Below are 108,198 nucleotides of genomic sequence, written 5' to 3'. Positions count from 1 at the left end.
CAAGACAAGACAAGACAAGACAGACAGACAGACAGACAGACAAAAAGTCAGGGAAACAGATAAAAAGTCAGGGAAACAGATAGACAGTATATGGTATTATAAGGGCATAAAAAGGAACACAACAATGTGTTGTCATGGCATCAGGCGCAAACAAATCAGCAGGGGTCATCAATATGTCCGTACATGGACACGTGTCCGTGGCAAGACTTGGCCTTGTCTGTGCCAAATGTTTTTACACACCATTATAATGTTCTTATTTTGATCATAACACCCAATTACTGAGTGTCCGTTTCCAGGTTTTCTTCAGAAAATGTATGACACTGATTTACTATGACACCATGTGTATGGCACATTAGCTAATGAGTCCACTGGTGCAGTGGATTATTTTCTGAGTGTGTACAAATGAAACCAAATGGACGCGTAAGGGTCCATTTGGTTTCATTTGTACACACTCAGAGTTATAGACCTGCAATGGTCATTTAGGGCTAGCTCTTTATGTGCTTTGTATGTGTTATGTATCTATATTGTATGTCCATGGCAAAAATTGAATTTTGTCAAAAATGTCCACCACAAGCCAGCATGGCGATGACCCCTGCAAATCAGTCAGCTCCATATATGGGCACAAAAGGGGGCATGCCCATATATGGGCATATACTGATGACACAATGACGCGTACCGGCCCGAACCTCTAGTTGTTGACAATAGAAGTTTGTATAGTAGATCTGCTATTTGCAAATTATTTAGAAAAATCGTGAACATTTGTGAAACATTAGGAATTAAAAAAAAACATGAACGCAAGATCTCTTATGGGGATCCCTGGCAAAACAACTCTTCAGATGTGGGTCCACAGCCAAATATGACATTTTGGCAACACCAAAAGGCTCAACAGAGTCAGACTGACATGCCCAAGCATGTTAATGAACTTGAAATCAGGACAAGCTGTGAGAGGATACTATGGGGTTACCGTCCTAGACCTAGAGCATTAATGATTCATGGACTAAATAGACCGGACGGAGCCGATGAAACTTGGGCTGAAACGGAGTCCACACACAGTACAAGAAGTGTTCGCCACAAAAACTTAAGCTGGCCGCCTCTGTGGAAAGTGAGAGAGCTCAACAGGAATGGAAAGTGTCAGCGGTGACAGTGAAAGGCTGATATCGGTGGCGATCGAGCTGTTGACAAACAGCTAATCTAATCCCGGCCAGGGCCAGACTGAAGAACACCTCTGTCTGAGAACGTTTGCGTTAGAGCCAGAACGATATATCGGTTTGGTAGATATATCGGCCATTACGTCATCATTTCAAAAGTGTACAAACATTATCAACATTTATTTTTAAATAGCAGATCTACAAGCTCACTATGTGTTGCAATGCGACACGTTCTGAGCTTGTAGATCAGGATTTTTTAATAGAGCTTAAGCGGTTCAGTTCATGTGTTTATTTTATATTTATTTATTTGTTTGCTTGTTCACCAAATATCAGACAAAACAGAATATCTGTAATAGGTGCTCTACATCTCTCTAAAATCAGGATCGGACCCCAAAAATATCAGATCTACAGTGACCTAAAGAACACATTTTGTTTACATCAGTGGGGAATTGTGTTGGATCATATGAATTTAAAAGGAATTACTTAAAGGAATACTTCACCGCCCCGCGAAGCCATGAATTCATGGAACATTTTGGCTTGTCTTCCTCATTCTGATCCTGATCCTGATTGTCATCTGTCATTCCTTCTCAGTGAATGAAGTATCCAAAAACAAAGAAAATACTTGATGAATTGAAGAAATTTGAGGTCCAAGAATAACAAGAGCAAAACTATGTACGGTATATTGAAAAACTATTTATAAACTCCAACACAACTCTTTCAATATTGTTTAGTCCAAGTGTCTTGTATCCAGCCTGTGTCCTCTTTACTTCCAAAACACCAGCCTTCTCACGGAAACCCCCAGTGCAGTCAGTGCACTCCAAGGAAGTTTGGGCCGCAACTCTTTCAATATTTACTGTGCCTTATGCAAATGCTAAATGTTGTATCTACTGTATATAGAGCCCTTTCTCCAAGGTGCTTTACAATGACTTGCTTTGAATGTAGCAAAAAAATAGAAACTAAAAAAAATAAAAAAGTAGCATGCCACTATTAATGATTGTAACGGAAATACAATTTATTTTCCTTTTAGGCTATCGATTTATCGATTATTGATTATACATTTAGTATTCTTATTTCAGTTATATTAATACTAGAGGTTTGGGCTGCTTCACGGCCCTCACATCTAGGCCCGATCAGCTACATCACACAGCTACGTTGCACCGATGATCCAATTGATATGGCCATATATGGAGATGCGCAGTAGGGTGGGGTCCTAGCGAACAAGAACAAAGATGCTACGGCCAAAGATAGAGTTGCTGCGGCCAAAAAGAAGTAAAGGTGCTGTGGCCAGAATGTTAAAATGTAGTTTTATATTAACTGTACAATATGTAAGTACATTGAAGGTGGGGAAAGAAGCCTAAGTATTAGCCAGAGCACTGATGAACAGTCTGTGGCAAGTTTTGGGGCGAAGTGGAGTGATCGTTTGCTGAGCAACCCCGGACATACTTTTGGAGGTCATTTCAATTATAGTAGTAGGATAGGATATGACTGTATGCTGATGTGTCTGAATGTAATGTCCCAAGGGAAGTAAATTAGTCTGATAATATGTCTTATGAGTTTAGTACACCCTCAGTGTACGTATTAAGCAGCAGGCTCATACAGCAAGGTCAAGTAGCTATTCATCTGTAGGCAAGCGGCAGACCTAGACAGCAAGACGACGAGTTATACGGTTTTATGAACGCAAGGAGAATGTTTCTCGTATCAGGCGTACTCTAGTGCCATGAGAACACATCTTTTGGTCAGTCCTCAGAATTATCTTAACAATGTGTATGTATCCTTGTGGAATCTGTATTTAAGCTGCCCCAACATCCAGATCTGTGTCAGAGTCCCGTTGCCTTCCGAGACAACTGGACCCTGTCCACCTTTCCTCTCTGCTTCTATCCTTTTTCCTTTCTTTCTTTATTCTTATTTTCTCATTGTTATATTTCTCATTATAATATTACATAGGAATTATTGTCATATTGTCTTTTCTATCTATTGTATTGAGTAAATCTTCTAAAATGTATATTAGTATTACCGCTTCATTCTCTCACCGAGGAAATATTGAATTTCCACAACAATGATAATTAGCTGTGCCTACAGTATCATTCAAAGGCTTGGGTGTTCATTGAACAGGTTCAAGAGGCAAATTTGCTTGGACTAGTCGACTAGTATAACCACTAGTCGACCTTGTTGGTACTAGTCGAATAGTTGAAAAAAAAAATGTTTTAATTTTTTTTAATGCCATAGTAATGGCCCATCTTACTATTATTATTATCCTCCTGACTTTATTTTTTATAAAAAGGGGGTCAAAAGTATGCCCAATAAAAGCCTATTATTGGGCAATGGGGATCCTTGGAGACACTGCTGTGGTGCTGTGCTGCTCTGCCAGAAGCGCTTCCCTTAAAACGGCATAAAAATAAGGGCAGGAGGATAATAATAGTAGTTATGTAGTAGTAGGATGGCATTCAAACAATGCCCCCCCCCAAAAAATAAATATATATATATATATATTTATTTTTTTGTAATTTTTTTTTTAATGTAAATTTCGACTAGTCGACTAGTCGACTACCACTGGGTCAAATTAGTCGACCTGTAAAAATCTCTAGTCGTGAAAGCCCTAGTATATACGAGAATATCATGAATCAGAAGAAGCTCCTCTTTTCTTACCCCGGCCTAGAGTGCTAGTGACTTTTATATCATCTAGGGTGCAGCCAGAAAATCTGTCTAAACTCCAAATAGCTCAGAATAATCTGCAAGCCCAATGTAATCGCATGCTTAAACTAGCCGATATACAAGCTCACAACACGTCGCATCCGCGACACCTTGTGAGCTTGTATATCGGCTATTTTTAGTGCACGGCAGAGTATCAGAACACTGCCCTTGTCCATTAGGTGTGAGCCAGTCACTCGTGGCTCAGAGTACAGGAGAGGTTGCCATTCAATTTAATTGTCTGCACTCACAAATAAATTATGTGAGAGATCAACATAGTGACACTATACAGGTATCATGCAGGCTATCAGGGCTTATCTAGTTACCAATACCTAAAACATATAAAGTATGCAGTCTGCAGATCTGTAATGGATAGGGGACATCACAATGTCGAATAAATTATCATCTATGATCATCCAATCCACCAAGGCAAGTTTAAAACAACAACAACACATTATTAACCTAATGTTAATTAACCTACCAAAACAACCACAATGAAATGCAAATATGCAACTCGACCTGTTGTGATGTTTAGTTTTTTGTTTGACTTTACTTTTACTTTTTTGGTGGTGGAAAAAGTACTCACATTGTTTACTTAAGTAAAAGTATCAATACTGCAATATAGAAATACTCTGTTACAAGTAAAAGTCCGGAATTCAAAATTTACTTGAGTGAAAGTACAAAAGTATTGGTATCAAAACACACTTAAAGAAATAATGTATATAAGCTAGAACTAAGTATCTTTATACTGTATCTGTGTCTATGTCAGATAAATCAATAATGCATTCACAGTATGTGACTTTTCCCTCGTACCCGGTATCAAAGTATTTTTTGAGAAAAAGTGCAAAAGTACTGGCATCAAAATATACTTAGAGCACAAACATCACAATTTATCACTTAATGCAGTGGTTGGTTCTGTGGGGTCCGTAAGCATCACAATCATCATCACATCTACAAGCTCACAAGCTCTGAAAAATATCGAAAATGTTTGGAACATTTTGAATATCTTTTTTTAATTATTATTTTTATTACACAAATCTTCTCAAATGGGGGTCCTCAGCCAAATACTGCACATTGGGGGTCCTTGACATGAAAAAGTTTGAGAACCACTGACTTAATGTATGTTTTTTTTTGTATTAATAATCTAAATCTGCAAAGTACAGTAACTAAATATATATTTTTTAATTGTAGTGGAGTAAAAAGTACAATATTTGCCTCTGAGATATTAATATAGTAGAGTAGAAGTATAAAGTAAAAATTCTACTCGAGTGCAGTACTTGAGTACATGTGATTGGTTAATGTCCACGAGTGATGCACAGCACAGTATGTGACCTTTGCCACGTTTAGCCTTAATGAGGGGTTATGTCATTGTGGAATGGAATGGCAGGAGGACACATCGGGTGGCAATGGCACGGTACACCACAAATCACTGTGTAAGTATTCATATAGACGGACAGGTATTACATAATATCAGAACATACATAGGCAATGACACATATGACAGTGTCCATTAGAGGTGATGGGTGAATAATTGAAGCACGTTTGTCGGTATGTCCTTGGCGGTGGTGGACCCAGCAAGTACTCAACCACTCACCCACCCTTGAGTCAAAGTACAGATACTCCTGGTCAAAATATACTCGACTACAAGTGAAAGTTGCTCTGTCAAATTTGTCATTGGGTTAAAGTACTGGGGCCACCTCACACTAAGTTCAAACTTAGCCTAGTTATAACTTAAATGGCTTTTAAAAAAAGCCATTACACCCATTTAGCCGGGAAAGCATCTGTGTCATTTTTAGATTTCTTTGGCTATTCAAAAATAGCAGATATACAAGCTCATAGCGCGGCACCAAGTGCCGTGCTATGAGCTTGTAGATCTGCTTTTTTTTGTTTTTTATGCGAACATTTGTGCAAATCTTTAAATATATATATATATTTTTAAAATATATATTCAAAGATTTGCACTAATTTTCACGATTTTTCAAAAAATAGCCAAAGGAATCTAAAATGACAGAGACACTTTCCCGGATTGAATGTGTATAACTAGGCTTAGTGTGAGGTGGTGCAACTGGCCCCTGGAGTACTATTCATGCTATATGAAAAATAAAAAGCATTCAAAAGTACAAATTGCAAAAAAAAACATTTTCTTTTTAATATCAATGCATTGCTATATAAAAAACTGTTTTCAAAACATTTCAAAGATTGTCCTGAAAGTTTCCAGAAATTCCCCCAAAATCTAAAATATATCATAATGAAAATATTCCAAGAAATCTACTGGAGTCAAAAGTACAATATCTGTCTTTGAAAAGTAGTGGAGTGAAAGTATTATATATATAATATATATAAAAAATGTACAAATACAGGTACAGTAATCAAGTAAATATACTTTGTTTACGGTCCACCACTGTTCCCTGGCAATACGAGAGAGCCGAGCAGACAGCAGCAATGACTTGATAGTTGCTGAGGTAATTTGAATCTTTAGAAATTAACCTTAATAGCTCGACGTCTTCAATTATTTGTACACTGAAGTAAACTGAAGCAGGCATCAAGGCAGGGAGGAACCGCCACTGTGCCAACATGGAAAGTATTATTATTATTTATTTATTTATAATCATTTGTTTAGATACAATATACTAATATAAAGATGTTTATGCACTTTTGTTCCAATGCATTCCAGGCCTATTATGCATTCATAGGGCTGTGGATTATCATAATATGCAGTGTTGCATTGCTGAATTGGAACGTGGTTGCACTCCTTAATGACGTGACGCGCACGTCGCTTAACACCTACTACCTACACCAGTGGTTCTCAAACTTTTTCATGTCAAGGACCCCCAAATTGACACTTATTAGCCCGCGGACCCCAATTTGAAAAGATAAGCCAGCAGGGACCCCAATAAGAGAAGGTTTATACGGCTTTCTAGCAGTGATTCTCAACCATTTTAATGTCAAGGACCCCCAGTTTGACATGAATTAGGCTACGGACCCCGATTTAATGGCATTTATACTGTACCTCTGGGACCCGAATTTATATTATAGAATCAATGTTAATTTATCTCTGGGAGTGTACAAATGGAACCAAATGGACCCGTTAGGGTCCATTTGGTTCCATTTGTACACTCTCAGAGTTACAGAACCATAAGGGTCCATTTGGTTCCAATCCATCATTTAGCTGGGGACCCCCTGGAACCGCCTCAAGTACCCCTGGGGGTCCCCGTACCCCACTTTGAGAACCAATGACCTACACTACAGGTCACACAATGGACAATTGATATGCATCTAGGCTCATTCCTATGTTAATTCACCTGGTATGAGTCAGGAGCCTTTGTAAACTTTGTTGAGGTGTGTGAATTTAAAGTTGTTTTAAATCTATGCGTGTGCCTGTGCGTGCTCCTGTTTAAAAAAGGTTGTTGCACGGGCGTGCAAGGCCGTCCCATGAGCAATGCAACCCTGATTAAAATGCCAGTCAATTCATTAACCAATTTAATCACATGTCTTAAACCCGATATACTTCATTGACTCGGGTCTATCTCTCCTTTTCCCTTCTACACTAAATCTCTTCACCAAAAATAGGCGATCTACAAGCTCACAACGTGACAATTGTGAACTTGTGGATCAGCTACCTATTTCCGCCCGAACCTTTTTTCACTGAATGTTCGCCTATTATGTCATGCCCAGAATAGGGACGCTAGGGTTCGTGTGGGTAATAAATTAACACTATTAATTAAGACAATTCATATTGCCTCCTCTAAGGTAATGTAATGAATTCTGAAATGCAGAATCAGTAAAGTAACTATAGTACATGTATTGTACTTAAGTACAATTTTGAGGTATTTTTTACTTTACTGGAGTATTTCCAATTTGCTGTACTTTTACTTCTACTCCACTAAATCTTAGAGGCAAATATTACTTTTACTCCACTACAATTATTTGAAAACTTTAGTTACTAGTTACCTTGCAGATATAAATTATTATATTATAAAACATACATTAACCACTTTAGCCCTATTTTATACATAGGCTATTTGAAAATAGCCGATCTACAAGCTCACAACTCATCGCGACGCGTTGTGAGCTTGTAGATCTGCTATTTTCAAACATTTTAGTAGCCTACTTTTACTTTTGGTACTTTAAGTACATTTTTAAACCAATACTTTTGTACTTTTACTCAAGTAAATTCCGGACTTTTACTTGTAACAGAGTATTTCTATTGCAGTATTGATACTTTTACTTAAGTAAAAATATCGGAGTACTTTTTCCACCACTGCACGTGATCGAGTGACGTCACCCAACCTATGACTAAGGGAGCAGAAAATAGCCACCAGTGCGTGTCACTGCCTCTGTACTGCCATCCTGATATAGGCACAGGTACCACAGCTAATGAAGAGAACAGTGATTCTCTTTTCCTTTTCTATTCAAAATATTTGTATTCGATTTTCAATATTGTCCCCAGGGGCTGGTCAAATACCACCGCTTATTAAAAAGGCAAACAAAAGGGATTAAACAGCACAGCAGAATAAATAATAGAAACAGTCATCAATCAGAGACACAACCATTACAAAGTACTCATTATGCAGAATGTCTCATTTTAACCTTTCAAATGTAAAAAAAAAAAACGTTTGAAAATAGCAGATCTACAAGCTCGCGACGCATTGTGAGCTTGTAGATCGGCTATTTTCAAATGGCCAAAATGTATATATTGAAGTGGTTAATGTATGTTCTGTAATAATAATCAAAATCTACAAAGTAACTAGTAACTAAAGTTTTAAAATAATCATAGCGTAAAAGTACAATATTTGCCTGTAGATGTAGTGGAGTAAAAGTAAAAGTATAGACAATTGTAAGTACAAACTTAAGTACAGTATTGGGTAAATGTATAATAACAGCTCTTAGCTGTGTGATTAAATCAGTGATTCTCACCTTTTCTTTTTATTTCAAGGACCCCCAGTTTGATTAGGCCACTGACCCCCCCATTTGATACAATTTGTTTAAATCTCTGTGAGTCAGAGATTAAAAAAAAAAATCACACCCTCTGTGAACGTAGCGGCGCCTTTGATACATTTTGTCATCGATATATTTTTATAATGTGTTTATAGCCACGTGTCACGTGAAGCTTGACCAATCACTTTGTTGACACACCTGACCAATCAGAATCTTGACGCACCTGACCAATCAGAATCTTGACGCACCTGACCAATCAGAATCTTGACGCACCTGACCAATCAGCATCTTGACGCACCTGACCAATCAGAATCTTGACGCACCTGACCAATCAGCATCTTCACGCACCTGACCAATCAGAATTTTGACGCACCTGACCAATCAGCATCTTGACGCACACGGACAAAGCCAGGTATAGAGCAGGATCCGCTCTATACCTAAAGGTATAGAGCGGCTAGCGCCGCTAAAAACGGTATCTGAGGATTTTACAGTGTTACAGACTGTGACCCCAATCCCCCCCCCCCCCTTCTCCCAACCTGATTGGAGTGTTGTTGTTTTAGAATAATTAGGCTATCCAATGACAGCAGGCGAGGCAGTGCAAATGACGGACAAATGAAAGGCTCTGATTGGATGTCAGCGGGAAGCATTGGAGGCCACAATGAACTTTTCATGTCATGAGAGGCAGCTGAAGGGCACTCAGCCCTCCCAGGACCACTGGCGCTGTGGTGGAAAAAGTAGGCTAATCGCAATTTTTACTTAAGTAAAAGTATCAATACTGCCAATATGGAATTACTCTGTTACAAGTAAAAGTCCGGAATTCAAAATGTACTTGAGTAAAAGTACAAAAGTATTGGCATCAAAATGGACTTAAAGTACCAAAAGTAAAAGTACTCATTATGCCACATTTCAACTTTTCAAACTTCTTTTGAAAATGGCAGATCTACAAGCTCACAATGCGTCACATCGCGACGCATTGTGAGCTTGAGCTTGTAGATCGTCTTTTTTCAAATGGCCAAAATGTATATAAGTGTCATGTTCTAATTAGACCGAGGCGGTCTCGTATGGGCGTAGCTATTACACAAATAAATTATGCCTATATGTGTAAGTGAGTGAAGTGAGTTAGGTTAGGTGAGATAAGCCACCAGCAGGGCCCCTTTGCCACATCCTGGTTTGTCAGACAGATGTGCTGATGTGCTGTGGTTCACAGAGAACATCGACAGGCTTTCCACTACGCGTGCAAATGGCCCCCCGATTTACAGGAAGGCTTGTAGATGACCAGATAAGACATCCACGAATCGTGCAGACAACTGTCACCTCTGCAAACATTGCAAACATTTATAGACTAGCTGTAACCACGAAACGTTAGAGTGACAAGGGGACAGGAAATAAGGTTAAGAGGCACTGCACCTCGGCACTTTCAGGACAGGTTGCACTTGCACCCCTAAAGAAAGCCAATTACTTTTTCATTATGTCAGTGATGTGAAACTGCATATGAGGAGTTAGGTAAAGAAAGGTTAGGTAGAGGAAAGAGCAGCTGCACGCATACATTGTATAATATTCACAACAGTGTGTCAATGTCCAGTTCTGCACTGCTGGCAGGGCAGAAGATAGTGTGTGTGGTTCTATATGTGTGTATCACCGTCCAATACCATACTGCTCCTTGCAGGGCAGTGTGTGTGTGATCATTTCCTACCACATGAGGACAAGGGCCACAGCTCTGGCTCTGGGAAGAACTCAGACCACTATCACGGTCTGGGTTCTTCCAATCTTCACGGGTTAGCTCGCCATCCATCCTTCATTGGTCGACCAGAGTCGGGCTGAATCAGAACAAATGTATCCAAACAAAAAACCTGACCGATGGTGGATCCCTTACACTCAAATTAGTAATGGCAGGGTCCAGCAAAATACCATGTGAGTGAGACACAAGGTTTGCAAATGAAATCAGCATCAGCACATCAGTGCTGTCTAGATGACTCGATGTTGCTTCTCACAACAGGTTAAAGTCATTAATGTTGTGTTCTATTGTACACAACTGACATTTATTATTCATTAGTTTTCTTAAGCTGATGTTTTCTGGTGAAAGGAGAGGGTTCACAAGTTAAAGTTCTCCCCTCTGATCTCACTCTGATTGATTGGAATTCGTTCCACCTGCTGTCTGCACACACAGGCAACACAGGCCCTTGTTCAATCAAGCTGATATAATGAAATGGTTGGATGAACTGAGAGGTTTTCTGTTTATCTTTTATGGTAGCGAGGGAATATGACTGAATTAATGAATCATCACTTAATTACTTTTTAACAGTTATTTATTTATTTATTTATTGAAGGATGATTTAACCCATTTTAACTCATTTTATTTATCTATTTATTGTAATAAAGGGTGATTCAGTCTATTTTAACCCATTTTCTAGACCTGGGTTACATATAGTTCTTTTAAAGCCCCGCACATCAATACTGCAACAAGAACCAGTTAACTTAGAAGTCTCTCTTGGCTCCTTGTAGCCCAGTTTCCATTGAATGTATTCACTCTGTCTGTCTTCTTCTGTTTCTCTGTCTGGTAGTGCACTCCCCTTCCCTCTGTGCCCACACTAATTAAATCACCTGTGTACCTGTGCGTCCTATATGCACACCGTGCGCATGTCAATGAAATGCCCGCCACCAAATGTCTAGACACCAACGTACAAATGAACCAAAAAGAGCACGCCATCACCAGTCATTTTGAGTCTCCTCCACAGTCAGGACGGACTTGTCATTTCAGCTCCACCACTCTTTGTCGTACTGGGAAAGGGCTTGGGGGGTCCATTTGAGATAACATGACGTGAACATCAATTAATCTCTCCTTCTCAGGAATCTCACAACTCTCCTCTCTCACGTTGCTCTGTTCTGTTTACAACTGCACCGGTGATGGGGGGGCAAACAAGCCATTCACGTCTTGATCCTTCCAATAAAACCTTTGATAACTGACATTTGGACCAATCCAACGAACAGGAGCTCTATCCTATGTCTGATAGCGCCGCCGTTCTCTGCCAAAGCGCCACCTGGAGCCTGCAAAAGAACCCCCCCCTCCCCCCCCCTAGTGGCGCCCTAGGCAACTGTCTATTCTGCCCAGGCCGTCCCTGCCTAAACATAACGTCCTTCAATTAGTAAGGACCAATTATGTGAAGATATAAGGTTGAAAATGGGTGAACTACTCATTTAAAGTACTCTTTTTGCTGAATGTCCAGTTTCACAAGTCAGAGGCAGGGGTCGGGGGAGGGCCTCATAATGACATTGTCATGTCACAACATTATGTAATGTGTTCTGATGCAGTGATGCTTAGGCAACCCTATACCCGGAGCCCTGACGGCTACTCTATTGGAGGGCACAGTGCAAGAGTGAACATGGCGCTCTGTGTGTGTGTGTGTGTGTGTGTGTGTGTGTGTGTGTGTGTGTGTGTGTGTGTGTGTGTGTGTGTGTGCGCGCGCGCGCTTGTGTGTGTGGGTGTGTGTGTGTGTGTGTGTGTGTCCAACCAGCAGAGATGGAGGTGTCTTCGCCTCGATGGTCACAAAATCAAAGTGCATTACTGCTTCAGGTTGAGGACATACAGTATGGATTTCTTCTGGCTGTGTGCTACCAGCTTGGTGGCCTTGTTCCCTGAGACTGGGAGGTCAGGGTTCGACATACTAGCGTCATGTCCAGGGGGTGTACTTGTTCTTGTGCCTCTCTCTAGGGAAGCAGGAGATAGGCTCCTGCCCTGTGGGTCTCATGCCTCGGCAAGGCTTTCTTATACGCTACCTTTTTTATTTGTTTATTTTTCACCTTGCCAATACAAGGCGAGCTGGGAATTTGCAAATGGAGCTTTCATGATAACAAGACAAGGTCTAATGATTCCCTGTGGATCTCGGACCTCATGTTGTCGGTGACGTCATACTGTTGACGACATCATGTTTATGATGTCATGGTGATGACGCCAGTTGCCCAAATATGTAGGACAGGACAGTGGATTTGAGCATATGGCCAGCCTGTGTCATGTCATCTATAGGCTGTCCGAGCGCGTCTAATATCTGGTCTAGAAGGGCGGGTTCACAATCTCCGGAGAGAGAATCCGTGGGCTCCCATTGGTTCACCAATCTGTGCGCCCGCCACCGCGCCCCTCCTTCGCCCCCAATGTGCAGCATTGAGAGCCCTGACGTCACAACATTTGGAGCGGCGCTCACTGCACTCTGGTTGGTTGGGGAAATGAAAGGTTGACTCCCACTTCCTATGCCAGGAACGTCAACAGGCTGGTCCAGGCTCTTATTCTTGAGCAAAACGCAAAGGAAAATAAAAGCCTGGAGATCGAGGCTATGTCATCTATGACGGTGGTTCTCAAACCTTTTCATTTCAAGGACACCCATAACTGTGAGAGTGTACAAATGGCTCGCACTCTCACAGTTACAGATCTGTATGAGTCCATTTGGAACCCGCTCAAGGAACCCTGAGGGTCCCTCGACCCCACTTCTTTGAGAACCACTGGGTCAGTGACATGTCTATGACGTAATATGACTCCTACTTTGGGCAAGGTTTCCGTCCGATCAGAGCCCTATTAACTTTTTAATATTATAATATTAAATCAAAAGTTTAGATATATATTTTAAAAAGTATGAAACATAAGTGTGATCAAAACAAGACCAGGAGACCTGGTTCTGCCAGACCCAGAATAAGTACTTCATAAGATCAGAGCACTACGTCACGGCTAAGCCAGACTTCACATGACGTGTCAGCCTGTGTCTATGCCCATGTATGGACGAAAGGGGGACAGAGTTTTTTGGCTGGGGCCGGAGGACAAAGTGACCATGCCCATGTATGGACGAAACAGGTACAAAGCCTCATGTGAGCCCGACCCCTTGGGTCTGGCAACAATTATTGGAGGTAGAAAAAGGAGAGAAAGGAGCACATCTGTGGGTGACAAAATTGATGCAAAAAAAGGGATGAGACCTAGGGTGACTCATCAGTCACCCTGATGAAGGCAGTGGGCATTGTTGCCGCAAAGCGTAGGTGTATCTTCTATGCATTAGTCAGACTATTAAAGGCTTTTTTAATTTTTCCAAAAGAGTGCCTTGGTCTCATCCCTTTTTTTTTGGCATCAATTAGCGGAGTTACTTCTTTGTGGAGTGGACTACTGGGCAGTATGGATACAAAGTTTGGCGATCGGGCCAGTGGTTTGTGAGAATAGGTCTGGATACACACACACACAAGACCCACACACGCGCGCGCCCCACACACACACACACACACACACACACACACACACACACACACACACACACACACACACACACACACACACACACACACACACACACACACACACACACACACACACACACACACACACACACACACACACTCTCTGATCCTCATGCACAGCCACACACCATAAACATATTTCCAATATGTGAAACATATTTAGGGATTTGCTTCCTTGGCCTACTGGCAGTGCGAACAAGAAAGGTGGGGCTGATCGGTCCAGTGGTTCGCAAGATTGGCCACAGACTACATACAGTGGGCTACTGAGGGAGACACTTCACTAACTGCTCCCCCCCTGCATCTGCTGGGTGAAGCTGAAAACAGAATTTCCCCCGCAGGAAGAAAGTTTTCATTGATTAATAGGAACTTAAGGTGTACTACAGTACGCTAGTTCCATCGATGCACGTCGGAACATAATCCATTGATCGATCATTAAAATAAACATGGTCTGAAAATGCACGCGGCCCATCCGTCTTACCACTTACTGTAACACGGCAGCTGTGATGCGTGGGCTGTGAACGCTTTCAAGATTGTCAAGTGGGTCCTTTACTTTACTTTATTATGGGTCCCCATTAGCACTTGCCTAAGTATGGCTATTCTTCCTGGGGTCCGCTCTCAGGTTGAGAGCCTGCACTGTTCGGATGGCTCGCCTGCGAGGAGCCACGCCGAAGAAAACACATGATCATCACAGCTGGATATTTTCAATTGGCAGTTATGTGTTACAGTGACCATATTTCATACAATATACCCACGATCCAGTAATATCATCATATTCATCCGTTCTTATGTCTGGAGACTCCCGTCCAGGACAGGCTTCAGAGTCCAGACACGCCTCCTCAGGAGACTTGGCCCAGATCTTAACCCATTTGATTTGGCGTTAGGAACCCGTTGCGACCGTTGCTGACGTCGACCCCAGGCAGGGTTCGAGCCCACGACCATGAGCACGAAAAGGCGTGTGCTCTATAACCGCTACATCGATCACCTTATTATATTACCATCCAGTAATATAATAAGGAATTATTTGTCTGCTTCATTTTGGAGTGAAACAACTCTGCTGTAAAACATTTGAGTACTTTTTCAACCACTGCTCATTACATGAAACACGTGATCAAAGAATGTCCAAACTTTCTTTCAACGGGTCTGTGTTTAACCTCACATGTAAGAAGCCCCGCACTCTCACTAGGGGTGGAAAAAAAAAGGTACTCTGAAGCAAAGATCGCATTTGCTCAGTTCTGCTGAGAGGCAATATTTCTAATAACATCAAAGCTGGAGTCACTCGTGGCGCATGTAAGTGACATGAATGTAACGGTGGTTTCGCCGGGTGGCTGAATTGTCTCTGCGCATCAGAGGACGCTTTTCAAACAGAATGGCGTCAAACTAAAAGACCCGCTCAAGTGAAAGAGTGAATCACAGCTAACATCACAGTTTAACCGACGAACAGCACATACACACTGACACCCTGTCTGCTGGGTTCCCCCCCTGCATTCAGCTTAACCGCCATCAACCTGGCATCCCTATTTCGAGCATGTCATTACAAGCGAAAGTTTAAAGAAAATGTTAAACATATTTTAAATGTGAGATCTGAGATGTAGTGGAGTAGAAGTAAAAGTATAGACAATTGAAAATACTCCAGTAAAGTAAAAGTACCTCAAATTTGTGCTTAAAGGAGACACACCATGAATTTCACTTTTTTTTTTTGCTTTTTGTATTTTTTGGGCTCCCCAGTGTCTCTTGTACCCCAAAAAATATTTTTTTTTAACATTCAGTCATTCATTCTCATTTCAGAGATTTTCAGAATGGGCGTGTCTGAACAGGCCATCTCAGAATGGCAAGTTTGCTTACATCACGAAACTTTCTGCCCATGTATTTTGATGTATTCTGAGTATTTACAATTGCTCAGTAGCACCCCTCTGCCCAACAGGACGTTTTGGTATTGCAGCTGAAAGTGCTTTATAAGCCTGAGAGAATTGACTTGGGTATATCTGAGTATATCTCAGATATATCTCAGGTATATCTGAGTGTTGATTTAGGCTCAAACCTTTTGAAAATGGTTTGAGGGACATACACCATATGATATTAAATATCAAATATTTTTTTTAAATTCATGGTGTGTCTCCTTTAAGTACAGTTCTTGAGTAAATGTACTTAGTTACTTTACACCACTGGCAGTTCCACACACATAGCAATGTGATTTGAGTTGGGGAACAAGTCATTAACACTAGTGGAGCTCTCATACACGACCACTTGGCAGTGGTGCCAACTCAACCATGTGGACAATGACAGAATATGGACCATGTCGACTCCATGTGGAAACTATGTGCATTTCCAAATAGATTACAACCGATTCCCACCTGGGTATGCATCTGGGACAGTGCCGAGTCAACAGTGCAGCCACCACACCACTCAGCAGTGGTGTAAAGTAACCAAGTACTGTACTTAAGTACAATTTTGAGGTACTTTTACTTTACTGGAGTATTTCCAATTGTCTATACTTTTACTTCTACTCCATTACATCTCAGAGGCAAATATTGTACTTTTCCTCCACTACAATTATTTGAAAACTTTAGTTACTAGTTACTTTGCAGATATAAATGATTACATTATAAAACATACATTAACCACTTCAGCCCTATTTTATACCTATATGCTATTTTGAAAATAGCCGATCTACAAGCTCACAAGCTTGTAGATCTGCTATTTTCAAACATTTTAGTATTTTTACTTTTGGTACTTTAAGTACATTTTGATACCAATACTTTTGTACTTTTACTCAAGTAAATTTTGAATTCCGAACTTTTACTTGTAACAGAGTACTTCTACATTGCAGTATTGATACTTTTACTTAAGTAAAACATTTGAGTACTTTTTCCACCACTGCCACTCAGGCATGCCTCACAAGGCTCGACACCACTTCGGTCGGCACACCTGCCTTGTTTTCAATGCCAACATTTGCATTGAGTTGCCATGGTCCACAGGTCTTCATTCCTTCAGTGTCATGGTACTCAAAAGGCTGCCCCCGGTGTCATTATAGCGGCACTGGGAAGGGCTAAGAGAACATACTGTGGGGCCAAAGCAGCTGGTTATGCCCACGGACTTCTTATTTTGGGTTTCTTTAGTTTGCATACAGTAAATCCGGGCATAGAACTAGTGAAACGAGGAGCACTTCTTCATTTGGGTTTCTATATGAGTTTTTGTTTTCCAAATGCACTATTTGTTCTAATGTTAAATGACAAAACCTGTCTGCAGTTAGTAACAGGAAATGATGACAGTTCCTCAAGATTACCATCATTTCAGAGTCATTTTATTTGCCATTTGTAGTGAACTACATTGGAACTACATTGGAAAAATAAAAATGACTCTGATTTCCTTTGCCAGTGCAACGTTGTTGGGTAGTTCTGTTGAAGATTTGAAACTTACGTCAGTTAAGCTCCACAAATTTAGTAAGCATGAACCACTTAAGCCCTGTTTACTTCATTGTACAATGGATAGCGAAACTATCCAACCTAGAAGCTTGGTGTTGAACCTGACGTATACGTTGATACTCTGTTTGCACTTTATCTCATGTACAATGCATTGGCTCTCTTTCACACTTTAATGTCTACTCTCAGGTAATACTATGCGGACCTACCTACCGAAGTGCTACCACCTTAGCGTCTAACCCTATATACTTTATGTCTAACCTCATGTACATACTGTACCAGCTGAATTATGCAATATGTATATACTAGATACAGTATGTTTTTGTTTATCCTTGACATGTTTCTCTGTTTTCTTTCTTTTTCTCCTTGCTCTTCCCTTCTTCTAGAATGTTTCTCTTCCTGAAAACAACTAAAACAATGGAGCTTGCACCAAAAAAAAAAATTACACCTGTAAACCTATGATAATAAAGATTATTCAGATTCTGTTTCTGAAGCTCACAATGTATCGCAACGTGTCCCTTTGTGAGCTTGAAAATGTGCTATCGGCGCTATTTTTGAACGTTTTTGGATACTTTCTGAACTTGCTTTTGCCTATGATGTCCAAAGTATAGGGACACCAGGTTGAATGTGTGGGCAATTAACATTTGAGTCCATGACACCGACGTTTGTCATTGTGAGATAATGAAAGCAGCGATGAAATAGAAATGAAATCGATTAGAGAGCTTTGATGGTCCTAAAACTCTGTGCCCTGTCTTGCACTCCGAGATACATTACCGTCATGCCACGCAATTAAACAGTGCTTCGCAAAGAACAGATAACATCACGTCTCACTGGTGAAATATAGAGTGCTAACATAAACATAATCTGAAGGGCATTGGAGGGATAGTCTTAAACAAAATAAACTCACTTCATTCATTAATTCATTCACTCTCAAGTTTGAAAGTTTGCCTGCATTTGGGAAAAGCCAAGGTCAATAAAGGATGTGTGTGAGGTCAGAGGAAGTGAGTGAAGCTGATTCATTTTTGCCACTAAGAGCCAGAATAGCAGCTGGATCTTGTAAAGATCTGGTATCGGAAAGTCTCATGTTGAACATCGCTCATAAAAAGAGAAGCATTTTATGGAGGGTCACTGATCCCCGCGCTGGCTGGGAACATCTAGGCCAGTGGTTCTCAACCTGTGGGCCGGGGGCGTGAATTTAAGCATTAGAACGGTGCAAAGAAACATCGCAGCGGTCTCAACGACCCTTAAGAAAGTGGATCGTCTCTCTCCAGTTTTCACATCTTTACATTGCCTCCCTGTCTTTCAAAGAATTGCTTTAACGCTGTTGTTTTTAAAGCTTTGAATAGGTATGGGGATGATTTACGATTCTATCTCTATCAGTATGGAACTCGAACGGCACTGAGTCGGCTGAATCGGTCTTCGCATCGTTCGGCACAGCGACTCTCGTGGCTCAAGTTTGCTTCTGACGACACGCCTCCGTTTTTGCTACTTCCTAACTTACTATTAGGGGCTGTGGTCTGTTCTCACCAAGCGGGCGGGGTGCTCCGCCGCTGGGGGCGAGCGTTCCGTGAAAAAAATGGGGGCGAGGGTGTTTTGGGGGCGAGCATTCCGGTTACCTTTGAAAAGCAGTGTGCAGACAGCTGCTCAGTGCAATAAGTAGACGTGTGTCACTGTAATGTTACGCTCCCAGGTATACAGTAAATGTGTCAAAGTGTATTAATGGGAAGCAGCGGGAAAAAGAGCAGACCAACGCTCAAAACTGCATAAATATGAATAAAGATTATAATAAACATGACTGATATAAAGAGGTTTTGATGCTAATGTTAATATCACCAAGCTTGCAGTTTTGGACATATGGGTTTCCACCCGAAAGAGACGATATATAGCTATGTATATATTTTAGAGAAGAGAGAGAGAGAGAGAGAGAGAGGGAGAGAGAGAGAGAGATAGAGGGAGAGAGAGGGGGAGAGAGAGAGAGAGAGAGAGAGAGAGAGAGAGAGAGAGAGAGAGAGAGAGAGAGAGAGAGAGAGAGAGAGAGAGGTTTGTCTTTGGAATGACCTGTCTCTCAATTAAACAAACTCAACCTAGTCTTTTAAAAATCAGTCTACGAGTGAAAACAATTATACAGTATGTTCTAATTTAGTCAGTAGGGGTGGTTATTATTTTGTATTGGTACAATATAAATTACCACAAAAGTTCTGATTATGATTTATTCTAACATAGTCTTGATTGTTACCGTTATTACTATTTGGTCTATATATATTTTTTACTGTTGCCACTTTTTGTTTTAGATGTATTATATGGACCACATTATTAAAGGTGATTTAAGTGATATTTTTTTTGGTTAAAAAGTTAAAGCTCTATATCGTGATAATGTTCAGTAACAGGGGTCTCCCTGTCTCTCCAGCTCTTTAGCCTAGTAAAAAGAAAATACCTTTTCAGGTGGGACACACATTTCATCCAATCAGGACAGAGCAATGTAAAAGCTTGAAAGTTTTACATTGAGGCTAATACGGAAGAGACAGTTCATATGAATGGCCTGTAGTTTCGCTGTTTTACCCCTGCTGGTGTTTTAAGATAAGAATTTATCTTGACGCAAGCAGATGGGTTTTTGACAAACTTTAGACTAGATTTTCTTACCTTGATAAAGAATTTACATAAATACTATATGCTTCCAGTCACTAGTTTAAAGTCTCCTTTCAATCATCATGATATGCATTTTGGTAAACTATGGTCCCATTTATTTTAAAATTGACGATAAAGTTGGTTATGCTAGACGGGCGGGATGATTTGATTGACAAGCTACACAACCAATAGCATTCATTCCCCGCCCCCGCTCTTGATTGACAAGCTACCCAACCAATAATGGTCTGGTGGCATTCTGCAGGATATGACACGATATTGAAAGATGGCGAATTCCTGAACAATCGGCTTCATTTACGGTCCGTAGAAACCAATGGCGTCACGTTGTCCATTCTTTACAGTCTATGGTTCCTTCCAGACAGTTCCAATTTTGTCTGCTCACTTCTTTGTTTCATCACTTCCACTTTCACTTCTTGTCCTGTAGTATCCTGTATGAGTTCTCTCTCCTGATTGGATAAAGTTGGTACCCTGACTTTCTGTTTATTAAAGAGCTGAAGAGACAGGCAGACCGCTGTTACTGAACAAATGATTTTAGAGTTGGCTATTTAACACTTATTTTACTCAAGCAAGCAAGCAAGCAAGCAAGCAAGCAAGCAAGCAAGCAAGCAAGCAAATAAATAAATAAATAAATAAATAAATAAATAAATAAATAAATAAATAAATAACACACACACACACACACACACACACACACACACACACACAAATAAATAAATACATAAATAAATGCTGACTTAGGCTACAGGCGATTGTTTGTATGTATTTGCAAACGTTTTACCTGTTAAAAAAAACAATCAAACAATTAGAGACATAAACAGAGAGAGAGAGCGAGAGAGGGAGAGAGAGGGAGAGAGAGGGGGGAGGGAGGGGAGGGAAGGTGGCGGGTCAGGGGGGCGGAGGGATGGAGGGAGGGGAGGGGAGGGGAGGGGTGGTGCTGAATGAACAGCTCCGACAGACAAGACAGACAGACAGTCATAAGCGGGCTCCTCCGTCCTTAAAGTCACCAGATCAGTCAGTCAGTCAGTCTCTCGGCGGCGCGGCGGACGGACGGTTAAATGAACTGACCTCTTCACCACCACCAGTCCTTCTAGTAGCCATGAACCAGCCGAGCTCCCCGTCCTCCAGATCACCCACCTCATCCAAACTTCACAGTGACTTCATCATAAAAACCACCGCCGGAGGATCACGACCCTGACCAACAGGCACAGCCACAGGCTCAGGCACCAGACCATGAAGAGGCAAAACGTGCGGACCCTCGCCCTCATCATCTGCACCTTCGCGTACCTGATCGTCGGCGCGGCGATCTTCGACGCGCTGGAGTCCGCGCAGGAGAAGACCACGCGGAAGGAGATGGACGCGCGGCGGCGAGAGCTGATGCGGAGCTCCGGCCTCAACGCGTCCGACTTCGACGAGCTGGAGCGCGTGGTGCTGCAGCTCAAGCCGCACAAAGCCGGCATGCAGTGGAAGTTCGCCGGCTCGTTTTACTTCGCGATCACGGTGATCACAACTATAGGTAAAAAGATTGTTTTTTTTATAGATTCATTGGTTGTCAAACTTTTTTGTTTACATTTCAAGGAGCCCCGTGGAACTCTGAGAGTGTACAAATGGAACCAAATGGACCCTTACGGGTCCATTTGGTTCCATGTGTACACACTCAGAGTTACACACCTGTAAAGGGTCTATTTGGAACCCCCTCAAGGAACTATGAGGGTGCCTGGCTATAATGGACCCCACTTTGAGAACCCCTGTTCCCCAAATAGTGGGTCGAGACCCATTTGTGGGTAGCAGACCCATTTTTATGGGTCACGTTTAAACGTCCCTTCGCATTTTGTTTTTAATTATTATAATTTCAAAACAGAAAAGAAAAGCAAAAAAATCCCCCCAAAATCATGAATTATTAAACAAATTCAATGATTTTTCTAAAGAATTTCATGTATTAAAAAAAGGAGGAAAAAAAGGGAATTTCATAAATTAGAAAACAATGTTTATGAAGTAGCCTAGGGAAAATAGCCGATCTACAAGCTCGTGAGGTGTTGTGAGCTTGTAGATCTGCTATTTTCACTATAGCTTTGGGTCCTGGAGAGACATCAAGTTTCTCTTTTGAGTCAAGACCAAAACAGTTTGGGAACCACTGTCTAGATCATTTGGAAAGTTTGAAATCTTCAGTGATGGTGGAAGCCTGACTGTGTGTCATTACAGCATCATACAGAATTTTCACCAAAGTTATATAATACTATAGGCTATAATAGTTGGCTGTGTTGACAATGATATCATATAGCCTACTGTTTTTATTCAGGCTGAGTCGCAGATGTGAGCAAAAAATAGGCCACATGATCATGTTTATTTACAGTAGTAATCAGCTGTGTCCTGAGGGATGGGTTTTGGAAAAACGCCTACCTTGCCAAAAGTCATTGGTGCTAAACGAGCCTTATTTGGAATTATATGGACCCCATTCAACAAACATCTTAAAACTAAGCCTGTATTTGTCTTAGGAATTATGTTAGTTTAAGGCTTAAACTTTAAAGAGTATTTTCCGTTCATTTACAGTAGGCTAAAAGACAGCATACAAGATTATAGTGCTGGAATAAATATTCATAACCCACCTGCATGTCATCATAACTCTCTGTGAAGCAAACCCTCGAAGGGCAAAATGGCCCAAAAAAGCCATCACATGCAGAGAAAACTTTTTGAGTGCCAACCGGCCACTTATCCTAATCCTAAGAAGTGTCCCATTTGACTTTCCAAATCTGGAACTCAAATGACATCACAGACCATGGGTCTCAGACAGTTGATAGATTGCAATCTGTCAAATCTCAAATGCCTGTCTGTTTTGTCCTCTTTTTCTTTATCATTTTATCTCAAGTCTTATTTGAGTGGCTTACATTTTCATTGCTTTTGGCTGATTTTCAAATAGCCTATCAAGGACCCCCAGTTTGATATGCATTAGGCCGTGGACCCCCAAATGATACTACACAGCCCCCCGGGTCCCGGATCTCCATTGTAAAACTATCGGTCTTAATTTAACTCTGAGAGTGTAGGCACCGACAATTTTCAAATATTTGGAAAAAAGAAAAGTGCCATAAATATGTGGATTTCTTTACATTTCCCCTTGTAATTATCATTATAATAATAATAATAATTATTATTATTATTAAATTAAGCACACCTCCTTTGATTCAAACAAATGAACCCCTTTAAACCCCATGATCGGGGTCCCCCAGGGGTCTATTCTGGACCATTATACTTTTTCCCCTCTACACCAAATCTCTTTGCTGAAAATAACAAATATAGATATTTTCGAAATATTTTCACTGAACTTTCGTCCCCCGGCATAGCCTATAGGTTTCAGGTGGTTCCGAGGTATCTGGAGGTATATTCTCGCCTTATATGTCTGGTTCATGCATTTTTTCCCCCTCATTAACACTTATCAGCCTTACCATCTGTGTTCCAGCCTTATCGCCACCCACCACCTGAGTCACCCATACTACTCTGTTTAGTGACCGGGACAGTTGCCAGGGGTTGACCTGACGTGTAACCCAATCGTACGCGCGCCGCTAATTGGATGCTAACCCAATCCGCGGTGTTTGCTATACCACATTCTGTAATTGTGAGCCCGCAGCCTGCTAGCTACATGGCTTTTCACTCTGCCATTAAGTATTAATGACAACACCAGACCCCACTGTTCCACTGCTCTACAAGCTGCTAGAACACCAGCTACACACTATACTGCATACTACATCAAGTGGTTCCCAAACTGGGCGTCGGGACCCCCAGGGGTGGTCCCCTAAATTATTTTGGGGGGGGTCCCCAGATGATTAGCTTAATGTGCAACATTGTTTTCTCACTCAACAGTAAACAAACCAACATACAGTATACGTGTATACAGGGTATCTGCACATTTCTAAAGTGACAATGTAATATCTTTTAAGACCTTTTTAATACCAAATTGGCCAAATTGTCAAATATTATGTAAGAAAGTGGCAAACATTGAAAATAGCCGAACTACAAGCTCACAACGCCGCTATTTTCACAATATTTATCTGTGGAACCGAGTCAAACTAAATACTACAATTCCAAGTGCTTGGGTGGGGGAGTCCCCAGTTAAAATATGATTATTTTGGGGGGTCGCGGCCTGAAAAGTTTGGGAACCCTTGTACTACATTATAACATTTTATTTATGCTGTATACTGTACTGTGTTGTCGCTGTTGGGTGGAAACCTTGTATGTCCAAAACTGTTACTTTTCAGGACATTGGGGGGGGGGGGGGGGGGGGGGGTACCCTGTACTTCCAATGGGTCCAGTGTTTTTATTATTTCAATATCTATAAAGCCCCACAGACACACTTAACTAGCCTGGTTCCAGACGAATCTGCCTTTGCAAAATTGCATGCACTTTAGCCCTCGGCAGATTAGGTCTGGCCCTCCTCCATAGAGAATTTATTTCTCTCCCGCAGAGGTTGTGCGGGACCAACCAGGGCCCAGTATTCAAATGTGGGCGGGCTTATCAACAAGGAAGCACTGCTCTGATTGGTTCGTACAAGGAAGCACTGCTCTGATTGGTTTAAGTCTAACCAATAGAGTCCGTTTGGATCTTTTTGTAACCGCCCCTTGGAAAAAAATCTATCGTTGATAGGGACCAGACTAATATCCACGCAGTGTGTCGTGTGATATTGTCTGGCCACGCGAGGCTAACACTTAACCACTTTAACTTTCGCCTTCAAACATTTTCAAAGATAGCAGTTGGGAAAAAACAGAAACGGCAGAAACCTTGTATCTCCTTGTTTAAAGTTTTATGTTTTTTTTTGTAAATGAATGCCCTACTTCATCATACAAGAGTGTCAAACAAAAGTAGTTCAAATAGCAGAGCTCACAATCTCAAAGCTCACAACGCATCGCATCGAGAGCTTGTAGATCGGCTATTTTCTCTATTTTATTATAATGAGGTTTTTACCCGACATTGATAATATGCTATAACACTCTATCTGTACTGTATTGTGCAGTATACATACAGTTCACTTTCTGTGCTGTATAGTAAGTAAGTGCATTTTATTTATAGAGCACTTTTTACAGACATGATCTGTCACAAAGTGCTTTACAGGTTTAAAAAAAAAAAAAAAAAGAATCAATATAAAAAAGGAAAGCAAATGAGGAGAGATAATCAATCACACACCCCAGTCATAAAAAAGACATCGCAAATAAGGACATGGCATGATACAGTTGCGGGCATAAAAACTAAGTAAACGCCAGTTTTCTTTATTTTCTTTTTTCCATTTTTTATTAGGAACATAGGGCACAACTCCAGGGCAGTGGTGGACAAAGTACTCAACCCCAGTACTTGAATCAAAGTATAGATACTCATGGTCAAATATTACTCAACTACAAGTGAAGTGAAAGTTGCTCTGTCAAATGTATACGTCAGTGAAAGCACTGGGGTACGTAATTGCTTTTAAAAGTATTTAAGTATTCAAAAGTGCTAATTACAGAGTACATTTTCTTTTTTAATATCAGTGCATTGCTGCATTTAAATTTAGAAATGTTCCCTCAAATTCAAATACATTTACAATATAGTGAAAATAACCAATCTGAACTTGTTGATCTGCTATTTTCACTATAATTGATTCATACTACCTTCCTAGAAATGTAGTGGAGTCAAAAGTACAATAGTTGTCTTTGAAAGGTGGAGTGGAGCAAAAGTCACAAGTATCCAAAAACACAAATAAAGTACAGATTAAAAAAAAAAAAGAACAATACAGTACTCAAGTAAATGTACTTGATTACTGTGGACGCAAAGGCTGGCTCACCTTTGGTATATTGGCCTCATGGGAGGGACAACCAGCAGGCCCTGGGCTGAGCAACTCACTGAACTGCTGGCCACATAATCTATAATTTATACTGATTAACACGCTATCTATACTGTACTTTACTGTATACCGCACTGTATTCAATGTAACGCTCTATCTCAGGGGTTCTCAACCTGTGGGTCGTGACAAAAACTTAATTTAAAAGGGTGCCCAGATGACAGTGAAGTGACAATTTAAGACCTTTTTAATATCTAAAAAAAAAAATAAAGCAAAAGGGTGGGATCCTTGTATGTAAAAAAAAAGGTGAAAATAGACGATTGTGAGGTTGTAGATCAGCTATTTTCACTACTTTTGTGCGACAGCCTTTGATGAAGGAAGGCATTCATTTACAAAAAACACGTTGAAAGTCGGAGATACAAGGTTTCTGCCTTACAACAACTGTAACATTGTATCTATACTTTGCACTGTAGTGTATACCGCATACTGTACCGTGTACAATACAACACACTATACTGTATAATGTATTATATACTATATCACACGGTCATGACTCATCGTGACCTGTATACATCATGAGTCACAAGAGCAGGGTTTTAATTCTCAGTACATGCCTCAGGTTGAAATGTATTCTCACAGCACCAATCTCCATTAAAGTTTTTTTTGGCCATTAAAAAATGGGAGAATAAAGTCAAAGATGATTTTTAGCCACACATAAATCACTAACCAATCTTTATAAATATCATGACTGTGCAGTAAAGATATCACTTAGCTGGCAAAAGCAATCTGAAGAAGGTTATTATTAAATCCTTAATGTCTGAGAAGATGCACTGTCTGCAATACTTTTAAGTATACGTTATTGAGACTAGTGTCGTAAATGTAGCATTCATTTTCTTTCATTTCCTCTGAGGTTGGTTGTGATAAACGACCGCACAGCACCGTCCAGCACTTCTCTGCTGAACATGAAAGGACCGGTTCACAGCGCCGCTCCAATGATACTTTATTAACGGAGACAGAGGAGATGCTGCAATCAGCAGTCTATGTTCTCCACCTATATTATGAAGAGGTGGAGGTGTCCACTTTCTCTTCCAGGGGGGCAGACTATATAAGGGCACGGTCACACCGCACTTTTAATTCTACCTATGAGGGTGGATTCTGCCAATGCTTTTCAATGGGAATGGCGTGGTTTGTTGGTTTTGCCCATCTTTCCGCGTGTCGCACACAAATTGCGTTTATGCATTCTATACGCCATGTCTATTTGAAGCTAATCTCTCAAGAACAGATTCAGAGCTGCACTACTGAATCTGTCGGGAGCCCCGTTCAGAACGTGTGAGCATTGGCCTACAAATGGGCCTTCAGATCAGGAAGCAGGCCGCGCTTTACCTAATCAAATGTAGTGGGCGGGATTTACATCTGTGCGTTCGCTTCCAACTGGAAACAAACCCAAACTCATTTAATAATAGCCGACAAAACCACGGAAAGTTATTAACATTTTAACGTGTTCTTTCATCATAGAAACAAGTGGGCTTATAACCGAAACGATCCATGTTCCGTGGGAGAAATGGTGTTTGTGTTCCGTGGAGAAATATTGTTTATGGGAATGAAAACGCGCACCGGAAGTGGAGGGCTGAGGGCAGAGACGAAACGCCGGTTTCCAGTCATCGTCGGTCTATTTACTCACTCCCCCCAGAGTCAAATGCAAAAGTGAAAAACGCTGGGGCCGCTGTTTTTCCTTTTTCTTTGACGATGGGTTCCCAGATTGATTTGAAGCAGATAAATGCTTGAGACAGATGCCGCTTTTCCCCCTCTGGCCAATCGAAGGTGGACCGCCCCGAGACTCAGGAAGCGACATGATGCTTGCGATTGAGCAACTGCGGGCTACGGGGAGGGTCCTGAAAGTGAGTGACAGGTGCGTCGCTGGTTATTGGGACAGAATGTACTGCAAGCTACGTTTTTTAGAATGCGCTGGCTGGCTGCAAAAAAACAGTCGGCCGCGCATAATGAGTTTATCAGACGGCAGCCATAGTCTGGTGTGACCATACCCTAACCATGTAAACACAGAAAGACAAGGTTCTAGGTTCAAGGTTTCTTTATCGTTAAACATAATCGAAAACGTCAAACACTGTTACTTTTCAGGATTCAAATTCAAAAGTAGCAAAAGTAACAGATCTACAAGCTCAAAACGTGTTGCTTCGCGCCACATTTCAAGCTTGTATATCGGCTACTTTTGATACTTTTGTGTGACGCTGTAGTGTGATCAAGTAGGGCATTAAAAACACAAAACGTATGAGATAAGAGGATTCTGCCCGACAGACAGCAATAAAACAGCAATAATCAAAGAATACTGTAGCAACAGTATTAAGACAAAGAAGAGCTTGTCCGTTGGTCCTAGCACTTAACCACATGAACCCAACGACCCTATTCTGGGGGACAATCGACTAAAATAGCCCATCTAGAGCGGTGTGTGTGTGTGTGTGTGTGTGTGTATTTCGTCTCTGTCGGGTGGAAACCTCATATGTCCAAACTGTTACTTTTCAGGATTCAAATCCAAAAGCATCAAAAGTAGCAGATCTACAAGCTCGAAACGCGTATTTTGATGGGGGTCCGCGGCCAAATACATATAATTTTGGGGGTCCTTGACATGAAAAAGATTGAACACCACTGATATAGAAACATACGTTTTTCAGAAAACTGTTGAGATTTAGGAGACATGTAGAATCGGCTTCAGGTCTCACAAACACAAACATGATGACACACCAAACATGGTCTACAAAACGGGGGCAACGCGTCAGTATTACATCCTCAGTCTGCGCTGTTTCCGTGGTGCGTCACACACGTGACACTGCCAAGTAAAACAGGGGGGGGGGGGGGGGGGGGGAGATTCCCGGGTGCAAGAATCCATTTTTAGTTTCAGTTGTTGTTTGTGGGACAGCTGTCTGGGCTTATCCAGCTGTCAGAGGATCAGTGCAACGCTCCGCACCGCACACTGTTTACACCTATTCATTTGATTGACAGAGCGCTATAACTGTTCCATCTGTAAGGGGCTGCAGCAGCAGAATAAAGTAGGGGTCTTCAACAGGGGGTCCGGGACCCCTAGGGGGTCCTCAGAGTTACTACAGGGGGTCCGCCAAATCTTTGTGTGATAGGATTTATTTTTTTACCTTAACCACTTGAACCCTAGCATCCCTTTTCTGAGGAGAACTTTGGCCAAAAATAGCAGATCTACAAGCTCACAACGCCTCGCGCTGCGAGGCGTTGTGAGCTTGTAGATCTGCTATTTTTGGCAAAGAGGTGTAGGTGTAGAGGGAAAAAAGAACAGTAAACGTTTAAAAAGTTGAATCTAAAACACAATTGTATACAATATAGAGGGGGTCCCTGCTTCATGTCTCTCTCAGCTAGGGGGTACTTGGCCTGAAAACGTTGAAGATCCCTGGAATAAAGAAATACATTTCGTTGCTGTTCGGGCAGAAACCTCTTATCTCCATATTCTAACTTTTTGTGTTTTGTTCATAAATTAACGCCCTACTTGATCATATTACAGTGTCACACAAAACTAGCAAAAGTAGCAGATCCACAAGCTCGAAAACACGGCTCAAAGCGACGCGTTTTGAGGTTTGAGAGACGATTTGTATTTTCTTTCTCCTGACCCATCTGATATCTAATCTCCATGGCCACATCAGAACAGAACAAAGTCATTTGTAATGTAAAACATACATACATTCCAGTATTTTAACACAAGAACACTTTCGGGGCAAACATTCTGCAAAAAGAGCATAAGATTTGGTGTAGAGGGAAATAATAGGGGCCTAGTATAGGGGCCTGGGGGATCCCGCTCAACTAAGAATATAGGGTTTAAAGTGGCACTATGTAACTTTGTTTTTTAAATAAAATGTAATTCTGTCCTATCTGTATGGTAGAGTATGTTAATGCAAAATAACGTAATTTGTCTCCCTGCTCTGACATTTAGATCGTGTCAAAGTTCATGTCTCTTGCTCAATTTATCCCCTGAGCAAGCAGGCAGGCTTTATTAGCTCAATAGTAAAAATGTCAGCACTTGCGCAGGAAACCGGGTTCAAATCCGGGGTAGAAGAGGAAAGTTACATAGTGCAGCTTTAAATGTCTTTATAATGACCCATGCAGAGTCAGAAACCAAACCTCTTCAGTGCAAGCCTTTTACACGTCCAACATATGGTAGCATTTAAGGAAATACACATCCAAACGCAATCGTGTCCAATTGATTTGTTTATTTATTGTCGTTGCGAACCAGCTCCCGTTTAATGTGTTCACGGATCCTTTGGCTTTTTGCCCGCTGATGACTTTTGACTCGCCTTTTGCACTAATGAAAGAACAATACCGGAGCGATGCTGTGGCTGTTACTTGCACATTATTACTGTATGTAGCCTATATGAATCTGTAATTTGTTGAAGCGAGAGTAACTGCATACAAATAGACTCAGGAGATGGGAGTTCTGGCAGCAGCACGACACACAAAGTACCATCCAACGGGTATACATCAAGATGTTAATATAACACACGATTTTAACTGTGTCTGTTCAAATCCACCCGACTGGCTGACAGAAGAGAGCCATACTCTCCCTTGCATTGTGAAAGCCGTTGTTCGTTTAACTCTGATTTTGTTTCTTAAAATAATGTGATCTTTTGGACCGACTGTCTGTCTGTCTGTCTGTCTGTCTGTCTGTCTGTCTGTCTGTCTGTCTGTCTGTCTGTCTGTCTGTCTGTCTGTCTGTCTGTCTGTCTGTCTGTCTGTCTGTCTGTCTGTCTGTCTGATTGATTGATTGATTGATTGATTGATTGATTGATTGAATACTTCTACTAACAGTTTGCAAAGACAAGCGCAGGGAAGTTCAGTTCAATACAAGGTCTGTTAAGAGGATTTTAAACCCAAGAAAGCACTATGGCATGTTTCCATTGGGGTCCTTTGTACTCAATTCATCGAAAATAACAGTCCACACTGTTATTTGCAAATGAATTAGATCGGATTTCTGTATTCGGACGTCGTCGACCTATGTGCAATGGTGGCATGTGGTAATGACATAACGACATAGCCGCGAGTAAAGCTTAAATCATACTCTGTCGTACGACGGCGCCACTCACCGAGAATAGCCAATCTACAAGCTCACAATCTACAAGCTTTATTTGTTGTTCAGACTTGATAAAAAGCCCGGCTAATCGGATTTGGACTGCCAGGCGTGCCAGTGTGAACAAGTGTGTAGAAATGGACCACGGGGCTTCGGTCGCTGGCGTAGCGGTCCAGGCACCTAGGCTCAGTGTAGCCTGACAGTGTCGCGGGTTCGAGTCCCGATCCCGACGGCCTTTGCTGCATGTCACATGCCCCCATCTCTCTCCCCATTCCCTGTCAGCCTACTGTCCTATCAATAAAGGCATAAAAAAAAAGAAATACACCACAGGTCCAATTTTGACTTTACAGTGCTATGAGATAAGTGCAGCTGAACTAGATTCCCAGAACTCGGTCCAGTGCGGTAGAAAGTTGTTGCTTTCTACCGCTTTTCAACCTTTTCATTGCTTCAAATGAGAACACAAGTACTACAGTTGAACAAAATGTAGTTAGCAGGATGTTTCTGAATAGCTCACAAGCTTAATTTAATTGAGGTATCTGTTGCAATCAGTGTTACTATTTACGTGGCTAGCTACGGGGAAACGCTAATAGTTTCTGACTGATAATACGCCAAATGAATAATCATAATCCACTTTTGTTGTTGAAGTAAGATTGATTAGCCAACAGAACAATCTGTTAGTGCAGAGTACAGGCTGAAATATGAGTGGTAATTGCTTAGATTAATAACGTCATCATTATTCCGCTGAGCTTTCGGGGTACACATGGTGAGTGCACCCAGTGACTGGAACTGTCACCAGTTTAGATTTCTGTGTGGCCCTCAGGGGCCTCTAGCTGCCATCGGTGACACAGCATGAAACACAGTGTGGCCCTCAGGGGGGGGGTTTGCCATCAATGACACAGCATAAAACAGCGTGTGGCCCATCAGAGGCCTCTGGCATCAGTGACGCAACATAAAACTCCTGATCAGCCTTCCACGGGCCACTGGGTTTGCTGTCTGCGGTTATGATAAAATATTGCACAATAAAGATACCGAAAAGGAGCAGGATGCAAATGAATAATAAAACACCGGGCTGATTTACAGATGGTTGAGCACAACCCTGCCAACTGCCTCTAACCAAATGTCATCACACTCACAGATACAGTAGCTTAGTAGACACAGAGAGAGAGGGAGAGAGAGAGAGAGAGAGAGAGAGAGAGAGAGAGAGAGAGAGAGAGAGAGAGAGAGAGAGAGAGAGAGAGAGAGAGAGAGAGAGAGAGAGAGAGACAGAGACAGAGAGAGAGAGAGAGAGAGAGATTACACAAGTATAGTATTTGTTGACAGACAGACAGACAGACAGACAGACAGACAGACAGACAGACAGACAGACAGACAGACAGAGAGCACTCTGCTATGGCACCTAAAGGCCAGTACGCACCAATGATTCGCGACGCAATTCCTTGCACAACCAACTCCTTTCAACTACTCGCAACCATTTTCTCCAATGGCAATTACAGGGAGTTGCATTGGTGTGACATTTAAAACTTTAAAACCTGACTAGTTGCGTCGTGCAATTGTTATTGCGTTTAGCTTTCCGCCAGTTGTATTGTTTATCTATTGCAATGTTTCTGTATTTGTCTTGTTTAAGCCATGTCGAGGAGCCGAAGCCCAAGAAGTATTCTCTCTCGTGTAGGCCTACGTGGATATGGGATATGGCAATAGAAATATATCATCTTGGGCTCAAGAAATATAGGTTAAGTGTGACCTACAGTCGGAAACAGAGTTGGAGACAGCTCACTTTGCAACGCAGTTGTTTAAGGAAACTGTGACGTGTCATTAAACAGAACCTACACTGAAATGTTGTGGTTCTGCTTATATAAGTGAGCAACCCAGAGGTCAGAGCTGGTTATGGTCGCATTGAACTGGGAATCATGCACCTGCACTCTTCTCTAAGCCACCGTGGTGCTCTGTGTAGCGCTGAGACACAGAGGCAATGCCTAGAATAGAGATGCTAGGGTTCACGTGTCAAGTGGACCATTTTCAAAGAGCAACGTCAATACTTGACTTGACTCACACAGCTTCCATATGCATCCACTCTCATCTTAAAGGGATATTTCACTGTCAAATAAAATAAACAAAAAAATATATACAAATACATGAAAAAGGAATGGAAAAATCACGGCCCCCTCACACGTTAGAATGTCCCTCTAATGCGTGAGGGGGCCGTGATCTTTCCATATTTTCCAAATTTCTTTTGAATATATTGTTTTAATATTTATTTAAAATATCATGTTTTGAACACAGTTGTACGAAATAGAGTGAAACACTATTATGTAGTGTAACACACACACACACACACACACACACACACACACACACACACACACACACACACACACACACACACACACACACACACACACACACACACACACACACACACACACACACACACACACACACACACACACACACACGCAGCAATGTGACGTAGGCTACTGTGGCTGTTGTCGTAGACTAAATCCATAGGCCGTGTGCAGGAACCGACGAAAAGTAATGCTCGTTTTTTTCAGCGGATGCCAACGAACGAAGGCATCTCTGGGCTCATGCGACAGGAATAGGATTACTGAAGGTTTCAACTGGCCGACCAAAGTGAAGTCAGCGGTGTCACACAATCATAATAGAGAGACGCTAAGACAATTTCGACCGTTGCGAGATGATCTAATGAATGAGAGAGCTCTCATTATTGTATTATTATGATTTGATTGCAGGTCACGCAGGGTGCATTCTTCATTTTGCAGAGTGGGCCATAACCCATTAAGACCGGGAACGCATCTGTGTAACCACTTTAACCATTATTTTATACTTATGCTATTCAAAAATAGCAGATATACAAGCTCATAGCGCGGCACAGAGTGCCGCGCTATGAGCTTGTAGATCTGCTATTTTAGACAAATTGTGAAAATTTGTGCAAATCTTTGAATATATATATAAAAAAATTAAGCCATTTTTTTACTCAAATCTTCTGGGGGTCCCTGGAAGCACATATTTTGAGATGAGGGTCCGCGGCCAAATACATATAATTTTGGGGGTCCTTCATTTGAAAGTTTGAATTCCACTGATTATAGCAACATAAGTTTTTTTCAAAAAACTGTTGGGATTTAGAAGACATTTGTAGAATCCCCAGAAGCAAAGATTTGAGTTACAAATGTTCGCTTTGAAAAATATATATTCAAAGATTTGCACACATTTGATTGAATGATTTTTTTAAAATAGCAGATCTACAAGCTCGTAGCGCGGCACTCGGTGCCGCGCTATGAGCTTGCATATCTGCTATTTTTGAATAGCCAAAGATAATGGTTAAAAATTGAAAATGACAGATGCTTAGGGTTAGCTTTTAATGGGTTAATGCTCTGTGGGTTTCAGTGAACTGTAGCTACCAGTGAATGTCTAGTCCGGTGATTCTCAACCTTTTCAATTTCAAAGACCCCCAGTTTTATATGCATTAAGGCCACGGACCCGTATTTGATAACCTTTTTTTTTCTTCTAATCTCTGGGATCCCAATGTACTGTACACTGTAAAATCCTCAGTGTTTCTTCAACAAATACCCGTAAGGGTCCATTTGGACCCCTGGTGGTCCATGGACCCGATGTTGAGAACCAGTAGTCTATAATGGTCTTTATTATTACTGATTCTTATGTTTGTTTTGTTCCTTTTCGTTGCTGGGCAGAAACCTCTTATCTCCATAATTGTTCGTGAATGAATGCCCTACTTGATCATACTACAGCGTCACAAAAAAAGCATTTTTTTATCTGCTATTTTTTAAAGAATTTGAATCCCGAAAAGTAACCGTTTTCGACATACAGTATGAGGTTTCCAACCGACAGAGACGTTTTGTTAATGCGATATCGCTTGATGTCTCCGTTTAAAGTGTAAAGATAATAAATATTGGCACCTGCATACTCACAGTCTGGAGCTCTGGACACAGCCTCTAGCTTATAGCAAAGGGATGTGACAAAGTGAGATTTGTCAAAGTGTTTAGATTTTTGCCCAACACCTTTCTAGGACCACTGTTGATATCATAGTCTATGCCTGAGTAGAGGATGATGTTTTATCCAAGATGACACTACAGTGAATTAACCCCTTAAGCACTATATACGTCTTCATATACGATGCAATGCGTTGTGAGCTTTTTTGTGAGCAATTTCTTTAAATTAAATTGTTAAATTGTGATATTATGAAACATAAATATCAAACACATCCCAAAAGGAAATGGCATAACATTGAATGACCAGAGGGGGGGATATCGAAAGCAGAGGAATGGATTTACATTACATTACCAGCAAATCCAACCCTGACAGCCATAATCATAGCCCTTAGAGTTAGGCCACGGCTACTGCCTACTGTATGTTGAACTCTGTAGCGCGCGCACGCACGCACGCACGACATTCGCGCACGCACACACGCACGTGTGTGTGTGTGTGTGTGTGTGTGTGTGTGTGAGAGAAATAATGAAAAATCCATGTCTATTATTGGCTAAGAAAACTACCAGAGCAGAATGTTGATAGAAGCCACCGCGGTTCCCTCTGCTCCCCGCTCCGTTCACACCCAGGCATGTTTACCTATTGAGTGTCTGCTTTGTGTGCAATGGTGCTTCAATGGAAAGTTGGGCGCCCGCCCTGCCTCACTAAACAAAACAAAACATGACTCTGTATTTACACCACGTCATAATCCTTGCGGGATTAGATTGGATCCCAACCAAATGAAATACTGTAGTATACAGTAGTGAAAGGGGCTTTCTGAACGTCTTTCACTGCAACAGGATTAATGTTTAGTCTATTCCAGCGTATAAATAGGCATTTCACAGGCTGTGGACCACATGAACCCTTGATTGATTGATTGATTGATTGAATACTTTATGAACAGTTTGGAAAAAAAAGAACAGAAAGTACAGTTCTATTCAAAAGGATGCTAAAAGGATTAAACCCAAGAAAGCACTATGGCTTGTTTCCATTGGGGTCCTGTGTATTCAGTTCATCGAAACATTTAATCAGAAGGGGATCTGATAATGACATCAAAGAAAAGGACCCACAAACTGTCAGGACAGACAATACAGGCCACAGCAACCACCAAACATTTAAAGGCTATGCCCACAGAGTGCAGGTTGTCAGACATGCAGCCCATTGGCTGCACAAGCAATCCCAAACCCCAAAGACACGCCCATCAACATCATATTAGACCCATCCCAATTGAAAGTGTTTGCAAATCCCATTCACAAAATACTTTTTTTTTTTCTGGGTCATGGCATCACTCATTAAAGCTCTGAATAGCAGAAGAAATGGCCTGTATAAGTCACCTGACCAGGTCTTCAATATCTATGAAAAAAGGAAAATGATATTAGTGGACCCAGTAGTAATAATAAAAACACACAGTGAGAATAAATGTAAGAGTAAAAAACACAAATCTCCAACAAAATAAAAGCACAGGTCTATTACATAGGGTATCGAAATTTAGTGACAGACAAATATTATATTTCTGGTGATAGGCTTGGACTTTTTACGGAGCGGTTTTGAAGGAGAGTAAGGATTCACACTTTTGTAGGGCATTCCACACTGCGAACATTCAGGGGAAACTAGCTTACCTACTAGCTCACTGTGAGCTTATAGATCGGCTATTTTCGGCAAAGAGATTTAGTGTAGAGAGGGGAGGGGTGGGGGCATAGCATAGACCCCTGAGGTACTCAGGTCAACTAAATATATAGGGTTTAAATTGTTAAATGACCTGGCAAGTAAAATAATAGCTTTGTGCTCCACTAGTTTAATTTGTCCAAAAAATGAGAGCTCTGCTCTCTCTTTTCTACCCCCCCCCCCATGTGAATTAAAGAACATCTATAATCTGATGACCCTGAACGTTGAGTCGTGTGCCTCTCAGCACGGCGCGGGGCTTTTAGTGCACATTGGACAGGTAGAGCCGTTTGATTAATGTCCTAATCCATCGAGTGGAAATTTGAGATTAACCGAGTTGCGTTCCAGTTCTACCAGAAACAAGATATGGCTACGAGTCCGGCGGCACTGCCGCGCCGTGTAAAGGAGACCTGGTATCACATTAGTTCAGATGAAACTATGAAAGAACAGAACGTATTTACAAAAATATTCAATGAATCTCTTTTATACAGAGCCATGAAGCGATGGTGTTTTAGCTCGTTGACCTGAATGTTTTTTTTTAATATTATGTTTGAAACAGTGATATGTGTGATATGTTGGCTTAGGAATAAAACTTCAAAAATATCCATGAATTCATGTCTCCAGGGGGTGAACTATCCCTTTAAGCTCTATATTCTGATAATAATCATAGCTGAGTGAGTGAGTGTTTTGCTCAGTAACCTTTTTCTCCACAATTTAGTCATTATGCCAATTAATTCCTCCCCACACACATGTGTGTGTTGTCACTGCTGTTGTATCCTATACCGATTCACCTGCCAGGGAGGAGCCCCCACCGGGAGGACGGGAGGCTCCACGTCCTCCCGGTGGGGGCTCCTCCCTGGCTATTTCCAAATAAGTTTTTAAAAAAATGGGACAAATTTGAGTACTTTTATTTGTATATTTTGATGCCAATACTTTTGTACTTTTCCTCAAGTAAAACGTTGAATACAGGCCTTTTACTTATGTAACAGAGTTGATATACTTTTAGTTAAGTAAAGCAGTGGTTCTCAAACTTTGTCATGTCAAGGCCCGCGGACCCCCATTTGAAAAGATATGTCAGGTACTCTCATGTAAGAGAAGGTTTTTACGGCTATATAGAGTGATTTGCGTTTGATATGCATTCGGCCACGGACCCCCATTTGATACAATGTATCTCTGGGACCCACAGTCTACACCGTAGCATTATCAGTGTTAATGTAACTCTGAGAGTGTACAATTGGAACCAAATGGACCCGTTAGGGTCCATTTGGTTCCATTTGTCACACTCTCTGAGTTACAGACCCATGGTTCCTAACTATACATTTGGCAGGGGACCCCCTGGAACCCCTTCAAGGACCCCTGGGGGTCCCCGTACAGCACTTTGAGAACCACTGAAGTAAAGAATCGAAGTACTTCTTCCACCACTTGCATGTAACGTGACACTGCTCCGTTTCCATCCAGAGTATAGAGGCAGTAAAATTGTCACCGGGACTGTCTTAACGGTCGGGTCAAACTACTGGATGGAGTTTCTCTCCTCGCGTGAGCTTAAAAAGGAAAGGTATTGGAAACTTGCGCGGTGCAGCCAGTAACAGAGGGGGGGGGACGGTTCCAGGAACCCGGTAACAAGGCCGGGATTATAGACACTCACTAATGGACAATGTCAAAGAGACTTTAAAAAGTAAAAGGGAGGGTTTAGGAATTTTAAAAGCATATATGATTGATTAGCAGTCAGACACTCCTTCCCCACGCGTGCGCACACGCACGCACGCACGCACGCACGCACGCACACACACACACACACACACACACACACACACACACACACACACACACACACACACACACACACACACACACACACACACACACACACACACACACACACACACACATGCACACACACAGTGGTGGAAAGTACATTTACTCAAGTGCTGTACTTAAGGACAATTTTGAGGTATTTTTGCATTACTGGAGTACTTCCAATTTTCTGTACTTTTACTTCTAATCCACTACATCTCAGAGGCAAATATTGTACTTTTACTCCACTAAAATCATTTGAAAACTTTAGTTAATAGTTACTTTGCAGATGTATGTTTTATTATAAAACATACATTACCCACTTCAGCCATTTGAAAATAGCAGATATTTTATTAATTTTTACTTTTGGTACTTTAACCCATTTAGACCTCAGGCCGATTCTAAAAATGCCTTCTAAATCCTCTAGGTTTTCTGGGTTAAGTACATTTTGATAGCAATACTTTTGTACTTTTACTCAAGTACATTTTTAATTCCGGACTTTTACTTGTAACAGAGTCAGTATTGATACTTTTACTTAAGTAAAACATATGAGTACTTTTTCCACCACTGCACACACACGCACACGCGCGCACACACACACACACACACACACACACACACACACACACACACACACACACACACACACACACACACACACACACACACACACACACACACACACACACACACACACACACACACACACACACACACACACACACACACACAGAGTAAAATCCTGAGTGTTCCGAGTAAAATGACCCATAAGGGTCCATTACAGTACCCTCTCAGAGTTATACTGTAATGGTTGAAAACGAGCGCTTTTCAACCTTATCTTCATGTAATTGGTTCTTTCTAATGCACATTATAAGATGGTACGACTCACTCTGTGTCTCATTGTGGTGGGCTGTGGACAGTTCAGAAACCTGCCCACCAGCAGTGGTGGGCAATATTACTAAGGAAAGTAATATGTTACGTATTACTGTACTTCTTATAAAAATGTATAATATGATATTACTTATTACTTGGTATCAAGAGTAATATATTATATTGCATGTTATATTACTAAATAACTTTTATTTTGTACAGTTTTTCCACATATTCCATATATTGAAACAATAAGTAGGCAGGTTTCTGAACTGTCCACAGCCCTCCTCTGAGACAGAGCAAGGAGACAGAAATGTGGTAGATATCTCTGAGGATTTCACAGTTCCCCTGTAGAAGCCAACCGGTTGGCTTTGTCACTGGTGTATGAATCCTGTTGTCTGTCTGCGTGTTTGTCCAAGGAAGCCAATTGGAATTATGGGTCCCATGGCAACATACCGCACTTGGGCTCGCAATATTAATTATTAAACAATAAAATCTATAACCGCCGCGCCTTTGATGGAACCTGCCAGCCTACAGCACTTGGAATTATTCTTACATTTGGTGTCCCTGTGTGTTTGTGTGTACAGTGTAGTACGAGAGTGAGTGTGTGTGTGTGTGTGTGTGTGTGTGTGTGTGTGTGTGTGTGTGTGTGTGTGTGTGTGTGTGTGTGTGTGTGTGTGTGTGTGTGTGTGTGTGTGTGTGTGTGTACACATCGTAGTGCATGCACGTGTGTGTGTGTGTGATAATGTCAACTCGTGTGCTATCAGAAGAGATCAGTATTGGTTTGTATTCATTTACAAAGATTAGACTGAGAGTTTTAAACTGTTTCTTAGCTGTGCATAGCTGACCTTTGATCTGAATTGTATTCATTTCACTGTTTGTTATTATTATTATATATTTTTTTATGTAGCACTTTGAGATTTGAAATAAAATATATAATAATAATTATTATTATTATTATTACCCCAATATTTAAATTATCTTTGGAACATGGAGCCTATATACTGTACACACACACGCTCCCAGGTCTGGTGCTTGTCTGGATTAACTATGCAATTTGAGTTTGAACTCGTTATTTGTATATTTATTAGTCTTTAAATTTCATCTTTTATGTTTTTTTCTTATTTATTTTTTTATCTGAACTTTTAATCTCAGCACCACTGGAGAAGAGGGCCTCAACCCTCAGTGTATCTTCCGAGAAGGAAATAAAGGGTTATTGATTGACTGTGTGCTACATGATGCAGCCACACAGCCAAAGAGCCAGCCTTGTGTTGCGGTGCAGTGCATGCTCTGTGCATCCTCTGCACAATGTTGTGACGTCCCCTAATCCCATGACACAACCCCCCCTCCCTCCCCTCTCTGACAGCCCCCAGCGCACCGCGCAGCGTTGTGTTCAAACCAATCACCAGTCACCGGTGTTTCCTCCTGCATTTATTCAGCATCGTTGAGCCACCCAGGAGGAGAAAGATAAAGCCAGCAGCCACCACTGTGACGACTGCTGCTAGGGCTACGCGCAATGTTAGATTCACCACTTGAGCCCTCATAACAGAAAGCTTTGGAAAGTAGCCAATCCACAAGCTTGCATCACAGGTGTTGTGCTTATAGATCAGCTTCCCCCCCCTTTTTTCTTCTTTCTTTCTTTTTGTTTTGTTTTATGTTGACCTGTAATGCCAAAATGTCCAAAATAGGGCTGCCACGTTGAAAGTGGTAAAAAAGAATAAGAACAAATCTGCTCGAGTTGCATAGTTGATCAATAGAGCACCGAAGTCTGACGTAATTTACACATCCTACCTGGTTCGCGGTTTTCCACCCCCGTTCTGAATTCCCATTGACGTCTTTAATATCGCGTCAAATAAGAACTGTGTTCCAAAAATAAACAAATGATCCCAGCGGTTTGACTCTTATGGATCAACTGACGGTGAGAAAAAGCTAATGTTACTTCCGCCGAATTAGTTACATTTTCGCCAGAAACAGACTGTATCAAATATGAGTGACTGACTATCATAAACGATACAGAGCGATGACAATATCGCCGAGACAGTTTGTTTATTTTTGGACCACAATTCTTATATGAGACGATTCTAAGATGACCCAATGTTATTCTCCATAGAGAAATTACTTTACGAACCAGGGGATGAACGAGTGACGTCAGGACTTCTGTACTATATAGGCAAAAATAAAATCATTGTCCATTGTTTACGATTTGCACTTTCATCCGTTGACCATCCAAATAACCCAATTAGACCTATTTCATCACACAAGGGAATTTTTGTTTTCAGCTTCACCCAGCTGAGTGCTGGGTACCTACTGTAGCAGTTCGAGGTTAAATGTCTTCCTTGACACATTGGAATCGAACCTGGGATCTACTGCTTTCCAGGCAGGCTCCCTCACCATATAACCGGCCCACAGACATTATAGTTAGCACTATAACACTATAACCATGACTGGAAGCATAATCACGGGAACACATTACAACTAACTACGTCAGCTGTAAATGAATAATACAGGTTACACTGCTTGTCACAATGTCCACATCACTGAAATGTCCCCCACAGGGATCACACATTGTCTCGTCTGTCTTCACTGTCACATGCAGTACACAGCTCTCGTAGATTCCCATTAGAAGACTTCAAGCTGCCATCCATAACTTTAGTAGTCAATAAAACGTTAATGAGAGAGAGAGAGAGAGAGAGAGAGAGAGAGAGAGCGAGAGTGGCAGCAGGTTGACAAGATACACAAACCTGGTGAAAACAAGACAACTTACAGCAGGCCTATATCTATACTGCCAGTATATATACTTTCATCAATTAGTGTCGCGCAAAAGTAGCTTAAATAGTCGATATAAAAGCTCACAATGCGTTGCATCACAACTCATTGTGAGCTTGTAGTTAATTTAAAAGTGTAGTCCAAAGTCCAAAATGAAAGGGGACATCCACCCAAAAACTGAATTGACTTTGTGCTATTCCAGTTACTGCAAGTCAATAGACAGCTGACAACAGTTGGCCTGATAGCCCACCCAGCGCTTGCATGGGGCCAGACCGCTCTGCAGAAGATGATCATTTGAATTCACACGACCGGAATGGTTTACTAGGCTAGACAACTGCCTGACAGAAACGATATATAATAATATGTTAATATAATATTTATGAACACAACTGCAGTGGTTTTACTTGGTCCACCTGCTCTTCTATTGAGATTTGTAGATCCTGTGGTCAGGATGAACTCAAATGGAAACTACTCACCTTCCCAAATTTGCTCTCCATTATAGCTCAACAGTAAAAATGTCAGTGTTTGTGTGGGGGATCCGGGTTTGAATTGCGGGCGATTACAGCTTTATAGGGGTATTTCCCTGTAAAACACTTCTAGGGGCATCTATTCTGGCTTTTGTGCATGTGCACCTCAGACAGTTTTAAAGTTTCTTGATTCAATATTTAGATATTTGATATTCATTTTATCAGACCCCCCCTTCCTCCCTCCCCCTTCCTATATGAACTCATTGTAACTTCAAACTCCATTTGTTAGACTCATTGAAAACACGCGTCCCTGCCTCTGGTGACTGATATTGTCCTTCTAATGTGTGAGGTGGAGAAAACATTAAAACAATCTGGGAACCCATTTCGTAAAAAATATGTATTTTTGCCTCTGGAGGCACCACCTCCTTTTTGTGTAGTAACAGGAACTCGGTTTGGCTCCACCCCTTTCCTAGTCCACTTCCTACCGGCTGCGTCTGTGTTTATTCTTAGTACAACACTACATGTTAGCAGAATCTAGTCTTGAGAGATTAACATTAAAATGATTGACCCCAGAAGTGTTTAAAAGTGAAATAACCCTGTCTTCCTATAGCCATCTAGCAGAGTGTGAGCATTGCAGTCAAGTATTGAGCTATCTGTGCTCACTTCAGAGACAGTGGAGAGGTTTTGAAGACCTCTTCTTTCATGGGAACACCTATACAGTACTCTGAACCTGATGGGGGTCTGTGTGATCCTAATCCCACCAGACCCTTCTCTCCCCAGTCCCGGGGATTCCGACACTCTGCAGACCCTCTTAGCCCCACCGCAGTCTCAATAAAAGCAAAGATAAAAAATAAGAATGCTGGGTAGAGTGAACTTGAGATTTAGATATAGAGTGAATTTGTGCAGACACTCTCTCATCCACGGCAGACTTCTCTGTAGTGTCTAGAAAGCTGCCAAACACTTACAGCAAGAGGTGTGAAGCTAAAGCCGCATGTTTATTATTGACCAAAGAATGGATAGATTTCATTGCTGACTTTATCATAACAATCTGGAGGCCCCCTCCCCCTCCTCTCCCCTCGCAACTCGCTGTCTTTGGACGGCTACGGCCCTCCTAAGCCCGATTCGCGGCGCGTTGTGGGAGCTTGTAAGTCTGCTATTCTCTGCCGTTTTCAGCGCGCAACAGCAACGTGCGACTGGGCGTTAAAGGGATAGTTCACCCAAAAACAAAAATCTATCGATCTATCGATCTATCGATCGTGGCCATGGAGACTTGAATTGATGGATATTTTTTTGTTTTTGTCACAGTCCTAAGCCAATAATTTGATGACCAGCGGACCGGCGGTAGGCGGCGGTTCCGGTATAGGAGACACAAAGGAGACTCTTTGTGTCACAAAACAATATCCATGAATTCAAGTCTCCATGGGGTGACTAATCGATAGAAAAAAAGTCATTTTGGGGATGAACTATCCCTTTAAGCCAAGGTCTAGACTCTAGAGAGGTGGAGGGTCTTTGGTAAAAACGGAGTCACTTTGCTAACAGCGGATCGATGGAACTAACATAGTTACTCAAGCTCCTATTTAACAATTCTTTCCCTAGGTTTTAAAGAAACAAATACCATGAAATTGTTTCTGCACTATTATTATTATTTTAATATCATATTATAATGAAATCAACAGCTTAGTATTTTGGCCAATTAGTTGGGGGTCCCACTTATAATATCCTCACAGCCCACCAGTGGAGCCCAGGCCCGCAGGTTGAGAACCACTGCTGTATGTACGTAGGTGGCCTGGCTTCGTACGTCGCCCCCGTTTTTTTTTCTCTCCCTCCCCAATTTATTTCAGCATCTGTTTAATCTCTGGGCGAGCCAGGCCGTATGAAGTGGGCTGTCACACACCGGGGCCTAATGATAATAACAATACCACTGATAGGTAGAGCGTGTGTTTACCCCTGGGGCCACAGATATACTGAGCGAGAGCACATTCAGTATCCATACAAAAAAAACAACATACATGTGCCTGAGAGAGCCATCCACTCTGTTGGAGGAGCACACTGTTGAACGCTGCTCTTTAACAGCCGTGGTTCTCAAACATATTCCATGTCATGGACCCTCCAAATTGATATATATTTATTTGGCCCACGGATCGCCATCTGATTTCGCTCCTGGGCCCCCCCCCCATATACATTAACCCATTCAATCCGGGAAAGCATCTGTGTCATTTTAGATGTCTTTGGCTATTCAAAAATAGAAGATCTACAAGCTCATAGCGCTATGAGCTTGTAGATCTGCTGTTTTTGAAAAATCTTGAAAATCTGTCCAACTCTTTGAATGTATATTTCTTAAAGTGAAGATATTTTGTGCCAGGGACCTCCAGAAGGAAAGATTTGAGTTACAAATGTCGCTTAAAACATATATATATATTCAAAGATTTGCACACACTATTCACAATATATATATTTTTTGCAGCCAAAGTATAAAATAATGCTTATAGCTAAAATCTAAAATGACACAGATGCGTTCCAGAATTGAATGGGTTAAACAGCTATTTTCACCTTACAGGTCTGTAACTCTGAGAGTGTACAAGAGGAACCAAATGGACCCGTGAGAGTCCATTTGTACACTTTCAGAGTTACAAGCCATTGTACACTCTCAGAGTTACATAGAGACCCACGGTGAGGACCAGCCTACTACAGTATTTCATTTGGTTTGAATCCAATCTGATCGCACTGGATTATCTTATCACGTGGTGTAAACACAGAGTCATGTTTTGTTTAGCGAGGCAAGGCGAGCGCACAATTTTCCATTGAAGCACCAAGAAGGTAGATCTGCTATTTTCGCCGAATGTTCGGCGAATTCATGTTCATTGAATGTTTGGCTTTTTTTTTCATTTATAATTTATTAAATCAATTATTTCGATGAACTGTTGCAGCCCAAAGAGCACCATGTCCATCTCCTCATCATAGGCTGGTTGTATGATGGCAGAAGATGCTGCCAGGGTGCCGCAATTTACACAACAGGCAGCAGAACGATCCCACTGGCAGTTTTCATCATTTAGCTGGTTGCTATGCTAACACTTGGTGGCATAGCCACTAGCCAGTGATTTATTCTATACTATTGTAGACAGAAGTGAACTATACAGTACATGTTAGTTTTTAGGCATTCCTGTTCTGCTAATAGAGGACAACTTTTTTAAGATTGGTAAGCATTCATTTGTGCACATTTCTGTATCTACACAAATAGGAGCATTGCTTAGTTATTAGTATGTTATTTAGCTACTAGGTTTGACGTCTGCCTATATCCCTGTATCCTATATAGGGCGGCTGCCGGCCGTACAGTAGCTGAATGGTTTGGAAGTTCGATTCCAGGCCAGTCAAAGTGTCCCTGAGCAAGACACTCAACTCCTAACTGCTCCTCCCTCAGTGCTCCTCTGTGGGAGCAGCGATCAGCTGGGTGAAACTCTGGTGGAGTCAGGTTATAGCGATCAGCTGGGTGAAACTGAAAACTGAAATTCCCCTGTGGGATGAAAAAGGTCAAAATCATTATTATCACAGCTATTGTTACTTTGCAGCTCTTCATTGTTTATTTGCACTTTATTTATGTGACCATTAAACCTTGTCGTTTGTTGACTATAGTGAAACTAGGCCTGTAGACTAGAGGTCTGCCAAGCCTCCCAAAACAATGTCTCTAATATCTCTTTGGGACGCTTTCCTGTCCGTAAACAGTTGTTGTAAAGAGAACGAGGTTTACTCAAGTCTTAGGTCTTAACCTTGTCGTTTGTTCACTATTGTCAAACTAGGCCTGGTAGAGCTCTGCCAAGCCTCCCAAAACAATGTCTCTAATATCTCATTGGGACGCTTTCCTGTCCGTATACAGTTGTTGTAAAGAGAACGAGGTTTACTCAAGTCTTAGGTCTTAAGACAATTACATCCTCTTTTACTGTCTTAATGCGCTGAACTCCACTCCTCTGGGGTTCCAAGTAGGTTAAAACAAACAAGAGTTTGTTATGCAAAACACTGTTTGACCCTGGTGTGGCGGGGGGCGGAGGTGGAGCTTGCCATATGGACAGCGCCTGGGGCAGAGACTACCTCAGCTCACTGAGCAGGAGACTCAACACACACTTAAAGATGCACAGCACAACACAACGCAAATGGGGATTTTGTTTCTCTGTGTTGAAATTACATCGATAGAGCTTTATTGACCCCATGAGGGAAATGTTATGTATAATTTGCAAGCAAGTTGCATACACAGAACAGTCCTAGTTAATTACGGGTCTACACCATGAATTTTAACTTTTCCTTCTTTTTTGTGTGTTTTTGGTCTCCCCTACCTCTCTTCTATCCCAAAAAAATACCCCAGTTTGAACACTCAGGCTTTCACAGCATATCTGGGGTTTTATGTAAATTATTCTCAAAACAGGCCAACTGATTTGCCCCCGCCCGTGACGTCACAAGCGAGGAGATAACATGCATACAAACTGGTTCAATGTGGTATTGCAGGTGAAAGTGCTTCATAAGCCAGAGAGAAGTTAGTTGGAATGAGTATATCTGAGGCTTGATTTAGGCTCAAACCTCTTGAAAAACGTTTGAGGGACTTAAACATTATAGGCAGTACACTCCCTTTCCCCTAGTTAATTTAACTCAGAAATTTTACAAATGCAACCAAATGGACCCGGAAGGGCCCATTTGTAAACTTTTCTGAGTTAAATGAACACAATGTTTTACAATGTACTGTGCAATGTAACTTCAGTACCCCTGAAGGAGGCTGGACTCCGCTATCTTGTTCAAGGACATTTACCGTAGATGGGTACGGAACCATACAGAGATTGAACCTGTGACACTATGGATACGAAACAGTCTCTCTCACAGGCTTGACGATATGACAAACGTTACTAGAAAGGCACAGATGTTACAGGAACCCTCATCCCATCAATATTGCATGTGATGCGTCGCTATTAAAGACCTTTGTGTTCAAACAACGTTCAAAAGTCATTAACATTTAAACGACGGAGCTTAAGCGTCCGTCTCTCCCGACTCCACTCTGTCAACACAACGGTCAACATTACTGTCAACATTACTGTCAACGTTAACGTCAACGTGGTTGTTATGATACCGTTGAGATTGAACAAGTCAGAGTCAGCTTCTCAATGCAAAAATAATCTTCAACTTAAATAAACATAACATAATCGTTACCGTTGGGTGGAAACGTTGTATGTATATCCAATACATTCCTTTTTAATTATTATTTTAACCCATTTAGACCGGGAAAGTATCAGTACCATTTTAGATTTCTTTGGCTATTCGAAAATAGGAGATATACAGTACACGCTCATAGCGCTATGAGCTTGTGTGCAAATCTTAGAATATATATTTTTTAAAGCAAACATGTGTAAAATATGTTGTTCCAGGGACCTCCAGAAGCAAAGATTTGAGTTAAAAATGTTTCAAAAAAATATATGTATTCAAAGATTTGCACAAAATGATGTTTCAAAAACAGCAGATCTACAAGCTTGTGGCGCAGCACTCGGTGCAGCGCTATACGAGCTTGTATATCTGCTATTTTTGAATCAAATCTGATCTACAAGCTCACTCTTGTATGATGAAGTAGGGCATTATTTTAAGAAAGAAAAAAACTACGATATGCTTTTCACGATGAACACCAGATGAAGTAAAAAAAAAAGGGGGAAAAAGCTCAATATACCTATCATCATCAACATGATCCTTATCATCACCACGGTAACTAAGTATCAATGTCCCTTTCTGCTGAATTGGGATGTTGAAAAAATAATGCCAGACAATAAAAGAAGGAACAAACCGTGTTCCGTGTTAGAGCGCCAGAGGTAAGGACAAGGTGAGTGCCCGGTACAGTGGCAGGTTCATGTAACACTTAAGTGAGATCTATTACCTGATTTAATTGCATCTAAAGCCACCGCTCGTTATGCCAGATGCCCGCAAACGGCCCATGCATCATGTGGCGTGACATGTGATATCTCTTACAATGTGGCACTGAAAGCCTAATTATACTTTAGTTGCGCGCTGGTCGTCCTGCATGCGCAACACAAAATAGCCGATCTACGAGCTAATAAAAAAAAAGCGTTGCGACGTGATGTGTTGTGTGAGCTTGTAGATCTGCTATTTTTTGGTGTACAACACAATACAATACAGCCAGGTATGAATCAGACATGAGCCCAGACAAGAGGGCTCAGCCACTGTTTTGATAGAAACCCATATGACTCTGTTGTAATGCGCACACACGATCTCTCTCTCTCTCTCCCTCTATTTGTGTCTTGTGTGTGTGAGAGAGAGAGAGAGAGAGAGAGAGAGAGAGAGAGAGAGTGTGTGTGTGTGTCAGAAAGAGAGGCCAAGGCCAAATAGTTATATTTATTTTTAGTATACTTTCCCGTGAGCTATTGTTATCACTGTTTAAATAATTCTGTTGTGGTGACCGTTGCTTATCTGGATGGATACACAGGAATATCTATTATTTCTACTGTTAGGTCCATGCAGTTATGATTTTGTTTAGGAGTTAAAGAGGGGAAGGTTTCTAAGTTGCCTTTGTGTAAACTATTCAATATTATCTCTACTCTCCTCCTCGTGTTTGTAGTTCATGGTGGTTCCATGCTGTTAACCCCACTAGTAGAAGGGCTCTTTGTCTGTCTGTCTGTCTGTCTGTCCACCACAAGATATCTTACAAACTAGGGTGTTACAAGTACATCCCCCAGCCACGATGTACAAGTACACCCCCTGGACACTCTATATGTCGCAGGGGATTGAACCCCAACCTCCTCTATTGTGCCTCCCTGAAGCCTAGTTCAGACCACAGACTTGTCACGAGCCGATTTGAAACTTGCAACCACTTGCAGCAGAATTCCCTGAACTGTGGTTTGTAACATTCTAAAACTACACAGTCCTCATCCTCAAGTGACGAGCTGATATTATAGGCTATAGCTCCCCCCCCCACAAGTGCTGACAATTTTTACCACTGAGTCAACTGGGCACACCTGCCTGCTCAGGGGAACATTTCGACCTTCAGCAGTCTGTTGTTGGGTAGAGTTCCCTACCCAACAGCAGGGTCGAAAATTCTCATTGGAAGAGACCAAACACAACAACCGCAGTTATGTTACCGTAGTTACTGGGTGCGTTCGGAAATGCGCACCGGGAGCACACTCACGTATTAGTTTGTATTGGCCTACCGAGTGGTCAAAATAACATTTTATTCACACAAAAAAGTTGTTGCCTATAACTTTAAGTCTTTAGTGGTTCTCAAAGTGGGGTCCAGGGACCCTCAGGTTTCCTTAGGGGGGCTTAAATAGACCATTACGGGTCTGTGACTCGTGAATGGAACAAATTGGAACCCGTATATAGGAGTTATATCGGGGTCAGTGAAATTGAAAAGTGTAAGAACGCAGTGTGTGTATTTAAGTACATTTACTCAAGTACTGTACTTAAGTACAATTTTGAGGTATTTTTTACTTTACTGGAGTATTTCCAGTTTCCAGTACTTTTACATTTACTCCACTACATCTCAGTGGCTAATATTGTACTTTTACTCCACTACAATTATTTGAAAACTTTGTATTATTGTTGCATAACATACATTAAACACTTCAGCCCTATACATTTTGGAAAATAGCCGATCTACAAGCTCACAATGCGTCGCAATGCAACGCATTGTGATCTTGTAGATCTACTATTTTCAAAAGATGTTTATACATTTTATACATAGAGTATGAAAACTTGTGAACTGGGACATTCTGCATAATGAGTACTTTATACTTTTGGTACTTTAAGTAGGCTACATTTTGATACCAATACTTTTGTACTTTTAGCGCGTCAATTTTGAATACCAGACTTTCGCTTGTAACAGAGTATTTCACACATTGCAGTATTAATACTTTTACCTAAGTACATTATGTGAGTACTTTTTCCACCACTGGAGAACCGCTGGTGTAAAGTGATCTGTGTGAATGTGCCAACCGTGTCATTGGCTTCCATCACAGAGCAGATGTCTGTTTAGGGCAGCATCTGCTCTGTGAATGCAGAGGACTAGTTGAGCCAGGTCATGTACAGTGCTTCTGGATCAGGGCCCACCGTGGGCCACGTGCATTTTCAGAGCGTGTTTATTTTAATGATCAATCAATCGATTGTGTTCCGGCCGGGCTTGGATCAATGGAACTAAACGTACAGTATACTTTTAAGCTCCGATATTGCTTTCATATCCAATATCGATGTTATATCATCATTCAAATCTGTAGGTTGAGAACCAGTGATGTATTATGATTGGAGTCCGGTGGCACGGCAAAACCTTTACTGGAGAAAAAGGACGTGCGTGCCTGCCTGCCTGCCTGCCTGCCTGCGCGTTTGTGTGCTAACTAAAACATAAAAGCCTGGAGATCGAGGCTAGGAATTTACTTCCTGAAGCCACACTCACACAATCACGCTAAAGCATGCGTCGGCCCCATGTACAGCCATTAGGCGGAGGGGGAGAGGACGCATGCTGCACGTGATTGTGTGAGTGTCTCGCATCGCCTCGCACGCAGCCAGCAGCGGCTGTTAGAGGCACTCGTCACCGACGATGAACGCACCGTAATGGCTCAAAATATGCCGTGAACGTCCGCCCCCCCCCCCCGTTGACAAAACTGTCCGGTGGACACCGTGCTGAATCCCTCCCCCCCCGTTGACAAAACGGCACGGGACCATTAATTTGGTGCGCACCAAGTCACATCTCCAGGTGCTCTTCTGAGTACTGGACCTAAAAAGTTATGTGCGATTGTGCACCCCTGTCCATTGTACTCAATGTATCAGTAAGATGGTTTCACTGTACAATGTAAGTCAATGAGGAGCACATTTTGAATCATAACTATTTTTGATATCTCACCCACCTTTGGTGTTACATCATGGCACAACCCAAACCTCTACCAAATTGTCCTAATTGCTCTAATCCACCAAATGACAGCTAGAAACGATAAGGCAAGTGTAAAGGACAAAAAAACTGAACCATGCCAAGTTGTGGCAGGCTTGTGGCACTGGTTTTCATTATGCTTGATTGTTTATTTTATTTTTTCCACGTGTAACTTTTTATTACTGTGACCTACACTGCGCGTCGTCTCTGCCCATGTGTCAGGATGAATGGCCATAAAATACTGTGTTTATGTTCCATTATAGCAGAGCTTCCCAAACTTTTCCATGCCAAGGACCACCACACATAGCCATGGCCTCTGGCTCCCTTGTCAAGGTTTATATAAGCTCGGCCAAAATGCAGGAAAACTCAGGGTGGCAAAACTGACAGCAAATACGAATACAAGAAACAGAGGATCCAACCAGTGGCAATTTTGACTGCACTTAGCTGCGTGTTGCAGACACGTTGTGGGCTTGTAGATCGGCTGTTTTCGGAGAGTGACATCTGCGCGCAACCAAGCATCAAATGACTTTTCTTAGTTTTACTTACTGGATCTCTTCTTCGCTACAGTCTCTCCCTAATATTTTCAGCTCGTTTTTGTTTGTTGACGAAATTGTCAATATTTTTAGTCATAGTTTCAGTCATCATAGCTTAGTTAGTTTATATTTAGCTTTTGTGATCTTTTTTTTATGGTTTTAGTTGATGAAATGAACACTGGATCCGACAAACACCCACAGAAACATCCAGGCGTATTTACACAGGGAACTAGACACAGGTGAAGCTCAAAGACAACCAACTCAGGGATTGGTTGCATGGGGCAAACACAGGTGACTCAAATTAACGGTAAGACAAAGACAGACAACAGCTACAAAGACAACAGGAAACACTAGGGACATTACACCCCTATTGCAAAACCTATCATCAAATTAAATGAACAATATATTTGTTTTAATTGTGAAAAGTACTGCTCTCACACACACACACACACACACACACACACACACACGCACACACGCGCGCGCGCATGCATGCATGAACAAACGTGCGCACATACACATGACCAATTTGAATATCCAATTGCATATACAGTACATACTAATCCACCATGCATACCATTAAAGGACCACTTCACCCATTTTCAAGCTATCTTCGTATAATTTGTCCTCACTTATGCTCATAATAATATGGCATAATTTTTGTCTACCCCGTCCGTGTCTCAGAGGACGGCTGTGGACAGTTCAGAAACCAGCCCACCAGTGACGTCATCGATTCAAGCTAATAGAAGCATTATTATATATTTCTTTTTAATCTTGTTTGAAAAAAATAAACTGCCTAATGATGATGTCACTGGTAGGCGGGTTTCTGAAATTTCCACAGCCCTCCTATGAGACACAGAACGTAATTATCATGAGCATTAGCTAGGACCAATTATATGAAGATAGGTTGAAAATGGGTGAAGTCGTCCTTTAAGGCCAGTCCACGTCAGTGCAACTCCTTGCAACCATTATCCCCAAATGGCACCAGTCTGACACTGGTCAGTCCAGACCGCTGCAAAACGGTTGTGTTGCATCGGTGTGGACTGGCCTTTAAAGAACAACCAAAACAGTAGCACCTGAAACAGATAGCTGTGTTATTTGAGTTGACCGCCTTGTAAGACGGCCTTAAGTCAGTTCTTACATAAGCAATGACAACAAAGTAAGACTTCCTGCCCAACTAGGATAACTTTTAAATCTTTTAAACGCTTCTTGTGTTTCCTCCTGGTCTGTGGAAAGAAAATAAATTGTTCTCTGAGCTTGCAAAAGCCTAATTTATAGTTCTTCTGATACCAATACCATGTATTATTATCGCCTTAAAATGCTGGATCCAGTATCGTCAAGTACGCAAGTTAATGCCCCGCTCCAATATTACGTAATCTATCACGCAATGATTTTCCCAAAAAAAACATTTTGGTTTATTTTGAATCTTTGTAAGTTGATATTGCACCACTGTTTTATACTGTTGCTGTCCTATTTTTAAAAGTCTTTAGTTTACTAAATTATGGCTGCTGTTTAACAATGTCTTAAAGAGGCCCGGGCGGCTGGCTTAGCGGTCCGGTGACAGCGGGTTCCGGGTTCGAATCCCGATCCCGACGACCTTTGCTGCGTGTCACTCCCCATTTCCTGTCAGTCTACTGTAATCTATCAATAAAGGCAGAAAAAGCCACAAAATATATATATTAAAAAAAAAAACGATGTCTTAAAGTAGTGTATAGTTGGTAAATAAATAAACATGCACTTGTATACACTATATACAGTTAACCCATTAAGACCAGGAACGCATCTCTGCCATTTTAGATGTCTTTGACTAATCAAAAATAGCAGATATACAAGCTCATAGCGCGGCACCAAAGTACATTGTTTTTTATTATCAATGCATTGCTGTGATAAAAGTTTGACATTTTCCCAAAAGACGAAATACGGCTTGAGTGGTTAATTCATGATATACACTTTTCCCTTCCTAGAAATGTAGTGGAGTCAAAGAACAAGCGTAGTGGAGTGAAAGTCATGAGTATCCAAAAATACAAATACTCAACTACAGATACTCAAAACAATTACTGAAAGGGATAGTTCACCCCCAAAATGACTTTTTTTCTATCAAATTATTGGCTTAGGAATGCGACAAAAACTAAAAAATATCCATGAATTCAAGTCTCCATGGGGTGACTAATCGATAGATTTTTTTCCCCCTTTATTGAGACCTGTTGCTACCTATACGTTGTTATACCTTTCAATCCGGATGCCACCTCTGTGTCTCATTAGTTGTTGCTATAATATAGTAACATCATTTTTTATTTTTTATTTTTAGTAAGAATTTGAACGTTTTCAGAAAACTATGGTTAGGTTTTAGAAGGCGTTTTTAGAATCGGCCTCAGGTCTAAATGGGTTGAGTAGAGTGCTCAAGTAAATGTACTTCGTTACTGTAGACCACTGGTCCCTTTACTGCACATCTCCACTCTTCTCTTCTCCTCTCCTTCTATCCCCTCCTCATCTCCTCAACTGCCCTTTCCTGTACCCCCCCCCCCCCCCTTCTCCCTCTCTGGTAGTCGTGTGTGTGTGTACTGTACCTGGACCCCTCTTTACTGTGTCCAGCTGTGTTGTTATGCAAACACGTCCCTATCAACTTGTGTATCGTGTGACGTGTCCATAAATCACGTGATTTATTTTAATTAGCTAATCCTCCCAGGGTTCTATCTCACACTCTTGTTTGGAATGCCTCTTTCTTTTTTTCTCTCTCTCTCTCTCTCTCTCTCTGTGACCTCATGGAAAACCGCGTCCTGCCAAGGTTCCTCTCGTATCCCCTAAAAGGGAACCCAAGGAGAGAGTTTGGAAATAGACCCCGCTAACATCCAGGGTGTATCTTTGTCCCTCCACAGTGAAGCTGACAGACACAGTCACACACACACGTGCGCACGCACACACACACATGTGCGCACGCCTTTTGACCAGTGCTGGATTGGGACTAGTTGGTTTTGGATCAAGTGTACTGTACATTATGTGATATATGTGGTGACAGGATTGTCCATGCATCAGTGTTTGCGTGCCGCGTGTGTGTCTCTGTGTGTGTGTGTGTGTGTGTGTGTGTGTGTGTGTGTGTGTGTGTGTGTGTGTGTGTGTGTGTGTATTACTATACTTGTGAGGACCAAACGTCCTCATGCACAAGTAGAATATGAGAAATAGATGTTGTCTGGTCCTCACAAGAGAATTTGTAATTTTATGGTTGAAAAAAGATTTTTAGAGATACGTTTACAATTAGAAAAAGATGCAGGTTGGGGTTAGGTTTAGGATTAGACCTTTAGAGGTTAGATTTAGGGGTCGGGTTGTAGATTTTTCCCATTTTATACTTAGTCGTGCGGCGATGGCACACGCCGTAAAATAGCCGATCTGCTATTTTTCGGCTTTAGACTTGCGGTTAAAAATGCCCCCAAAAAATCATAAATAAAATCGTCTTCCTAAAATGTTGATGTCCTCACAAGTATAGTAATACAAACGTGTGTGTGTGTGTGTGTGTGTGTGTGTGTGTGTGTGTGTGTGTGTGTGTGTGTGTGTGTGTGTGTGTGTGTGTGTGTGTGTGTGTACTAGTATTACTACACACTTGTGACGACCAAATGTCCTCAGAAGTAGTATCATTAGAGAAATAGACATTGCGAGGACCATTTTCCTGATCCTCACAAGGAAACTGTTTGTTTTATGTTGATGTTATAGATTTAGCCTTGATTTATACTTAGTTGTGCGATTGCTGTTGCATACCCAAAATAGCTGATCTACAAGCTCACAACGCGTCCAGTTTGTAGATCAGCTATTTTGGGTGCATGACACCTGCACGCTATCAAAACGCAGACTTGAGGGTTAGGGTTAAAATGGACAGAAAAGTGGTAAAAACAGCATTCATGAAATGACCTGCCCAAAATGTTGATGTCCTCAAAAGCATAGTAGTACAAACAGGTATGCGTGGGTGCCGTACGTGTGTGCCAGTGGTGGAAAGTACCTAAGTACATGTACTCAAGTACTGTACTTAAGTAAAATGTTTAGGTATTTTTACTTTACTGGAGTATTTCACATTTGTTATACTTTTACTTCTACTCCACTACATCTCAGAGCCAAATATTTTACTTCTACTCAACTACAATTATTTGAAAACTTTAGTTACGAGTTACTTTGTAGATTTTGATTATTATTACAAAACATGTAGTAACCATGCACTTTAGCCATATATATATACTTTTATATGGCTATTTTCAAAAGATTTGTTTACATATTGAACTTGGTACACGTGAAATGGGACATTCTTCTGCATAATGTGTACTTTTTGATTTTGGTACTTTAAGTATATTTTGATGCCAATACTTTTGTACTTTTAATCAAGTACATTTGAAATACCGGACTTTTACTTGTAACTGAGTATTTCTACACTGCAGTAATGATACTTTTACTTAAGTAAAAAAAGAACAAATGGAGGCTGCCAGCCAAGTCCAGTCCAGGTCCTCTCTGATGTGAGGCCCAGTAGCTCATTGGTCTGTGGGTGCCGTGATGTCATTGGCCGTGGGCCTCAGCTGCGTGCTGCATCAGAGAGCACATGCTCCCGGGCCCCATGTGGAAGCCACACAGAGCTAACCGAGTTAACGTGTAGCCAGACACACACCCTGCCAGCGCAACAGCTCCTCTGGTATTACACCAGTTTAGCCATGATGAATGCGTCCAGTTAGTCCAGCAGCGTCCCCAGTCATCTCTTTGTGGTCATTTCTCTCCATCGTGTTCCTCTGGCTATACACAGGTGCCATGGATCGCTGGTTGATAAACATGACGGTTTGGTTCCTGAAATGACCATATACTCACACAGCAGCCAGTTTAGCTCTTTTGTGTCAAACTCCAGTAGCATGAGTATGACGTGTGCGTGTGCGTGTGCGTGTGTGTGTGCGCGTGCTTGCATTACTATTCTGTACTTGTGTTGTGAAGGCCAAATGTCTCTCTAGGTCAGGGGTATTCAAAGTTTTTCAGGCCAAGGACCCCTTAGCTGAGAGCGCGATGAAGCAGGGACCCCCCACTACATCGTGTATAAAATTGTGTTCAGTGTTAATTTTTTTTCGACTAAGACTAAAAGACTAAGGTTTTTGATAAAGTCGAGTAGACTAAGACTAAAGCTCCTTACACACCGGGGGCGATTTTTTTCATGCGAACAATACGTTTTTTTTAAAACCTTATAAAGTCAATGCAAGCTTCCATGGAGCGAATTTTTTTTCGCGTATTTTCGTATATTTGCATATTCGCCGGTGTGTAATGACCTTAAGACTAAACATTTTCAGAAGACTAAAGTAAGACTAAAACTAAATGGTGTGTTATTGAAAAGACTAAGACTAAGACTGAATCAAAATTTGCTGTCAAAATTAACACTTGTGATTTTGTTGACAGCACTGTAATCTGTGTTGTGTAAATTAATGGGTTTCTTTTCCTCCAGACATTTAATCACTTAAACCTGCAAGACTTAGTAAACTTGACATTTCACTCTGTACTTGGTCTGCTCTTTCCCCCCCTTTTCACCAAACCAAAAATAGAAGATCTACAAGCTCACAACGCCTCGCAGCGCGAGGCGTTGTGAGCTTGTAGATCTTCTATTTTTGGCTAAAGTTTGGCTAAAGTTCTCCCATCACACAAAGATTTGGCGGACCCCCTATAGTAACTCTGAGGACCCCCTAGGGGTCCCGGACCCCTTGTTGAAGACCCCTGCTCTAGGCCGTCCTCATACGAGCCCTCCATCGTCACCTCCAGTCATCCCGGGTCTCCATACATCTGGCCAGCTGGTCGGTGCTTTGCGCTCCTGCATCTTTCTTGAGTGCATCCACGTATGTTAATGTGGGACGGCCTTGCTACAGATGCCCGTGTGTTGGTTCCCACGGCACCAATTTGCTGGCTGGCAGCTTTGATGTCTTTGGCCAGTGTCCTGGCAAGTCTCATGTTTTTTTTCTCTCACTCACCCTTGGTATTCCCTCATACAAAGTCTTGCTTGGTAACATGTGCACTCTTGGCTGATGTTAAGTACTGCACAAGTATAGTACAATTTGGGAAAAGAGACATTTTCCTGGACCTCACAAGATAAATGGTTGTTTTACGGTTAAAGATGTTTAGATTTACTGTAGGCTTACATTTGTGAAAGGATTCAGGTTATGGTTAGGATTAGACTTTTAGAGGTCAGGCTTAGGGTTATGGTTAGACATTTAGAGGTCAGGTTTAGGGTTATGGTTAAAGTATTGCCTTACTTAAACTTAATTGCGTGCTGGTGTTGCGCACCACAAATATCCTCACAAGTCATACACGTGTGGAAGGCTTTGTACACGGCTACTCTAGTTGGATAGCTACTGTAAGTAATGAAATACTGATTGGATGGCAATCTAACAATGATTCTAATTGGACGGATTAATAATAGATTCCGATTAGATGGATTTGTAACAGAAATTCTAACTGGACGAGTGGACGGCTTAATGGAGACTTGGCTAATAATAAAGTTGTGCTGGACAGCTGATTTTGACTGCGATTCTGGTTGGATTGTTTTCTTTTAGACCAGCGGAGGACAGGTGGTTCTTCTTCTTAATGCTTCAGATGGGTCTATTGAGGTTTTACCCGATGATGAGAAGTTAGCTGATGATGAGGAGAGTTTAACCCAAACTACAAAGCTGGGTTGAGTACGTTTAATCTCTTAAACCAGTGATTCTCAACCATTTGAATTTCAAGGATACCCAGTTTCATATGAATTTTTTAGACCTTACCCCCCAAATCTTTGGGACCCTAATTAATAGATAGATAATAGCTTTAATTGTCATTCAACATATACAGTATATGAAATAAATGAACAAAATGTTGTTCCACTGGCTACAGTATATGATCTAGAACTACTCCTAGTTCAAAGAATGCAAAAAAAAATGCTAAAATACTTCAATACTAAAAAGCACCAAAGTCTGATATCACTGCCTCTAGAGGGCGCTATCCCCCTGGGTCACAGTTATTTATTCTGTTGAAAATCTCCATAGAGAAACTTAGATTGAATCATATAAGAACTGTGTTCCAAAAACACAGCCGGGCGAGTTTACTCATATGGATATGAAGTATCAGCTGACGGTGAAAAGGTTTTTTTTTTTTTATCCAAACACAAACAGAGTCACATAACATGACAGAATCGCCCGGCTGATTTGTTTATTTTTGGAACAAAGTTCTTATATGACGCAGTGGGCAGTGACTTTACCACTGCGCCACCCGAGCACAAAACGTCCTTTTGTAGTTATGGATCCACGCCAGAGGGGCTGATTGTTATTACAGCATGTACTGTACTGTTGTTGTGGTTTCATTAGCAGTCCATTCATTCATAAATACACACGGAGGACACACTGTTACAGTATATTTGTATGGGGGTCAAGTATGATGTCAAGATGATGTTTAATCAAGTCTTTTATAGATGCTGTAAAAACAGGGTTGAAAGGGTTGAATGGTTTTCCAAGGTTTGATGATGATGATGATGGCCATGATATCGTCTCTGTCAATTACTTGTTTTCAGGATTCAAATAAAAAAATATCAAAAGTAGCAGATCTACAAGCCGAAGATATGCTGCTTCGAGTTACATTTCGAGCTTGTAGATCTGCTACTTTTTATGCTTTTGTGTGACACTGTAGTATGAACAAGTAGGGGCGTTAATTTACGGATTTATGGTATAATTCCAAATAATGTGGATCATCGTTAACGGGGTCAGTTTCTTTCCAGGATAATTCCATTTCATATTCTTTATTATTTAAGGTTACTATTCTGTGCAAAAATCATAATAAACAATGAGTTGTCATATATTTGCAAAAGGTACAGCCCCATGCCACAAAACTTCAGCAAGTTGGCAACACTAAAATATGCAAATATTGTCAGGCAATTGTAAGAAAGTGTCAAAAGGATTGCAAGAGTTTGGGTCACTGATTATATAAAAAAATACATCATAAATGCTTAATATATACAATACGTACTTGATGATAAGCATTCTATCCTGTCAACATGACCTTATAATAAATACAGTTTTTACTGTAAATAAACATGACTATTATTCAAACTACTGCAGTGATTGTAAATTGTAAAAAATAACATTACAGCACCAACTGTGCTACTGCCCTAAATAGATATTATATAATATAATTGAAGCAACAGATAATCCTTCTCCTGAAAGCATTTATTCTTGCCAAAAAAAGGCTTTTTTTTCCCTGAATCAATAACTCATGGGAATTCAATCAAGTCAACAAACACATTTCTTTTCTCAAGATACATGCTGTGCACTCGTCCATTTGCAATTATGATCTTGTATTCCAACAAAAACGGGTTCTTGGAATTCTTTGCTCTCGCAGTCAGACACTGGAGAGTTCTTGTGCAGCTGCCTTCAAGGTCTTCACGGGTCAACCTTGATTTATACTCCACCAGTGGTGGAAAGTAACTGAGTACTATTATTCAAGTACTGTACTTAACCCATTAAGACATGTCTGAAAAACGTATGTTTCTATATCATTGGTGCTCAAACATTTTCATGTCAAGGACCCCAAAATGATGTGTATTTGGCTGCGGACCCCCATCTCAAAATATTTTGTTCCAGGGACCCCCAGAAGCAAAGATTTGAGTTAAAAATGTTCGCTTTAAAATATATATATATTCAGAAGATTTGCACACATTTTCACGAATTTTCAAAAATAGCAGATCTACAAACTCGTAGCGCGGCACTCGGTGCCGCGCTACGAGCTTGTATATCTGCTATTTTTGAATAGCCCAAAGTGTAAAATAATACTTTTTAGCTCAAATGTAAAAATTACACAGTTCCAGGTCTAATGGGTTAAGATCAAAAAGAGAAATGAGATGTTTGCCCGGAACTCAAACTGAAAAAGTGAAAATAGCAGATCTGCAAGCTCACAACACGAGGCGCGAAAGTGACATGTTGTGAGCTTGTAGATCTGCTATTTTCACTATTTTTTTCCCCCTTTATAGAAATTATTATTATTTATATTTTTAATAATAGATATTTTTTTACTTGCAACTCTTAAAAATTGGTATGCGACCCAAACGCGGGCCCCGACCCGCTGTTTGGGAAACAGTGGGGGTAATGGATGGCGGCGGGAGGAGAGCCAGCCATGTTTGAGTGCCTGGATAAACAATCACGGGGTCATCTGGAGTTTGAGGTGTCCGTGTGATTAAGAATGGATGGGGGTCCGCGGGGTCCGGGCGCTCTGGATGGAAAACGGGACATTAGGCGTGGGAAACGCCACATTCAAACTCTGAGGATGTTTGGGTGTGTGATCGATGGAAAAGGCCTAAGAGTAGGAAGTGGAACAAGAGTTACGGGCCGCGGAGCCGCTGGCCTCTGATAGGCTTAGAAGGCCCGCAGCTGTGACTTGAAAGGGAACTTGCACTGCGGAGACTATAAGGCATGCTGGGAAGAGAGAGAGAGAGGGGGAGGGAGAGAGAGAGAGTGGGGGAGAGGGAGAGAGGGAGAGAGAGAGAGAGAGAGAGAGAGAGAGAGAGAGAGAGAGAGAGAGAGAGAGAGAGAATGGGACAGAGGGACAGAGAGAGAGAGAGAGAGAGAGAGAGAGAGAGAGAGAGAGAGAGAGAGAGAGAGAGAGAGAGTGGGGGAGAGGTAGAGAGGGAAATAGGGACAGAGAGAGAGAGGGAGAGAAAGAGGGAAAGAGGGACAGAAAGAGGGACAGAGAGAGAGAGAGAGAGAGAGAGAGAGAGAGAGAGAGAGAGAGAGAGAGAGAGAAAGAGGTACAGAAAGAGGGACAGAGAGAGAGAGAGGGACAGAGAGAGAGAGAGGGAAAGAGGGACAGAGAGAGAGAGAGGGAAAGAGGGACAGAGAGAGAGAGAGGGAAAGAGGGACAGAGAGAGAGAGAGGGAAAGAGGGACAGAGAGAGAGAGAGGGAAAGAGGGACAGAGAGAGAGAGAGAGAGAAAGAGGGAAAGAGGGACAGAAAGAGGGACAGAGAGAGGGAGAGGGAGAAAGAGGGACAGAGAGAGACAGAGAGAGAGAGAGAGAGAGAGAGAGAGAGAGAGAGAGAGAGAGAGAGAGAGAGAGAGGGTCCAGAAATGGAATATCACTAGTGTATTAAGTAGGCCTACTCAGATTTTTTACTAAAGTAAAAGTACCATAATGGGAAAAAAAACTGAAATACGTGAAGTCGTCCTTTAACCACTTAAACCCCATATGGCAGGGGTCTTCAACAGGGGGTCCTCAGAGTTACTACAGGGGGTCCGCCAAATCTTTGTGTGATATGATTTTTTTTTTTACATTAACCACTTGAACCCTAGCATCCCTTTTCTGAGGAGAACTTTGGCCAAAAATAGCATATCTACAAGCGCTGCGAGGCGTTGTGAGCTTGTAGATCGGCTATTTTTGGCAAAGAGTTATAGGTGTAGAGGGAAAAAAGAGCAGCAAAAGTTGACCTGAAACACAATTTTATACAATATAGAGGGGGTCCCCGCTTCATCGCTCTCTCAGCTAGGGGGTCCTTGGCCTGGAAACGTTGAAGACCCCTTCCATATGGTGTTGAGCGGTGTTATGGAAAAATAATATTCCGTTCGTTGTCATTCTAATCTGTCCATTACAGCGGAATCCCTCAGGGCTCTATACGTTTTCGTATAGAGCTCTATGTTCGTATATGTTTTCGCTCTACATTAAATATCTTCGCTGAAAATAGCCGATCGACTATTTTTTCCTGCGAAAGCTTTCCCCACAATACGGATGCTGCAGGGTTTAAGTGGTTAAGTAAAGTATGGATACTCAGAAGAGATATACTTAAGTACAGTGCCCAATAAGTAAATGTACTTGGGTCCAGTAGTCCACCACCACTGGACCAGAGTGACTTCATGTGAAGTGTGGCCACCTGTACTGTACTGTTGGAAACTAGGCCGGCCATATATGGGTTGAATGTTGACATTATGTATATGACACCACTGGCATGCTGCTCTCACACACACACACACACACACACACACACACACACACACACACACACACACACACACACACACACACACACACACACACACACACACACACACACACACACACACACACACACACACACACACACGGTAAATGTTCGGACAGTTAAGTGTTCATTTGACTTTAGTAAGAGTTACAAATGACACATTAACACTGAGGATTGTACAGTATTAACAATCGTGTCTTGGCGAACTAGAAAGCGGCTAATTCCAAGTTTCATTCATACAGTATAATGTATTAATGTTGCGTTTGAGTACTTTTAGAAGCATCATTATTATCATTGCGAGAGAGAGAGAGAGAGAGAGAGAGAGAGAGAGAGAGAGAGAGAGAGAGAGAGAGAAGAGGATGGAGGGACTGTCTATTGGTGCTTGTTACTGTACAAAGTTCAAGGTTCAAGGTTGTACTTTATTGTTACATCTTGTGTACAGGTACAAGAGTAAAACTTATTTTGATTTGTCTTCCTTCAGACAATGCAGCAGCATAAGTACAGTAGTAGTAGTACAGTATAAGGGCTTTATGCGCGGCGGAGGGCTTTGATTATCGTCCAGCGTTTATGAGACCTTAGAACCTAGTGTAGCTGAACTAATGGTTAAACAATCGATTTAAACCGTATTTCTAAATTACGGTTTAAATCGCTACAATACCGTTGAACAATACTGCTATGTAGAAGTACTCCGTTAGTCCTCAGTCCGGAATTCTAAATTTACTTGAGTAAAAGTACAAAAGCATTGGTGGCTACATTTATTTAAAGTACCAAAAGTAGAAAGTACTCATTACGCAGAATGTCCCATTTCACAAGTTTTGCTATGTATAAAATGTCAACAAATATTTTGAAAATAGCAGATCTACAAGCTCACAATGCGTCGCATCGCGACGCATTGTGAGCTTGTAGATCGGCTATTTTCAAATGGCCGAAATGTATATAGGGCTGAAGTGGTTAATGTATGTTTGTATGTAGTAAAAGTACAATATTTGCCTCCGAGATGGAGTGGAGTAGAAGTAAAAGTACTGAAAATTGGAAATACTCCAGTAGAGTAAAAGTACCTCAAAATTGTATTGAAGCACAGTACTTGAGTAAATGTATACTTAGTTACTTTACACCGCTGACTGTAAGTAGCGTCCATAAATGCACAATACAGTACAGTCTCCTCCTGCTACAGTATCTTTTTCTCTCCATGGTACAGTAATAGTTGAGTAACATCCACTGTCAGCTCTCCAGGGTCCCAGATGTCTGAGGACATATCAGTCATAGGACGGACCGCCAGGGTCCATGACCCTGCCACCGGCCATGTAAACTGCCACAGCCATCATCTCCTCGGCCGGGGCGCTGCACTGACCACGCTGCACTTGAACCACATGAACCCCTGGCGTGCCTACGTTCAGGGCACTGTGTTCAGGGCAGCGGTGGTAGGCCTGTCACAATTATTACATAATCGCCTAATCGCAATTATTTGAGATGGTCGCAATTATTCTTGCATAATCGTCATAATCGTTTCCACGTTGAAAAATGTTCACACATTTTCAAATATAAAGAAAAATACAGAAATAGCAGATCTATAAGCTTACCAAAAAAAAGCAGAAATTGCAGATCGACAGCTTACAACGCGTCACAAAGTGACGCGTTGTAAGCATGTAGATCAGCTATTTTTGCAATTGTATGGAATAATTAAATATGTCAATAATATTTTTGTATATTTAAGTCATTTGTCGTATCTGCCTTGTGCATTTTTTTACTACGAGGCCTAAAAGGAAAACCGATTTCTTTTATTCATATGTTCCAAAGTTCAACGCCAAACACACAATTAAATCATTAATCCGGATTATTTAAATTTGAAAATTAATCGTCAACTTAAATTTGTAATCGTGACAGCCCTTGAGCGTGGGCTATAAAGCAGGGCTTCTCAAAGTGGGTGCCGTGACTTGGAATGTATTTTTGATCGATTGGATACGTTATTAGTCAGAAATGTAAAGAGCATGTGGTACTATAAGACACAGCGGGACGCTGTGGGCGCTGGGGGGTATGTTCTCTCCTCCGCGTCATCAGTGCCCATACCCTAGGTGGGGTTGGTGAAAGGGCCTTTCTGTGTGGAGTTTGCATGTTCTCCCCTGTGTCTCTTAGAGTAGGTACCCTCACAAAAAAACATGCAGTAATCCTGCTCTCTATACTGCCTCCCCCTGGTCAGCCGGGGCACCTGATGGAGCGGAAAGGAGCTGGTTGGAAATTAATAACGTGTTCCTTCCACACGCTACGTCCTACCGGGGAAACTCCCCCCCTGTCAGGTGATAGGAAGCGGCCTACTCACTCCTCATGCATTGAAGGAAGCATTAGCTCAGTTCGGAGCTCTCCCCAGGCTGGCAGAGGGAGAGTAGCGCCCAGGATTACAGCTTAGGCAATTGGCACTGGGTGAAAAAAAAAGTGTTACAAAAATCGTGGGATAGAAAATAAAGCTAAAAGGATAACAAAAAAGTCCTGGGGACTTGTATCCATTGTGGTCCTTATCAATATCACTTCAGTTTAACCAACTTACTGAGTAAACCCTCTACTTAGTAAAACGTCTCTGACTTGCACTGTACTTGGTGCGTTCCTTTTCAATCTACGCCAAATCTCTTCGCAAAAAAAAATACAATCTACAAGCTCACAAAGAGACGCGTTGCAACGCGCAGTGAGTTGGTAGATCGGCTATTTTTGTCTAATCCCCGCAGAATAGGGACGCTCATGTTCAATCTATTCTATCCTAATGGAAAAGGGTTTTCCTCTTGACATACTGCATCTCAGGGGGAAAGACTGAAATATTTACGTACCGTAATATGACACAAGTGTAAGGTGCTATAAAGTATTGTAATTCAGAGATGAAAAGCCCTGAGCAAAAAAGGTTGGAGAACCACTGGCTTAAAGGTTAGAGTTTTGTAACCAAAACAGTAATATTATATGATCCCCGGACTGGCAGGAAAGATCTGGGTGGGTGGGTAAGTGAATGGCCACCACTTACCCCTCCCCCCAAACATACTGTAGCTGAAGTTCCCCTGACTTTTAACCATCTTTTCCTGTCCTCTCACTTGGATCTAGCCTTTAAGGCACGGCCTGGCTGTGGACTGGTATTTTACACAGACCTATTTGATGACGGAACATTCAGATCAATTCGCTCTTTGAGTCAGGAAAACAATATTTTTCAAAACAATCACTACTTTTGATACAGTTTACAGGTACGCAGCTTCACTATGAAGCATTTTCCATCCTACCCGTACCCCTCACGGAAAGACCCAATACATTCAATCCTTCTAATCATTCCACCAAGAAAGGGGATAATCTCAAAAGTGTACAGTACAATACAGGACATGTGTTATGTTACTTGGAGTAACAATAAACTAGCCTGGGAACATTAAAGACCTGGGAATGAAAACCCCAGAGGAGATCTGGAGCGCAAGCATCTAAAATTTGATACAATTCAAAATATTCCACAGACTGCACTACTCCAACAAAAAATTGGCTAAAATGTACCCATCAGTCATCGTATGTTCTGGTCCTGTCGACTCCTGAGAGACTTTTGGTCCAAAATCGTTGTATGTTTCTCATCACTGGGTGATAAGGTACCAGTGGCGTCGTTTAGGGATGCCACAATCTGACCTTCAGCCAATTCGAAATTCGGACAGCCCTGGCGAATATTTTTCGATTATTCGACGGCGCCGTTTTTTGAAAAATATTTTTCAAAAAACAAAAAAAAAAAAAAAAAAAAAAAATTTTTTTTTTGTTTGCTCCTGTTTTAGCATTATTATGGTCATTTCCGGGTTGCGCGGCCCAATTATTAGTTACGTTAATGTTTGGGCTGGGATGCTTTCCAGCAGGGGCCTCAGTGCGGCTGCAGAGTTCATGTTTGGGCTGGGCTGAAACAGTGAAACGCTCTGAAACTGTGGCCATTTAGAATTATTAAGACTATAATATTACTATTATTAGTATTAGCATATATTTTGATTGAAACTAAGGCATACAAAAGTAAAAAGTAAAAAAAAAAAAAAAGTAAAAAGTAATTTTTTTTTTTTTTTTTTTAAATATTAATAAAAAAAATATATAATTAAAATCGAATTTTAAAAATCATTTTCGATTATGGAGACTGTAACGAATATTCGAAAATTCGAATATTCGGTGGCATCCCTAGCGTCGTTAGGGGGGGGGGGCTTCGGTGGCAATAGCCACCAATGTTTTACCCAAAGCCACCAATAAAAACATAAAAAAATAAAAATAAAAATAAAATATTTTTTGAATTATATATCTATCACCCTAACCTAACCCTACCCCTAACCCTAAAACCGAAATAAAGTAACAAAAAACGGGGGGGAAAGTACCCAAATCCGCGGAAAAAATCGTGCACGCGCGGGGGGTGGGGCACATGCCCGTTGCCTGCGGGGCTAAGCCCCCGATCTAGTAGAGACCTAGCGACGCGTCTGTAAGGTACTGAGGCCTATAACCCCTACACTGCTATCTTTGGGTTGGTCCCAAGAGAGGAGGGCCTTCCGAGCCAGGTGAGGAGTGCAATAGCATCTGTCTCACTACTGGCCCCGTAGTAAGTACTAAATATAACTGGGAAGCCGAAAGACCTCCTTCTGTGTCCAATGGATTCAGGAGGTGATGTCAATGTTAAAACTGGAAAACAATCAGATACAATGTAAGTGGTTCACGGTCAGGGACGTGCACAGATAGACTCTAGGTGGTGCTAGAGCACCTGCCCTTTGCCCTCTTGACCAGAAGTGCCCTTTTGAAAGAAAAGAAACATATATATTTTTTTCAGTTTACAGCAGGGGTCTTCAACAGGGGGTCCGGGACCCCTAGGGGGTCCTCAGAGTTACTACAGGGGGTCCGCCAAATCTTTATGTGATATGATTTTTCTTTATACCATAACCACTCGAAACCTAGCATCCCCTTTTCTGAGGAGAACTTTAGCCAAAAATAGCCGATCTACAAGCTCACAACGCCTCGCGCTGCGAGGCGTTGTGGGCTTGTAGATCGGCTATTTTTGCCAAAGAGGTATAGGTGTAGAGGGAAAAAAGAGCAGACCAAGTAAACAAAAAAAAGTATAATTTACTTGGGCACCTGCCCCTCAAAATGTCTGTGCACGCCACTGAGAGACGTTATATGGCAACACACGTTTTTCTGAAAACTGTTCGGATTTAGAAGGCATTTGTAGAATCGCCTCATTAGTCTTAATGTAATGGGTTAAGCAGCTTGTTGTTCTATACAGTATGTAACCTGTCACGTTTCATAACATACTTTTCATAATCCCACAGTGTTCCCATACCGTACCGTACAGTACGGTACATTACACACTAAGCATTTAATCACAATTCGCTTTACTTTGTTATATCGTTGCTGTCGGGGACAGAAACCTCTTATCTCCATATTTTTTGTGTGTGTTGTTTCGTAAATGAGCGCTCTACTTGATCATACTACAGCGTCACACAAACATATCAAAAGCAGCAGATCCGCAAGCTCGAAACGCGGCGCGAAGTGACGTGTTTTGAGCTTGTAGATCTGCCACTACCGTGGTGATTCATGCAATATTGTGGAGGTGATGATCAAAGCCTCCATACAGCCGTCCTGCCATAAGGGCTTTTGTAAATGATAAATGGACAGCATTCGTAGCTATTTCTAGCCTTTCTGACCACTCAAAATGCACTTTAAAACGAACTTCACATTCAACCATTCACACTCAACAGCACAACGGCGGAACAGCCGCTGTGGCGGGTTTGAAGCGGTATATAGACTGTCACACACTCATGGTTCAAGGTCGAAGGTGTTCTTTATTGTTAGGTCTCGTGTACGGTACATATTTTGTATATCGTCGGGTGGAAACCTCATATATATGTCCAAAACTGTTCATTTTCAGCATTCAAATTCAAAAGCATCAAAGGTAGCAGACCCGCAAGCTCGAAGCGCGGAGTGGAGAAAATGTGGAGATAAGAGGTTTCTGCCCGACAGCAACGATATTATACAACATTAACAACAAGGACAACAAACAAAGAAATGAATAGTCAATAAGCTTGAACATGACAAACATCTGTGTGCATGTACAAGCTGTAAAGTGTCCTTGAAATGGTGGTGAGTGGAGGCCACCATGCAAGGCATCAACGCTTGATGGCGTCGTAATGGCTGATTTTACACTTGTTTGCATGCTGGAAGTAGCCGATCTACAGTACAAGCTCACAACGCGTTGTGCTGGTTGTGAGCTTGCTTTTTTCAGAGCGCAACACCCGAGCGCAACCAAACTTAAAATGAATTGTCTTTTAGTTCTACTCTCTTCTCCGCTAGTCCCTCAACATTATAGTTGTTTAGTTTTCTTCAGTGAAAAAAAGGTAGTCGACGAACATTTTGTGTCATAGTTTTAGTCGACTAAATGAATACTGATCAGGAGCAGTTCGGGGTGCAGTGTCTTGCTCAAGGACACTTCGACTCGCAGTCAGGAGGAGACAGGGATCAAACCGGGAATCTTCCAGCTCCCAGACGGCCTCCCGCTCTACCTCCTGAGCAGTGTTGTACAGTAATATATTACTTAGTAATATATTACTTAGTAGTATATTACCAAAATATCATTACTTTCCCCAATAACGAGTCGTGTATTACAATGGCCAGTAACATTATTACTGTGTTACTGCATTACAATGAATGTGATTTGTTTTTGTTTTTGACCGAGATAAGCACTCTCTCTCCCTCTTCTCTGCATGGTTCGTCTATGAGCCAATCCGGCGTCTGTCCAGTACGTGCAGCGTCAAATTTAACCCTCCTCGGCCGGCTTCCCTCCCTTGAACACAGGCCAATTATTGGGTTCTTACAGACGCTCGACAAAGGCTGGATGCACCGCGATGGATTCGAACCGCCAGACCCAGCGGCGGTGGGCAGGCACTTTACCACTGCGGCCACACAAGCGCATATTCTTTTTTTAAAGAGTAATAAGTAACTAGTAACTCATTGCTCTTCCCGAGTAACTTGCCCAACACTGTTCCTGAGCCATGCCGCCTGCCTTTTGTGTGGCACAATGTTTTTTTCCCCACAAATTCTTGCTAAATTAGCCTTAGGTAACATTCATCATCTTTTTGAGAATCCTCTGATAAGGTTCATTGCCCCTTTAAGAATCCTTTGATAAGGTTCATCATCCCTTTGAGAATCCTTTGATAAGGTTCATTGTCCCTTTAAGAATACTTTGATAAGGTTCATCATCCCTATGAGAATCCTTTTGACAATCCTTAGCCCTCCTTATGGGAGTAGATGTGCGTCCCGGGCCTTGATAAATGGCCTGACGTGCATCTCGTCTTCGTTGGCGAGAACAAATTGTGCCTGATGACAATGTAATCCGCGGTGACAGAGAGCTCCATCAGCTCCTGCAAAAAAAAATGGGCACATTATTCCGTTCTTTGATGTATTTTTCAAAGCCTGGTTTTATCTCCACCTAATTAATCAGCATAATGAAGACGTTTAGATGCACCGGGTGACGCTCTAAGAGACACACATCACAGGGAAGGGAGGAGGACCCATCGTTCTCATCTTTTGCCTTCGGAGAGAAATCGAAAGCCAAAAAGGTGAAAAGTCCCTTGACACCTATACTAGTGATTCTCAACTTTTTCAAGGACCCCCAGTATGAGGACCCCCAGTATGATATACTTCAGTTCAGTTTAGGAGACGAAGATCAGTTTGAAGGTTAATATAACACAACACTGAATGAAGAGTGCTTATAAGTAGAAATATGGGAGGGATAAAAAAGAAATTGGGAAATGATTTGAAGCGCATGATTGTGTTAACACGGTGTTATAGGTCCCAGCTGAGGACTTATAGGCCTAAACTTAATAATTAACCACTTGAACCCGAGTTAATAATACATAACATTCATGTAGCGCCTTTATTGATAGTATACAGTAGACTGAATGAGGAAATGGGGAGAGAGAGATGAGGAGTGACACGCCACAAAAGGTATTCGGAATCGGGATTCTAACCCGCAACACGCCAGCCTAGGTGCCCGGACCGCTATGCCAGCCGTCCGGGCCAATGTCCCTTTTCTGGCCATATCATAATAAGAGAAGATCTGGTGAAAATAGCCGATCTACAAAGCTCACAACGCGTTGTAGAAGCTTGTAGATCGGCTATTTGCATTCAAGAGATTTGGTGTCGAGGGGAAAAAAGGTGGACCCCGGTCCAACTAAGTATAATATGGATTAAGTGGCTTAAAAACTAACATTTTCGAATGGCAAAGATATCGCAAGGAATTGGCTTGTTTTATCTTTCATAGAATGCTTTGTTCCGAGGACTCAAATTAGGACTGGTCTCTTGCTACAGGCGCTGGTACTGTAAGTTCAATTATGATTGTGTTAATGAGAGAGGCAGTGGAGAGGGCTAGGACGAGAGCCAAGCAGCAGGACACCTGTGTATCCGTGCTGTCCTTGTCCCGCTTTGTGTAATCACTCATTTATCGCCGCTGTCAGGCAGAAACCTCGTATCTCCAAACGTCTGCTTTTTATGTTTTTTTTCGTCATTCAATGCTTGCTTCGAGTGTCAAGCGAAGGTAGTGAAAATAGCCGGTCTACAAGCTCACAATGCGTCGCGACCACGACGCATTGTGAGCTTGTAGATCGGCTATTTTAACTTTTTCTGAAAATGTAACATTTCAATGTAACATGTAACATTTCCTGAAAAGTAACCGTTTTGGACAGATTTCCATCCGACCGCAACGTTATGCTCCGTCATGCCATGAATAGACCATTTACAACATGATGTGGATACGACTGCGCTGTGAGCTTGTGAATTGACTGTTTTTGGCACGCGGCACCGCCATACGTCAAAGTATAAATCAGGCTTCACGATGGCCTACTACTACTATCAGGGTTTTCAAATTGAATGCATTTTTCATTTCATATTCTTTCACATGATAATTATGTGAACATCGCCTTGAGAGTGGGTCTGCTCTGGGCTGTGGACGCTGCTGTGTGTTGTTGGTTGTTTCTTTTGTGTGTGTGTGTCAGTGTGTGTGTGTGTGTGTGTGTGTGTGTGCTGCTGCCTGCAACTTATTGCTCCATTACACCTGTAGAAAACAACTTACAGTACAATGAGAAACAGGCCGCGCTATGAGCTTGTAGATCTGCTGTTTTTGAATAGCCAAACTGTAAAATAATGCTTTTTAGCTCAAATCAAAAAAGTGACAAGTGGTCACAAAAAGTGGTTAAGGTAGGAAGGTATGGATTTTCCGTTTCAAGAAAACAAACCCTGATCATCTACAGTAGACACAGAGTACCTTTCTAGACGTAACCTTCCCCTCGTGCAAATAATGAAAAATCAAATCGTTGTCAGTATCAGGAAGAATGTTTCGTGCTGTTTAAGGGGCTACTCAGCAGGGGGGGAAAATAGGAAAATATTGTAGCGGGGCGAGGGTACACTAGTAAAGAACATTTGCGGACCACTGGTTTATTTGTCACACCCCTGGTGTCAAAAGGCCTTCATCGTGCCCACCCATGGCAGTCGTTGTAATCCACTGAAAATAGAGTGTGTGGCCTTGATGCTGGAAGTAAAACCCTCACACGCACAAGGATTAATTGGGTAGAAAATAACAACAAAAAAAACAGGACAGGTCCAGAACCTGTCACTTAGCATGGAGAGTGGGAGTGTGGTGGGTTTGTCATATACAGGGGACTTCAACATTCTCTCACGATAGGGACAGTGGTGGAAAGTAACTAAGTACATTTATTCAAGTACTGTACTTAAGCACAATTTTGAGGGAGGCATCTTTTTTTTACTTTACTGGAGTATTTCCAATTTTCAGTACTTTTACTTCTACTCCACTACATCTCAGAGGCAAATATTTTACTTTTATTCCACTACAAATATTTGAAAACTTTTGATAACTTACTAGTTATTTTGTAGATTCTGATTATTATTACAAAACATACATTACGCACTTCAGCCCTACAGTATATACATTTCGGCCATTTGAAAATAGCTGATCTACAAGCTCACAATGCGTCGCGATGCGACGCATTGTGAGCTTGTAGATTTGCTATTTTCAAAATATTTCATACATTTTAAAACTCCTGAAATGGGACCTTCTGCTTAATGAGTACTTTTACTTTTGGCACTTTAAGTACATTTTGATACCAATACTTTTACTCAAGTGAATTTTGAATTCCAGACTTTTGCTTGTAACAGAGCTTCTACAGTGCAGACAGTATTGATACTTTTACTTAAGTAAAACATCCGAGTGCTTTTTCCACCACTGCCTCTGGCCCCTCTGGCTGATGAGTGCTGCTGTCACTCCGGTCATCTCTCCATGTCCGCATCAAGCAGCTCGCTCGGCGCTGACAGCTCCTGACAGCCACTGCAGCATCAGCCCTGAGTGTCCCTGTGCTCACCTGCACCCGGTGGTGTAAAGTAACTAAGTACATTTACTCAAGTACTGTACTTAACACATCGGGTGCCAGAGGTTTATTAAAATAATATACGTTCAGTGCCTGCTATTCTTTCATCCACTTACGTTGATACGTTTCGTGCTGTATTAGCCCCGACGCGGAAGTGCATGTAAACAGAGCGTGCGTGCGAGACAGTGGAGGGTCCCGACTAACGCCTGGAGCAATAATATTTCTAACGCGATCCTCCATTGCAGAGTGATCGCCGATCGAAAACGGCTCACTTCCACCATGTTAAAAAGAGGGCCCATGTCTAGGAGAATTTGTGTAGGAGATCAAGTTGCTGCTGCAGTCCTTCCTTGGTTGGAGACAGCAGCAGCAGGTCATCTGCGAAAAGTAAGCATTTGATTTCTGTGTTTGCCAATGGGATGCCTGGAGCTGTAGACTGTTCTAACGTTTTTGCTAATTCGTTGATATATATGTTGAAGAGTGTTGGACTATACACCGTCTGCCCATGTATCCATAGTGTGGTATAACACTTGTAGTGCCTTTTCAAGCTGTATGTAGACACTGTATGTGTAATAATGTACACATTAGGTTTGATACATTTCTATCTCTGTGCATGTCTTTATGCATGTCTTTATGCATGTCTTTACGCATGTCTGTCTGTCTGTCTGTCTGTCTGTCTGTCTGTCTGACACATACCTTTGGAAAATGTCTTTCTTTCTTCCTTTCATCTTGTTTTAAATGCATACAGTAGGCTACATTACATTCATATACCTGAGCTAGATATCCTATCTGGCAGCATCATACCCACAATGCATTTTGTGACAGCCACAGACAAGCCTGTCAAGAGTATCCAGTGTGGTACCTGTTACCACGGCACTAATAACGTTACGTAGTCATTACAATAAATGGTTTATTTATAAACGGGCACCGGCATGCTCGAGAACGATGCAAGTCGGGGACACAAGTTGAATTAGGGTATGTCTAAAGGTTTCTGGAATGTATAGATGGATGTTGAGTTTAAGAAGAAAGTAAAACTAGACAGAGGTTAATAACAGCTTGACTTCCTGCGGAAGCTCATGCTGTACTGTGTGGCAAGTCTATGTCCAGTGGTGGAAAGTAACTAAGTACACGTACTCAAGTACAATTTTGAGGTATTTTTTACTTTACTAGAGTATTTCCAGTTTTCATTACTTTTACTTCTACTCCACTACACCTCACAGCCAAATATTGTACTTTTACTCCACTGCAACTATTTGAAAACTTTAGTTACTAGTTACTTTGCAGATATAAATTAAACATACATAAAACATACATTAACCACTTTAGTCCTATTGTATACCTAGGATATTTGAAAATAGCCGATCTACAAGCTCACAACCGATCTACAAGCTCACAAGCTCATAGCGCAGCACAGAGTACGAGCTGGTAGATCTGCTATTTTTGAAAAATCATGAAAATGTGTGCAAATCTTTGAATATATATACTTTTAAAGCGAACATTTGCAACTCAAATCTTTGCTTCTGGGAGGTCCCTGGAACAAAATATTTCGAGATGGGGGTCCGCGGCCAAATACATATCGTTTTGGGGGTCCTTGACATGAAAACATTTGAGAACCACTGATGTAGCAACAGCATTCAAAAACTGTTAGGATTTAGAAGACATTTGTAGAATCAGCCTCTGAGGGTCCTTGGACACTAAATATCCTTGGTAATAAATATCTCACACGATGCGTTTTGAGCTTGTAGATCTGCTGTTTTTCCGCTGAATGTTCACCCCATAATAATAGCAACGTTAGTGATCATGTGGTTAAAGTCAGGATAGGGACCCATGGGCGGGCAGTCGGCCAATGAGATTGAGTGACCTCAAACTCTGGGCGTCGGGAGCTGGTAGAAACTGGGCACCGGTATCAAATCAACATATTCCATATCAACACGTAAGTACGGTGCCATGGAGGCCAAGGTCATGAATTGCTTGATGAGTCTCTCTGGGTGAAATTCCATCCAATCTTCTCATATGTACCACATGCGCCGCTACCACTAGCATGTAATGGGATAGAATACTCACCAGACCGCGACGCTGGAAAATGGAGTGATAAATTATTGTTTTGGGGGGATGGAACTAAGAATAGCCACTCGCTTTAAGAAGCAAAAAAAAACGTTGCTGTCGGGCAGAAACCTTGTATCACCGTGTTCTAACTTTGTTTCAGTTTTTTTTCCGTAAATGAATGCCCTTCCTTGACATACAACAGTCTCACACAAAAGTAGCACAAAAAATTGCCGATCTACAAGCAGTCACAAAACAGTGTGAGCTGTGAGCTTCTAGATCGGCTTTGGGTTTCTTATTTTTTTGTTTATCTGTGGGTTTTATAAACATTTAACCAGTGAAAGGTATCAACAAAAAAATGTCTTCATACAGCATCACAATAATTTTAACCCCTTTATCCATATTTTATACGTTGGCTATTTAAAAATGGCAAATATACAAGCTCACAGAGTGTCACTTTGTGCCGTGTTGCGAGCTTGTATATCTGCTATTTTTGGCATATATCTTCTCTTCTGGGGATTCCTGGCACCAAAACATTTTCAGATGGGGGGTCCGCGGCCAAATATACATCAATTTGGGGGTCCTTGACACGAAAAAGTTCCGCTCCTTTTTTAGCCATTCACTGAAAAGTAACGTTTTTTTGGACATACAAGCTTTTCTTTCCCACGACGGCAAACCAAAATGATGTGAGAGCTCAGCTCAGCTTGCAGGGCATTTTCCTCCTTTTTTTTCCAGCGAGACATACATCACATGTAATGGCCGTCGTTTTGGCAAGCAAGACTGTCCCTGGCTTTAACCCGTTTAGACCGGGAACGCATCTATGTCATTTTTTGATTTCTTTGGCTATTCAAAAAGCTCGTAGCGCGGCACTCGTTTGTAGATCTGCTATATTTTTTGAAAAATCGCGAAAACGTCTGCACATCTTTGAATATATATGTTTTTGAAAGCGAACATTTTTTACTTTAATCTTTGCTTCAGTCCGTGGCCAAATACATATATAAAAGCTAACAATAGACTGTTGCTATATCATTGGTGCTCCAACTTTTCCCATGTCAAGGACCCCCAAAATGACATGTATTTCTCAAAATGTTTTTTTCCAGGGACCCCCCCAGAGGCAAAGATTTTAGTTAAAAAAAATCTTTGCTTTAAAAACATATGTTCAAAGATTTGCACCAATTTTCACGATTCTTCCAAAAATAGCAGATCTGCAAGCTCATAGCGCGGCACTCGGTGCCGCGCTATGAGCTTGTAGATCTGCTATTTTTGAATAGCCTAAAGAAATCTCAAAACGACACAGTCAGATGCGTTCCCGGTCTTAATGGGTTAAACAAATCTGGCTTCATAGAGACGGATGGCTGCAGCCACACAGGTCGGTGTGACAATAAAAGCAGACAGTCACAGGAATTAAATCAAACCCCTGCGGTAATCGCATTCAAAACTATTGGATGGCCCATTTTTTTTTTTTTCATTTGCTCATCCTTGAGGTTATGAAGGGGCGCGATCTCTGGGGCTGCATGCGTGCAACAAGGTCCACACGTGGCGGCCTCGATGATGTCACAGGAGGAGGAGGGGGGGGGCGAGGGGTTTCAGAGGCGGCGATATGGGTGATAGGAATACACTTTTAACCCATTAAGACCGGTGAAAGCATCCGTCAGTTTAGATTTTAACCACTTTAACCATTATAGATCTGGCATTTTTTTTAAATCATGAAAATGTGTGCAAATCTTTGAATATACAGTATATATTTTTAAAGCAAACATTTGTAATTCAAATCTTTACTTCTTGTGATTCTACAAAGGTCTTCTAAATCTAATCTAAAACAGTTTTTTTGAAAAATTGCTATAATCAGTGGTTCTCAAACGTATTTGGCCGCGTATTTGGCCATCTCAAAATATGTTGTTCCAGGCCAGGGGCCCCATGAGAAAAGATTTGAGTTAAATATGTTCGCTTTAAAAAATATATATATTCAAAGATCTGAAAAAAAAATCAAGATTTTTCAAAAAATAGCAGATCTACAAGCTCATAGCGCAGCACTCAGTGCCGCAATATGCGCTTGAATTGCCAAAGTATTAAATAATGGTTGAAGTGGTTAGTTATACACAGATGCGTTCCCGGTTTCAATGTGTTAATAAGATAAAGGCTGACGCTTCACCTGAATGTTGCCGCAGGGAAGATCTTTACTGGTGGTGAGGATTATTAACTCCGTCATCTCTGCCAGCAGTGGACACACAGTGACCGAATACATTTCGTTGCTGTCGGGGCATGAAACTCTTATCTCTTTTCCTTAACGTTGTGTTTTTTTTTGGGTTAATTAATGCCCTACTTGATCATACTACAGCATCACACAAAAGTATTAAGAGTAGCAGATAAACAAGCTTGCAACTTTTGCTATTTTTGAATTTGGACATAATGAGGTTTCCACCCAACAGATACAATTTACTTGAGTACTGTACTTAATTATTTATCCTTTTTTGTATGCGTATTTGCATTTTTTGATACGTTGCATATTGTTTATTGCGTCGCATCGCGACCGTTGTGAGCTTGTAGATCTGCTATTTTCAAATATTTGTGTACTTTTACCTTTGGTACTTTAAGTACATTTTGATACCAATACTTTTGTACTTTTACTCAAGTCAAATTCCGGACTTTTACTTGTAACAGAGTACTTCTACATTGCAGTATTGATACTTTTACTTAAAGTAAAACATGTGAGTACTTTTTCCACCACTGTCCATGAGATGATGGACAGCTCACGGGCTCAGTTTTTTAACCCATTAAAACCCGGGAACACATCTGTGTAACCACTTGTCTTTAACCATTATTTAGTACTTTGGCTATTCAGAAATTGCAGATCTACAGCAGATCTTTGAAAAATCGCGAACCTTTGTGCAAATCTCTGAATGTATGTATTTTTTAAAGCAAACATTTTAACTCAAATCTTTGCCTCTGGGGGGTCCCTGGAACAAATCGTTTGGCTATGGGGGGCCGCGGCCAAATTCATATCATGTGGGGGGTCCTTGACATGAAAAAGTTTGAGAACCACTGATATAGAAACATCCCTACTTTCTCTGTAAATATACCTCATGATTCTACGTAGCTTTATTCCATGATGTTTTGAAATATATATATTTAGTATTGTCTACTATAATGCATTACTGATGAATTGAGTGCAACGGAAAGAAGCCCCTGGTGGCTTTTTATGTTATCCTACATTGACTGTACTACCAGTACTGTTAATAAGCATGTTAATAAAGTATTCAATCAATCAATCAATTAATAATGCATAAATCAAAAATGCTGCTTTCAAACTGAACCCCCGCCCCCTCATTTTCTAGCTGCAAAACAACTCAACTAAACTAAACTGTTGTATTTGAAATGCAAGGAGACAAGCTTGTAGATCTGCTACTTTTTGAATAGCCAAAGTATTAAAAAATGGTGGTTACAGATGCGTTGAAAGCAAATGCCCTCACTGCGGCCGAGCCACTCGTCACAGAGACTGTAAATGAATTATTCAACAGCTCTCTCTCTCTCTCTCTCATACTCTACATCAACACACGGTCGGTCATCCCCACCTCTGTGTGGTGCATTCACAACATCTCCACTTCGCATCCAGCCGCTGAGGAGGAGGAGAGTCTTGAATTTGATGATGTGCTGCTGCTACCCTTGGAATACAAATCATATTGTCGCTGTCGGGTAGTGATGTGTCGTTCATGATCGATTCGTTCAAAAGAACCAGTTCATTTGCCGTGAACGTGAACGAGCTCGTTCACTTTCTGAAACTGTTACGTTCACGTGCGACGTAAAAATAAAACGCTCCCGCGACATTAACCATTAACCACTTTAGGCCTATTTTATACCTAGGCTATTTGAAAATAGCAGATCTACAAGCTCACAACGCGTCGCATCGCGACGCGTTGTGAGCTTGTAGATCGGCTATTTTCAAATATGTGAGTACTTTTACTTTTGGTACTTTAAGTGTATATTTTGATGCCAATACTTTTGTACTTTTTCTGGAGTACATTTTTAACACTAGAGAATAGCGTTACTGAACGAGAACGTGAACGAATCATTTGAACGAATCATTGCCGTGAACGTGAACGAAATCGTTCGTTCACTGAAATGAACCTTTTTTCCCACCACTACTGTCGGGTGGAAACCTTGCATGTCCAACACCGCTACTTTTCAGGAAAAGGGGGGAAAAAAGGAACAGGTGTTCCAATGGACCCAGTGTAGTTATTATTTATTCACAAGCTCGTTATAATACTTTTCATTGGTTCGATATTTATAAAGCCCAAAGACGCATTTCAACCTGGCCTCCCTATCTTGGGCATGTGTCATTATAGGCAAAAAAAAATTTATTATCAAAAATGAGAAAATAGCAGATCTACCATTCTACCATTTCACGCGTGCCATCCCATTGAGCTGGTAGATTGTCTATTTCTGCTAATTTTATGCAAAGTTGTCATATGATGAAGTACATTGTCTCTCTCGGATGGAAACCTCATACCGTATGTATGTATAACTGTTACTTTTCAAAAATAGCAAAAGTAGCAGATCCACAAGCTCAAAACGCATCGCTTCGAGGCACATTTCGAGCTTGCAGATGTGGTACTTCTGATGCTTTTGTGTGACGCTGTTGTATGATCGAGTAGGGCGTTAATTTACGAAAAAACACAAGTATGGAGATATGAGTTTTCTGCCCGACAGAGACAATATAATACATTAATTTATGAAGGAGAAAAAAATATTGGGGGTAACCCAATAGCGGAGGAGTACCACATGGGCTGAAATGAGACCCCAGTTCAACCATTTGCTGCATGTCATCAATCCCCAGCAATAATTCAATCCAATTCAATTCAATTCCATTAAAGTGTCAAATCACAACAAGTTGTCTCAAGACACTTTACAAGTAGGGCAAAGGCCCGACATTGTCCCACCCTGAGCAAGCAATTTTGCGACAGTGGCAACGAAAAACTCCCACTTGAGAGACAAACAGAGGAGACAGAGAGGGAGATACAAGCAGTAGCAATAACAATAAGAGTAAATATAATAGTGTAAGATAGTATATAATAATATAATATAGTGCAACAATAATGTTAGATAGTATATAGTGGTATAGTATATGAATGTTAAGATAATATACAGTATAGTAGTATAGTATAATATAGTAGCAATCCACAGTCATGCTCCATGGAGAGGCCCGGTCCACAGTCCCATTATCTCTCTCTCTCTGTGTTTCCTGTCTATCTCCACGGTACCTATCAAATAAAGGCTCAAGAAACTTTCAAAATGTATGAAATATGGAGATTACAACAAGGTTCCTGCCAGACAGGGATATACTGTTTTCAAAAAATGTCCAGGTTTGTGTATCTTGTCAACCTGCAGACATTTCTCTCTCCCTCTTTTTCTCTTTCTCTCTCTCTGACCCCTGTCCTGGTCACTGTAGATTTAATTAGTTCTAGCCCAGTAACCCTGTGCTTCTGTGTGTGTGTGTGTGTGTGTGTGTGCGTGCGTGCGTGCGTGCGTGCGTGCGTGCGTGCGTGCGTGCGTGCGTGCGTGTGCGCTTGTGTGTGTGTGTGGTGTGGTGTGGTGTGGTGGTGTCCTGCAGGCTACGGACATGCAGCCCCCAGCACAGATGGAGGGAAGGTGTTCTGCATGGTGTACGCTCTCCTGGGCATCCCGCTCACCCTGGTCATGTTCCAGAGCCTGGGCGAACGCATCAACACCATGGTCAGGTAGGCATCGTCACAAATCGTTACATAATCGCCTCCTGATCACAATTACTTGAGGTTAATCGCAATTATTTTGCCTCTCTCTCTCTCTCTCTCTCTCTCCCTCTCTCTCTCTCTCTCTCTCTCTGTCATCCTCATAATCTGCACAGGCTTCATAACATCGCTGCTGGGGAAGAAACCTCTTATCTCCATATTCTAACTTTTTGATTTCGTTTTTTCTTGTAAATGAATGCCTTCTTGGATCATACTATATAGTACAGTGGTTCTCAAACTTTTTCATGTCAAGGACCCCCCAAATTGACACTTATCAGCCCACGGACCCCCATTTGAAAAGATAAGCCAGGGACCCTCATAAGAGAAGATTTTTACGGCTCTAGCAGTGATTCTCAACCACTTTAATTTCAAGGACCCTCAGTTTGACATGCATAAGGCTAGGGACCCCCATTTAATAGCATTTATATCTCTGGGACTCCAATTCCTATTGTAAAATCAATGTTTAATCTAACTCTGAGAGTGTACAAATGGAACCAAATGGACCCGTTAGGGTCCATTTGGTTCCATTTGTACACTCTCAGAGTTACAGACCCACAAGGGTCCATTTGGTTCCTGTCTATCATTTAGCTGGGGACCCCCTCAAGTACCCCTGGGGGTCCCCGGACCCCACTTTGAGAACCAATGCAATAGTATATACTACAATGTAGTATTGCTTCATACTACAATCGTATTTCTGTGTAAAGTGAGGTTATTTGTTGTATCTGCCCTGTGCAGTTATTGTTTACTAAGCCTAAGAATGTAAAAGATGATGTTCCCATGAAGGCCAAAAACACAATTAAGTAACTACGGTAATCACTAACTATTTGTTGGATAGATAATCGCCAACCAAAATATACATTGTTGCATGACAGTGCCATGCAAAAACAGTAATAAAAAGAACAAACAAAAAAAAAACTGCAAGCTTTTTGAATCATTTTCTTTTTGTCTTCACACTTTTTGCCTATAATGACATGGCCCAAAATAGGGATCAATTATTAAATGATTGATTATAAACTATTTTTTGTAATCTTTTAAATCAATTAGGCTAGTTGGATTAACTGTTGCACCCATGTGGGCAGGTACTGTACCAGTGGTGTAAAGTAACTAAGTACATTCACTCAAGTACTGTACTTAAGTACACTTTTGAGGATTTTTTTTACTGTACTGGAGTATTTCCCATTTTCAGTACTTTTACATCTACTCCACTACTCTACTACAAATATTGCACTTTTACTCCACTACAATTATTTGAAAAATTGAGTTACTAGTTACTTTTCAGATTATGATCATTATGATATTATGAAACATACATTAACCACTTTAGCCCTATTTTACACCTAGGCTATTTTCATTTTAGCACTTTTACTTTTGGTACTTCAAGTACATTTTGATGCCAATACTTTTGCACTTTTAATCAAGTAAACATAGAATTCCGGACAGAGTATTTCTATATTGCAGTATCAGTACTTTATTTAAGTAAATAATTTGAGTACTTTTTCCACCACCGCCAGGTACCTGCTCCACCGGCTGAAGAAGTGCCTGGGCATGCGGCGCACCGAGGTGTCCATGGTGAACATGGTGATCATCGGCTTAATCTCGTGCATGATCACGCTGTGCGTGGGCGCCGGGGCCTTCTCGCACTTCGAGGGCTGGAGCTTCTTCCACGCCTACTACTACTGCTTCATCACGCTCACCACCATCGGCTTCGGGGACTACGTGGCGCTGCAGGTCTGCTGCCACTCTCAGCTTTGTTTTACCCATTAACCCATTAAGACCTGGAACTGTGTCATTTTTAGATTTGAGCTAAAAAGCATTATTTTACACTTTGGGCTATTCAAAAATAGCAGATATACAAGCTCATAGCAAAAATCGTGAAAATGTGTGCAAATATTTGAATTTTTTTTTTTTAAAGCGAACATTTTTAACTCAAATATTTGCTTCTGGGGGTCCCTGGAACAAAATATTTTGATGGGGGTCCGCGGCCAAATACATATCATTTTGGGGGTCCTTGACATGAAAAAGTTTGAGATTGTTGAGATTTAGGAGACATGTATAGAATCGGCTCAATGGGTTAAGACCGGGAAACGCACCCGTGTCATTTTAAGATTCTTTGGGCTGTTTAAAAATAGATATGAACTTGTATTTCTGCTTTTTTTTCTGAAAATTTGTGCAAATCATTGAATATTTTTTTGTTTTGTGATTTTTTTTTACTAAAATCTTTGCTTCTGGGGGGGGGGGGTCCCTGGAACAAAATATTTTGAGAAGGGGGTCCGCGGCCAAATACATATCATTTTGGGGGTCCTTGACACGAAACAGTTTGAGAACCACTGATTTTTTTTCAAAACTGTTAGGATTTAGAAGACATTTGTAAAATCCCCAGAAGCAAAGATTTGAGTTACAAATATATAACTGAAAAATTGAAATTGAAATTGAAAAAAATATATTCAAAGATTTGCACACATTTTCCAGATTTTTCAAACATAGCAGATCTACAAGCTCATAGCGCGGTAATTTCCTCGTTGAAATGTACCGTGTACAAATAAACCCCACCTTGCCGTTGCAGAAGCCGCACGCGCTGCAGAACAAGCCCCAGTACGTGGCGTTCAGCTTCATCTACATCCTGACGGGCCTGACGGTGATCGGCGCCTTCCTCAACCTGGTGGTGCTGCGCTTCATGACCATGAACGCCGAGGACGAGAAGCGCGACGCCGAGCAGCGTGCCCGGCTGCTGTTGCAAAAACAGCAGGGGCAGCAGCAGGGCAACAACGGCCAGGCGGCGGGGGGGTGCGGGCAGCACCAGCGCCTGTGCGAGGTGGACCCGGCCTCGCCTGCCTCCACGCGCTCCGGGGCAGGAGGGTGCATCGGCGGAGGAGGTGGTGCAACGGATGGCGGTGGCGGAAGGGGAGCCAGCCGCGGCCTGCGGAACGTTTACGCGGAGGTGAGCAGTGGGTGCACCGTTGTAAATCTTCATGGCTTCCGGCATTAACTCATTGACTGCCTGAGATTAAAACATTGTTTTTCCATCCCCATGCCAGCGTTTTTTACCTTATATTGATGATGATCCACCGAGAGCCACAGGAGCCGCGATATGTACACAGATGTAAACAAAAAGTGTCTGGGGGGGGTGGGGGATGGTTTCCTCTATCCACCGGAACAAACATTTTGTAACCGCGATCGGCCATTTTGCCGATCGCGGTTACAAAATGTTCGGCTGTTGAATATGGCTCGTTTTCATCAAAAAAATAAGAAATCCGAGCTAGATGCGTTTTCTACAACTCATAACATAGGAGTGAACGGAAGTGTAATTTTTTGGGATGACGTCACATCCCTCCATTCCTTCTCTCAGAGTCAAGGGATCATTCCTAAGTTGCGTTAGAGCACCCTCTTGTGGGTTCTTTTTTTTAGCGGATCCTGCTCTATACCTGACTTTGTCCGTGTTCACCGTCAACGTTCTGATTGGTCAGACCCATCAACGTTCTGATTGGTCAGACCCGTCAACGTTCTGATTGGTCAGACCTGTCAACGTTCTGATTGGTCAGACCCGTCAACGTTCTGATTGGTCAGACCCGTCAACTTTCTGATTGGTCAGACCCGTCAACAAAGTGATTGGTCAAGCTTCACGTGACACATGGCTATAAACACATTATAAACACATATCGATGACATAATGTATCAAAGGCGCCGCTACCTTCACACAGGGTGTGATTTTTTTTTTAAAGAGCAAGGCAAGTGCTGGATTTGAAAGGATGTAAATATAAGTCTTTGGCAGTTAATGTTAATGGCAATGTAAAAGACAATCTTAAGTCTATTGTATTTCCTCCTTTGGGGGAAGATGAAGCTACCATTTTCCCCCTCCTCTGCTCCTCCAGGTTCTCCACTTCCAGTCCATGTGCTCGTGCCTGTGGTACAAGAGCCGGGAGAAGCTGCAGTACTCCATCCCCATGATCATCCCCACCTCGTCGGAGAACTTCATGGAGCAAGGCGAGGCCTTCTCCAACCCCGCGCTGCACTCCAACGGCTGCGTCTACAGCATGCAGCAGCAGCAGCACCACTCCACCATCAGCTCCGTATCCACCGGCCTGCAGAGCATCAACGCGTACAGGGGACCCAACAAGCGCCGCAGCTCCATCTAAGGAGCGCTGGTTCTCAGCCTTTTTTGGGGGAATTTCAAAGACCGCCCAGTTTGATATGCATCAGGCCACGGACGGACTTTAATCTCTGGGGACCTTGATCTACACTGTAAACTCCTAGGTGTTAATTTAACTCTTGAGAGGGTACGAATGGAACCAGATGGACCCTTACGGGTCCATCTGGTTCCATTCGTACCCTCTCAGAGTTACAGACCCGTAAGGGTCCCCCTTTGGACCCCAAGGATGAGAACCAGTGATCTAAGGGAGGGTTGAGCGGTCTCAAACTTGAGTTTCACCATCGTCGTGGTCCAGGGAAAGACGCTGCTAACTGTGCTACGTTGATCGGCTAGCATCATGGAAAACGGAACTCCAGATAAACGGAACCGAAGACACATTGGTGTTCCTCTTTCTGGTACTGATCACCCAGGCTGCCTGTGTACGCCCGTCTTCACTGTAGCCGTGGGGCTGGACAATATATCGATTACGTTATATCGATATCGCGATATGAGACTAAATATTGTCTGGGATTTTGCATATCGAATTATCATGATATGGCAAAGGTGTTGTCTTCTCCTGGTTTTAATCACTTAAGCCTTATTTTATATTTTCAAAAACTTTTCAGAAATTGTCAAAAACAAAACAGTGAAACTAGCAGATGCTGCTATTTTCACATCAATGTGTGAAATCTGTGTGTCCATCTGTCGTTCGCGTATCTCGGGAACCGTCCGACCAATCGACTTCAAACTCGGCACGCGCGTTGCAGAGGACCCGGGGGAGTGCAGTGCCCGGCGTCGAGTTGGTCTGATCGCCGGTCGTCCAGAACCGCTGATCCAACCGATATACGGAGATCTGGGTGTCCAGAACCGCTGAAACAGTATATGCCCATATATGGGCATGCCCATATATGGGCGTATCGCCAAGAACCCGGGGGTGTGATGGCCCGAGAGTCGAATCAGCTGATCTAAAAAAATCTGCAAATCCCTATATATGGAAAACCCTAATGTTTATAATATGACGTCATAGTACCGACATCATAGACTGGTCAAGACTCCATATTTGGGCATGCCTGACACGGAACTCCATATATAGGCATAAAGGGGACACAGACAGACAGACACATAAATCTGCATATATGGGCATAACAGACGGATGGATGGGTACAATGCGTACGACGGGTATTGTAAAACTGGGAGGGCATGAATTTCCAACTTTTTTTTTTTTACATTTAAAAGAAAACTGATTATTGTCACAATGCAATATTGAGTTAATCGGTAAAACAAAATAACATTGTGATATCATTTATTGTTTTCATATGGTCCAGCCTTCACACTCTGGCCATACAGTTAATATTCGGTGGCTTACAAGCACACAGCTGAAGAAGGGAGTTAACCCTCATTTATACTCCTTAGTATGAAGGTGTTGCTCAGTTCTTGTTTTAAGCTAACCGGTTACTTTAAAAGGTTATGGGGTGAGCGACAAAGACGTACGTGGTCCATTTGGACCAAAGTTCTGCCCCTCTGAATTCATCATTGATTTCTGAATTAATACGGGTGATTTCAGAAATCATAAGGGTGACTTCGGAATTCATATGGGTAATTTTGGAATAGGCTCTATGCACAGCAGCCATATTTTCACTTCCTGGTGTTACCAATGATACTAATGAAGGCTCTGTTCCATTTCGTGTAGCACAGTGGTTCTCAGATTTTTTTTTATTACCACGACCCCCATAACTCTGAGAGTGTACAAATGGAACCAAATGGACCCTTACGGGAACATTTGGTTCCATTTGTACACTCTCAGAGTTACACACCCGTAAGGGGCCATTTGGAAACCCCTTAAGGAACAATGGTGTAGCAGAGTGTTTCCAGTGAGTCAACATGCACAATATCAGCACCCTGACTCTGTTTGACCAGAATGGAACCGAGCCTTCATTAGTATCATAGGTAACACCTGTGAATGTCTTACACTATGGCTGCTATGCATAGGGCCTATTCATAAGAGTAATTTCTGAATTAATAAGTGATTTCTGAATTTATAAGAGTGATTTCAATCATTTCTGGGATCTCTGACCCTTTTGTCACGGGACTGACATTATGTACATTGTTCAAATATTAGGACGTTTTATACTGTGAGAGACTTTTTTTAAGTAGGATGGAAGGAGTGTAATTATATATAAACAGTGTATAATCTTCACCAGAGGAAACAAAATAACTTTATTTTGTCTATAGATTCAAAAGGAATCTTTAGCCGTAAGTGTTACGCTTACCAGAATGAAATGAAAATGTATATATATACAGTATATATTTGTGGACAGTTGTATAATTACAGTTGTTAATGCGGGATGCCTCCTATTTTTCCATTGAAAGTATTGAAAAGAGGCTCAGTCTGTTGTCCTGTGTGTCTCTGGCTGAATTTCAGTTTGAAGTCAGATGTTTGTTCATACAGTTCATTTTCTGTTTGTGGAAGAACGTATATGGTGGTCCATTATTCAGTGACTTGTAGCGTGTGAGCAGGGACGAGCTCAGACAAGCCTGATTCACAATTTGTCTCCGTAAATAGCAGATCCACTACTCCGACTACGTGGCTTCCGCGTGCGGTTAGGGTTAGGGTTAGGTATAGGGTTAGTAACCGTCGGAAAGGCGACATGTCGGAAAGCCGACATGTAACCCAGATCCACAAGCCCGCGACTCATGGGCTTGTAGATCTGCCATTTTCGGCACGCAACACCCCTGAGCAAAGGTGTATACAATCGGGCTTCAGTGTCTCTTGCTCAAAGACAATTTTTAACCACACACATGTTTTTTTTTACAGGGTTCAAACCTGTGAAATTCCACTCACAGGACAAATATCCATCGGACCATCTGGCCCGTACCCCATATCAGACCTTATTGTTGTATTTTGTACAATTAGGATAATTCCTTTTAACAGGTCGTTCATGAAAGTCCTTGCGGTCTTGTTTCCAATGAGAATTCACTATTTGTTTTCTTTCCTGTGTATGACATTATTTCGTGTACTGCCTATTTGATGTTTGTTTGATGTATTTTTCATATAGCACAAAGTTAACAATATTTTACTAATTTTACTTAGAGCATGTAAGCTCACTCCGTGCATATTATTGTCTTATCTCATTCACTGCTGCACTTTAGAAGATTATATATATATATATATGCTTTAACGCACTGGAAACCAGTGTACTATAGTGAAATGAAAGATATTAATTTATGGAAACACTTTTTTTTTGTTATGTAAATTATATGCCCTAATTATTTCTTCTTTTTTTTTGGTGTTGTCAGTTTGGGATATTTGACTAAATACATTCATGCAATGAATTCTTTGATTCAGAATAGTTCACGCCTTATTACTAAGGCACCTGTGTCCTTTGGACACCTTATAAATAAGGCACCTGTGTCCTTTGGACACCTTATTAATAAGGCACCTGTGTCCTCACTGCTCCAGCTTCACCTTAACGCACTTAATTCAGCCAATTGAGATCATTACGCAGTTGTTATGTTGGCATTTGGACTTCAGTTTAGGTATTGTCACTTGAATGATCATTAGCCTAATTGTGTTAGTCATTAAATTAACAGTAAGCAGAGTAGTTGTGTAGTTTTAGTCTGTCGTGTCTAATTTTTGTCACTTAAAGCTGCACTATGTAACTTTCCTCTTCTATCCTGGATTTGAACCCAGTTTCCTGCGCAAGTGCTGACATTTTTAGTACCGTTCAGCTAATAGAGCCTGTCTGCTTGCTCAAGGGGATACATTGAATCTCGACCATCAGGTTGAAATTCGTGTCAGATCGTGTGAGACATGACCACGCTACCACTCTAAATGACCCTTCACGTGTGTTGGTAAAAAAAATTGAACCAATGAAAAGTATTAAAAAGCGCTTCTGACAAAACCAGCTAACTCCATTGGATCCTCAAACTTTCTGCTAAACCTGCTAAAGGTTTTGCTGACTCCAGGCTCCGTCCCCTTTTGACCTCCAACCTCATAGTGAGCTTAGAGGTCCATTCAGCTGTTCTTATCAATGATGAACAAAACCTCCTAACTCCACTTTTTTTTCATTTCCTGGTTTCAGTTAGCTGGTTTCTGCCGGACAGCAGAGATAAGTTATATTGCATTAACATACTCAACCATACAGATTGGACAAAAAAATGTTTTATTCATTTAAAAAATTACATAGTGCCACTTTAAGGTCATGTTTTGATGTTGACTGACTTTTTGGGCTATAATGCGTCATTTATACTCTGTTGTACAAAAAGTGTAGATCTAAAAGCTCACAAAGTGTCGTAACACGATGTGAGCTTGTAGGCACGCATTACAATCGTACAATTAAAGTGTAAATCAAGTGTAAAGTATCCACAAACAGCAGATGCAGAGTGTTAATTTAAAGTATTTCTGTGTAAACATTTTTGATCAGATCTTTGACTGGCTGGCTTCACAATAATATTCCACATACTGTAAATGTGTTTTTGACAACTTCTCTAAACACTATTTTAGCTGTGAGTGTCTGTGTCTTTGTCTGCCCCAACAGTCACGGCAAAATTATGCAGGCACCGGGAATATATTTATTTATGTATTTTAAAGTTAATACACACCGTTTGTGATGACACTGTTGTTGCTTTCTAAAATATCCTCAGCACTATAGGGCCCCGCAGCATTCATTTTGAAGCGGTACTTCTGTTGTTTGTTTTTTTTGTGCTGCATTCTGGGAATCGCAGTTCTAACAGAGCTAACGGAGCTACCAGAAGTGTCACCAAAAAGACTGACTGAAATTCTAAGGGTTCATAAATGCGCACTCAGGGTGAAACTACTATTATTAATATTACTTTTTTTGACTGTATAGTTTTCAAACGTGCAAGTAAAATGAACATGAAAATTCAAACACACTTTAATAAAGCCAGTTTGAATATCCATTAGCTTCCATATCAATTGGAGTCTGTACACGCATTTTTGTTGACAAAAGAAAATCACAATTGTACTCATCTACCCATTGTCATGTAAAATACTGCTGCTGAGTGATATTTTTTTAGAAATACTTTCAACAAATGTAAAACTTTTGAGTGCTGGACTAGAGCCAAGACCTGCGGTACTGTTGACAATATAACACTTCAAATGTAACACCACCAAAATGACTCACTGGATCGATGAATCTATTTTTGGGGTACACCATTTCAGATTCTTATAAAGACTGCACCAGTATTTCTTTATGGGTTGAAATGATTTATCATTCCGCCATTTATTAATGACATTTTCTAAATAAAAACAAACGTATCATTGACTGCATTGCGCGTTCCGTCTTATTTCAGCCACAACAAAGAGGATGAAGGGAAAATGTATACTGATTTCACTCCGCTACTCTTGTAAACTTGTGAAAGATGCGAACTAATTTAGAAAATATTATAGGGGTTAATGGCACAAAAGACTTTCAAAAGGAGGGTCCCCGGCCAAATACATATTCATTTGACATGGAAATGTTTGCGAACCACTGATTTAGCACACTCCTACGTAATGTCCATACATTGAGGGGGGTTTAATCTGCTGAGGAAAACAAAGTAAAGTGAGTAGGAGAGTAGAGCTGGTGGTGCCATGCAGAGGAAAAGCACCATAACTGGCATCTCACCACATTACTTTCAGCATCTCAAGGGCAGTGAACTTGTTCCAACTGACAAAGTATACTTTCATTGTGTTCAGCCTTCCCATGGTTTCAGCATCTGCTGTTGTGTACCTTCTGCCTGACCACGCACTGCGCACGCACACACACACGCACACACACACACACACACACACACACACACACACACACACACACACACACACACAGAGAGAGAGATACGGCTCCCAGACAAATAGCATGCTAGGGTTCAGACTATAAACAGGGACAGCAGACAGCACTTAAGATGGCCTTTGTCACAGTCAACATAACGTTTCACACTATGCCTGTGTACTTGCTTGGATCTGTTGGGTCGCACTGTGCTCTTCATGTGAATGCGGTCAACTGAGTAACAGTAAAGGGTTTAAAGGGCAAGACCACTTTGGTAGAGGTTTGGGTTGTGTGGTTATCTTGCCATGATGTAACTCCAAAGGTGTGCAAGAAATACAAAATAATTGCTCCATTGATTAAAAATTGATAATTCTCAAAGTCACTCTTTCAGCACGTAAACGAACACAAACAAAGCTGGTTCAGACAATATAGAGCATCACCAAACCCAGTACTGTTAGATAACTTAGATAAACATTTCTAGAAGAGACCCCTGATCTATAGCAACAGTTTTTCATCACATAGTCAAATGGGCTACTATAGACTCTTTATACTGTAAACAGGGGAGTCGTGTTATAAGAGTGACACTTCTTAAAAGATACACTTATCTTGTCAATGCTCCAAATAAAAATAATGTAAAGATCAGCCTGCAGACATATTTCCTTAATAATGAATTGTGTTATTTAGTTTATCAGAGAATAACACAGAGAATAACACAATTGACATAATCAAGGTTCAGTGCTTGTTTAGTACCTGAGGGTTACTAGTATCAGTGTTCAACGAAAGACTCCCAATTAAGTTTTCAAATAATTGTAGTGGAGTAAAAGTACAATATTTACCTCTGAGATGTAGAGGAGTAGAAGTAAAAGTATTGGAAATTGGAAATACTCAAGTAAAGTACAACAAATACCTAAAAGATTGACATATATGTCAATTTTTAACTAAGTGCATGTACTTAGTTAACTAAGTACATGTACTTAGTTACTTTCCACCACTGCAATCTATTATGTAACTTGGCATCATGGTCCCACCTGTATGACAGCAATCCCCATAACAATGTCTTCCGCTCTACTTAAAACGTCAACTTGTTCTGCCGGCTGGCCTGACGTGCCTCAGTCTGCTTGACTTGGTTCATGACACTGTTGTTGTTGTTTTTTTCAGCCACTGTGCAACTAGAAGCCGAATTATGCGCTAGATGAGCCTGTAGATCGTCTTCTTAAGGACGGTAGTCAATATTAAACATCCCACTCGTATACAGGAATAAGGAAAATAGTTTACCTGATCATAACAGATGAACTGAATCATGACTGAACTGGGTTTTGGTAGGATATGAAGCACTTATTTAATTTGACTTTTTTTGGTAGGATGTATGTGCTTTCTTGTCTTGTCTGTACTTTTATCTTTTAAATGCTGGCCCTGGGAGCTGCGCTCCAAGAATTCCTATGCATTTGTGCAAGTGGTAAATAAAGTCTTTGAATCTTATGAACTCGTTCTCATGCTATTCATCAAAAAATGTGGAATGCCCTACCAAAAGGAGTAAAGGAGTGTAAAACCCTTCTCACTTTCAAAACTGCCCTAAAGATAGGAGGCTTCAGGAGGCTGCAATTCGAAAATGGCCCCTTAACCTTAACCCCTTAAAGTCTCATGTCTTACTAAATAAAGTACAGACGACGTCACACTGATAAGAACCAGTATGCGCGTGCAGGCCGGCACCAAATGAAACCCATTCTGTCAGGTCTCGCTAGGAAGCGCCTCACTAGCCAACACACAAGAGGAGGTTGAATGAACTGAAACCAGCGCACCCCGAAACAATATGTTGGGAATTGATTGCATGAAACAATCACCTGTGCTTCCAGTCTCAATGTTGGTAAACAAATAATTGGTCTATAGGATCTCTCCATTGCCCTCTCCCTCCCAGCTTCTCTCTCTGATCAAGCGCTGGTTTGACATCACATAACCTCCCTCCCCCCTCTCTTTCTCCACTCCCCCCTCTCTCTCCCCCTCTCTACACAGTATGGTGTCTTTGGGCGTCACACTGACGGTGAACATTAGCTCTGCCGACACTCAGTGGTTCTCAAACTTTTTCATGTCAAGGACCCCCAAAATGATATGTATTGACCCCCCATGTCAAAATATTTAGTTCCAGGGACCCCCAGATGCAAAGATTTGAGTTACAAATGTTCGCTTTAAAAAATATTATATTCAAACATTTGCACAAATTTTCACGATTTTTCAAAAATAGTAGATATACAAGCTCATAGCGCGGCACTCGGTGCCGCACTATGAGCTTGTATATCTGCTATTTTTGAATAGCCAAAGTATAAAAGGTTAAAGTGGTTCCAATTATTGTGACGCTATGTTAACACATTTTGCTGGGGACCCCCTGGAACCCCCCCAAGGACCCCTGGGGGTCCCCGGACCCCACTTTGAGAACCAACGTTCTAACTATAGGAGCTACTTTATTCAACCACAGATTTCACAGCGGTGTGTCTATGCGTTGAATCTGAAAATGTTTTATGCCAGGGACCCCCAGAAGAGAAGATTTGTTCTAAAACAGCAGATCTACAAGCTTGCAGCGCGGCACGAAGTGACGCGCTGTGAACTTGTATATCTGCTATTTTTGAATAGCCAACGTATACAATATGGATGAAGGGGTGAAAAAATGTATTAACACCAAAAAAAAAGAATACTTTACAATATGGAGCTACAGTAAGAGGTTTCTGCCTGACAGCAACGATATTAAAGCTGTATTATGTATGTTTTGTTATAGAAAATTCGAAATACTCCACTTAAGTCAAAATACCTCAAAATCGTACTTAAGTACTTGGGTAAATATACTTAGTTACTTTACACCACTGCGTGCCCCTGCCGTTCACACACTTGATGGCGTGCAACGGCTTGGAGCGGCCAGCGGCTCTGATGGTCCTCAGATCTGCTGTGGTGTGGTTATTTCTAAGACTTAAACATCACTTAAAATGCAAGTGATGCATCGAGCAGCACAGATCCTCCTGGGGAGACTCTCATCTTTACGTGATGGTCGGACATTAGACACTTTACATAACCCTGACCTCTGGCACTGCTTTGCACACTAACGCGCGCGCACACACACACACACACACACACACACACACGCACACAAGCCTGATCTCACAGAACACGGTGAAATAGCACAGATTGACAATTCCAAAACGTAACAAAGTCAATGGAGGGGATACGAGGCAGCTATGCGCGGCTTTTTTGGGGTTTTCTAGTCTTCTATGTACGGAATGTCAATCCGTGCTATTTCACCGTGTTGTGAGATCAGGGGGCGCGAGTGCGCGCGCACACACACACACACACACACACACACACACACACACACACACACACACACACACACACACACACACACACACACACACACACACACACACACACACACACACACACAGTACCAACAGTATGTAGGCTACAATACATTAAATCAGATTCAGACCCCCCCACACAGTCCAATAATTCAAAATTACTCAAAATGTTTCATAACTTTGCTAAATGTTTCAAAAATACTTTCAAACAGCCAAAGTGTAAAATAGGGTTGAAGTGGTTAAAACTGCTATATTAACACATTTAGCCGGGGGACCCCCTGGAACCCCCTCCAAGGACCCCATTATGTAAATAATGGACACATTTTAACCAGATTGATGGGATGCAGCAATTGTAGAGTGTGTTGCATGGTTTGTGAGTATCATAACACATTGGTTCTCAAAGTGGTACTTGAGGGGGTTCCAGGGGGTCCCCAGCTAAATGATGGACAGGAACCAAATGGACCCTTATGGGTCTGTAACTCTAAGAGTGTACAAATGGAACCAAATGGACCCTAACGGGTCTGTGACTCTGAGAGTGTACCAATGGAATTGGGGTCCCAGAGGTATAAATGCCATTAAATGGGGGTCCGTAGCCCTAATGCATGTCAAACTGGGGGTTCTTGAAATTCACTGCTAGAGAGCCGTAAAAACCTTTTCTTATGGGGGTCCCTGGCATATCTTTTCAAATGGGGGTCCGCAGGGTAATATTAATAAGTGTCAATTTGGGGGTCCTTGACATGAAAAAGTCCACTGGCCTATCAGAACAGATGCAGGTAAATGGACACATTTTAACCAGATTGATGCGACGCAGCAGCTCCACAGAGGAACAATATAACACATGAACCACCTGGCATTTCAAAAGGACATCAGTTTCAATTCAGAGTAAAGGGTAGAACTGTTTTATTTGATTATTCTCACTGGATAATGTGAGCGATGTTCTTGCTTAACAAAATTGAAAGAGCGTCAAGGACTTCCAGTCAATAGGCAGTGGTGGAAAAAGCACTCAAATGTTTTACTTAAGTAAAAGTATCAATACTGCAATGTAGAGGTACTCTGTTACAAGTAAAAGTCCGGAATTCAAAATTCACTCGAGTAAAAGTACAAAAGTATTGGTATCAAAATGTACTTAAAGTAGGCTACCAAAAGGAAAAGAACTAAAACGTTTGAAAATAGCAGATCTACAAGCTCACAACGCGTCGCGATGCGACGTGTTGTGAGCTTGTAGATCGGCTATTTTCAAATAGCCTAGGTATAAAACAGGGCTAAAGTTGTTAATATATGTTTTATAATGTAATATTATATCCAACTAGTAACTAAAGTTTTCAAATAATTGTAGTGGAGTAAAAGTACAATATTTGCCTCTGAGATGTAGTGGAGTAGAAGTCAAAGTATTGGAATTTGGAAATACTCAAGTAAAGTACAAATACCTCAAAGTTTTACTTAAGTACAGTACTTAAGTAACTGTACTTAGTTACTTTCCACCGCTGTCAATAGGAATGTCAACGCTGATGCTTTGGAATAGTTAAAAACAGGTTTGTTGTTTTTCAATTTCGATCTCAATCGAGTCTCAGAGATTCAAATGGACATGATGACCCACACACTAAAATCTATGACAGTGTTCATTTATCCATTTGCAACTCAGAATAGTGTACCAAAGTGGAACCAACTGGACCTGTAAAGATCTTACAGTGCAGGATCAGAATAAACTGGTCTTGATGACCGTGGTGCATGTTTGCAGCTTGCATAGGCCTACAGTTATAGTTATGTATTCGTATTGTAGGAAAATATCAGTTCATGCAGGGTCTTAAACACTGCAATACATGGTTCTTTGGTATTCTGGGCATGCACGCATAAATACACACGCACGCATATATACTGTACACACGCGCACACACACACACACACCCATATCTAACATATTAATGTTACAGTAAAAAGGCACAATATTCCCATTCAACAGATCCTATCTACTCTGTGATTCTCTGTGAAAATCAGTATAATAGCTCTCAGGCAACCCTGATTGCACCATGGCGGCGATTGTGGCCCCTTTTTCCACCCTTTTTTTCTTCTTTTTTTTACAAGAAAGAAGCACTGAGTGCGGTTTGTGACTTCAGCACGGATCAGCATCAAGACGGCAGCGCTGCGCGCATGTCACTTATGATTAGCTGTCCCCTCCCGGATCTGGGAGGAAACTGTCCGAGGTCCCACCATCACGCCACGCGGCTGGGTCTGCTCAGCCTCTCAGCAGTTAGATAACCAGCCCACATGTGAGATGAAACCCATCTCACACCACCAGTGGTGGTGGAAGTAGTCAGGTATTTTTTTTACCTAAAGCTACCCTCTGCAACTTTCCTGTTCTACCCTGGATTTGAACCCGAGTCTCCTACGGCTACGTTGGTGCTGACGGGTTTTTAACACTGAGCTAATAGAGCCTGCCTGCTTGCTCAGCTCAGGGGAGAAATAGAATTTTGACCTTCAGGCAGCTACCACTTGTCAACCAGACACAGGATCTAAATGTCTTCATAGAGCAGTGGTAAGGAAATCAGATCATTTGAATTACGGACTTTTACTCGTAACAGAGTACTTCCACATAGCAGTATTGATTATTTTACTTAAGTAAAAAATGAGAGTACTTTTTCCACCACTGCTGAAAAGTAACAGTTTTGGACATACAGGGTTTCCACCTGGGAGCAACACTATGCTCACTATGGCTGCATGTGTGCAAGAGTGTAATAGAAATGAAATGAGTCCAGAGATGGACCTTGGAGTGGCTACAAGTACTTTTTTCTCCTTTTGCAAGACACTGTGATACAGCAAAGTAAAATACAGAATTCATTTATGGAAGATTTCTGTCCGACACTGACGACGCTGAAGTATTTGTTAGGTATTTTACTTCTCCAAAGCCAGTATATTTAAGATTACTGAATTATAGATCAGGATACAAAAAAAAAATCACAAAACAATGCTGAAATACTGAACATTACCTACCCAACTAGAGAAATGTATCAAAATCTGGACACTGGTTCTCAATCCAGAAAATAGCATAAGCTACAGACACTAATGCATCTGATGATATTGTAGGCCTATTCCAATTTTGTGGGAATGATAATGTGCATTTGTATCGTTCCATATTCAAATAAAGCACACCAGTGCAGAGTACAGTACAGAATATTGTCCATCACAGAATACTGATCCAACACTGTACACTTTTTTTTTAACCCTGGAAGAACTGAGACAGGTTTGCATGCGTGCGTGCGTCCACTGTCGATGTACTAGTTATATTGTATTAACATACTCTACCATACAGATGTATAATTAGTTATATTGTATTACTCCATTTTGCGTTGGCTATTCAAAAATAGCAGATGTACATTTTTGAAAAATACTGATTTAGAAGGCATTTGTAGAATTGGCCTCAGGTTTTAATGTGTTAACATAATCTACCATAGAGATTGGTTAAAAAGTAACCTATTATTCATTCAAATAAGTCTGAGATTGTACCTTTATGACTCTGCTTTGACTCCACCAAGTATCTGTTTGTTGTGACAGATTCACAGTGGAGCTGAATGAGGTGAATCCACCGCTCAGACCGTTTGGACATTATGACCAAATATGGACGCAGACTTCTGACCTAAATGTTAAATCACTTTGTGGAGGCGACAGTTGAGTAATAGACTATTGAAATAGTGACAACAGTAGATCTACAAGCTCCTGACGTATTGTGAGCTTGTACTACTATTGTATCAACTATTTTCAGTACATTCAGCTAATCAACAGCCCCCCAAAGAAAACAATATTTTTGTTTAAATCAATTATATATATATATATATATATATATATATATATATATATATATATATATATATATATATATATATATATATATATATATATAATTGATTACATTGATATTAGTTTGATTAACTGTTGCACCCGTAAATAGCAGTAAATGTACATGCATGCCGTTGACCTCCACACATCAAAGGACTGATGTGATTTAATGTCATCACGTTGTTTCTCCCACTTCTCAGCATGTTAACAAGCACCTGAGATTAGAAACATTAGCGGTGACAGAGTTATGAATATGCAAAACAGCATTGAAAGGGCATCCAGGAAATACACTGGCCCTCCTCACACAGCTTGCAAATAACAAGATAATTATGACAAAGCCACACGGTCGGTCGTTGTTGACATTATTCTCCAAAGGATATGAAAGCCTGTCAATGCCACTACATCCAGCACAGCACAGCCAACGCAAAGCACTTGGCCTGGAGAAACTGTGCGCTTGTGTATTACTACTGCTTGTGAGGGCCACAAGTATAGCAGAGTTTGAGAAATTACTGTAGACCAGTGGTTTTCAACCCTTTTCATATCAAGGTCCATTATTTATTCGGCATTTGAGCTACTGAATCACCGTTTGATGAGATTTTGCCTCTCAGACCCATAACTTAGAATATTTTGTTATCGTTGGATAAGATTTTGTCCACAATTCCATGCTGTATTGATGAGAGATTAACAAAGTTGATCAAAATAACAATTCTTCTACATTCTGTAATTGTGTAGACTTCTTGTAAATTAAGTAATGCAGATGTTTAACAATAATCTCACTCTTGAGAGCGTAAAATGAAACCAAATGGACCCGTAAGGGTCCATTTGGTTTCATTTTACGCTCTCAAGAGTTAAAGATCTATAAGGGTCCATTTGGTTACCAACTCTCCATCATTTAGCTGGGGACCACCTGGAACCCCCTCAAGGACCACTGGTGGTCCCCGGACCACTGGTTGAGAACCACTGACATAGACAATTGTGTGGACAATGTTCCTGGTCCTCACAAGAGAAACATCGTTTTTTTTATAGTTACAAAAAATGCCTGATTTATAATTGTTACCAAAAATAACACATAATGTTTCAACGCATTGTGGGCTTATTGTAAATCAGCTATTTTTGGTACAAATAAACTCGTGCTTTTTTGGGGGTTACGGATAAAAGTAGCACAAAAAAATGTCATGTATAAAATTGACGTGCATGCGTGAGTTTGGTGACAACTTCTGAATAGATGCTTCAGCCGAGCAGTGAGGGCCCTGCAGACAATGTTTGTTTGCTCATGGGAAGATATCCTATATTAGATCCTATGATAAAATTTCCTAAATGGTTCGACCATGGGTCGACAGTGGACGGTGGGCGCGACGTCACAGACATCGGGACCTGCGGGACGCACCGTTGCTCCGATCCGCACCAAACATTGGCAGAGACACTGTTCAGGGGTCCGCCATGATAATAGTCACACCAGGAGTCACGTGTGGTGGCCTGACGTCAGGGGCCCCGTCAAGTACCCCTGCGGCCCGCAGGCTCCAGATCCGTATCAAACACTGTTCAGGTGTCTGGCATGAGAATACAGTAGTTACACCAAAAAAAACTAAAATGCACAAGACAATGACAATGTTCACACCAGGGGCCACCTTGTGCAGTCCAGCTTATCGTGTCAAGACCCCCACGGGCCACATCCACCTTGCTGCCGCCAAGGCCCCGTGAGGGCCACACGTTGTACAACCCAGCTTACTGCAGTCAGGGGCCCACAGGGACCACATGTTGTCAAGGCACACCGTTGCTCCAATCCTCAACAAACTTGGCCCAAACACTGTTCAGGGGTCTGGCATAAGAACAAACCTGAAAAACGTGGCCTGAAAATCTAGTGAATAAAAAGGTCCCAGTACAGACTGTTTCTGTACTTGTCTTTTTACATTACTAATTGATCCATAAAACCAAATATTGCCGTGGAAGCTGAATGCTTTGAAAAACACAAATGTTTAGCCTGCACATTACCATAACTAATTGTTCCCATAACTGTAGTCCCTTACAGTCACATCATGTTGTGAGGGAACGCAGGTGAATACAATAACCAAGTGCTACTGTATTGTCCACACAAGATGGAAAAACGTGTCTGTGGTAAATCAATGCACAATGCTATGTTTAGCATTAGTACAACACAATATGACAGCAATAGAGCAACAGCCTGAATTACATTTGTATTCACAGCATACAACACACAACACAGTAGCTCAGCAATGAAATAAAAACATGGTTCCTATCCAGAGAGAGAAAGAAAGAAAGAAAGAAAGAAAGAAAGAAAGAATAATGGCCATGGCCCAGGAGGAATAGACGTAGGCAGACACAATAATAGATACCCCGGTCACTATAAAAAACAATAACTACATTTAAAACTACAGTACTTAAAAGCATAATGTATTAAAATCCATATGAATTGGCTGTATTGGTCATGAACCAATGCAGCCACCGTGTCACAAGTTCAACTCACAACCTTCCACATCAGCCACAACACAACAGACACACGGTGGTGTAGATCCACATCAGCATGCAATTCCAGAGCCAGAAACGGTCACTGAATATGTTTCATTGCCACCCAGTCATTGAGTCACAAAATGACAGCAATAGTACAACATTGAATCACATTAGCCCACAACATAAGCAGCAGCAGCAAAGGAAAGAGTCTCTATAGGTAAAAGGTTCCTACCATGAGCCGTCTTCTACTTGACCTCATCAGTTGTATAAGTGACGGACGGCCCGATTCAAACTTTGGAACCCATGGATAGAGATACATCTCTCTACTTCGTCCTTGGATGAGCCCTCCAGCGGTGTCTCCGGTCATCTTGATCATCCATACATCTGGCTAGCTCGCCGGTACTTTCCTCCCGTGCTGGGGGACCAGGATTATAATGAAGAGGAAGCTGTCCCTGTGCAACACCGCTGCCAGGATGTCAAAGTCCTCGCTGTTGCTGTCTGCATGGGGTCATCGGCATCAGCATGGCTCTCGTACCCGTGTACATGGCTGCTATGGCCCAGAGTAGGTTGGGAGTGACACCATAAGCCTTGAGTATCAGAAAGAAAAAAGAAAGAAACTTTACTGACCCTCAACCAACTCTACATTGTGCAGAGGGATGTACAATGTGCGCCTTTTAGATTTAATTTTATCAATAAATATTGTATTTTTACATGTATTTATTACTGTAAATGATGCCACAATTACTGCAATAACGGTAAAACTGCACTTAAAAAGAAAATGAGAATGCCTGATTCAGCACTGACTGAATACTTAGCTTGTCCTTAAATGGTCACATTCTCAAACGTTTTCATGCCAAGGACCCCCTGTGGGCCCCCATTTGGAATTGGTTGTGCCAGGGATCCCCATAGCTCTGGTCCAGAGCGTTAGCGAGAACTGGCTAACACTCTGGACCAGAGCTAGGATCCCCATAGTATTTGTGTTGTTAAAAATGTTCAATTATGGGGTCCCGGAACCACACTTTTAGAACCACTGACATACTGTAGCATGTAGCCTACCTGTACAGATTAGATTCAACAACAACTGAAACACACACACACACACACACACACACACACACACACACACACACACACACACACACACACACACACACACCTTATGCTTTACTAGGTCTGCATGTTAATATACAACATATTAAATTCACAGCAGACAAAACTGCTTAACACCGACTCCTTTTTTATTTACCAAGTTAAATAATAAAAGTAAGCAACTCTTATCAAGTTGCATGGAGGGTGTCACGGGCAGCCTGTGCCCTATACATAGACAGACACAGGAAGTGACTATTTGTAGCATATGATTTGTACCTGAATTCATTCAATGTAGAAATAACACACAGACTTCAGGGGTTCAAACTTTATGTTTATTGGAACCGAGCTGAAATGTTTGTATGTCACCTGGTATTTACTCTGTACTGGCACCCTCTGAATCTGACTTAGAACTGCCGAAACAGAGCAGCATCAGTCCATTTGGTTTAAGAAGGGGTGGAACGGGCCAAGTACTGTAGAGGAGGAGGGGTGTTTGACAATGTTAATTATTTCTATGTCTTTTGAAGTAAATTCAAACCCAAAAGGGTGTTTAGTTTAAAGTACAACATCTATTTATGTGGTAGGTTCTTTATTCATCAGATGTTTGTAAGCTTGTAGATAAGCTAATTTGGAGGTTAATTGTTTCTGTACTTGTGGTAGGATCCACACCATATTTAATGGAGGCTGCAAGGAACAGACAGAGTTATTAGTACTTGTCCAGGCAAAGCATTAACAGTCTAGAGACAGAGCTGCCAGGGCTAAGTTAAGGCATAGCCTTTTTGGTGCAGTCACTGTATGGTGTGTTGTCTTTAGTTGTGCTTTAGGTCTTTCAATTTTTGCAAGTTATATTTACTTTTTATTTTGAGTTAAAAGGCCTTCATTGTTCACTGTTCATCTGCTGCATTCAAGTGTTTCCTGGAGGTTTGGACAAAATAAAACACCCAAAATCTGCATCTCTGAACTTGTTCGTTTTTGGAGCCTTGGCCGCTTGGTCAACCTTTACAGAGGGCTTTCTCATAAAACAACATAATATGCAATACAATTTTATAGTGGGGGTCTCAACTTCATCTCTCTCTTAGTTATTTTTTGCCTTCTTTAATACCCCTTTTTTTTGTGAGGAGGCCCAACCGGCAGGACGCATTTATAGCCTCCGTCCTACCCCTCCCGCCCAACACTCCCCGCTGACAGGTGCCGTCCCAGCCTGTGTAGGTGTACGTACGTACGTGCAGTGACAAGTATCACCCTCCCGGCCCGGCTTCCCTCCCCGAAACATGGGCCAACTGTGTTCTTATATAGATGCTCGACAAAGCCTGATACACCGCGATGAATTCGAACATTACCACTGCATTACCTGTGCGCCTGTCTCTCTCAGTTAAGGGGTCCTTAGCCCGAAAAACGTTGAATCTGTCTGATCTATCTATCTGTTCAGCTTCAACTGTTCCTGTACAATAGCATCTCTCATCCATCACACAATGCTTGCCCACAAAACGGGTTCTTCCAGTGACACGGTCATACGATGGAGTATAAATGTAGCTAAGACACAGTTTCCCATCAACCTTGACCTCTGTCTACACATCTGATCTCATTTGAACTTTTGTTCCTCTTTCATCTCTCTCTCTCCCCTTCTCTCTCTCCCGTACGTCCCTCCACCTCTCTCTCTCTCTCTCTCTCTCCCTCTCCCTTTCTCTCATCCTCCCCTCCTTCTCTCCCCTCTCTCTCTCTCTCTCTCTCTCTCAATCACGTTTCCAGGTCATTTAGTGTTAAATAATGATGTCAGCATGCGCTCATGTTTTTTTCATGCTCGTCACAGATGGTGCAGAACATGTTTAAAAGCAGGGAAGGGTTATTATGGCGTTCATCATTCAGCTTGAACCTCATTCACCCTGGCCTCCCTATTTTGGACATGCCAAAACAAATATGTTCAGAAATCTTCCGGCCGTACGGTCATTTGGAGATCTCCTCAGTCAATGGAGATTATTTTCCTGTAGACAGCAGGAAGGAGTTTCCAACAGTGTTAATCAAAATGGCGCTTATTTTGAAATTCACTATTTTGTCAGAAAGTCTTAAGGTCTTAAAGACCTTTGCTGTAGGTAACAGGACAGGTGGGCACCAAAACCATCTGAGCACTAAGGACAACTGGGCACCAAAACCATCTGGGCACTAGGGACATGTGGGCACCTGGACGAATGGACACTTAGGGGTGGAGATAACTGGGCACCTGGATGGGTGGGCACCAGGACAACTGGGCACCGAAACCATGCCCACTCGTCCAGGTGCCCAGTCATCCCAAAAATATGGTGCCCAGATGTGCCTAGTGCCCACCTGTATTGTATTCTTACTGTATGGGCTATAAATTGAATAGCCACATATTCCTGCAGTAAAATCCTTGCAGACATTTAAGGGTCCATTTAGACCCACGGTGGCCCCCGGACCCAACGTTGAGAAACAGAGGAACAAACATTTCTGTACCAAAGGAACCTTTGGCAAAAGTTCAATAAAGAACTTACAACAGTGGTTGTTATACATGTATATGGTCTCCCTGCTCTTCTACTGAGAAACTTAGATCATGTGGTCTTGTAGGACCTCTACTGGTTGACAAGTGGTACTCCATATTGAAAAAAAACTATATATCAATGAAGGCTCTGTTCCATTCTGGTCAAAAATAGTCAGTGTGCTGATATTATGTATACATTATATTACTTTTATACTTTGGCTATTTGAAAATAGCTGATCTACCAAGCTCAATGCATCACGTTGTGAGCTTGTAGATCTAATATTTAAAATTGTCTCTTTCTTCCTTTTATCTGGAAAAAGGTTGAACAATTTGGGATTATTTTGACTGAATTTATACAAATCGTATATTGGGGCATCTGAAAAACATCTTAACAAAAATCAGAGCTATTCACTCGCCAGTAGTAGATTAGCTAGCTCTGGTCCATAGCCTTGGAAAATTTGCTCCCAACACTGCTTCACTCTAGTGAACTGACAGCAAAACCCCACCAGACTAAGTGAGTTACTAACCAAATAAAAAGGGAGCAACCGATAGGCTGAGGCTTAATTACCAAGTCCAATCTAAGAGCCTACTATACACAATACAGGTCATATACCAATATGGCTCTTACATTTCTAAGGCATTAGATTTACATTTTCACCATGTGATACCAGCTGTGAAATTGCGCACACATTTCTATTCAAATATTATTATTTTGGGGGACACAGCGTCGGCCTGAAAAGGTTGAGAACCACTGACTTCCCAACTGTGGTATAAATGTATAGACCCCTTAACAGACGACGTCACACTGATAAGAACCAGTATGCGTGCAACCAGTATGCGCGCAATGAAACCCATTCTATCAGGTCTGGCTAGGACGCGCCTCACTAGCCAACACACAAGAGGGGTTTGGGGTGTGCTGAAACCAGCGTAGCCCGAAACAACAGGTTGGGAATTGATTGCGTGAAACAATCACCTGTGCGTCCGGTCTCAATGTTGGTAAACAAATAATTGGTCTATTTGGTTTCCCTGCTCTTCTGCTGAGAAACTTAGATCCTGTGGTCTTGTAGGACCTCTACTGGTTGAAAAGTGGTACAAACAGAGTTAGAGTGCTGATTCTGATATTATATATTATTTATTTTGGCTATTTGAAAATAGCTGATGTACCACGTTGTGAGCTTGTGGATCTACTATTTAAAATAGTCTTTCTTTCTTTCTTTTATCTAGAAAAACGTTGAAACATGTGGGATTCTTTTGGACTGAATTTACACAAATCTTACATCTCTACAACACTGATTGTTGTATGGAGTGGTGCTCCATCTCGTCTGTAGCCTGACTTCCTCTCAAGGCTGTGATCAGTGTGATGTGTTCATAATGTGACCTAAGAACAAAGTTACATACCATTCCAACCTGCAGACATAACAAAACCATAGAACAGCCAAACAGCCCTTCTCTAGGTCAAGTGGCTCCAATAATAAAATAATGTCTCTCTTCCATGGCAGCAGCAGCACTGATAAAAGCGGTGGTCTTATAGGCTCCAATAGGCTGGGGTCAGTGTGGTTAATTGGGGGTAAGTAGCTAAGCTGTATGGTCTAAATGTAATGCTAATGAAAATACTGATCCATTTTTGTGGGGTGTTGGATGGAGGGCTGGCTTTCAAGACACTTAACACACGTTTTTGTATGTTCTGATGTCTTTATCTGTTCCAGTATAACACAACATACCAAAATATTACTGTATTCAGTCTGTCACTCCCTTCATGAACGAGGCAGATGTGGTTTGCTACTGATGGGTTTTATTAAGCAACTTGTCAGCTTAATACACCAACGTCAAACTGTGACAAAACATAGAAAATAAACAACGATAAGGATGACATAAAACATGTAACGCACATAAAACATAAGGAAAGAAAAATGCACTTAAGAAATTAAATTGCCTCATTGACTGCATGAAATCACAGAAGGGAATGAGCCTTCAGGAAACCCAAACAACACTGAAAACAAACTGAAATAAAACAATCAAACTCATAATAAAACATGACGTACAACTCATTGACAAGAACATAAACGTTGACATGTAAAATAAAACAAACCTTGATTCAGCGACCAGGCTGCAAACAAACATTGCGCTCTCTGAGCTGTGAGTGAGGCTTCAACCCGGTCGAGACCAGCGGCCGGAAGCTGTCACAATACAGCTTCCGGACAGCTTGTCAAAATAAAAGAATTATTGGCAAAAACAAAATAATTACAAAACCAATAAGCTGTAGCTGCAGTTACACAGTCAGATGAAAAAGTGTGTGTGTTCCGAGTTATCTGGGTCCTCCACCGGTGTAAGCTGGCCTTTGGCGGTTCTGGAGCAGTCTGTCTTTAACGTCTGTTTTTAACAAAACATGAGTTCAAAGCAAGTCATTGAGAGAGTGCTTACTTTTAAAATCATAGTGGTTTGGGGGGAAAAAAACAATTGCCATGAAAAGCAAAGCTATCCAGGAGGATCTGTTAACAAGCACAATCCCTGGGAGCACATAGAAGCAGCTATTACAGACATCTACCTCCAAGCAAATGTAACACAAATAAAATTGTCTACAACCATCCTAACCCACGTCACAGCTCATTTGAATGTTTGCATATTTATAGGTTGGTGATACAAGGTCCCACATGCAAAAAACAAATACACATTAGTACGTGTATTATCCCAACTGCACACTCGGTTTTAAATAGGAAGCACTGAAACGTGACTAAAGAATCTTTTAATAGTGTAGTTTATTTTTATTAAAACAATGCTGAAACTAAATACAACTGAACTGATTTTCTGCATATTGCCAGAAAACAGACATAGAAATGAATGAGTTGGGAACCTTGAAAGTTGAAACCTAAAATGTTTTCCAAAGAACAAAAAAAGATAAACTGTTTTGAGTCAATTTCTTGGTCTCAGAGACAAACATCTTCTTAGTCCATTCTCCGCATTCTCCGGAGTGAGACCTCCAGTTTGGCGACTGACAGCTGCCTTCAGCAGTCGCTGGCGGTAGTTATTCTGAACTGGAGCAATCGGCCTGGAACTCACTGGGGGCAGGGGAGGTAACATGGATGGAGGGGGGGTCGTGTACTGACAATGACAGGAAATCATCAGTGCTCAGAAGGGAAATTATGCAAATAGCCGATCTACAAGCTCAACAACTCTTGCAATAAAATGTGGAATATTTGGAATATGGGTTGGAGCCGATGTCCTGCACGGTCACAAGTCCAGTCGTTGGGGGGGTCGAAGGCTGGGGTAGTGTCATCAAGCTCGCGAGCAGTAAGGGTGATGACCCTTGGGCCACGGGGACCCCAGGGACAGTGTCGTCGAGCTTGGGAGCAGTGGAGGAGAAGATCATGGGACCACAGGAGACCTCGGGTCGGAGGATGCAGCCTTGGGTGCTGGGTGGACGTCATCGGGGCCGAGGGAGTCTAGCAGAGGAGATAGAGAGGAGATAGAGAGGGAGAGAGAAGGATGGAATTGTAACCAACATTTAAAATTAGGGTGTACAAAATATATGGCATAATAAAATAATATGTTATTTTTTTAATTACTAAAGTTAATTAAAATGCATAGATAGTTCATTAAAATACACAAGTAATTCATAAATGCAAAATTGAAAAATAAGGGTTGAAATGAAAATGGTTTGGTAATGTTTAGAGTCAACAGTAAAACTGTACCTGTACAAAAAAAAACATCCCTTTAAGCCAGGCAGTGACGTTACTTTCCCTTTAAGGACACACACTGTGTTTGCAGGCTGTCATATTGAAGCTGAGAGTGGAACGACACAGAACAGAAGCAGACAGAAAGTAACTAAATTGATTACAGAAAAAGAAAACCACAGTGATAAAAACAGTTTGACTACAATCCTAAAAGAGTGACAAACACCTTT

The 108,198-nt window shown here is 41.5% G+C and overlaps 1 protein-coding gene across 1 annotated transcript; it reads left to right on the top strand.

The window, feature by feature from the left end:
* Nucleotides 1–21,150: 21,150 nt before the first annotated feature.
* Nucleotides 21,151–85,315, top strand: kcnk3a (potassium channel, subfamily K, member 3a; the record flags this gene model as incomplete). Its single annotated transcript, XM_084081946.1, has 5 exons — nucleotides 21,151–21,617; nucleotides 81,026–81,152; nucleotides 82,694–82,910; nucleotides 83,746–84,120; nucleotides 85,052–85,315. The coding sequence occupies exons 1-5, from the start codon at nucleotides 21,335–21,337 to the stop codon at nucleotides 85,313–85,315; spliced, it is 1,266 nt and encodes a 421-aa protein (XP_083938072.1). The 5' UTR covers nucleotides 21,151–21,334.
* Between the last annotated feature and the right edge of the window lie 22,883 nt (nucleotides 85,316–108,198).

Source organism: Gymnoscopelus microlampas (genome assembly GCF_963454915.1).
Source record: "Gymnoscopelus microlampas genome assembly, chromosome: 16".
Lineage (NCBI taxonomy): Eukaryota > Metazoa > Chordata > Actinopteri > Myctophiformes > Myctophidae > Gymnoscopelus > Gymnoscopelus microlampas.
Note: the sequence above shows the minus strand (reverse complement) of the source record. Positions and strands in the feature narration are given on the sequence as shown.